General features: G+C 47.4%; 1 protein-coding gene across 4 annotated transcripts; it reads left to right on the forward strand.

Annotated features, from left to right (window-relative positions):
- Positions 1 to 27,590: 27,590 nt before the first annotated feature.
- MACROH2A1 (macroH2A.1 histone) lies at positions 27,591 to 107,179 on the forward strand. 4 transcript variants are annotated; one of them, XM_060636092.3, is made up of 9 exons: positions 27,591 to 27,794; positions 37,951 to 38,155; positions 59,168 to 59,274; positions 59,702 to 59,899; positions 81,150 to 81,260; positions 91,294 to 91,384; positions 96,222 to 96,311; positions 98,785 to 98,959; positions 106,420 to 107,179. In XM_060636092.3, the coding sequence occupies exons 2-9, from the start codon at positions 37,984 to 37,986 to the stop codon at positions 106,583 to 106,585; spliced, it is 1,110 nt and encodes a 369-aa protein (XP_060492075.1). In that variant the 5' UTR covers positions 27,591 to 27,794; positions 37,951 to 37,983; the 3' UTR covers positions 106,586 to 107,179. The 4 variants fall into 4 exon arrangements, with proteins under 4 accessions (XP_060492075.1, XP_060492073.1, XP_060492076.1 ...); XM_060636090.3 differs by lacking the exon at positions 91,294 to 91,384 and adding an exon at positions 89,427 to 89,526 and having other exon boundaries at positions 27,592 to 27,794; XM_060636093.3 differs by having other exon boundaries at positions 27,593 to 27,794; positions 81,153 to 81,260.
- The last annotated feature ends 37,000 nt before the right edge of the window (positions 107,180 to 144,179 follow it).

The raw sequence follows: 144,179 nt of genomic DNA on the forward strand, positions 1-144,179 counted from the left end.
GGGCAAGACAGTGGCCTTGAGAGGCAATGCTTGTGGCCCAGCTCGGGCCTTAACGAGATACTTCTTTCGGCATCAGACTCTTGGTGCCTGAACTGGGAAATCATGACAGTCCCTCCTCTGTAAGATGTTGGGGAACAAAGGAGTGTCCAGGAGGTTGCTTCACCCTGACGAATGTGACAAGCCAGGGGACCAGATGAGGCAAATGATGTCTGTGTCTCTACCCGTGGCATGCCAGTGACAGTCACCATGGGAACAGACGTGAAGACCCTCTTTTCAGGAGTGCCCAGCCCCATTTGGGACACCCCAGGCTCCCCTTCCTGTTCAGCCTTGTGCAAGCCGCACATGCCCCTCTCCCTATCTTGTCTGATCGGTCTCCTCATCGGGGGTGGGGGGAGGGGGTTCAAACACGAATGTGCATCACCGGTGACAGCAGGTGAGCCAGGGGATGGTGAGATCAGCCTACATCCTCCCTAGACTTGGAGAGCCAACTGGGAAGAACAAGGCAGGAGGCAGAGGACCAAGGGCTGGAGGCCATGACCAGCTCCCCAGCAGAGAACTGTAGAACATTCATCGGGAAGTGGAAACCATCCCAGGTTTTTAATAGCTGCCATCTGCCGTCTTTGTAAAATAGCTTTATGATTTTAAAAATAATATACGCTCGTTATAAAATACTACAACCACACACCACAACATAAATGAATCGTACCAACAGCGTTGAGCCCAAGAAGCCAGATACAAAATAGTTCACACTGCATGCACAATCGCATCTATATAAAGAATATAAAGCTGTAAAGTATGTAAAGGGAATCTATGGTATTTAAATCAGGACCTGGGTCATCCTGGGGGGAGGGAATGACTGAAAGACGACACACGGGGCTTCTGAGAGGGCTGCTGATATTGTTTCTTGATCTGAGCCCCGGTTTACACAAGTATATCCACTGGGTGAAAATCCACTGACCTATATGCCTACAAACTCTTTTTGGACATACGTTAGATCAGTAATAAACTTCCTTAAAATAAATGAGTGGGTCCATGGCCACGCTGTGTGTACAAATAGATAAATATGAAACACCCAGGATCCGTGTAGAAAATGTGGTGGTTTCCTTATTCCTGAAAAGAGAAAACTTGGAAAGAGGTCACTTATCATCCAGAATTAATTTCCTTTCATATGTTAGTATTTTTCCTTCCCACCTCTTCCCAGGTATGATGTGTGCTTACTTGTACATTTAGTATTATTCTTGTATAAAAAATTATATCTGCAACTTTTTTCTTCTTATTATTATATTGTAAGGATTCTGGCACACATCCTAAATCACTCCTAAAAGCCATCTTTTTCTTTTTTTTTTTTTACTTTTATTTATTTTTGAGAGAGAGACAGAGCATGAGTGGGGGAGGAGCAGAGAGAGGGAGACACAGAATCTGAAACAGGCTCCAGGCTCTGAGCTGTCAGCACAGAGCCCGACACAGACTTGAACCCACGAACTGGGAGATCTTGACTTGAGCTGAAGTCGGGTGCTTCACTGATTGAGCCACCCAGGGGCCCCCTAAAAGACATCTTTAGGATGCTGTAATATGTCACCGTAAGGGCACATCACGCGTTCACCTAAGTATTTCCCAACTGCAGTGGATTTCGCCCCTCCCTCAGGGGGCATTTTGAAATGTCTGGAGACATTTTTGGTTGTCACAATGCAGGGTGGGGTGGGGGTGGCTACTGGCATCTAGTGCGTAGATGCTTTTAAACACCCTACAATGCCCAGGACAGCTTCCACAACAAAGACTCACCTGACCTCAAACACTGACAGCTGAGGCTGAGAAAACGTGTCTCTCTATATCCTTATTGTTACACCTATAGGCTACTTTCAGCTTTTCCTGTCACGAATGAAGCAACAACACACCTGCTAGGTAAACCCTCCTGCACATGTCCACCTCCTTGCCATCAGCTTCTGTGGGCACGCTCGATGCTAAGGCCACTTGAAAGAGCTGGGCTATCTTCCAGAACGTGGCCTCAGTTGACACTCACCACCTGACCTTTTCTCTACTTCTGGAGTGACAAACTAGAGCCTTTTAGCCTTTAGAGTGTCACAGACCTGCCATACCTGGGGATGTTCCTCTTCACCCGCCCGTCCTTTCTGACTATGGCCCATCCGCTTTCTCTTAAAGATTCCTGTAAAGGCTGTCCGCATCCCTGTCCCCTCACCTTGTTCGTGTCCACCGCTCGGGGCACCACAGAAGGCTCTGACCCTCACTGTTCCCCTGCGACTGCCTCCAGAGTTCTATGACATCAAGGTAGATTTTCAACGCTCACCTGCCGCCGGTAAGCTCCCATCCCCCATCTCTCTTAAAGATTGCAAAAGACGCCCAAGCCCGCCACCCCTCAGGGTCCATCCTCCCAGGGCTCTGAGTGACACCAGCCTTTCTCGCCCAGGAGCAGAGCAACTTCCCCCCGGGCCTGCTCTCCTGAACTGCAGACCCACGTTTCCGACTGAAACAATGTAACTTGGCCTCTTCCCGGGGCTAGAAGGTTTGAACCTTCCAGAGTCCACCCTTCCCTGGGTGAGCTTTCTAAAACAAAAACTGTAACTGGAGTGTGCACACTGCCTTTGAAACCTGATTCAGACAAAGCAAACTTGAAACAAAAACGTTTGGGGACAATGTGGGAAATTTGGTTGTGAACTTGGGATGACATGTTAAGAAATTACTGTTAAGTGTGCGAGGTGTGATAGCAAGTAAAAAGAAAATCTGAATTTGTAAAGGAGGCACACTGAAGTTTCTAGAGAAGATGGCTTGATTTGCCTTAAAATATTTTAGCAAAGAAATACATTAAGAAAATTTGGAGAAGCATTCATAATTGTTCAGTTTAAGTATGGGCTCCTGGTTCATCACACTCTTCTTTTCGTCTAATGGAATTTTCCATACATTCAATAACCCTGCAAATCTGACCACAGCACTCTCCTGCTCAGAATATTCTGGTATTCTCTACTGCCTACAGGATCCAGTCTGGACTTGTAAGGGTGTCATTCCAGTGCAAGGGATCAGGCCGCTTTGCATCCTGCAGCCTCCCCTCCCCTCATCTGGCCCCATATTGACTGGTGATCTTTTTCATGGCTTGGAGAGCTCGGGTCCCAACCACATCCTCTCTGCCTAAAAAACCATACCCATTTCTCAAGAGTCTCCTCAAAGTGTCCTCTCATTTTTGATCTTCCCTGAATCCTCCAATCTATGACCCATCAGGCCAAGCCTCTGGCCCTCCCTCCGCACCCCTGCCTTGCCCACCAGTCAACTATTTTATGGTGGCCGGTTGACATGTGCTCCCCACCCCCACCCTCACCCCTCCTGGGACTGAGCTCCCCAAAGGCAAGAGCTGTGTCCTGTCCACTCTCACTTCCCAAGGTGCAGACCCAGCCCCGGGTCAGGATTCGGTAGAAAGCAGGGGAGTGAACGAGCGAGCCTCTTCCCTTCTTCGTCTTTCCCTCCTGAAGACGAACAAGACTTAGATTTGAGTTTCCAGGTTCAGCCTTTTTTTTTTTTTTTTTTTTTTTTTCCCTCAGCTTTTCTCTGGATGGGGCATTATCAGAATAGTTTCTGAAAATGAGTCTTAGGAACTCAGAGTAGAAGTGTAAACCGATCTCAAAGAATATTTGAGTTGCCAGGCAACAAAAGAACATAAGCACAAAACTCTCAAATATCAGCCCAGCGAGGTTGTGTCATTGTTGGGTCGTTCTCTTTGCTAGTAATTTGATTACTTGCATGCAAGAAAAGACATAGTCAATAAATACAGTAAAGTGCATTAGTCATGGGGAGGGGAATACCGGAAGGGAGATCATGTACCACCGAGGAAAGAACAGCAAACTTGACCCTGGCACTGGGAGAACTAGGGAGAAAGAAGACAACATGACCAACTCCAGAAGCGGCCAGAACCCCAAGTCAGCTCCTGCCTCTGGCCTTTGCTGGAGTCGGGAGGGAAGAATGGCTGGGCAGGTGCAGGCTGGAGAAGGACAAGGGACAGGGCTCCTAGGACTGGCATGGAGACCGGTAGGCGCCATCACAAGACCCTGGACCTCAGAGTCATGGTATTGGTCGCAAGGTCCCTGGCCCTCCCTTCAGATGCAGCCTGTGTAGCAGACCGGTGTGCCCGTCCTCACCAGGCCAGGGCGTGGCATGGCCTACTTCTCCTCATCAGGGTGTGTGAAGTGGGCGTGTCCTGCCTCAGGAAAGCTTGGCCCGCCCTCCTCTTTTGTTTCTTTATGTTTCCCAAGGAAGGCAGGTGGCCTGACCTATCCTTATGCATATCTGCATCCTAAAAGAATCCCCTGGATCACCCACATCAGAGACACTTGACAAGTCATGATGGAGTTCCACCCTGGTCATACTGATTCAACAAGCTTGGGAGCGTCCTGGGAAGGCGCATTTGAGCAAGCTCTTGTGGTAACTTTTTTTTTTTAATTATGGTAAAATAAATACCACATGAGATATGCCATTTTAACCATGTTTAAATGTTCAATTCAGTGGCAGGCATTAATCACATCGACACTGTTGTACAATCTTTACCACGGTTTCCCAAACTTTTTCATCACCCCAAACAGAAGCTGTACCCACTAAGTAGTAACTCCCCATTTTCCCCAAGGGTCTGGGAATCCCTAATCCACTGTCTAGTTCTATGAATTTGCCTATTCTAGAGAGTGTGTGTAAGTGGAAATGTACCATGCGTGTCCTTTTGTGTATGGCTTATTTCACTTAGCATAAATATTTTCCAGGTTCATCCATGTTGTCGTGTGTATTAGAACTCCATTCCTTCTGGGGCTTCTGAGTGGCTCAGTTGGTTAAGCATCCGACTTTGGCTCAACTCATGATCCCTCATCGGGCTCTGTGCTGACAGCTCGGAGCCTGGAGCCTGCTTCAGATTCTGTGTCTCCCCCTCTCTCTGTTCCTCCCCCACTCATGCTCTGTCTCTCTGTCTGTCAAAAATAAATGGACGTTAAAAAATAATTAAAAAAAAAAAAAGAACTCTATTCCTTCTTATGGCTGAATACTATTCCAGTGTATGGCTATACCACATTTTGTGTACCCATCCTTATTTTTTTTTTTTAGGTTTACTTATTTATTTTGAGAGAGAGAAAGAGAGAGAGCATACAAGTGGGGTAGGGGCAGAGAGAAAGGAGAGAGAGAATTCCAAGCAGACTCTTCTCTCTGTGCTGAGCCTGACTCAGGGCTCAATCTCACAACCATGAGATCATTACCTGAGCTAAAATCAAGAGTCGGACTTAACTCACTGAACCACTCAGGTGCCCCCATTCTTCCGTTGATGGACGCTTGGGGTTCTTCTACTTTTGGCTATCGTGAGTACATCGTGAGTACATTATGTGTGCATCAATATACAGGTATCAGCTCAAGCCCCCGTTTTCCATTTTTTGGGTGAATATACCCACGAGTGGAAATGCTGGGTCACATGATAATTCTATGTTTAACTTTTCGAGGGACCCCAAAATTTTTTCCACAGCAGCCGCACCACTTGCCATTCCCACCAGCAATGAACACACAAGGGTTCCACCAACACTTGTTATTTTCCATGGTTTTGATTAGAACCATCCTAGTAGGAGTGACATGGTATCTGTGCTTTTGCTTCAGGTAATTCTCAAGCACACTACATCTGGAGAACTCTGCTGTATACAAAGGAGACAGGACATTCGTTAGAGAGAGAGAGGGACTCACAGTAAAGAAAAGGGGATTTGGGTTACTTTTCAAAGAGTGAATTTTCTTCTTCTTCTTTTGTAGACAAACAGTTTCCTAGTGCTGAGTTCAGTGCCCATCAAGAGCACATCACAGCAGTGAAGAGAATGTGAAGGGTTTGGGGGTTCCCAGGGCAGGGGCAATTCTGGGAAGACCAGGGCAGGTGAAAATGACCAAGCTGGGGGAGAGCCACTCAATGCTGGGGATCCACTCTCATTAAGCTATTGCCAGTGAAAGGGATTGAGTCTGAACCTCTCTCCAGGGTCTAATGATTTTATCTGTGGGCTTTGTGGGATCACTCTGCCTTTTAGGAAGAGCTGCAATGAGAATTCAGAGCGGGAAAAGTGCCATGCAGCTTTTAATAATAATAATAAAAAAAAGTGAGTCAGGAGTGAAGAGGCTAACTTCTCTACCTTCTCACCAGCAGTGTCTGTGGAACAACTCTTGGTGGGCAAGATATCAGGCTTTGGGTTCATCTTGACAGACAAACAATCAGAGGGGTTTTCTCACATTCCAGGATTTAAGTCCAGGCCGAGTGAAAATCTCTCTGGAGGCAGGAGATGCCCCTTATGACCCTCCATCACCCTGATCAAGAAATGGCTGCCCATTAGCTGAATCTGGGTAGGGTCGAGTGGGATCCAGAGCTGACCCTTAAGCCCCCGTAGAGGCTGCCTTCTCCCAAACATCAAATCCTGCCAGAAGAAACACTCACTGCTTTAGGTGGGATTTCGCTTCTTCGGCTACCCGGGGCCAATTAGCATAGCAGAGCTCTGTGGGTAAGCGCACCCTCAGTGGGGCTTATAAGAGCCACAGTCAAGAGATCAAATAACCCCCTTGCTCTCTGTGCAGCAGGCCTGGACTCCATCAGAAGGACACGCCCAGCCAGCCAAGACATAACTTTGGTGCAGACAGCAGGGCAATGAGGCAAGCAATAAAAAGGCCTAATCTCTTAAGGCAACATGAATTGTTGGCGAGAACACAAGGGGGAAAGCAACATTAGCCAAGGATCATTTTCCTCTTGTTAGAGATGCCTGCTGACTGCTTGGAAAAACCAAAGTGGGAGGAAGAAAAAATCCGGCTAGCACCGGCGGGCGGCAAGCTGCCATTTACAGAACTGGTTTTCCCCACTTTCGAACAGCTAACCAGGTAGTCTTATGGCAACCATTGCTGAGTACCATTGATGGAGTGCTTCTTCAGAGAGCTTGCCTCAGCCCGTGATTGTGTAAGTGTTAGCAGTACCACCATCCTGTGCCAGTTGGGTTCAGTGCAAGGAACGGAAGTTGTTCTAGGTGTTTCTAGCAAAAGAGGGCTTTTGTGCCAGGAGCCAAATGCTTAGGAGGCTATGGTAAGGGCTGGAGGATCATACGCAAAGGAGTGACAGCCGGCTGTCGAATATAAGGATCCATCGCATGACTGAGACTTCGGGAAGCTGCTAGAGCTTCCACCACAGCTGCTGTCACAAGGACCTGGTGACTGCCTTTCCGGTCTGCTCCTAAACTCTCCACAACCAGGCTTGCCAGCGACCTCAGCAGAGGGAAGGTCTTTCCTCAGCCCCACACTCCAGCCTCCCCATGAGAACCGTCTGCTAGTTGAACTCACTTGTCATCCAGTACCCTCGCTGCAAGTTGAGTCTGGGGAGTTCGCCAGGTGCCCCGAAGGAGGAGAGGGTGGGATTGAGAATAACAATGCCTCACACCCCCACTTTGCAGTCCCGTGCAGAGAGGCCAAGTCCCTCGTTACGGGGTCGCACAGCCATTACCTGAGCCCAACTTTGCAGGACTGTGGAGTCTGTTCTTACCCACTGATTTCTGAGCAATTTAGGAGACAAAGCCCGCCACGGGTTCTGGGCTTTCCTATTAATTGCAACTACGTTGGTGGCTAATATGAGATCTCAGATTAACTGGCCAGGAGATTACTCTGAATTGTACAAAGATAACGACCCCAGCAACTGTGAGGAATGAACCGTTCCGATTTCAGGGGAGACGGGATAAAGAAGGGCTGTGTGAAGGAAAATAAATGGTGGGCAGCTAGTCTGGACTTCACTGCAGGCCAAATCTAGTTTCCCTCAGGTCCCCGTTCCAGGCTACAGGTGCTGGGTCCCCTACCGAGGGCAGCCTGGGGAGCTGTGCGGCACCGCCGTTGAAGGGTTAGCGTGAAAGGGCAATGCTCACAACTATTCCCCAGCACTTAGAGGCCAGGCACCAAGGATTAGCTCAGTTCCTCCACACAACAACTTAGGAGGTAGGTGACTGTCTCCTCAGAACTTTAGAGATAAGGAGCCTGTCTCAGAGAGGTTAAATGACTCACCCAAGGTCACACAGCCAGGTTATGATAAAGTCAGAGTTGGCACTCGAGTCTGCCCAAGTCCATATTCTACATCCTCAGCTCCTGGCTATGACTGTGCACCAACAACTCTACGAGGTCCGGCAGCCCACACGGCACACACAGACTCGATGAAGCCAAAACAAACGAACACCAGCGGGGTGAGCACGGCTCATGGCACAGCACTGGAGAATGACCGCCCGGACCACAGTCTGGAGAACTCAGTGAAGACGGCCTGGGCCTGGGCACAAGCTGGGGCTACAGCATCTGTCTGCACAAACGATGCTGTCCAGGCCTATCATGCATTTCCCCCCGTCACACCCATCCTGTAGGATTTGGAGCAAGTCCTAAAACCGAGCTGTCCCAAGGTGAGAAAGCTTAGTGGTTTGTCAGTCCAAACCTCCCATAGTACACATGGGAAAACAGAGGTTCTAAAAGAGGAACTTACCTGTCAGAGGTAATTCAGATGTCTGGAATCAAGGGGAGGGCAAGCCTCAGGGCACTTTAGCATTTCCTCAACTTTGGGGCTAGCCCTTTTTTTTTTAAGTTTATTTTTTTTTATTTTGAGGGAGAGAGAGAGAGAGAGAGAGAGAGAGAGAGAGAGAATGCAAGCAGGGGAGGGGCAGAGAGAGGCAGACAGTGAGAAACCCAAGCAGGCTCCATGGAGTCAATGCACAGAGCCCATGTGGGGCTCGAACTCATGAAACTGTGAGATCATGACCTAAGCCGAAATCAAGAGTAGGACGTTTAACTGACTGAGCTGCCCAGGAGCCCCTGGAGCTAACATTTAAAGGAGAACCCAAGCAATGTACTACAATTCAGCGCCCCTAGAGTACCCTCTCACATCACCAAGAACCCTCCTGTCCACCCTTACTTGTCAATTTCTAAGATGGGGTAATGTTTTCATTCTTGATGGTGATAGTCACATGGCTGTATTGACCTTGTGAAAATTCACTGAACTATTTCCTTATGGGTCGGTGGTTTTTCTGCATTTTTCTATATTATGTCACACTTCAATAAGGAGCTTACTTAAAATAATATTGGCCAATTAGATCTATCCCAGGACCAGGAAAATATTCTGCGTTTTAACTGAAAAGCCTTTTCCTTCTAGTCTTAAGTGGCTGACAAAATCATATCCCGTGTTGCCGTCATCTCAGGATTTGAGTAGACTGAGAACATCAATGACTAAGAAGGTTTGGAGGCTTTTTGCAACACCTGAGACATTCTTCTTACTTTTTCTTTGGAAGGCAGAAACACACACACAGACACAGACACAAGACCTGTGGTAGGGACTTGATAGCTGTTCACAAACCATTTACCTATTCCTCCTGGGCCACCACTAAGCTATACTTCCTAGCCTCTTTCTCAGGTGGGTGTGGCCATTTGACTGGATGGTGGCCAACGAAATGCCCAAAGTGGGTATAATTCCAAGTCTGGCTCATAAACTTCCCTGTGTGCAAGCCTTGATTACCTTTTCCTTGCTACTGGCTAATTGGAGAGTTCTCTGAGGCCCTAGAAGAGGGCAGAGACATCAAACAGAAACAGCCTGAGTTCCTGTGACATCAGGTGGAGGAGAGCCATACAGGAGAGTCACCTGACCAGGAAAATCTATGGTGGGACACTGCACAAGAAAGAAAACAATTTTTTTTTTTAACAAACCCTTCTATTGAGGGCTGACTCTCAATACATCACAGCAAGGGGGTTGCTCTGCTATGTAGGAAAGCCCGACGCAGAAGAAATAAACTTTCCTGTGTAACGTAGTGAAATGTGTAGCTTATGTGTTACAGAAGTTAGCCTACCCTGGAAAATACAAGAGCGGTTTTGAAATTCGGCAAATCCTCTTCTCCCCAAATCGCGCCTACCTTCTCAACCTAGAGCCAGCCCCAGGGTATTTTTTAAAACCGAGAGGCCAAAGTGTAGTCCTGCTTGTTACTTATTGATTCTTAATTCAGAAACAGTTATCACAGGTACAATTCATCAGTCCCTGGTGAGTTAGGGCAAGAGATCCAGGGGGAAAAGGCTCCTTGTAATAAGATGTGAGAGTTGGCAGTCCTTTTTCTCTTTTAATTGTTCTGTCTCCTCCTTTGTTGACAGGGTTCAAAATGGCAGCATTCTGGGCCCATTCTATAAGGGACCAACAGTTCCATCCACCAGAGGGCAATACTATATAATAGCTGGTGCACATGATGGTAACGCAATCATCATGAAAAGGAAAATTGGAGTCAACATTTATGGAAAGGGACAGGAGGCAGATACCAGAATTGTGGAAAGTTCCCTGGGTGATGGAATGGGGGACAGTGAGGTAAGCATCTTTGAGATGCACGCTCCCCACCTCTATCTCCCTTGCAATTGTTCCAAAGACTAACTCTGCATTTTTCCTTCACGCAGAAAGTTCTTTAGTCTACCATATGCTTTCACTCATATGCGGAATTTAAGAAACGTATGAAGAAAACGAAGAAAAAACGAGAAAAGTCAAGAAGACTCTTTAATTTTTTTTTTTTTTAGAGCGAAAGAGAGCACGTGATCATGGGAGAGGGGAAAGGAGAAGAAGAGAAAGAATCTTTAAAAACAAAGTTTATTTTATTTATTTTGGAGAGAGAACAGGGGAGGGGCAGAGAGGGAGACCGAGGATCCCAAGCAGGCTCCACAATGACAGCAGAGAACCCAACGTGGGGCTGGAAGAACTCATGAGATCATGACCTGAGCTGAAGTTGGACACTCAACCGACTGAGCCATTCAGGTGCTCTGAGGACTTAGCACATGGTAAACTCTCATTAAGTAGCCAGAATCTGAAGCAGGCTTCAGGCTCTGAGCTGTCAGCACAGAGCCTGCTGCAGGGCTCGAACTCACAAACCGTGAGATTATGACCTGAGCCAAAGCCAGACGCTCAACCGAATGAGCCACCCAGGTGCCCCGAGAGAGACAGAGAGAGAGAGAGAGAGAGAGAGAGTTTTAAGCAGCGTGGAGCCCCATGTGAGCTTGATTCCACAGCCCTGAGATCATGACCTAAGCTGAAATCAAGAGTCAAACAGACGTTCAACTGACTGAGCCACCCAGGCACCCCAAGAAACAGACTCTTATCTAGAGATCACGCTGATGGTTACCAGAGGGGAGGTAAGTGGGGGTTTGGGTTGAATGGATGATGGGGATTAAGGACTACACTTGCCGTGATGAGCACAGGGTGAGGTATGGAAGTGCTGAATCCCTATACACCCGAAACAAATATAATGCTGTATGCCACCTCCACTGGAATTAAACATTTTTAAATTTAACAAAAAATAAAATTATAAGTAAATGTTAAGTATGATCTTACATCAACATTTTTCAAAACCTTGACCATTTTCTAGGAAAATATATGTTAGAAAAAAAATTCTCCAGCTGAGAGATCCAACTGTATATAGCAAGGAAAATTTTACTAAAGCTACCTTCCACCAACACACTCAAACATGGAAAGCTGTTAGAAAACAAAGGCAGTGAGAAACAACAGAAATAAAAAGGTGCGTGAGGGGCAGAGCCCTATTCTGTTCTCTGCCGGGCCTGGGGCCTGCCAGAGTCTGTAAGGAAACAGCAGTTTTTCTAGCGGTACCCTGTGGTTTCCTATGAAAACCCAGGGTTGTGAGTTCTGCTTCCTGAAATGGAGAACTAGCTTTTTTTCTGAACCAAGCTTCTAGCTAAAAATAACTAGGGAAAGAAAAAAAAAAAGGCAGAAATATATATCTTTAAATGGTTTGATGGCAAGAAAGAGCAATGCAGGATTTCTAGAAGCAAGATCTCGGAGAGAAGGGGAGCCCAGGAAGCTGAGCCTGATATTTGGCACTCTTTTTCCCCTTGAGATATTGGCCAATTGGGACTTTTTGGTGGAAAAGGTGATCAGAAAATGGCGGCTGAGAAGCCGAGTACAACTTTTGGCAGCCTCTCAGGAGGAGCAAGAGCTGGAGTTCTAGATCTGCCAATCAGGAGGGCCACTCAGGCTTTTGGTCAGGACCCCAAAGATCCAGAGCCTAGAATGAGAGAGTCTTACTGCCGATTTCCTAGAAGAAAGAGCCAGAGGCAAAAGCTTGCATGCTGACACTTTTCTAAGAAATGCACTTGCAGTGGGGGCTGGAGAGAGGACAAAAGGGAAGTGGGGAAGAGCAGGAGGAACATGGGTGCGAGGGAGGGCACTGTGAGCTTGACACAACACCAGGACTCTTTGGCACTCTCATTAACGTCAAGGAAAATTGGATCCTGTAACAGACCAGAGCAGGAGGAGACGTGGTGACCAAACATGAAGTGGTATCCTGGAACAGAAACAGTATGTTCGGGAAAAACTAAGGAAATCCAAATAAAGTATGGAGCTTAGGGAATGATCATGTACCAGCGTTGGCTCCTTATGTTGTAAATGCACCACTTAGTGCATTAGTGACATTAGTGACAGGGAACAGTGGGTACAAGGTGTGTGCAACTTGCTTTGCTATCTTTGCAACTTTTCTGCAAACCTAAAACCAAGATAAAATTTTTATTTCATTATTTAAAAAAATTCTTTTAATGTTTATTTACTTTTGAGAGAGAGAGAGAGAGAGAGAGAGAGAGAGAGAGAGAGGGGAAGGGCCAGAGAGAGAGGGAGACACAGAATCCGAAACAGGCTCCAGGCTCTGAGCTGTCAGCACAGAGCCCGACGCGGGGCTCGAACTCATGAACCGCGAGATCATGACCTGAGCCGAAGTCAGACGCTTAATCGACTGAGCCACCCAGGCGCCCCGTTAAAATTTTTATTTTAAAGAAAGTAAACAAGTAGTTTAAACCAAATGAATTTTCACTTTGAAAACATCCATAATAATGTCATGTGGGATTGCAAAAGTATATATTTAGCATTACTTGTAATTAAATCATACACATATTACATATTAATAAACACACAATTATATTATGTACATAATTAAAACATCCAACAGTAACAGGAAATGCAGGAGGAGGGAGGTAAGTGAAGACATTCTTAAATCCTTGTATTATGCAGAAAATTGTAAAAATATTCATTTATATTAGATTTTAATAAATAAAAAATGCACACTGTAATCTCAGCTTATCGCTAACAAAATAATTACTAAATGTGTAACTCACAACTAATAGAGAAAAAATAGAATAATAAAAGTGCATAATAGAAAAGAGAGTAAGAAGGGGAATGGAACATAAAAGAGGTGGAATAAATAGAAAATAAATAGTAAATTGCAATGCTTAGCCCCAAATATCAGCTCTAACATCACGTATAAATGATGGAAATGCTCCAATTAAAAGTCTAAGTTAGAGTAGATTTAGAAATAATGACAACATTTACCAAATGCTTCTTTAAATACATACTTTATAAGGATACAGAATTATTAGAAATTAGTAGGATGGGGGTGCCTGGGTGCCTCAATCGGTTAAGTGTCCTACTCTTGATTTCAGCTCAGGTCATGATCTCACAGTTGGTGGCATCAATCCCACACCACAAGGGTGGGATTCTCTCTCCCTCTCTCTCTGCCCCTCCTCCACTCATGCTCATGCTCTCTCTCTCTCTCTCTCAAAATAAATAAATAAACTTAAAAAAAAGTAATGGGATGGGGGCACTTGGCTGGCTCAGTTACTAGAGTATGTGATTCTTGATCTTGGGTTGTGAGTTCAAGCCCCACATTGTGTGTGGAGCCTACTAAAAATAAAAAAATAATGATAAAATAAAAATCTTAAAAAAATTAATGGGATGCAAGAGACATTCAATTCAAACAGTCACTAAAAGGAAGCTGGTTTGCTCAGTGGAATTTAAAACAAAGTGTTTCCTAGAGATAAAGAAGGATAATGCATATTAAAAGGGTCAATCTACCAGAAATATATAACAATTCCAAATTTGTATGTGCTTCAAAACAGGGGCTCAAAATATAAAACACAAAACTTGCAAGAACTAAAAGGGAAAGGGACAAACTTCAATACATTTTTCTTGATGACATAACAAGGAAAAAAAATCAGTAAGGATTGAAAAGAATTTGAGTATACAATAAAAAATGTTGGCCTAACTAACATATATAGACTACTACCTCCCAACAGCAAAAGAATGAATTTACATTATTTTTGCAAGCACATGACCATTGGCCAAAATCGAACACATGTTGAGCCATAAGGCAAATTTCAACACATTTCAAAGAATTGAAACCATACAGAAGATATTCTCTAAACATGGTGGAATGAAGTTAGAAATCAGTAAATAAAATAAAATAAAATTACCCCCCAAATTCTTAAAAGTTCAGAAGTTAAGTGATATACTTTTAATTAAGTCATGGATCAAAGAAGACATCTCAATAGAAAGGAGAATCCTATTGAATAGCAATGAAGACAGCATACTAAAACTTGTGTACTATGGAATGGGGTGCTTATGTCTCCCCAAAACTCATATGTTGAAACACCAATCCCCAGTGCGATGGCATTCAGAGACTGGGCCTCTAGGAGGTCATTAGGTTTAGTTCAGGTGACACTGACAGAACACCCGTAATGAAAATAGTGCCCTCGTAAGATGAGAAAGAGACCAGACTCCTCCCCATCTTTCTACCATGTGAGGACACAGCAAGATGGTGGCTATGTGCAGACCAGGAAAAGGGTCCTCACCCAGCACCTTGATCTTGGAATTTCCAGCTTTCAGAACAATGACAAATAAATGTTTGCTGTTTAAGCCACACACATGTATGGAATTTTGTTAGAGCCATCTGAGCTGGCTGAGACATTGTGGGATACAGTAAACCTGGGCTTAGAGGGAAATTTATCCCCTGGAGTTCATGTAAGAGAAAAGAGGAAAGAGCATCTGTCTCTGGTAAGTTAAGATAACGACAGCAAATTCGACACAGGGTTCCACTTCCCGGTTGATGAAGCTTGTGGCAAGGCAATGCTCCCACTGACAAGACCTAGAAACAGCAGACAACATTTAAAAAAAAAAAAAAAAAAAAAAAAAAAAAATATATATATATATATATATATATATATATATATATATATATATATATATATATTAAAAAGAGTGTGAGACAGGGAAGGACAGAGAGAGAGGGAGACAAAGGATCTGAAGTGGGCTCTGTGCTCAGAGCAGAGCCAGACACGGGACTCGAGCCCACAAACCATGAGATCATGAACTTAGCTGAAGTCAGACGCTCAACCAACTGAGCCACCCAGGCAACCCATAAAAATCATATATTCTAAAGCATCAGAGAATTCTGGAGGCAATGGAGATTGAAGGACATAAGATTTCACGAGGGAAGACCTCTCACCAAATGACTGCAGAATACCAAATTCCTTTTGAAAGATGTGTATATATGGTCAATTCATTTTCAAGAAATATGCCAAAGCAAACCAAAAGAAATGTTTTCATCAACTGATGCCATAACAACTGATGACCCAAAGGAGACAAAACAAAGCTTGATTTCCCTGTCTCACACTACACACAAGATTTGATGTGCCATAGAAGGTAGACCTAAATGTGAAAGCTGAAAGTATAAAGCTCTGAAGGAAAAATATCTTCACGATCAGGGGCCAAAGATTTTGACAAAACTGTAAAAGAAATCATTGACAAAATGGAGTTTGTCAAAAGTAAAAACACCTGTTCATCAAAAGACATCACAAAGAAAATAAACAGGCAAGCCACAGACCAAAAGAAAATATTTGCAAGATATATAACTAAGAAGTAATTAGTGTCCAGGACATAAAAATACACCTACAACTTAATGGTTAAAAGAACAAACAATCTTACTTTTTCTGGGACATTTCACAAAGGAAGATATTTGAATGGAAAGGGGCAAGGATGTAGAACAATCCAAACTCTTCTACTGCCGGTAGGAACGTAAAAGGTCCATCAAGAGGAGAATGAATAAACAAATCATGATATATTCATACAATGCAATGCTATTCAACAATAAAAACTTATGCAGTATTCATTCACACAACAAAATGCATCGATCCCTCAAACAAGAACAATGGACCATGAAAGAGATAAACTGTATTATGCCATTTTTATGAGGTTCTAAAACACGCAAAACCAATGTGAGGTGAAACACATCAAATCAATGGTTGCCTCTGGGGATAGAGATTCACTGGGAAGGGACTCAAGGGAACTTTTTAACATGATGAAAATGTTCTGATTGTGAGAAAGGAGGCAATTAAAGTAGGGTATTGTTTGTCAAAATCACACAACTAAAATGTGTGTACCTCCATGATGCACATTTTACCTTAAAAATAAAAGAGCTATTAAAAATCATCATCATCATTGTTTTTATTGGTCAGGCCATACCCCACTGCCCATCTTCTAAAAATCATTTGCAACAGGTTACCTAAACCTACCAAAACTTCAATTCACAAGTTATGAGTTGCTAGATTACAATATCAGGGTATAGTTGAGTATTTTTCACCATTGTTGCAACTGTAGTTCCTAACTTCCTTCCTCAGAAAACAATTGGATTAGGGGTGCCTGGGTGGCTCAGTCAGTTAAGTGCCCGACTTCAGCTCAGGTCATGATCTCAGGATCCATGAGTTCGAGCCCCACATAGGGCTCTGCGCTGACAGCTCAGAGTCTGTAGCCTGCTTTAGATTCTGTGTCTCCCTCTCTCTACCCCTCCCCTGCTCATGCTCCGTCTCTGTCTCTCAAAAATGAATGAACGTCAGAAAGAATTAAAAAAATAAAACAATTGGATTAGTCTACACCATAAAGAAGCAGCTTAGAACAAAATAACTGATTTCACCAACATAAAACCTGTTTTACTTGTCAAAACACTTGCCTTTCTACATATTCAGATACTAAAATTTTAAGGTTTTGTTTCCTCCATATTTGATTTTGTGAGACAGATTCTGAAGTGTCAGATTTCTTTTGCCCACTTTTACAACCGATCTAAACAAAAAAAAAATCATTCTGGCTTATAGTCTATCTTCTGAGAAACACTGACAAAGTAAAGCTGTCAGGCTGGTGCTTTCCATGATTGATGAAAATTTTCCTTCCTTTGCATTTTCTCTAACACTGTTTTCTCTACAGCCACACTATCTTATTTTTTCCTTTTATCTTTTGATACATGCATACATCTATCTATCTCTATCTGTATCAGATTTTATAATGCAATTGATACACTGAAATGCCTTGCATTTCCTTCTCTTTTCCCATTTTTAAAGAAAAAAAATTAAAGACCATTGTGCAACATTCCTCATTAAAAAAAATCAGCAGCAGCAGCAGCATTACCATCAAGTTGGGGTGCGGTTGGGAGAAGATGCGAGAATGGCCGAATTCGGTAATTGTCACAACTAGGTGATGAATCCATGGGAATGCATTACACTCTCCTCTTTACTTTGTAAATGTCTTAATTTTTCCATAACAGAATTTCTTGTGAATGAAGGTGAAGTAAAGAAGTTTTGAGACTTCTTTAAAGAAGGAAAAACAGAGAATTAGTTGCCAGCACTAATGGTAGTTTTTTTTCAAGAAAAATAAAAATGATCCGCATGACAGCATAGGTGGTGCAAAGGAGAATGAAGAACACCAAAAAGGGTAAATATAAATGAGTAGAACTGCACAAAATAATCCTAGTGATGTAGCTGAATTTAAAGCGGATGTAGAAGATTCATGAGAATAATGAAACGTTGAAAGAGTTAAAATATCCTCGGTTAAATATTCTGGGGTCTTGTAATCATTGGAAAGGTAGAAAAAAACAATTTCTTGGTAAAATGTCGAGGGCACATCTTGCTATATGTGTGGCAATTTGTTGTAACGGGAATCAGAAATTAATGCAGTATCCCCCGAGGACTTTTGCCCAAACTAGTCTTTATCAGCATCATTGTGAAAGGCTGATGTTCTTCTAACTTCACCCTTCCCTCAACATTTACCAGTTATTTCAATATTCTACTAAAGTAAGAGAACTTCTTCCCCTCACCTTTATAAATGCATATTTAAAATGTATATATATGTGTGTGTGTGTGTGTGTGTGTGTGTGTGTGTGTATATACATATGTATATACATATATATATGTATATATACACACACATATATATATATAATAAGTATAAGTGATCATATGTGTATGAGATCTTTTTATTCTCAGTATGGACTTAAGAATCCCTCATACTGTCCCAAATTGAGCCCATGGGGTGCCCCCTCAAACTGGCCACTTTGCTCTTGTGACATGCCCCCATTGTGTGTGTGTGTGTGTGTGTGTGTGTGTGTGTGTGTGTGTATTTCCCTATTTTTCTGGCATAACAAGATATCACAGGCTTATCTTGCATACTTCCTGCTCCAGCCATGGAATCAGCCATTTCTCAAAGGAGCCCTGGCTTCTTTTAGTAGGTAGTAGTATTAGAAACCAAGATGAGTGCTAGATGTGCTTATTGCAAAGGGGTGTCCTTGCTTGTGGACAGAGCTAGGAAACATGCATGTGTACAAACATACGTACGTATGCATGCATATATACATGTGTGCACATATACAAGCACATACATATGTATGTATATTTTAGAAGTGAGTTCACACCAATACCTCCAGTCCCAATTCATCCTCACAGGGCTCCTTCTTGACTTCCCTCATTCCATACTTGGATGTCCCTCTCCTACTCTGAGATCCCTAACTCCCAACAGCATCAACACATGTACTCATTTACTAAAACCTATGGTAGATCCAAAGTTGCCTTAGAATTGATTTTCCCATGTCACTGCGAAAAACCAAGTCAGTAAAAGTAGTCCAGGATTTGTTTGTAATTCTTCCCTGATGCGCTTTCTCACCACAGACCAAAAGTATCAAATACTGTGTTCATAAATAAAGTGGATTACTTCTTTCTCCCTGCCTTCAGGAGGATTATGACATTCACTTGAGATACACTTGGGTTTTAGTTTGATTTCAGTTTTAGGAATTTTCTTCCTGTCTATTATTATAGATGAAATGCTAGTTTTTGAGTATGCAGAGCACTAACATTATTCCAAAAGCCAAAAGTATGCAAAACAATATACTCAGAGAAATGTCACTGTGTCCCTTTCTTTCTGTCCCTCACCCCTCACAGATAGGTAACTGTCTTTAGGGTTTTCGTTTATCCCCCTGCATTGCCATTTGTACAGATAATATGCATGTGTTCTTATTTTCCCTACTTTCTTACACGAAATGTAGCATCCTGTATATATGCTCGCCTGCCGTCTGCGTTTTTCACAACAATATCTCCTGGAAATCACTCCGTCATCAGTTCACAGGGATCATCATTTGTTTTTACAGTGTATAGTTCTTAGTGTGTACCTATCATAGTTTATTCAACCAATCTCCCATGCCTGGATATTTCAGTGTTTGCAATAAATATTTTGCAATGACAAATAATGAAGCAATGAGCAATCTTGTGGGTTTGTATTTTCATATCACTGGGGTGCATTTTCAGAGTAAATTCTATAAGCAGAATTCCTTGGTTAGGGACACTTTATTAAACGCTGTGAAAGCCCCCTCTGTAGGGCCATAGCAGCTTGTAGTTCTACCAGCTATACATGAGAACCGGTTTCCTGTGCTAACGGTTTCTAACTTTGGAACTTGTACCAGCCTGGTAAGTAGAAATGATAGCCATCTTTTCATACTGTAAGCACTATTTTAATCTCTGTTTGTTAATTGTTCACAGTTTTTGAGCAGTCTTTCAATGGTTTTAATTACCCTCGGTGATTTTCACTATATATATATATATATATATACATATATATATATATATATATATATATCTGCTATGGACTGAATTATGGCCACTCACAGTTCATATTGAAGTCCTAACCCTCCATCTGACTGTATTTGGAGATAGATTCTTTGGGAGGTAATTGACATTAAATGAGATCATAAGGATGGGACATTAATCCAATAGAGAGCCCTCCCTCCCCTCCCCCTCACCCCACCCCTGGCCCCATACACACACGTACAGAGGAAAGGTCATGTGAGGACAAGTGGCTTTGCTTTGGAAGAGAAACTGAATTGAATCAGAACCTTAATCTTGGATTTTACAGCCTCTAGAAGTGTGAGAAAATTCTTACTTTAAAATTTTTAAAATATTTTTATTTTTTTGAGAGAGACAGAGACAGAGACAGAGAGAACCAATGGGGAAGGGGCAGAGAGAGAGGGAGACACAGAATCTGAAGCAGCCTCCAGGCTCTGAGCTGTCAGCCCAGAATCTTACACAGGACTCAAACTCATGAACCACAAGATCATGACTTGAGCTGAAGACTGACTGAGCCACCCAGGCACCTGGAGAAAATTCTTCTTTTTTTAAGCCACTCAGTCTATGGTATTTTCTTACAACAGCCTAAGCAGATTTAAGACCGGGACAATCCTTTTTATCTGTGTTATATTTTTCCAGTTTCTTCCAGTTTGTCATTTGTCTTTTGACTTTTTTATGTTGGATTATTTTCCATGCAAAAGTTTTATTTTGATTTTTATGTAGTCAAGGGAGGAATATTATAATAATTTTTCAAATAATTGTAGATATTGTTCTCTGATTCTACACCCAAACTTGACAAGTGGTAGTTTCTTAAAATACCTTCTTAGCATTATGTCGATTATTAAAACATATCACTGAGCTCTTCATACTCTGAGATATTAAATCCATTGCTTTATCTTGCAGTTTGGATTTTTTAAACCTACTCATGATGATGTAGCCTCATACATTAGTCGTTTGGAAAATACTAGTTCACTAGTTTGTACTGTCATAAATCACTAAGATATATAAGATCTTTCCAAATGTTGATGGATTTTATTATACAACATCAAAAAAAATTCTTTAAATGTCTGTTAATACCATCACGTCTCATCAGAATGTTCTTTTTTATAGTTTTTTTTTTTTTTTTTTTTGAGAGAGAGAGAGAGAGAGAGAGACAGAGTGCAAGCAGGAGGGAGGCAGAGGGAGAGGGAGAAAAAGAATCCTAAGCAGCCTCCACACATAGCTCAGCCCAATTCAGGGCTCAACTTGGGGCTCGATCTTATGACCATGAGATCATGACCTGAGCCAAAATCACGAGTTGGACACTCAACCGACTGAGCCACCCAGGTGCCCCAGAAAAATTTTAAGTATTGGGAAGCTGTCAAGTCATGGTGGCAGATACAAAATTTTTTTTTTTTTTTAAATTTTTTTTTCAACGTTTTTTATTTATTTTTGGGACAGAGAGAGACACAGCATGAACGGGGGAGGGGCAGAGAGAGAGGGAGACACAGAATCGGAAACAGGCTCCAGGCTCCGGGCCATCAGCCCAGAGCCTGACGCGGGGCTCGAACTCACGGACCGCGAGATCGTGACCTGGCTGAAGTCGGACGCTTAACCGACTGCGCCACCCAGGCGCCCCGATACAAAAATTTTTAAATCTGTTTCATTAAGGACATTTTAAATTAAATGAAACTAGCTGTGTGTGTGTGTGTGTGTGTGTGTGTGTGTGTGTGTGTTGAAGAATCCCATGACTGCTAGCAGTTTGAAACCACTGCCTTGATTCATACTGTGGCACCAACGGTCTACCCACCCGTGTTTCTCTATCATCAGTGCAAATGTCAACATAGTGAAAGAGGCAAGTAAAGCCTTAACATTATTATGAAAGTACTTTTGATGCACAGACCCTATTAAAGTGTCTCAGGCACCCCACCATGGTCCGTGGGCCACACTTTGAAGACCACTGCTCTACAGGTAGTCTAAATCCTTCACACTATATTTTTCAATCCAGCACTAACTTCACTAGGGAAAAGATATTTAAATTTAGAGTTGCCTGGAAAGAGGTAATACAGCCCCTCTTCCTTCCCACACCCATCCTAGGATGGTTTTCCTCAGCCCCTTGTTACACCTTACTAAGGGTAAATATGTACGTGTGCTCCTCTTGGAGAAGGGCATTAACTGCTTAACAAAGACGAGATGGGGTATGGGTTGTTGAAAACAAAGGAAAGTGTCAGATGTTGCCGCCAATTGCAGATCAAAGAAAAACTAATCTCTGAAGTAATCAAGTAAGGAAGAAAGTCCCCATCCAGTAGAGATGACAAATGCACCTGTTCCGTGGAAAAGAACACATCTGTCTGTTTGTGGGGGCAGAGGGTGGTGGGGGAGATGTGTACCAGAGGCTTTGTTTCCTGGGATTCCCCCCACTCCCTCAAGTGCACACACATTCTTCTTGGTGTGGTTTGTATTGATCAAAAGCTTAGGAATTAACTGGACCCCCCCTCGCTGCCCTTCCACAATCAAGATCAAGGTAAAGGGTCGTTGGGAAAGAGGTGACACCCGACTAAACAGACTCTCAGATCATCACAGGTCTTGGAGAACACTCAGTGTGGGGCAGAGAGGTGCTGGGGAATGCAGGAATGTTCAGGCTGCCCACCAAGGCACGCTGTCCTGCCTTCTCTGTAGGGCCATTTGGCTCCCTGTGTTAAAGCTTCATGCAGTGGCTCTTTGATCAGCAATCGGATGTGCACAAAGATGTATCTCTTAGGGTATTCATTGTGTCTTTGTAATAGAGTTGGAAACAGTCTAAAAGAAAAAAGAATAACATGAAGGAAACAAAGTATGATGGTACAGCCCCAGGATGTTTGGGACAGTGGTTCACAAAATGGGGTCTGCAGAGCCCTGAAGGTCCCTGAGACCCTTTCCAGGAGTCCACGAGTCAGAACTTCTTATGACAAGACTAAGACATTGTTGAGACATTTCACTGTCTTCATCTTTGCACCAAGGATGCAAACACAGAAGTGAGTAATACCGCTGGTGACTTAGTACAGATCAGCAAGGACACCACACTGCACTGATATTCATTTTCTTCTTTGCCAAACACTTGCAGGAAAAAAAAAAGTTTCATTTAGGAATGTCCGTGACTAAGCAATAAAAAGTATTAATTTTATTGAATCTTGATCCTTTAGGATACATTTCTAAACATTCTATGTGACCACATGAGAATCATGGAGAAAGCACTTCACCATATCACAAAGACGGTCGCCTTGAGGAAAAACTTTTGTGTGATTGAGTTGCGCGCTAACCTAGCTGTTTTTTACAATGAACACCATTTTTTCTTGAAACAATAACTGCAGGACTTCATTAGTACTGTCACGGGCCCTGAGCATTTTTGCCTCTGTGGACCCTTTTCTCCATAAAAAGATACAAAAATTATATTTTATGATTGCAATGGTAGAAAGACAAATATTTTAATATTTTTATTAAGATATTTTCTTCTATCTAAAAGAATTAACTTTCATTTTCTCTTTCTGATTTTTTTCATTTCTTTTCAACGTGTATTTATTTTTGAGAGACAGAGAGATGGAGCACAAGCAGGGGAGGGGCAGAGAGAGAGACACAGAATCCGAAGCAGGCTCCAGGGTCCAAGCTATTAACACAGAGCCCGATGTGGGGCTTGAACCCACAAACTGCAAGATGCTGACCTGAGCCGAAGTTGGACGCTTAACCGACTGAGCCACCCAGGCGCCCCTTCTTTTTCTGATTTTAAAAGAAAATGTTTCTGTGGGCCTATAAAGTCTTGTGAGCCTCAGCAATGGAGAAGTTGGCCGAGTGACTGACAAACTATGGTTGTTTAGACCTGGAATGTGCAGGGCTGAATTCTCTGTAAGGCACAATTTTAATATCTAATGTTAATGTATTTGTCTTTATAACAATGCAGGGCTTTTTGGGTTTTGTTTTTGTTTTAATGGAGGAAGGGACCCATGAAGGGAAAATGCCTAAGGCCTGCAGAAGTCATAATGCAGTCCTGTGTATGTGATAAACAGTTTCTTGAAAATGCAGGAAACGAACCTGTCACTTCAAGGAAAATGACCAAAATTATGTTGCCAATGATAAATTTGAACTTTCAAGCAAAAATTACAGTTTTGGGGGAGCCTGGGTGGCTCAGTCGGTTAAGCGTCTGACTTCACTCAGGTCATGATCTCGCAGCTTGTGAGTCGGAGCCCTGCGTCAGGCTCTGTGCTGACAGCTCAGAGCCTGGCACCTGCTTCAGATTCTGTGTCTCCCTCTCTCTCTCTTCTCCTCCCCCACTCGTGCTCTGTCTCTCTCTGTCTCAAAAATAAACACTAAAAAAAAATTTTTTTTAAATACAGTTTTGGGACACTTGTATTTTGCTGCCATAAGCTTTACAACTTACCAATACTTAAAAATCTTTTGATGATATCAATGCTGATACTAAAAAATGTGATTTTCTGATACTGTACAATGAAAGGTGTTCATATTTGGAAGACTGGAAGATCTATATGACTCATTTGAAAAAAAAACATTTTCCAAATGACCAATGTATGATTTTACCAAATCATGCATGGCTAAAAGATCCATTGAAGATACAAGACAGATTCATGAACTTTTGTGTTGGTTCACAAAATTTATTAATCAGTTTCAGATTCTACATCGCAATGAACCTTTATGAAACTACTACTTCTTGAATTTTGGTATAATATTAAAGAAGAACAGGCAAAATAATCTAAGCAGGCTATTAAAATTCTCCATTTTAGGGGCGCCTGGGTGGCTCAGTCGGTTGAGCGGCCGACTTCGGCTCAGGTCACGATCTCGCGGTCCATGAGTTCGAGCCCCGCGTCAGACTCTGTGCTGACAGCTTGGAGCCTGGAGCCTGTTTCAGATTCTGTGTCTCCTTCTCTCCGACCCTCTCCCGTTCATGCTCTGTCTCTCTCTGTCTCAAAAATAAATAAACTTAAAAAAAAATTCTCCATTTTAATAGAGGATTTATATACATAGAAATAATTTTCTGTGTGTGATGGGATTTTCTTTGTATACTTCAAATAAAACAACATCAGGATCTAGCTATCGTCGATTAAGTCAGACGTTAAAGAAATGTGCACAATGGCAAAAACAATGCCACTTTTCTTTTTACATTTTTTTGCTTAGAGACTGCTTTTCATACAAATACATTATTTATATATATTATACATTTTAAAGTGAATATATTAATAAATATTGAAAATTTTTGTTTTAATTTGTAATAGAGAAAATCTTGATAGATATAACCTGCATAACCAAAAGTGCTTTGGAGTCTTCGTTAATTTTTAAGAGGACAAAGGTTTTTGAATCCAAATAGTTTGAGAACTGCTGTGTTAGAATAATGGCCTGGTAAAATGTTCATAAAGGTCCATTAAGCTTAAAAGGCAGGTGACAGGGGCACCTGGGTGGCTCAGTCAGTTGGGCGTCTGACTTCAGCTCAGGTCATGATCTCATGGTTTGTGGGTTCAAGCCCCGCGTCGGGCTCTGGGCTGACAGCTCAGAGCCTGGAACCTGTTTCAGATTCTGTGTCTCCCTCTCTCTGTGCCCCTCCCCCGCTCACACTCTCTCTCAAAAATAAATAAATGTTGAAACATATTTTTAAAAAAGCAGGTGACAAGTACTAAATGCAGTAGAAACCCAAATATATTTAATATTAAGTAGATATGGATACAAAAGCTGAAAGAGGAATAGTGGTTCTCTCCTAGTGGTGTACTAAGAGTGATCTTTATATTTTGTGCAATTTTATTTTTCAAGTTCCACACGGTGAACATGCATTTTATTTTGCAAGTGGAGGGGAAACAGCTTGTGAACCTCCCTGAGCCAGAGTAGGTGAGGGGACAGGTCACCAAAGGCATACAAAATAAGGAGGAGAGACAAAGGAGAGAAAAGGCAGAGCCTTCTAAAGAGAAATGGACACAGGGCCTCTGCCTGAACAGCTCTGGGGGACGATACTCCTAGTGAATTCTATGAGAACAGTGTGCTGGAGAGGGGTGTTGGGGGTGGGGTGGCACTAAGATCACCTCTGGAAGGGTACAGACTCTAACCCACGGATGGTGGTGTGGGACTGGGTGGGAACAAAAAGACCCACTCTGCATTGGGGGACATGGAAGACTGACTGTGCACATAGAGAAAACCGAACCTCCAGAAGGGCTCCCTTCAGGCCTGAATCATGAAAACTCAGGTCCTGGACAAACCTGGGTTTGAAACTCGGTGTGATCTCAGGCAGATTTCTTGGCTTCCTGGAACTATAGCGTCCTCAGCTGTAAAATGGAAGTAGAAACGTACAGAACTAGCCTGCTTGTCATGAGGGTGAAATTATAGGGTATATGTGACCTTCACTGAGTCAGAGCCAATACTGGGGTGGCAGTGAATGAGTTACTTCTTGGCCTCCTAAGGTTGCAGATTGGGATCTATCGGACGGTCATCCTCTGTGTCTGGCCTTGGCCATCACTGAGGACCTGTCGAAGAAGAAGCTTCACATCTGTCTGCTGCCAGGGCACCAACAGGCTTTATGAGTCTCCCCCCACAGGTTTGGTCTTCCCTTCAGCCCAGAGGTTCTCTCCTGTTAAGGAGACTGGTTCTCCTTTTTCCTATTGCCTATTTCCCTATGGGGTTCAAACTCCAACGCTGGGATTTTTGCCTGTTTGTTCACTGCTTCATCTCCATCACCCAAATTGGAGCATGGCACAAAGTATGACCGCAGTAGTTAACCGGATTAATGAATGCATGAATGGCCTGTATTGGACACTGCTTTGCAAACTTTTGAAGTGTGAAAGCAGCATAGTGAGGGGAGGAGGTCACCACCGCGGCTATAGGGGCAGCCTGAGAGTTGGGAGGAGCGGTTTTGGGTTAATTCCATAATCTCTTCCCATCACCTCCAGCAAGAGCACAGGAAACTTCTGCTGGGCGTGTATTGTTATTTAAATTTGGTCCACACCTGGGTGCTGAGGTGGCTTCCCCCTTCACAGTTTGGCCAGGAGAGGGAAGGACGCAGAGAGAAGGTCCCTATTTAGGCAACCTGGATGGGGCACTAACGCTCTAGAGCAAGGAAACAATTTAGGAATATACAGATGGGCTTTGCAGTGGTTCCTTCTCTTTCTGCTTGTCTGCAGTTTGAAAAAAAGTGTGTGTGATAATCACTTCTGATGTTGTAAATCCCAGTTTGAGTCCAATAGTGAACGTTGGCTGAATCAAAGTAGCTAACCGCTTCCATGCACAAAGCAGGTCCAGACTTCCGGGGGTCACTATAAAGAACCCCAGGTGAGCATGATGTGCAGTGGCTGGTCGTGGGGCAGGAAAGAGTTTGATGGGGGCTCGAACGGAAACACGGCGAACGTTCTCAGGTGCGCGGGAGGTTTGCATTGGTGGTGGAGGGAAAAGTGCTTGCTGGTAACAGTAATTGTGCCTCCCCCTCCCTGGCTTAACGAGAAGACTTTTAGGGCTGAGTCAGCTACAGTCCCGTGCTCCATGCCAGGCACACAGTAGGCACTCAAGAAGTGTCGCTTGAGACCCACAGGCTGCGACGCGCGCCAGAGAAGCGCCTTTGCGAGGGACCAGACCCCTTCTGAGGACTTAGCTCAGGGCGCGCCCCGGCTCGCGGGGCCCGCCCTGCGTCGGGCGCCCAGGCTCGGGGCAGGGTGCCCGCGGGCAGGGCCTCGGGGCGGCCCACGGACAGACGGACAGACGTCCCGGCGGCGGAGCGCGGAGGCCGCGGCGCGCGCAGCCGCGGGGCTGGGGTCAAGGCCGGGGCGCCCGGGTGGCGCGGGAGGGGTGGCCGGACGCGCGGGGACGGCATGGGATGTGACGAGCGGCGCGCTGTGCATTGTGGGAATCCCGGGGCCGCGGCGACTGGTTCCAGTTCACTCGGCAGCGGAGCCGGGCGGAGGGGGCGAGCGCGCGGCGCGCGGGCGGGAAGCGAGGAGGCGGGCGGGCGGGCCAGCGACGAGCGCGGAGAGAAAAGGCGCGAGCGGCCGAGAGGGCACGGGCCGGACACCTAGCTGCTGCCGCCGCCGCCGCCGCCGCCGAGCCGCCCCGTAAGTGCCGCGCGGGCCCCCTCGCCCCGCGCCCGGTCCCCGCCGCCGGGTCCGGCCACCGCGCGCTTCCGGCCGCGGGGGCCTGGGAGCGGCCGGGCCTGGCGCGCACGGGCGGCGCTCGGCCGGGCTCGGGTCGCCGCGCTCGGCGTGGCCCACGCGGGGCCTCGCGCGCGCACGGCGCCCTCCCAGGCCCTCCCCGCCCGGCCGCGCGGGATTCTCTTTGGTTTTGTTCAAACAGCGAACCCGGAAGCCAACTTCTCTCCAAACCGCGTCCTCCTGCCCGCGCCTGGGCGCTTTTGTGGGAAGGCGACAGTGCTGGCCCCTCCCCCGGCGACCCTTCCCGGGGCCGGCGGGCGGGCTAAGCTAGAGGCCCGGGGAGGCCCCGCGGCGCTGGCCGGCCAGCGTGGGCCCGGGCGACCGGGAGCTGCGGTGCTCGGAGTTGTACTTGGTGAGGGCCCCGCGGGCCCGCGAGTTGCCGGCCCCAGCACAATAAGTCGGGCCCGAGAGCCAGGTGGCCGTGGTGCAGGCGTCTGGCTCGCTGTCTGCGGGGAGGGGAGGGTTGGCGGCTGGGGGATACTTGTGGGATTGGAGCCAGGCAGGGCCGGGGAGGGGGTTGTCCAGGGACTGGCTGGAGAGGGGACGCGGGAACCCCCGCTGCCCTCGCTCATCTTCTGATCGGCCTTTTGTTTGCTTTGTGGTTGGGAGGTTTTTGTGTTTTCTTCCTTTCTTTTTTTCTTTCTTTCTTTCCTTTTTAAGGTAACTCCAGAAGGCTGTAGGCTTCCCGGTGGAGAAGGCCGGGAGGGAAGGGACTCGCTGGGGGTGGGGTGGAGTGGAGAGGTGAGTGCGCTGGATGCTGCAGGCGGTGTCACCTGACAACAGGTGTGCGGGGTGGCGCGCCCCGCCTCCACTCCTGCAGGGACCACGGATCACTCAAGGATCTGGTCGGCAGGCGGGAAGGTTCTTTTAGACAAGATATTAGGAAAAATATTGCTGAGTTTGAAAGTGAGAAATGTCCCTACAATCAGCTAAGACAAACCTGGAATTCAACAATTACAATTACCGTGAAATCCTTGTAAGATTTTAACGACCCAATAAACAGCATATAAAAATAGACAATTAAGAGGGGCACTCCTGCTAGCTTCTCTTTTTCTTCCACCTTTGTGGTTTGAGGTTTTACCGTTAAAGAGGGGGCAAGGTGCTTTGTTCCAAGGCTTCCTGCCCCACAGACTAGGGGAATTTCAAGCAGCTTTAGGTTTGAATGGGAGACTCTAGTTGTAAGTTTGGTGGAATCCGCCTATTGCAGGGGCGCCTTTAGTGCCTTCAGGGGGGGTTACCGGCTCTGAAATGGCCACTCCCTGCCTGCAACTGGAATTAATACCCATCGTACAACAACTAGCTGAAGTTGGGTAGCCGCATCTCTGTCTTGCACAAGAGGCTCTCCAGTGAAGATAAATATGCTTTTAAACCTTATATTTTTTTCCTTTTTTAAAAGTTTTTTTTAAATGTTTATTTTTGAGAGAGAGGGAGACACAGAATCCGAAGCAGGCTCCAGTCTCTAAGCTGCCAGCACAGAGCCTGATGTGGGGCTTGAACTCATGAACGGTGAGATCATTACCTGAGCCAAAGTAGGTTGCTCAACTGACTGAGCCACCCAGGTGTCCCATAAACCTTTTTTTTTTCTTAACAAAACAAACCAAAAACCCTCAGTCTTTAAATTCTTGCCCCCTATAGTTTTAGGTGGAGGGTGGGAAATCTCTTCATTCTCGTATTTCGTTTTAACCTGTCACCATTGTTAATGCTGATCCCTAAAGGCATTGGGGAGGTGGGAAGGGTTTAAGTGAAAATTATTTGAGGTAAGTAGGTCCTTTAGAATGAAGAGTAGTCTGGAACATCACATGTGACAGTCTAATACATTGTCCTAAGTCACTAACGTGGTCTATACCAAAGGGCCCAGACACAGGGAGTGGTACATCTCATTCTGCCATTTCTTCCGGTCCTGGTGACAACAGAATTCCAAGAGTCCTCATCCTTTCCCCACAGGAAGGCTTGGAGTACATGTTTTCTGGGATCTGCCTCCAATACCTTCAGAGCTAATGCTGCCCCCAGTCATTTAAAGGAGATTTATTTAAATAAACAAAAGTGCAAAGTCCAAGCTGATGAAGTCCAATAAGAGCCTATATGTGGTATTGATCAGAATTGCAGCAGCTTCTAGTTTTTGGTTTGATTGTGCCTTTGGATTTGTGTTGGGTTTTTCAGAGCCCCGTTCTTGGCACATATGCTGGGAAGGAGCAGGGACGAGAGGGACCCCGCACCTATCCTGTGAGTCCTCCCCACGTTCTACACTTTTAGAAGTACATTAGGTCCCACCCCATCTCTTACGAGGGAGCCCAGATGGGTTCCAAAGAGTTGTATAGCTTGTTTTCTGGACTGGTGTCTTAAAGTCTTCCAATAAATATTTCCTGAGAATCAACTCTGAGTCAGGCACTGGGGACAAAAGCATGATCAAGAAGTGCTCAGTCCTTGTCTTTGGGAAACTGACTCAAGGAGAAGACAGGCAAGGGGCTATTGTGAGTTTGGTGCAGAAGGCCACAGGAGCTCCCATAGTAACCCCCAGAAAGGTGACATAAGCGGAAGCAAGCCCTTACTGTACAGAAAGACCAAGTAGGAGTTGGCTGGGCAACGGAGGGCAGATGGAGACAAGTGTTTGAGGCCTGGGGAACCCCATGTGTCGAGTCTTAGAACAGTGAGGATAGAGGTCATATGGGGGAACTGCCAGAGGCTCAAGATGGCTGGATCGTGGAGGGAACTCAGGTGAAGCTAGAAGAAGCCGTTGAAGGTTCTGAGCAGGAAAGAATCATGGCCAGATGTTTTTTATTGTTATTGTGAATGCTTCATGTATTCCACAAATACTGAATGGCTTCTGGATGGCAAGCCCAGCCAGCCAGGGTCCTGCCCTATTGAAGCTCACATTTAAAGTTTTCCTTTGATAACCTTCCACTGAAATTATTATCTTAATGTTTGACACAACTTTTAAAAGAGAGAGGAGTGTGAATTAAAGTTTCCTTGTGAGGCAGGAAGACAGTGCTTTGCTATTGAAATGTCGTGCTGACTCCCCTAGCCTCTTGTAAACTCTTTGCTGAATAACACTTGGTTTGGGTTTCTGTTTGTTCCCCACCACTAAAAACCTAACACACGAGGAAGACACGTGTGCTGGAACGAAAAGTGCCATTTAGGATTTATTTATTATCTCAATTTGTCCTTTTCTCCTTGTTTGTAATCCCTTGGTTCACTGAGGGCAGACTGTAAGTTCTTTAATCCTCCGGCTCCCTTTATGATCTAGTGTTTTATGAATGGAGAGAGAGGTTTTCCCCGATTGGCTCGAGCACCAGTACAAGTCTCTGTTCTCGGCCAATCAGAACGCTGTTTCTGAACCCCAGCTCTGTGAGCAATACTTGTGTAGTAGATCCTCCTGCCTCTGGAGACCTGACAGCAGTGACACCGTTAATCATCTGGTATGATAGGAGTAAATGGAAGAGAATGCTGTAAACAGGATTAGTGTCCTGTGCTTCAGAATTAAGTGTCTCAGGTTTGCTGTCATGATTGGACTTGATGGGAAGCTGACAAATGCATGTGGACATGTGGGCATTCATCCAGCTGCAGGGAGTGGATGGTGCAGTCCTCCCTCGGCGACAGCAACTGTAAGCGCTGATCGCTCAGGTTCCCTGTCCTCGGGTGCTTGGGATGGGGGTCGTGTGACTGCCAGCTCCGCAGCAATTCTGGTCGACATTTCATTCGGTATCAATATGCACAAATTCATTGCTTAGGTAACAGAGGACTTCACAATCTCCAGCTCAGGTGGTTTTCTAAGTGCCCTGATTAAGAGTTTTCTGTGCTGTAGCCTTAGTGGAGGTCAGTCACTTACAGGTGTGAGAAAGGGAAGTATTTTCCTCCAGTCTCTTACTGGCTAGTTGCCTGGCAAGAGGAGAGGTGGCTGGAGCCACAGAATTATTAGGGAGTGGGAAGACCTCTGTGGGGCTCCCACCTCAGCCGTCAGGGCCGTTGTGGTGTTTCCTCCCTGGGAATCTCTAAGATGGCCCCACAAGCTCCCTGAACTTCAAGGGTCTCAGCTCCCACAGGGATCGGCCAGGTATGTGTCCGTGAACGGTTTCAATGAAGGTCCCTGACTGCTGTCCCACTTGCCACATTTCTGAGTCTTGTGGCCTTTGGAAATGCTGCCCTCATCTTTGTCCAGAGAACTGTAATTGCATCCAACTAATTAGTCACCGTCCAGCCAGCATTTGAGGGCCTACCAGGTACCAGGCAGGGCAGTGGGTTCCTGGAGGTACACTGGGGAGCAGACTGGTACGTCCCACCAAGACAGACAAGGAAATTGGCCGTGATGATACAGTATAGCAGCTGCTAAGGTTGGGGAGGTTGGCTTCAGGATATTTATATAAATTGGATGTTGAGTAGCAATCCAGTTGGAAGAAAGGGCTGGGAACTTCATTTGCAGAGCACTTTATATAAGATTGAGAAAAGCAATTGAACATATTAAAGAATGGTGTCAGGGTGAGGAACGTCACGAGGGATTTGTAGCTGGGCTTGGGCCACACGCAGGAATGTCCACTAAGGACTCCGGGAGCCGTTCGGCCTGGTGGAGCCCTCGTTGCTGGAAATAGGGAGAGATGGGCGGGAGGTCAGTGGGGCCTTGTGCGCAAGGCTGGAGTCTGGGCATAGGGCTGGCCCAAACTAGACTGTGACTGGCGGGCACAAGGCACCGCCACAGCAGGAACAGACACAGGGCTGGAGAGAGTGCTATAGACTGAGAGGGTGTTATGTGCCGAAGTGACGAAAGTGGTTTACAGGGCAGTGTGGAGCCTGTTACGGTGCCCTGTTGGGGAAGGGTGCAACAGTGTGGTAGTAGGTAGGACAGCCCTTTGACCCTCTTTCCTCTGTGGCCCTTGTGGTAGTAGAGGGCTTGTCATTCTCATGTCCATCTTACTCGTGGGATCCTCACAGCCAGGCCTCTCGCTAGTCCTGTGCCAAGAGGACAGATCAGGTGCCCCGGTCACAGCTCAGTTGTTGAGGAGCCGGTGGTCAGAGACCTGCCCATCACTCAAGCCTAGCTTGTCTCTGGGTAAGCCTTGGGTTTCTGCAAGCAAGGTTCATGTCTACTGTGATTGATTTATAGTTGGAGGAGTTGCAGAGGTAAAGACCACAGAGATCCCTTTGGGATCAACCACAGAGTCTTCATTTCCTGGCCCGATAACAGTCAAAAAAGCAGCTACGCTCTTGTGTAGTGAGGTTGCCTGAGGCCGTGTCACTGTCTTCAAAGCACTTGGGGTCCTCCCTAGGGGTGAGGACTTCTGGTTTATTGAAGGGGGGGCTCTCCTGGATGATTAGCCCGGGAAGGAAGGACATCGCTTTGTCAGTCTGACAAGATAGTACAGCTGTTTCTTTCCTGAGCAATGTCCATGCCTTGAAGAGAAGCCGAGTGTGCAAGAGGCCACTTTTTTCTGTGACGTAGGACTGTCCATCTCTCAGAAGAGGCTGGATGCAGGGCATGGGTCAAACAGGGCCCAACAGGCTTTGGCTGGTTGCTCCCACCCTGGCTTCAGGGTCAGCTTTCAAGTTGGTTTGTTATAGGACAGAGACTGGCTGTTTTCTGAGCAAATAGCAAAAGGGCGTTTCTCAACCTCTCTTGCAATCATGTGTGGCCACATGACCAAGTTCTAGTCGATGAATCATGGTCAGTAGTGGTATGCTCCGCCTCTGGGTGTGGCCCCCGAAGGCCTCCATGTGTTAGCATCCACGACCTCTTTCCTTCTGTGGTGACATTGGGAATTGTGCATTGAAGGATGGGGGGCGGGGTCTGGGTCCCTGAATCATGTGGAGAAGCACCAACCAATCATGGAAACCTACTTTGGACTTTCCACGAGAGAGAAATAAGCTATGGGGGCTTGTTTGTTACAGCAACTGGTACTGTCCTTGCCAGTTCAAATACCCAACATTGGTTTTCGAGGAGGCGGCCTTTGTTCATTGTTGTTGTTTTTATTGACTTACCTGAGCACCCATTCAGTGAGTTCTTGGCAGGCCCCGTATATGCATGTTTTGTTCAGTTTTCCCACCAAATGTTTGAAGTCGATTCTACCTTCATCCCCACTTGACTGATGATAAAATAAGCTCAGAGGGTAACATCATATCACGTGCCCAAGGATGCATGGGTGGTAAGTGGCAGAGCCAACTTGAATGAGGTTAGTCTGACTTTGGAATTTGAGTTACGCGGCCTAGTGCTCAACAGCCACTTCTATCACGGCCGCTCTGTCCCCAACATGGGTGCCCACACCTCCATAGACCCCTGAAGAGTAGTATGGAGCTGGCACATTCACAGGTTCATCTGGAGACTGCCCAGACACAAGATGATTTTCTCCAAGATGTTTTTAAAGTCCGTACACATGACTGGATGTCATGAAGCTGCATGGCTGACTCAGACGTCTTTCCAAGCTGTGGCTGCACATTGGGGACCTAGTTAGAAGTACAGGGAATAAAAAAGGGGTGCCTGGGTGGCTCAGTCGGTTGAGCATCCGACTCGATTTCAGCTTGGGTCACGATCCCAGGGTCGTGGGACTGAGCCCCACGTGGGCTTCGTGCTGAGCGTGGAGCCTGCGTAAGATTCTCTCTCTCCCTCTGCCCCTCTTCCCCGCTCACTTGCATGTGCACGCACTCTCTCTAAAATAAAAAAAGTGCAGGAAGAACGCAGGGAAGGGTGAGGAGCAGGAGCTGCAGGACCGCCCCCAGGGGAGGGGTGAAGACGGGGCTGCTTTATCAGGAGCCTGACTGAAAACTAGATGTGAAGATGGTTTCCTCTCAGCATGATACCCCTTGAGGATCCATGACGTTTAAGGCCCTGCCTGGGACCCCGGGACTTAGGGATGAGCTGACCACAGTGCCTGGCATCAAGTAGCTTGCGGTTCGGCTGAGCTGGGCAGGCAGGCACACAGATACATGCCAGGATATGTTCTCTGGGAACGTGAAGCAGTGAGTGATTCCAGTCCACGGCTGGGTCCTAGGACAGGGATCTCACGAGTGCCAGTGCAGCAGATTGGCACAAGGACAGAGGGTGTCACAGGCAGGAGAGACAGCCTGTGTAAAGACATTCTGGACACTGCATCCGAGGGCAGGAAACCAGTGGTGGCCTGGAGCATCACCCCCAGGGGGAGGGGTGGCAGGAAGTGATGCTGCAGAAGTAGTTGAAGGATGCTGTTTGTGGCTGGCTCAGGGTGGTGAGGAACCAGCAAGGGAGCAGAGATCCCCTGGCATCCATGGAGAGAGACTAGTGCTGGGGAGGGTAGATGAGGAGTAGAGAGAGCTGAACCGAGGCAGGGAGGCTGAAGAGGAGGGAAGAGGCTTCGGCAATTACGAGGTGGGTTCAACAGAGCTTGGCTAATGGCTGGGTGCTGGGAAAGTGGGCAGAGAGAATGGGCCCATGTTGACTCCCGCTTAGGGGCTTCATGCACGAGGTTGTCACTGCTGGAGCTGAAAATTCCACAGGATTTGGAACAGGAAGGGATTCAAGGTGCCCATGGGATTGTCAAGTGGGTCCTAGCCACAGGCAGTCAGAACAGAGCTCTGGGGCTCTGTAGCCAGGTGTGCACTGGACTAGAGACCTGGGAGTCACCGTCCTGTCCATGTCCATGTCCACGTCAAGACTCTTGGCTGGAGTGGAAGGAAGGCACCAGGAGCATCACTTTTAAAGAATGAGCATGTCTAGGGCCCATCAGGTCTCTGAATGCTAATGGCTCTTCCCTGGGGCAGGATGTTACTGATTCCCACAGAGGCAGCCCCAAACCTACCCAGACAGGTCTGCCTGGAGATAGGGCTGAAGCCTGTGCTCCAGTAAGAATGGGACTGAGCTGCATTCATCATCACTGACTGCAGGCCTCTCCTGCTGAAAGAGGGGAAATGTTCAGATCTGAAAACTCTGGGTCCAGAGGCATTGGGTTGGTCTGTGAAACACATTTGTGGTAAAGCAAACGACTGCTAGGAAACCCAGCGGCAGTTTTCCCTGCGAACACACACATGCACACGTGTACATATACCATTTCCTGCTCAGAGTGAGCATGTGCACCTGTTTGCAGGGAATGTCTCAAGATGGAGCTCATCACAGCAAGAAATGGAGCCATCTCATTGTTTCAGAGAAGCGCAGACCCTTCTGGGACTCTATTTTTAACACTCAGTGATCCATTAACACTTGGTACCCCTTGATGAGAAATACAAGGGATTATCATAGTCGTCTTTAGTGCCCCACCCCCTGCCACAACCCTCCAAACATCTATTCAGAGCTGGGGCTTGAGCCACCTTCATTCTGTCAGAGTGCCCCCAAATTCTGCTCTCTGTTGTTTTGGCCATGGCTGTCAGGCACATGACTTGAGATATTTTAGGGGTCACACTAATGTTAGGTATGAGCCACAAGCATGTTCCGAATACAGGGTTGGGCATCAGAGTGACAAGGATTCCTGACTGTCGCCTCCACTGGCATAGAGGCCTGGCCTGTTGGAGCTGGAGGCACCCACACAGCACGCAGCCTGATCTCAGTTTACCAGTAGATGGGAGACCTGCCCATTTGGTTGAATGATTGAGCATAAATGTCCTCTAAGACATGCTTGCCTCGTGCCGGAGAACAGGCTGAGAGGCCTGTTCACAGCTCCTCTCCCAGCACCCTCACTGCCTTTCATGATGATCATTTAAATGACTGTAGGGTTGTTTCCTCTTTCTCTTCCCCTCTTCCCCACCAACTCTGGGAGGACAGCGACCTCATCTGCCTTGTGTACTACCGTCTCCATTTTCCAGCATCATTCCTAAAGTGGATGCATGAATGACCGGAATGCTTTTAGCAAACATCTGAGACCTTGAGTGCTCTTAGCAAACATGCAGGCCTCAGTGGTACTGTGCTAGGGGCCCAGCCAGGGGCAGCTCTCTGAAAGCCGGGGCTGTATGCACATCACCGCCGTGGTGTGAAGTGCAAGGGAGCCCAGTGGATGGAGGGGCTGTACCCGAGCACTCAGGGTAGGGATGGCAGAGAGCAGGAAGCAAGTGTGAGGAATAGAGGAGGTCTTGGCGAAAGGGCACAGCCACTGCAGGGGAGGGCACTTGAACTATGTGTGACCCCCACCCCTGCCCTGTGTCCGAGTTTGGACCCCAGGAGGTATGGGGTGAAGCTGGATGGATGTGCCAGGCCTAGATTTCTAGGGCATCGCATGACAGGCCCAGGATCTTGATTTGACCTTAGGAACTGTGGCAGCCAGAGAAAGCTTTAACACCGGGGCCGTGGAGTACTCAGATTCGTATGCACCACCCTCAGAGGGCCAGTGGATTGGAGAGCAGGGCGAGTAGTGGGGAGATCTCTTCAGGACATATTTGCGATCATTTGGTTAGAGATGACCTGGATCCAGTCACAGTTGGGGTGGAGAGGAGAGGACCCTCCATGAGGTGTTGAAAAGGGGGCATCCTCTGGACTGCGTGGCATTTTGGATATGGATTAGGAGGAGGATCAGGGTAAGAAAAGCCCTTCTCCCTCTTCTCTAAGGACAGGCCCAGCTAGCAGACTGGGTGTGTTCTGAGGGCCTGTGATTGCAGCCTATCTGCTGAACTCCTGTGAGCTGCCATTGCCCCTCACGGGGAAAGGGTCACGAGGTAGAGATCCTGCTTCCATCAGGCGACCTAGGTGTCAGGCTTTACGTCTTTATTCCAGGGGAAGGTGACATCGTTTGCTTTTTTTCCATGAAGACTTCAGCAAATTGATCAGCCCCGGTCTCAAGTGTATGAAAATGTAATTATTAAACAAGCATATTGGACGTAGCCAAGAAATCCCATTTTCTTTTATACCACGTGGCATAAAGGCAGGGCACTTAAGAGCACTCATTGTCAGAGTAACGTTTAAATGTAAGTGGCCGATAAAATTGATGTCGTGGTATAAAATGTGAAAAGCGTAGCCAATCTCTTCTTAGGGGCCAGAGTGCGCCAACCAAGTGCACGAACTGGGCCCGGAGGACTCAGTGGCCGCGAGGAGTGGCCTTTCTTGTAGGGGTCGGAGAGTGTGGGGAAGAGGGGTGAACTGCCCCCATGATCCTGACGGCTGTGCCTCTTGCCTCCACAGTGTGTTTACTGACTCACCTCCAGGGCCGCTGCCATGTCGAGCCGGGGTGGGAAGAAGAAATCCACCAAGACCTCCCGGTCTGCCAAGGCGGGAGTCATCTTCCCCGTGGGGCGGATGCTGCGGTACATCAAGAAAGGCCACCCCAAGTACAGGATTGGAGTGGGGGCACCCGTGTACATGGCTGCCGTCCTGGAGTATCTGACAGGTGAGTGTGCCCGGGTCCACCAAGGAAGGGCTCCGCTGTGCTCACAGAGTGGCTGTTCCAACACTTGCCCAGGACTGATGGGACCTGTCTGCTTCCTTTTATTTTGGAACTTTTCAAACCCACGGAAGACTCGTAAGGGTAGTACAATGAACATTTTCACCTAGGTGTCCCGGTTGTTAACATTTTGGCCCCTTTGCCTTTTCTCCCCCCCACCTTGTGTGTGTATGTGAACATGCATGTGTGCACACGTTTGTACCTTGATTTTTGGGTGTTACACAGTCCATGTGGAAATTTCCTTAATTGTCCCCAAAATGTCCTCTATAATTTTGTCTGGTTGTCTTTCCTGACCCAGGATCCATTTCAAGATCACACATTTCCTTTGGTTGTTGGGTTTCTTTCGTCCTATTGAAGCTGAAACCGTTCCCCAGTTTTCGTGACATGGACATTTTTGAAGAGTGCAGGCCAGCTGTGTTGCAGAATGTCCTTCAGCCTGGGCTGGTCTCAGGCTTGGATTTGAGTTAAACATTTTGGTAGGGGGATTGCCTAAGTGGCATTGAGGCCTTGCCTGGTATCACGCCGGGAGGCGCCTGATGTGGATTCATCCTGCCATTGGTGATTCCGTTTGGTCATTTGGTTAAGGTGGTGTCTAATGGACTTCTGTACCTCCTGAGTCACAGTCTTCACCCGGTGGCTTTGGCATCACTTGATGATCTTCCCTGAATCCGTTATAACTGTAGTGGTTATAAAAGAGTGATTTTTCTATTTCTGTCATTTCTGTTACATTTATCAGTTGGCACTCTTCAGTAAAGAACTTACTTTCCTTCTGCCCTTCCTCTCTATTTCTTGTACTCTTAGTGTTGCTTCATGGACTTCGTTGGTTTAGTGGGTAATACACTATCCTTTCATTGCTCTGTATGGTGCTCACCTTGTCCCACATTTGACCTTCAAGCTGGTTCTGCTGTGCTTTGCAGCGGCCTCTTCCATTCTTACACATCTTCTTGCCTTTTCACACAATGCGATGTTCTAGACTCATCCTGAATTTTCCCAGCACCAGTCTTGGAATCAGCTCTCTCTCTGGCGGCAGGGGGCGGGGGGGGGGGGGGGGGGAGGGATAGAAGGGGTGGTCCTTTTCCCAGAAATAATCTTACTGGTCTTACTGGTGGCTCCATGGCAATTGTGGGAAGCCGGTTGGGCAGGGATATCACCCCCATTTTTAGTGATGACAAAACCAGCCTCAAAGCATAAGAGAACTTGCATAGGGTCGCATATAGCCACTGAGGAGTTGGGACGGGACGCAGATCCTGCTGGCCTGTTGTAATGCTTTTACCACTTACTGTTCCATACACAGTCAGGGTAGCTGGCAGGAGGGGCACCCTTGATTCTTGCAGCCAGCCCTCCTCCAGCCAGACGAGGAGACTCAGCAAGACAAGGTTTCCTCTTCCGAAGTGGTAAGAGGAAGCAGAAGAGCTGGGTTACCTCTTGCTCTCCCTGGTCTCTCATTAAGGCAAGAGTGAGGGTTCTTCCATAAAGAACATGGTCCTGAGGGATATAGTGTCTTTGTTCTTTTGAGAGCATCTAGGCAGGAAAAGACATGGGTGTATTACAGTTGGGAGGCATCTGTACTTCTGGGACATTTAACCCTTGGCTCCTCAGAGACTCTTTTATGTGGCATGCCTGGCAGCATGCGCTAGTCGTGATTCTTCTCTTCTGTAGATGAGGAAACAGAGGACCGGAGCTCGTGACGCAGGCAGGAAAACCATGTATGACGTTGGCAGTCAGGGCCAAAGTTACTAGACAGGAAGCAGAGGACATTTCTAATTCTGGCTTGGCGGTTGTATATGCTCTGTGACCTAGAGTGATTCACTTAACCTGTGTGGACCCCAGTTCCTTTACAACTCAAAATGTTGATAACAGCCCATGTCCCACCAGCTCCAGGCTGCTGTGACAGCCGCAGGTCTTTGAGCACAACGGGAAAGCTCATGTGCTGGGCATACCCAGCTAGGCCACGGTTCCTGGTGCCCGAATGCCATGATGTCCCTGTCACGGGGATGTCCACAGACACTACCGGTAGGTCAAGTACAACATCAGTTTCGTGTCTTCCGTCAAGCTTCTACCATTTAGTTTGCTGGGGGGGAGACCATTGCTCCGGCATATCTGAGGCAGTTACTATGTGTGCCACGCAGAAAATCTAGTCGTCTTTGGTTGCCTGGCTGGCTCTGGAACTGAGCACAGTGCTTATGAGTTTGAGGCCAGTGGGTCCATTCTCATGGGGCCAGAGACCCTGACTCTGTTTGCACCCACAGCATTATGCCTTTCCCGCCCCCTCTCTCGTGGGTGTGTGGGAGTGGTCACAGAGGGGTGTGGGAATGGTCAGGGCAGCCCATCACTAGGGCTAGAAAGTAGCTCAAGGCAAATCTTTACTCAGGCAGCAGCCTTGTTAACCCCTGTGTATTAAACATCATACACATTTTTAAGTTTTACCAAGTCCTCCCAGGAGAGCTACAGTTAGCTGAATCTGAACCACTTTTTGCTGCCCTCACATACTGCTGAGTCATTGGCTTGACCGTTGCCTTATGCCTGCCCCCAGCACGGTGCCTGGCCTATGTGACAGACACCTCGGGAGACATCCTGAGCCATCAGTCACTTTTGTGGTTACTTGAGTCCTGTTCCCTGATGGGAGAGTAGCTGAGCTCTGGGGTCCTATCCAGTGAAAACGCTGCTCTGTTCTGCCCCTCAGAACAGTGCTGCATGCCCACACTGACTGACCAGCCCTAAGCTCCCTGGGCTGGGATGTGGGAGCATGCGGGTATTTGGAAGTTCTGAGCGTCTGCCCACTCACAGCTTTGGTTTTGATCCATGAGTGAGAAGGGAAGGTGGGACAAGCCCGCTTTCTGTCCCACTCTTTGATTTTATTTCCCCGAAGACACTTTCTGGTTTGTTCCACACACTTACTGAGCACCTGCTATGTACCAGTCACCATGCTAGGCCCTGTTTGAGAACACAGGAATGACTGGGGCCTGTTCTGTGGGGCTCATGGTCTAGTCTGGGAGAAAGAACCAACCACACCAGATGGTTACTGCCTGTGATAGATTCCACAGAGAGCGTAAATAGGCCAAAGTGGGGCCGGGGTAACTGGGGGCCTGGAGATGAACTGGCTTGGGAAGGCTTCTCTGAGGAGATCTCAGCTGAGACTTGGAGAAAGCTGTGCGGCCAGCCGGCCCTGTGAGAGCTGGGAGAGGCGCAGTGCCACTCACTCACCTGTACTCCGTGTGCCTGCCGGGTGCCAGGCTCATCCCAGACCTTGGGGAAGACAGGGAAAGAGCGGGAAGCCCGAGCAGCAGCCGTCGAACAGCTCAGGGCCTAGACAAGGCTGCGGCGCAGACATCATGCTCTAATACCAGGCATGTGAAGCGAGCACCACTCACTCAGCAGGTCCTCACCGAACATGCATCTGGCCCAGGGATCGAATCCAGAGCAAGACCTTTCCTCATCCCTCAGAGCTGTCTGTCCAAGTCCGGCCCAGGCAAGAAAAAGGCAGTGATGCTGCAGAACTGTACGTGCTGCTGGTAGGTGTCAGGCCAGAGGATGCTTGTTAACCCGGTAACCAAAGCTTCCCTGCCTGTCCAGTCGTCACCTGAAGAGCCTTGTGGAAGGATTATGTTCTCTGCTAGACCCAGACTCTTACAGGTGGTGCACACAGTTGCAGGCACGGTGATGGCAGAGTGCCCCATGGTACCCTTGGACATGGCTGGGCTAGGCCTCCTGCCTTCAGCAGGCCTCAGTGGAGAGATGAGGGGTCTGAGAGGGCTTGCTAAGAGGACTGCTGAGCTACAGGGCCCTGGTGGGACTAGGTGGCTGTGGAGCAGGGAGCTGACGTCTCCTTGGTGGCCGGCCCTGGGGACCATGTGGGACGCCACAGTGTTCAGTAGACATCAGGAAGAGGCAGTGGAACTGGATGGATAAGATGTGGACCCAGGTGCCAGAGCCGCCCTTTCATTTCTGTGGCCTCAGACAAGTCGCTCACATTTCTGAGCTGTGGTTTGGTTATCTGTACAATGGTGTTGTGGGGAGTGTCTCCCAGAGTTCTAGAAGCTGCAGTGAGAGGATGCAGGGGAAGTGCTCTTCCCACGCCCTCACGGTGTAAGTGCCCAAATCTCACGTTAGCATTTGAGAGAGGAGGAAGTCCCTGGTACTCCTGCTCTGGCTGCTGAGGTGACTTTCCTTAGGGCTGGTGATGGGGGCTGTCGCCGCCCGCTCATGCGTGTTATCCTTCAACTTGCCAGAAGCCACCGGGCCTCACCAGACGCCCGCAGAATGCCCTGGCAGCTTCAGGCCCTACTCTCCCTGCTCTGTTTCAAGTGGCACTTGACTCCTCCTCCTGAAGCCTGTACTGGCCTCACCACCAACATGTCCTGTTACCGAACTCTTCTGTCTGATGTTGGAGGCCACTTCTGACTGAGCATCTGGCACATGCATGGAAATCTTCTTGGAAGATTTCTTAGTTAGCCAGGAGCTGAGCATGCCAGAACTGAGGCCAGACCACGGTTAAGAGAGCCTGAACCAGGGTGCCTTGGGTTGAGCCAAGTCATGATCTTGCAGCCCGTGAATTTGAACCCTGCGTTATGCTCTGTGCTGACAGCTCAGGGCCTGGAGCCTGCTTCAGGTTCTCTGTCTCCCTCTGTCTCTGCCCCTCCTCTGCTTATTCTCTCTCTCTCTCTCCCTCTCTCTCTCTCTCTCTCTCTTTCTCCCAAAAATGAATACATGTTTAAAAAAAAAGTGTCTGAACCACCAGCAGCCCTTCAGACAGGGGACCATCAGAGCCCAGTGACACCCCACCACCACCCTCCCACCCCCGCCATGCAGAGCGTGTTTTCAGTGGTGAGGGACCACATAGGTTCTCCTTCATACAGTCTGCTCCCGGCCGGGGTAGATGTGGGAGGAGGTTGTAGCTTTGTATCTTGCTCTGAAAAGTGAAGCAGGCCTCTCTTTGTCCTCTTGGGTCCAGAGCCCAATCATCTGCTGTACTTAAAAGGAAAAAGGCAACACTTGGAACCAGCTTGGTCGTGGCAACCAGATAGGTCCTTCCCCAAATCCAGCTTCCCTGCTGGACTCTTTCTGGAGTTCTCCCCAAGCAGTGTGACACTGTCCACTTGTCTTCTCAGTGTGGAGGACTATCTGGGCCTCCCTCCATTCTCCACCAGGGGAGTATAGCAGCCTGTATTGCTCTTGGGGCTCTGTGAGGATTGACACTGCATCTAAAGTGTTTAGCCAGCTTTCTTAGTAACCACTCAATACATAGTAGATGGAAGTAAGTGTTACTGCATGGAAACTGAGGCAGTCAGGGCAGCCCCAGTCCAGTCATTGTCTTTGCCCCCATGGTACTGTGGTACTTCTCCCTTAAATGACATGTAAGGCAAAAGGGAACCTGACTTTAATCAGTTCAGAAGCTTCTGGAATCTATCCTCTGTGCCCAGCATAGCACTACTGGAAGGCATAGGAGATGTGAAATGAGAAATATATGGCGTGGCTTTTGTCCCAGTGACCTTTCCATTGATGATGGGGATCCCCAAGCCCAGACACCAATAAGGGAATAGGGCAAACGGGGTGAGGGGGATAAGTTAAAGGTACTTGAGTCCCACAGTTGGGGGTGGAGGGTGGTGGGAAATCAACAGTGTGTGGTAGAGCAAAGAGCAAGCACCCTTATGATTTGATGGTCTTGAGTCATGGGTCAAGGTCCTGTGGGTCAGCATTGCTCAAACAGCGCTCAGCAGAACCTACATATCTGGTGAAATTCGAGAGGTATTCCACCAAAAAAACACAGCCGTATGACTGAGGTCAGAAGATGGCTAGATTCACATCCTCTCTTTTGAGGTGGATTTATGAATAACCTCAACAGTTTTCTCAGTAAAGGAATTTGTTTTAGTTTGGGAACCAGCAAGAAATAGCTTTCTTTATGGCAAGACTCTTTAGAGCCTTTAACATGTTGGTGTCACTGTGAATCCCCATGGGAAGGAGCTGTGCTACGTAGTGGTTCCCAAACTTTTATCACAAAAGTCTTTAAGGAACACCTTTAAACACCTTGCACAGTACAGTGTAGGGAACACTGGTGTGGCTTTAGCCCATGACAGATGGCACTATGAGGAAGGCTCAGTGAGGAAACAAAATCGAAAGCTGTCATGAAGAACCAGCTTTGGTTTGTTGTGGCATTGAGGCAGGAAGCTTGGCTGATACATAAGGAGACCTTGGGTCTTCCTCTTCCATACAGGGCCCAACCCATAGAAGGTGCCTGAACATTTGCTAGGTGAGGTGGTATCTTGGGAAGCCCTTAGCACTTACTTTGCTAAGCTGAGTTGCTCAGATATTGACTCGGAGATGGCCTATCATACCCCAGGCTCTGTGCCAGACACTGAGGTCCAAGACAAAAGTCTCTGCCCAAGGAACTTACTTCCTGGAAGGGAAGTGCCTTTGGAGCCATTTTATCCAACCCTTGAGCAAAGAACAGGCCCGGTTCCTGTTCATCAAATCCAAAAAGATGTGCGATGACATCTTTTCCTTTTTTGGGGGGTGGGGGGCAGAAACCCTGTCACATGGCCTGAGCACAAACCTTACTCTACCAACTTCCCTCCTAGTACTTAAGCTTGTTTGCAGAAATTCAGTGCACTCCCAGAGGGTTTCTCTGAGAAAGATGTCAAGCCCTGGCAGCCAGCTCTCAAGACTGAATGCTGACACCTTGTGATAGGTATAGACTCTCCCAAGGTGGCTATGGGAGCAGCCTGCTGGTATGGGTCCCTAAATTGTGGTCCATTTAAAAACCCAGCACCAGGGGCGCCTGTGTGGCTCAGTCGGGTTAAGCGTCCGACTTCGGCTCAGGTCATGATCTCACGGTCTGGGAGTTCGAGCCCCGCGTCGGGCTCTGTGCTGACGGCTCAGAGCCTGGAGCCTTCTTCAGATTCTGTGTCTCCCTCTCTCTCTGACCCTCCCCCATTCATGCTCTGTCTCTCTCTGTCTCAAAAATAAATAAACACTAAAAAAAAAATTTTTTTAATAAAATAAAAAAATAAATAAAAACCCAGCACCATAGGACTGCATTTCCACCTCTCACAAGGTAAGGCTATAGCTAGAATTTTTTTTTTTCCTGTCTTCTTTGGATCTAAACTACAAAATGATGATCTCTGGAGTTTTATATTTCTAAACCCCACTCCTGCCATTTTCCCAAGCCCTGCCCCTCTCAGTGCCCATGTTTCAGCCTTGGTCTTCCCTCTCCTGTCTCTTGTTGCGGACCAGAGCCTCCCTGTCTTCTAATCAGTACCTGGAATCTTCTCCCCATAGATGCTCCAGTCAGAAGCTGCCGTGATGAAGTTTACAGGGCCAGCTCCTGACCTGGGGAACAAGCAGGGTCCCCTGGGTGACCTTATGGCCACTTTGCAGACTAGATGAGTCTCAGCCCTTGTGCCCGACCACATCCTACAATAAAACCCTAAGGGAAAGGGGTGACTCTTGCGAATATACCTTGCTGTCTGGTTTGGCTGACGAAATGATCATCCTTATCCCAAGTTTCAGCTTGCTTCATTTCTGATCTGTAACTGGGTCAGATGCTGCGTATCTCTCCTGTGTTAGGGGCTGGGTTGCACTCCATCCCCGCCCTGTCTCCTCTCAGTGCAGGAGGGGGAACCCTCCCTTTCAGCAGCCCATCCTGTTACACCTATCGGACTTGGTGCTTCTGGCCTAGGAAAGAAAGGATCTGACAAGCTTGGCAGATTGAGGTAGGCAGAGGCTGCCCTTGGCTCCATCACTTACCTGGCCTCTTTACCACTTTCCTATCCAGGACACCCGAGTGTGTCCTGTTACTCCTGCAGCTAAAAATAGGGCAGGAACAAGAGGACCGTCAGGCTGGCTCCTTGATACTCTGAGGCCCCCCCAGATTTCTCCTGAGTCTCTTGCTTGTCTGCCTGACCGCTCCTACCTTGGACTAACGCTTCAGGCCAGGACCCAGCTAACTCCTGCTGGCACCTTCTTGGGCATTCATGCTGCCCTCAGGCTCTCACCACCCCACAGTGCTCATTCTTCTGCAAAGCCCTTTGCCAGTTTTATTCTCCTGAACACACACACACACACACACACACACACACACACACACACACGAAAGGGAAGAGATTTAATGAGCCAGAGGGCTGCAACTAGAATGAAGCTGGAAACACTGGAGTTGAGACTAGTGCACTGGACACCCATTGTGTGCAGACCATAGTTAAATTCATATTCCCATTTTGGGTGATATGAGCAGTTTGTGTTTAAAAATGTAAGAATATAGGGGCACCTGGGTGGCCCAGTCAGTTAAGCATCCGACTTCCATTGAGGTCATGATCTCGCAGTTCGTGGGTTCAAGCCCCGCGTCGGGCTCTGTGCTGACAGCTCGGAGCCTGGAGCCTACTTTGGATTCTGTGTCTCCCTTTCTCTCTGCCCCTCCCCCAATTGCACTCTGTCTCTCTCTTTTTCAAAAATAAATAAACATTACAAAACACATATTGTTTAAATGTAAGAAGCTAAAGCTCATCCATAATGCCATTGCCCAGAGATAGCTGCTGGGCCTGAATGCCTCTTGTGTGTATGCACACACGCATGAAAGGAAGTTAGATTTTAGCTTCAATATTTGTTTGTATTAATATCTGCGATTAACGATTTCCACTGATAGCCCATCACAGAAAATCATCATTATACATAATCTTGCAGAGCCAATCATGAGTTAATTTAGGAGGTGCTCCCACCTATGCTGCACTGTTAGTTCTCCCTCACCCTCCCAGGGGAGTAGATGATTCCATGGTGGGTAGACATCCGAGGAGTGCTTGGGAAAGCAGTTTATCACAAGGTGCCTTTGACATTTTCTTCGTCGTGAGCTGTCGGCCTGCTCGCCTGTTAGCAGATCCAGGGTGGGCAGGCCTCAGGGCTTGAGGAGAGAGCCTGGAAACCGCCACAGGGTGCAATGCCTGGAGCTTCGCTACCCCAGGCAAGATGTGGAGGTAGAAGCCCGGCTTGACAGCACCCTTCTCCCACAAGCACGTGAATCTGCCATGGAGCTCAAACACTGAGTTTCTATCCAGTCCACCACCCAGTCCTTCCAAAGGGTCCATAAGGTGGTCCATGAGAGTGTAAGTGTGACTGGGGCCCACTTCATGAAACAATGGCCCTGCTACCCTCCCATCTCGGGGCTAGGGGCTGGACTGTGTCACTGGGATCAGAAAGGAACGGCCTCATTGCTTTCTTTTCTCCCAGGGTGTGGCTGGTCTTCTTACTCTCTTAGCAGTGTCTTTCACAGAGCTGAAGTGTGTGATTTTAATGAAGTCTGGCATCTTAATTCTTTTTTCATCTATTATGCCTTTGGTGTTGTCTCTAAAAAGTCCTTGCCAACCCAAGGTCATGCAGATTTTCTCCTATGTTATCTTCCAGGAGTTTTATAGTGTTTTATGTTTAGGGCTGTGATCCATTTTGAGTTAATTTTTGCAAGGGGTATAAGGTCTGTGTCTAGATTCACTTCTTGGGACGTGGATTTACAGCGCTAGCGCCATTTGTTGACAACCTCTCTGTTTTCTCCAAGATAAGCTGCATTGCCTGGGAATGCTCGGTGGTCAAGGAATCTCACTGTTGCCTCATGATTTCCCTGGGAACGGTGACATGCCACTTTCATTTCTGCCATTGGGGTCTGCAAATGCATCGACAAGTTCCCTATCAAGGGCTGGGTTTTTGCTGGGGCCAGTGGAAAAGCACACAGCAAGACAAAACCTGTTTTTGGATTCAGGCAAGGAAAAAGGTGTGCCCAACACTAAGTGTGCCTCTTTCCTCTCAGACCTGCCATCTGGGATCACTTAATTGTGACTGAGGTACATCCTTTAGGATTTCATTTCATGAGGTCTTTTAGTGATAAGCTTTCTCAGGCTGTTTTTGAACACGCTTCTGTCACATCCATAAAGTCGTTAGCTGTTACTTCTTTAGTGTCTCTATTCTGGGATCTTTCTCCTTATAAAACACAAATCAAATATATGTTAGTGTTTCATTCTTCCATATCTGTTCATCTCATTCTTATTTTTCATTTCTGTCTTGCAGGTCTTATTTGTGGATAATTATTTCTGATTTATCTTCTGGAACTGTCTCCCAGTTTAATAATTCTCTCTTCAGCTGTGTCTTATCTGCTATTTAATTCAGTCACTGAATTTTCAATATCAGCTTTGAAACTTTTATTTCTAGAAGTCCTGTCTGGTTTTCTTTTGAATCGGCTTGGTTGTTCTTTATAATTTCTTATTTTCTCTTCATTTTCAAAGTTTTCTCTAAAAATTATTTCTCTAACTAAAGTTATTGTGTATTTATTTGAATAGCTCATTTTTTCAATTTCATCAAGGAAAATGACAAATATGACTATATATCTAAAGCATATAATGTGATGATTTGATATCCATACATATTGTGGAATGATTGTCAAGTTTATCTGAATAATCCTAATAGTGGAAGTCTTCATAAATCTATTTCTGCCAGATTTTGTTGTTCATAAAGTCTACCTCTCTTCAAGGTTACAAAGGAATTCCCCCTGTGCTTTTGGTTGGTATTTTTATGTTTTAATTTTTTACATTTTTACTTTGATCCATTTATCCTGATACATAGTGTGAGATAAGGATCGACTTAATTTTATTTCAGATGGTTACCCAGTTTTCTTAACACAATTAATTGAGTATCTCATCTTTTCCCTGGTAATCTGAGATGCTACCTTTACCATACGTGAAATTTCTAGATATATTTAGGGTTATTTCTGGGCTTTATTTTCTGTTTCATTGGTCTGTCTAGTTACATACTTTATGTTTCTCATATCTGGTAGGTCTTTTATTGTCTTTGATTGTTTTCTTTACTAAGTGATGTTTACCAATGGTAAAATTTCCATGTTCCCCTGGACATACGGTGAGACATTCATTTCCCTTCCTGCTCTTTTTCCTACCCAGTTCTCCTCCCAGGAGACAGTATTATTAGTTATATGTATGTTATCTATCTTTCTAAGGATATTTTTCTTCTCTGTTTTCATTTCAAAATCTAAAATATGAAATGCCAAGAAATAATCAATCAGGATAATGGGTACATGTGATATGCACAGACTGACACTGATATTTGAGCCAGAATCTTGGCTGGGAGAATCTGAGGATTGTTGATCTCCCCAGTACCCCCCAGGCCCCTGAGCCAACCCTGAGACCTCACTTGAGACTGTGAGGTGAGGCCTGCCTGGATCTTGGACCATCAGGGGGCTGGGATGACTTTCCTCTTGGATGACTACTTTATAGTTCAGTTCATACTGCCTGCCATGGATCCTGAGTGTTGGCTCTAATACATGAAACCAGGCCAGTGCCTTAGAGAATGTCCCTGTACTTCCATCCTTAATCACGGTCTCAGTGGTGCACGTGCTTAGTGTACTTGTTTAGTGATCCATTCTTAATGACCTATTGGTGAAGGAGTTACCAAGCTCTAACCAGGTGCAAGGTGCCAGGCTGGGTGCTGAAAGTTGAAAGAATCCGTGTTCATTTCAGAAGATTTGTAATGAGTGTCTGTGATGGGTCAGACATATCGGAGGTCGTATTTGTGACCCCGGGGCTGGAACTGTGCCTTCCCCACCCCTCCCCCATCACTGTGTGCTCAGCTGCCAGCATGAGGGCTTACATTCTGCAGCCGCTTAGTAAATAGTTTTTTACTGAAGGTAAGAAGACCAGCTACAGGGATGAATTTCAGGAGGAGGGAATGTCGGTAAGGTCACAGGCTGCCAGGAAATTGATGAGATGGGAGCTGAACTAGACCCCTGGATTTTTAAATGTGGCATAATTAGGGTTATGCTAATGACACAAGGGCATGGGGGCCAGACTGAGCTGAGCAACAGCAAGTGTCAGGCAGCTGTTGGTGGCAAATGGGAAGGCGTGGGAAGTTTATCAAGAGCTGATCTCTCACTTCTGACACAAAAGCCACTGAGGATGTCTGTACCTTGAAAAGCGGAGGAAGTGAGGAGCCACTCCACTGACTTAAATAGCAGCATCCCAGGAGCCTTGCTAGGAGTACCCCAGGGTCTCTCTGTGGATGACCACCAAGAATGGAGAAGGAAGTGATAAGAATTCTACAAATATCTTCTCTCTTGATATCTTCCCGTTAAAATATCAGCAACTAATAAAACATATTTATAGTCCTCTTGCTTTCTTTCCCTGCCTGAGGGCCTCTATGTCTAGTCAACCTAGAATAAAATATGGTGAAAGTGAAAAGCCACTCCTCAGAGCTATAAATATGTTGTAGCAAGAAGACAGACCCAAAGGGTATTCAGGACAGTGCACCTCCCTCCATCTCCCTGTCTCTCCCGTCCTCCCTACCCCACCCCCCAGCTGCCTCCAGTTCCAGCTGCCAAGAGGATAACAGGGACTCTCCTTGCATTTGCCAGGCTGCTCAGCCTGCCTGCAGCTCTGACCCTGGCTCCCACCTTCCTTTCCTTTATGTCTTCCCTCCTTCATTTTATGTCCCACCTTCCTTTTTAGGCAAGTGTCTTCTGTGTGGTAGCCAGAAGAGCGTGTTCCCTGGTACTTCAGAGGCCTGTGACGGCGCCTGATGCTGAGGTGTCCTCTCACGGGATTACTGTCATGCCCGCGTACACAGGGAGACATTTGTAGAGTGGCCTTTACAGAAGACATTTATAAATGTCGTCCTCATTACAAGGAGGCTCTTGCTCTGCCAGAGCCCACATTTCTTGCCTGCAGGACTGTGGGAGCCATGTGGGAATCCAGGGCCTCTGTAAAAGGCTAATCGTAGGCTTCCCTTGCCATGTCTGTCCTGATGGATGCTCCTTGTGGTAACTGGTAACCAAGGTAGTCTTTGGTTAACATTTATCTGCTGCTTCTGTAAATCTGGCTATTGGCTGCCGAAAGTCAGTATCAGAAAATGAGGGCTTTTACCTGGAGGAGCATTGGTTTCCTTGCCCTCTGGCCTCCTCCCCAGGCCCTGGCAGGTCCCCATTCCAGATTGAGAGTGGCTTGTAGTAATGTTAGTTTTGGGGGCATGGAGGCTGGTGCTTTCAGTGCTAGGCAAAGGCAGAGCGATTAAGGAATGAAACATCTGCCTTATAGTGAGCACTTGCTATGTGCCAGGCACTGGCTAAGTGCTTCACATTTGGTAGTTCACAGAATCCTTCTAAGCCTATTCTGTCTGCTTAGAAGGAAATTGGGGCTTAGAGTGTAAGTAACCTCTGCGAGGCCACTCAGCATAGTGACCCGTCTCTAGAAGAGCGTCTCCTGTAGGTTCTCTTCAGGAGCTCAGACCTTAGCAGTTACCAGGAAAGCATGGGGGTCTCAGGGTCCCTCAGTATACTGTGCATCTCCGTTGTCTCCAGTGGACGTCACAGGAGGATGGTATGCACCCAGTCCTCCAAGGCTGGCCTGGTCCTGGGTGGAGCCACAGCCTGGTGAAGGAGGCAGACAAGGCCTCCCAAGAGGGGCAGGCCCTGAGCAGTTGCAGGGTCCTGTGGCCTGGAGTGGGCAGAGGGGACAGGGGTCCTGCAGGGTGGGGGGCCTGGAGGGGCGAGGAGTCACCGACAGGAAGGAGATGGGTTTGAACACAAGAAGGGCCGTGGCCGTTGGCATGACCTGTGCTGGGCTATAGAGAAGGGGCGGTCAGGTCACTGTCGGAGGTGCTGGCTGTAGCAGCTGCAGGACAAGTAGGGTGCTGGGGGAAAGAGGAGCGAAAGAGCCCTAGGAGAGAGGAAGTCAGTGCCCTCATACTGCTCTAAAGAGAGTCGGTGATGCAAAGAACCTAAAAAGTCCAAATGCTCATAACTCTTGTGAGAAGCAGGATTGAGCAGGCTGGGACAGCTGTCAGGGCCTGGGGGGCGCCTGTGACGCAGAGTTGCGAAAGCTGGGGGTGCGGTGGGGAGGGGGGGGCGGTGCACATACCATAGTTACCTCTGTTCATTTACGCTGCGTTTTCATTTCATTTCTGACATTTTGAAAAGATAAACTGTGCATAAGGGAAACAGCACCAAATAGGGTAGAGCAAAATGCCCTCCCCCGATGGAGTTCCACTGAGAGTAGGCATGTCTGCACCACAGGTCCCTGAACGCGCATGCGCGCCTAAGGGCTGAGGACAGACATCGCCTCCGCCCCCCGCACGAGGGCATCCCGCCCCACGCGCACTTCTTGTTCTCCTCCTTAAACGTCCCTCTGTCAGGGAAGTGTCACCACGTCAGGGCTGTTGCAGTGAGTTTCCTCTTTACGTTACCCCCTTCAAATCTTTTCATTTCAGCAGACATCTGATTGTTCGCCCCTTCCCGAGATGAATTAAGAACAAATGGCTGTGAGTTTCCATATCAAAACAAACACACATATTAACCGCTTCCTTGAAGATTAACTTGGCGTCCTTGAAAGGGAGTGAGTGGGAGGGTAGAGGGCCTGGCCCAGCTGTCAGCCAGGGGTGGGGAGAGTTAGAGCAGGCTTTCCTGGGCCCGCCCCCGGCACCTCATCCTTCCACCTACCTTCCTGGGCCTTGACTTGTGCTGTCTCAGCAAACGGTTTTGGTTCTGCCCCTGCTGTGGCGCACTCTGTGGGGGTCAGACAACAGCCCCAGACCCCATCCCTAGGCAGAGACTGCCTGTGGGGCCGCCCTGGGTGCTGCATTCTATCAAAGTAAGTCTGGCAGCCCCAAGGTTAATCAGGTTCAAGTGCGTTTTTCAAACATATGTAAACTGTTAAGTGTAACAGCAAAGAGTAAACTATCGGGCAAGGAAACACCAGGTTTTCTATATTGCTTTTCTCCTCCTCCTCCTTCCAACTCTCATGCACGTGCATCTATCCGTTTAGCTAGGCCGTTAGTGTGATAGGAGGAAACTGAGGAATAGGAAGTTTAGTTTTCTTCTCCTGGAAATCCAGCCTGCTACACTTTTTAAAAGATGAAGTGTGTGGTTGTAGCCCCAATAACTGTAGTTTACATTTATCCACCGCTCTAACCATGGAACTTGGTAACTCGTTAATCCTCACCAGCCCTGGAGTGACCTAATTTTCATCCCCTTTCTATAGAGAGGGAAAGCCTGCCTTGGGTGTGCGTTGGCCATTCACAGCAAGGTGTGGGAGCTGGGATTCATACCCAGGCTGTCTGACAGCAGACCCTAGCTCTAGCACGCTGCCCTTTGTGGCTCTTGCACTCCGTTCAAGACAGACCGAGGAGGTAAGCTTATACAGAAGTGCTGGAGACTTGGGGGAAGATACAGGAAGATGTTCCAAAAAGGAAAGGTACTCAGGCACTGGGCTGGGTTGCAGGGTTAGAGGAAGGTCATGTTTGTCAAGATTGAGATCTCCTTTTTCTTAATCTGTATCATGTAGAATGACCTACTTTTTACTTGGAAGTCTAAGAACCAGCTTACTTTAGAAACTCCCAAATTAAGCTGTATTTCTGTCTTACTGGGAGACGTGGGGAAGGTGGGAGACTAGACAAAATGCTCATGGGTTTTTAGGAGGGGTCTGTAACGTGGGCTTAACAGCAAGGGACAGTATGTGTCAGACTTGGAACATCTGCAGAAAAGCAGCAGAATGGCTCATTGTTACAAAATACCTTGCATCTTGCACAGAAAATGCTACCTTCTGTTACTGCTGTCGGTTTTATTTTCTCTGTGGAATCCCCAGTTCCTTTGAGGCCCCGGGACAGGCAGACTGGAGAGCTTTGCTGTGGCCTGTAAGTGAGGCCCTGGAGCTCTGGGTTGACAGCTTAGCAGGCTTCAGACTCTGCCGCTCATCTCCTGAAAAGGTGAGGTGCAGGCCGGTGGATTCTGGGCCCCCAGGCGAATTGGAGGAACTCGTGGTGCAGTCGGGATGCAGGAAACTCTTAGCATTTCCTCTCCAATTGGAGTTGATTGGGTTAAAGCTTTCCAGAATGGTGTAAAACAGTTCTGAACTCCGTGAACTGCTGAGGGAGGCCCGATGAATTGAAAGAAATACAATAAACAGATTGCTCGTCATGTTGTTGGCCTTGTAGCAAATATCTGTTTTCTCCTTGGGATTACGTGAGCATTTGCTTTCCTTTGATTTCTGGTTGTTATTTTCAATATTTCTTTTGTTAACGGAGATGCTTCAAACAGCTCTGGAGAAGCCCCTGAGTCTTCGCAAGGTTTGTGTTTAGAGTTTGGCTCAGCCTCCACACGTCACCTGTTAGCTGTTAGGAGTCTAATTCTGCAAGCCATGACTTCATCTCCCTAAAGGAAGATAGACGGAATGCTTCAATACAACAGATAGGGTTCAGTTCAAGATGTGTGTGTGGGGGGGTGGTGGGGGGCAGGGTGGGGAAAGACTAAGCCTTTGGTCTCTGGGTGAACTTGGAAAGTAGACCTGTCAGAGGTATTCACGTTCAGACAGCTGGTCTATAGCTGAAAAGGCTGCCAAATAATGCCATTATTCACGGCTGTGGGAATTTTGTCAAGTGGCCTTAAAGAGATCACGTTCCATGAGGCTGGGGGCTGGGGGGCCCAGGGGTGTCTGCAGTGCTTGCTGCTCTGAGTAGAGAATAAGGTCTCATTACTGGTCTGGGCCACTACAAATGATGGATCCAGTGCCTCACTACTTGCCAGAGACTGGCCCTGGCCAGGAGTGGGAGCCAGAGATGCTTGGGTGTTTTGTGAGTTAGATCTTAAAACAAACAAAAAGATCTCAAAACAAAAAAAATAGCTCAGAAGCCGGCCAGTGTTACTTGTCATTCAACATGTCCCCTTTACCCTTTACAGCATTTATCACTGGGAACCTTACCACACTTAGAGTCCTTTCCAAGGCTGACCCCAAACCAGTTGACCCTTTGGGCCCAAACCAGTTCATTGTTGGTCATTGGTAACAAAATTTTTCCCATCACTGGCCAGGAAGACATGGCTTGAGGGGGTGGAGAACCTGGTAAGGGGTCTGTTTTTTCTCTTCCTAACTGCTCTTGCCCAGTTTCCTCCTGTGGTTTCTTGCAGATTCCATTTGTATTGGTTACCGCCCACAGGGTTGTAGCTCCTAAAAGCAGCCTTCAAAGGAGGATCCAACCATGAAGCTCTGGACACCATAGAGAAAAGGACTTGTGTCTGTAGATCTGGTGCTTTCTGGATTGTCTTTCCCAGAATCCTTTTCTCTTAATGTAGGTAGGGGAAAAAAATTTTTTAGAGATGGACAAAACCTTCCAAAATACAAGATGAATCAAGTGTAGGAAACCATCTCTTGCAGGAAGGCATGGTTTCCATTCAGGTTAAGACAGAGCTGAAGCTGGCCCGGGACTACCCCTCCCCCTTGTTTGTGGGGGCATGAGCCCTTCCCACTGTGTATGTGGTGAGGGCCGTGGCAGGAACCTACATAACAGCTCTGAGCCTAAGGCTTCCGTGACCCTGCCCTTGCTGTCATTTGCAAAGACGGGATCAATTACTAGGAAGGAAACTGAACAAGGAAGTCTCCTTTGGTGGCATGTGCCCTGCCCCAGTTCCCCAGCAGCCAGCACCCACTCCCTCTGCAGAGCAGATGGGGACTGTTGCATAGGGCCGAGCAGCTGGCATTGCAGCCCTCTCCTCTCCGCCTGCGGCGGGCAGCCGTCTCCTGGCCAGGAAAGACCCTTGTGATTGCTATTTCTGAAACTGGCCTGAGGACTACAGGGGGGGCATTTATGGAGACTTGGCCAGGGCTGAGTTCGTGTTCTGGGCTCCTGCCTTTGTTAGCTGTCAGATTCGGCCTCCGTCTTTCTTGGCTGCTGTGAACTGCCCCGGCTCTCTGCCTGCTGCGGTGCACGGCACGGTCGGGCGTGGAACAGGCTTCTCATAAAAGGTGTGTCTCAGAGGTGCTCTGTCTTGTGTGTCCCTTGACAAAGGAGTTGCTATGGTAACTACCCTCTGGAAAACATGCAGGAGTCAACTGCAAGTACGGCTCTTGCTCAACTAGCTGGAGTGTGAATATGTGCCCCTCTTTGTTCTCCCCACCTGCCACACCTCCTCTCCCTCCCCACAGGCTGAGCTGAGGGCCTGCCCTTTGGCAGTAGAGGGCTAGAGGGCAGGAGGGCCAGTCCTCTTGGCACTCGCAGATTGAATGCTGGATGGGGTTTGCTGCCAGAAAAGAGTTGGGGATTTTCCTGCTCCTTGGTGAAGGAGGCAGAGGAGTGACAGCCTGGCTCTTTCCAAGGAGCTACACTGCTCCTCATCCCACTCAACACACCTATCCCTCAGTGTCGCTTCCATGTGGATCCGTGCTGACTTAGCAGTAAGTGAGTGCAGGCCTTGCGATGGATGGCCCAAGTGTGGAAGCTCAGGCCATTAGAACCTTTAGCCACAAAGCAAGAGCGCAGCGGGCGGGGGCACAAACGCTGCTGGAAGCGAGGGGGAAATTCCTAGAGAATTCATCTCCAGATTGCTGTGCCACGGGTGCTACTCACAGTCCTTCCTGTACTTTAAATGCTTGTACATGCTGCCTGTCTCCTACCCAAATTAGCGGCCCAAACCCACCTTCTGAGTCTTTGCATCTGTCATCACCATCTTCACTGCACACAGGAAATGTTAAAGCAGTGCTGCCTAACCTAAGACCACAGCCCTTGCCCACAGTGGCCATGGTGCCTTCTCATGGGAGAGAGAGCCTTCCACTGACACTCTGGGGGCGGGAAGAGGAAACTGGCCACGTCCACGTGCCTGAGAAGCCATCCTTTCAATCCATTATGCCGGAGGACTTCCAGCTCTGTTGTGGGTCTCTACTGGAGGCCAGGTAAAGCATTCTTAGCACCTTATTGGGAAAAGGTTGTAATCCAACAGCCTCCTTGTGTGCATTCTGGCTCTGCAGATATGGATGGCCCCGTGTTTCCCTGTGGTGTCAGAAAGTTGGGGGGGGGGGAGGGGGGGTGGCAAGGAGCTGAGGGGATGGCTGAGGCCAGGAAGAATGCCAGATGGCCTTCAGTTCTGTGGTGCCACCTGCTCCTCTCTGGCCTTCTTGCCACTTGGTCTCCGGCCAGAGATGGCCACAGTTCACTGTCTTCCCTCTGCCCTCACTCCTAGAGCCTGTGCTCACACCAGGTGAGGCTCCCACTTCAGCTCCTCACCAGTCATGGGCAGGACAGTAGTGTTACAGGTGTGCTGCCTCCTCGGTGAACACAGCAGGAAGAAGCCTGAGGTGGGCTCATTTCTGCATTCATGGCCTCTGGGGCCTGAGGCCACTGAGGCATCCCAAGCACCCTCTTCTCTTCTGCATTGGCCAAGATAGGCCCATCTGTGCTAGGCATAGGGACACTCCACCATGATCACTTACAGGGAGGCTTCAGTGAAATGGCTGGAGGGGCTGTCTCCCCCTGCACCTGCACTCAGGGAGCTGGGAAACAGTCCTGCTGAGACTAACGAGTCAGGGTGGGAAGTGGGCTGGTTCTCCTCCTGTCCTGGGCCCTCCCCGGGCCTCACTCTGGTGACTCTCAACTGTGAAATTCAACATGAGGGACACTGGCCTGGGAGCATCAGGTGGCCAGGGGCCTTGTGGTGCCTCCAGTGTTCGTGTGTGCTCACTGACGGGATTATGGAGTAAATGAAGTCCTGCCTTGGGTTCAGAGTGGAAACCTGTCCCAGGTGTGACTGGTTTTTCACTTCTACCAATATGAGAGTTTGTGTGAGTAGCCAAGCAATTTTTCAGCATTCTACACACACCATAGTTACTGCATTCGATTCAGCACTTGGCACTTGTGGATGTGTACCATGGAATATTGTAAACTTTAAAGACAGGACTTTCATGTAGCTAGAAGGTTTGCCCTACTTTGTAATGAGTCTCAGTTTTGCCTTTGCTGGAGACATCCAGTGTTGACACCGTGACCTGGAATACTAGGAAATCTTTAGTACCAGGAAGAGGTCAGGCTTGAGCCGGGCCCAGAGGACCACGGCATGGGCAGAATTGCAGACGTGGGGAGGGAAGTAAGATACATTTTGAGACAGTCTGGGTTAAGGAAATGAGGACACAGTGATGATGTTGACAGCCAGAGCATTGTGCTGCCAGGGAGAAAAACCCTCTTGCCAAAGGGCACTGGCTGTCCCCCGGGTTGGGTGCTGTGGCAGAGCTGTCACCCTGTCCAGTGAGAGCCTGCCCCGAAGGACTGGTCAGGGGACTTTGACTAACCACCAACCAGGGACCGAACTTCTAGCTTTCTAGCTGGTAACATTTTTTTTTTCAGTGTCAAGTGTACAGAATGCTGAAGGAGGGACGCTTGTGTCATACACCTAGATTTAACAGCACGTAGCGTATCCCCACGTTAGTTTTACTCCATGGCGTCTGTCAGAATTGTTTGAGAGACTAAATTGCAGACATCAAGATAGTTCACTCCCAAGTACTTGGGCAGGTATCTCCTACGAACAGTGTTCTCTACAGGGTACTGATGCTATGGCCACACCCCAGAAAATTAATAATCCTTTAGTATCTAATATCCAGTTGACATTCAGATCTCATTTTTTCTCTAGAATGACTATTACAACTTTTTTTTTTCTTGGCTTTGAGTGTGAATATGCAGTGTTGGACATTGCTTCGGTCAACAGATTTGCTCAGCCACCTCCCCCCACCATCCCGTGGACACATGCATGAGCCGTTGCTTATGGTGCTCGGTTGCCTCTCAGGGCCACACTCTGGCTCTGCAGGGTCGGTCCTGGTGACGTGTGGAGTGCCGACTGCGGGCAACCCATTCTGGGAAACAGGTTCACATGTCAGCTCCACCATTTATCACCAAGAGACCCTCAGCTCCTCCCTTCTCTCTAAGCCTCCGTGTTCGCATCTCCAAAACAAAGGAGATGGACCGGGGGCCTCCTGGCTCCGTTCGGTACCTCTGTGGCTTCGCTCAAAGTGTGGCCAGGCAGGACCCCTGCAGCTTCATACCTCAGGGCAGCTGTTTGATGAGGCTGCTGCCTGTGCCCATTCACAGCACCATGAACTGTGGGGGGGATCAGGAGGATGCCCGGGACCCCCTGATGCTCTAACATGACCAGCTGCTCTACCCCTCTGCTCCCCACAGCTGAGATTCTGGAGCTGGCTGGCAACGCAGCAAGAGACAACAAGAAGGGGCGGGTTACCCCCCGGCACATCCTGCTGGCCGTGGCCAACGACGAAGAGCTAAATCAGGTATGGGGCTCTCCTCCACGTCCCGCACACCAGATGCTTGTGCAGGCAGTCACAGTGGCCGAGAGACGGAGGGAGGTTGGTGTTTGGCTGGCTCTCAGAGGTTTGGGCTGCATTTTGGACTGTTAGCAGCTTCTCCGCCCCCATGGCAGTTCTTCCTCCAGGCTTTATTTGGGAGCAGTAGGGAATGAAACAAGGTATTTGGCTCTCCCTGGAGGAAAGATAGTGAAATTTCACCAGAGTGAGGGACCCTGAGGACTTATTCCCTGTATAGTGAGCCTGGGTCTCATCAGCATCCTTGTAGATCCCGTGGATGAAGGAGCTCTTCATCCCAACCCAAAGCAAGAATGTGAATGGGCAGGGCCGGCTTCTTGAAGGTCAGAGACAGGGTGGGCTGGCTCACCATCTGCTACTTTGATTTTCCTGCAAGCTGCTAAAAGGAGTCACCATAGCCAGTGGGGGAGTGTTACCAAACATCCATCCGGAGTTGCTAGCAAAGAAACGAGGATCCAAAGGGAAGTTGGAAGCCATCATCACACCACCCCCAGCCAAAAAGGCCAAGTCTCCATCCCAGAAGAAGCCCGTGTCTAAGAAAGCAGGAGGCAAGAAAGGGGCTCGGAAATCCAAGGTATGTGATTTGGCAGGAGTGGGCAGGTTGGGGCAGGTGCAAGCAGGTGAGGTCATGAGTGGCTCCTTTGTGCTGAGACTTATCCGAGGACTAAGGAGGAACATATGGGAGCTGCTTGCGGAGAGGCTAGTCCAGCTCAGGTGGGCAGAATTGGGGGACCGGATCCCGGTAGGCAAGGGGTGTGAGGAGGGTCTGAGGCAGATAGCCCCAGGCTGGAAGAGCCCATTCCTGGCCTGCCAGGGAGATGCTTCCACCTCTGGGAAGGGACCTGCATGTGCAGGAGCTTTCCTGTGCTAGGGGTGGCTGCCATGGGGTCCTACCCACAGGTACTGGCTGCCTCTCGGAACTGTCACTGTGTTACTGTGCCTGCGTGTCCTCCACTGTGCATCTTCCAGTAGGATGGTTCAGACAGTTGGCTCTGTAGGATGGTTGCCTTGTTAAGGAGAAAAATAGATGTGTTATTCAGGTGCCCCTACCAGACCCAGCCTACACCGAGCAGGTCCTAGGTGCTGGTCTTTTTGTGGTGAGTGAAGCCCTCTCATTAGTGTGACCTAATGTTTTCTTGGGTGGGGCAGGCCAGCTGATCCCCATGTTTGCTCCTCACTGCATGGAGCACAGCAGCCCACCCTCGGGAGGTCTGGGCCTGCAGGTGGTTGCTCTTACCTGTCTGAGTATCAGCAGGATCAAGGGCAGGTGCAACTGGAAGCAACTGGAACACGTGCTCCATGTTCCTCCCTCACCCTTCCCTACCTTTGAGCTGTTGTCAGAACCTCCGGGGCCAACAAACGAGGGACAGTGCAGTGAAAGCTCATCATCAGTAAAATGGAATGTAAGCTGCCCTGCCCTGGGCCCCCCCCTCAGGTGTGATCCTTCTGGTCTCCAGCCAGACGAGGAGGAATTCACCCCTGGCAGAAGGCGACCTGGCTGTTTTGTGAGACCCTCAGTAGTAGCTGGTGGAAATGCCTTGTGGGTCAGATGCAGTGTCAGCACGTTCTTCCGAGCAAAACCCAAGCCTCTTACCTGATGAGGTGGTGAGGACACCTTCCCAGGACAGGCTGCAGCAGCACTGACCCGGGGCTAGGCTCGGGGCCACACTCCCGGCACTCCTGAGCCAGTCCACAGAGCAGGCCCCAGGCTCCCAAGTTTGTGTCTATGCTGTTCGCTGGCCTTTGGTGGTTGAAGTTCTTGTACACCCTTCTGGGCGCAGACACATGATTCCCTGAAAACAAAATCTGAATTCCTCTTGCCACCAGGCCACCACCCTGCCCTACCCCACCCCACCTGACTGAGAATCACTCCCAGCTCTGTGAGAGAGAAACCTGTTCCTGAGGAGTGTCCTGTAGGTTCTTGCCAGGCGCTTGTGCTCCACCTAGTCCCGGGGGAGGCTCAGGACCAGGCGAGGATGTTGCAGAATGCTCTCTTACTCATGCTCACCAACTGTAAAATTAGCATATTGAACCGTTCTAGCATTTGCATTTGCTGGGAATAGTGGGGCAGGGAAGGCAGGGGAAAGGTGCGTGGGCAAGCCTTTCTAAATGTTTGAGGATCAAGATGCCAGGTCCATCATCTCTTGAACATGGGCCTCAGGGAGCTGGTGCCCTTAATGCTTGGCTGAGCCTTCTTCTGGCTGTGGCCCTAGCCATGGCCCTTGTTAATGCAGGCCCACTGCTGGTTGGCGTCTGAGCAGCCTCTCTGATTCTGTGTCTCGGGCAACCCTGGGCTGAACCCCGCTCCCGTCACCCCACTACTTCCCCTATTAGTTCCTGCCTGATGACTTTCTGCCTTCCCACTTAAGCGAACACTAAGAATGCTGTGTCTTTCTTTTTGGACTTCAAATGAAGGGTGTGTGTGTGTGTGTGTGTGTGTGTGTTCAGCTCCTAGTAGCTATATTTGGAACTCAGTGTTTCTAATAACCATATGCCAATAATCACTCGAACATTCAGCTTTTCCCTTGATTACAAAAGCAGGAAGTCTGTTATGGTGGTCTGTTTTTCTTCCACACAATAAAACACATTGTCTGCTTACTGTACCAGTATTTGGCTAACATTAAACCCTGGGGGAAGCTGAAATTGGAACCGTGAACAGCTAATTTTCAAAACATTTGTTTAATGTAAATTGTGGTGTCAGCTCCCAGAAACAGCAGAAAACCTGCATCTCCAGGTTTAAGTGGAATGTTCTGAAAATAACCTTTCCAGAGACATGCAGAGAAAGCCTTCCTAACATGCTAAAGCACTTGGAGTAAAAGGGAGTTGGTATTTTTCAAGTGTCAACACGTGAATTCCAAATCATAATTTTCCCCCCAGTTCTATGTAATTGGAAGGTTTTGAGAGTCTCCAGTTGTGACAGCTGAGTCAGCTATTGTGGAAGCGGTTGGAGAAAGGTGCCAAAACCCACCGCAGCCAGGAGTCCAGGGCCCTGGTGGTGCCTTAGGGCTCCTCCTTCCTACTTGGGTGGCCTCAGCCAAGTCTGTGCCTCAGTTTACCCCCTCCCATGAAAGGAAGGGGTGCAATCCAGCCTTATGCTTCAATGACTGTGCCTATTTGCATCATGTTTCTGACGAGGTAATAGGTGTCAGAGTTGGGATGGCATGAAAGAGAGTGCTGTAAGAAGTCCCCCTCTCGCCACGGCCCCTCACTCCTCCCCAGAGCAGTCTCTGCAGTGAATTTTTATGGGCCTTTCAGAAAGTCTACGCATGGAAAAGCGTATAGGCCCATACAGTCCTCCTCATCATACCTGCCTTTGGATATAAATAAGTCCTGTTACCCAATGCTTTCGCAGGGTGGGGCAGTGCTTAAGGGTGCCTGCTCACTGGCTTTGTGGAGAAGGACGGGAAGGGTGTGCAGCACACGGGTTGGGTGCTGCTGTTACTGACTTGTTCTACAGCTCTGACTATACGGCTGGTTCTTTCTATTTCATGATGTGGTGCAAGTGGCCTCTACAGTGTGCAGTACCGTGTTAACCACGTCTCTGTGGATGAGCTTACAGCTGTCCCGAGCGTTCCGACAGACAGTGCTACAGTGACCATGATGGTTGATGGGTGTGTGTGCCCACATACCCGTAGGATAAAGTCCCCAGTGTGAACTTGCTGAAGCAGACTGTTTTCCAATGGCTCTTGGTCACATCGAGAACATTTTGTGCCATTAAGAAATTCCAAAATCTGCCTTGTTCTTTTAACATTCAGTGCCAAAGTTGTTGAAAGAAGATGTGTTCATTCGATCAGTATTCACCCAGCCTGCACGTGCCCATTATTACTCTTGGGAGTGAGGGCACAGCAGTGAACAAAGGCCCTTGCCCTCCCCTGGTGCTCGGTGAGCTCTGCTCTGGTCTAGCAAGGAGAGGCAGAGTCATTCCAGAAGGGCTGTGGGTACATGCGGGTGCGGTGACAAAAATACAGCAGAGTGACAGCACGAGCGGTGTTACTTCACACAGGTGAGGCTTCTTTGGTAAGGTGACCCTTGAACAGAGACCTGAGAGGGTAAGGTGTCTGGGCCCTCAGGTGACTGGTAGGAGAGGTGACTGGCAGACGACCAGCAAGTAAGTGTGCCTGTCCCCCTCCCAGGGAGAACTCAACAGGACTTGGCATGTGAGGTTCCAACGTTTCCATAACATGCACACCTTTGGCAGTTGGAGAAGCCTAGGAATCCTTCCCAAGATAAGGTTTTCAAGGGCATAAATTGCTGAAGATTCAAAGGAAACCGTTTATGCTTAAATCTTCCAGGTTAACACCCCTTGTCAGAATGTTTACCAAGAGCCATAGGATAGTCTTTACGAGATCTCCAAGAAGATAGATAGTTGTTGCCAAAAATCTGTATAAAAAAATGCTCTCATCTAGGATTTTTCTTATTTTTTCCTTAAGTTTTTATTCAAATTCCAGTTAGTTAACCTACAGCGTCATATTAGTTTCAGCTGCACAATACAGTGATTCAGTCTCACGTAGGATTATTTAAACCTAAATCCACACTACCACCCTAACTGAACTCCACCCCCGTGTGGAAATCACCCTCTGGATCATGAAGATAGGCTTGCTCCTCGCTGCCTGGCAGAAAGCCCAAGGTGATTTTGGGAGAGCACCTGTTTCTTTTTTGAGAAATAAATATTGAAACTGAAAATTGAGTGGTGAATGTTCGGGTTAGGGATGCCGAAGAAAGAGATTGGTTCTTTCGAGAAGCCGCCATCCTTGCAATTAAGAGGCCAATTTTGCTGGCCTTTTAATGAGCTTTCTAGCAGGTCAGACATCAGGGTGAAAGAGAGTGTGCACAGGGAATCCTGGATTGAGGATTTCACATAAGGCATTTTGGACCTCAGTCCTATGTGTTCTTAAAAAGGCCACTGACTCTGACTGATGAGGATTTGTGCCGTTCAGAACAAAACAGGGTGCAGGTACAATACATGGGGGCTTTGAGATTTGTAGAACAATACAAACTTCTCCAAAATCAACATTTCAGAGATTGACAAAGAGTATTACTTGCTAGCGTTTCCGCTTCGGGCCAGGATCTGAAAAGAATCTACCACTATCACCATTTCTTAAAAGAAAATGGCATTTTAATCCGAGAGGCTGGGAAGGGAAATAGTCCCTGACTACAGGCTTTATGTAAAAGTTCATGAAACAATTACTAATGATTTGAATGTAGTGATATCTCACGAGGGGCACCTGAGTGCGACTACCCTGTCTTGGGTTGGGAACCTTGCGCGGAAGAGACAGCCATTTGCCAGGTATAGAGGCTGGAGAGAACCGGGGAGGAAAGGCCCGTCCTGTACAGACAGGGTTTGGCAGCCTTCTCTCAAGGCCAGTGGCTTATCAGGAGTTCTCTCACCTTAGACTCCTTTTCCCCACAAGGAATTGAAGGCAGAGGGAAGTCCAGCAGTTTTCTCAAGGTTACATCACTAGTAGAACCAGAAATGAAATGCAGAATTTCAGAGCCCAAACATAGTGTCATTTGTATGACCTTTGACCGTGGACCACTTACTTTTCCTTGGCAAAAGCCCCTCTGTTCTGTTGGTGGAGGGCTGAATGCCTTCTGTTGTAGGTGAGTGGGGCAACAGCTTAAAAAGTTTTTTTAATACCACATTCTGGGCTCATCGTGAATATATTTGTGCCTTTGCAATATATACCCTGCTTACAATTTCCCCCTCTCGTTCTCTATTGCACTGTTTTCCAGTTTTATTGAGCTGTGCTTGGCGTGCAGCACTACACGTATTCAAGGTATACAGCATAAGGACCTCGCTTAAATACATCATGAAGTGATTATCACACTAAGTTTAGATGACCTCCCTTATCTCATAGAGATACAAAAAAAAGTGTTTTTCTTTATGATGAGAACCCTTAGGACTGACTGTCAACAACTTTCACATATGCCATACAGCAGTGTTAACTAGTTGTCCAGCCGCACCTTACATCCCCTGTACTTATCTCCTCACTGGAAGTCTGTACCTTTTGGGGGAGTATTTTAAAAAAGCAGTGTAGTTGCCCTACAATGTGAAATTAGTTTCGGGCCCTTAACACAGTGATGGGTCTTCTCTGTATGTTTTTACTGCTTTCACCGCACGTGTAGCTGTCATCTGTCCCTGTGCAGCATCGTTACGGTAGCGTTGATTTTATCCTCCGTGCTGGACCTTTTACCCGTGTGACTTCTTCCCTCCATAACTGGAAGCCTGCACCTACTACTGCCCTTCACCCATTTGCCCTTCCCATCCAACCCCCTCCCCTCTGGCAACCATGAGTTCTCTGTATTTATGATTCTGTTTCTGCTTTTTGTTTACTTATCTCTTTTGCTTTTTAGATTGCACAAGTAAGCGAAATCTTGGTATTTATCTTTCTCTGACTTATCTCACTTAGCATAACGCTCTCTAGGTCCGTCTGTATTGTTGCAAATGGCAAGATCTCATTCTTTGATATGACTAATATTCTTTTGTATGTGAATGTGTATTAAATGTGTATGTGCCACTTCTTTATCCATTCATCTATTGATACTCACTTGGGCTGCTTCTCTCTACTCATTATTGCGAATAATACTGCAGTAAACATAGGGGTGCGTGTCTCTTGTCAAATTAGTGTTTTCATTTTCTTTGGGTCAATAGCCAGTAGTGGAATTGTTGGATCACATGGCAACTGTATTTTCTTGTTTTGCATAGTGGCTGCACCATTCTGTAATCCCACCAGGGCTTCTTTTTTCTCCATATCTTCACCCACAGTTGTTATTTCTTGTCCTTTTGATTTTAGCTATTTTCATAGGTGTGAAGTGATACCTCATTGTGGTTTTGCTTTGTGTTTTCCCCTACGATTAATGATGTTGAGCATCTTTTTATGTATCTGTTAGCCATCTGTATGTCCTCTTTGGAAAAATGTCTATTCATGTTCTCAGCCTTTTTTTTTTTTTTAATGTTTTAATTTCAGAGGGAAAGACAGAGCGTGAGTGGGGGAGGGGCAGAGAGAGAGGGAGACACAGAATCTGAAACAGGCTCCAGGCTCTGAGCCGTCAGCACAGAGCCCGATATGGGGCTCGAACTCAGAAACCGTGAGATCATGACCTGAGTCGAAATTGGATGCTTAACTGACTGAGCCACCCAGGTGCCTCTCTCTGCCTGTTTTTTATTGGATTATTATTTTGGTGTTGAGTTGTATAAGTTCTTTATATATTTTAGATATTAATACCTTATTAGGTATATCATGGCAAATATCATTTGCTATTTAGTAGTCTGCCTTTTCATTTTCTTATTTTTTTAATATTTATTTTTGAGAGAGAGAGACAGAGAGACAAAGCACGAGCAGGGGAGGGGCAGAGAGAGACAGAGAGACACACAGAATCCGAAGCCGGCTCCAGCTCCAAGAAACTGTGAGATCATGACCTGAGCTGAAGTAGGATGCTTAACTGACTGAGCCACCCAGGAGCACCCCCCTTGCCACCACCGTTTTCATTTTCTTGAAGGTTTCCTTAGCTGTGCGGAAGCTTTTTAGTTTGATGTAGTCCCAATAGTTTATTTTTGCTTTTGTTTCCCTTGTGTGGGGAGACATATCTACATAAATGTTGCTAAGGTCAATATCAGAGAAATTACTGCCTATGTTTTCTTCTGTTTTTATGGCTTATTGTCTCACATTTGGGTCTTTAATCCCTTTTGAGCTTATTTTTGTGTGTGGTATGAGAAAGTGGTCCAGTATTTTTCTTCTGCATGTAGCTGTCCAGTTTCCCCCCACCCTTTGTTGAAGAGACTGTCTTTTCCCATTGTATATTCTTGCCTTTGTTGTAGATTAATTGACCATATAAGCATGGGTTTATTTCTCGATTCTGTTCTGTTGATCTGTGTGTCTGTTTTTGTGTCAGTACCGTACTGTTTTGATTGCTACAGCTTTTGGAGTGTATCTTGAAATCTGTGACTGTGATATCTCCAGTTTTGTTCTTCTTTCTCAAGATTGCTTTGGCTGTTTGGGGTCTTTTGTGGTTCTATACAAATGTTGGTTTTACTTGTTCTACTTCTGTGGAAAATGTGTTAGGGATTGTGTTGAGTCTGTAGATTGCTTTGGGTAGTATGGACATATTAACAATATTATTCCATTCCGTGCTGGTGGAATATCTTTTCATTTGTTTGTGTTGTCTTCAATTTCTTGATAGTTTTCAGGGCACTGGTTTTTGACTGCCTGGGTTAAGTGTATTCCTAGGTATTTTATTCTTTTTTGTGCAATTGTAAATGGGATTGTTTTCTTAATTTCTCTTTCTGCTCTTTCATTTTTAGTGTATACACACCAATTACTGTGTATTAACTTTATATCCTGCAACTGTACTGAATTCATCGATTACTTCTAGTAGCTTTTTGATGGAGTCTTTAGGGTTTTCTATGTATGGTATCACTTCATCTGCATAGAGTGACCCTTTAACTTCTTTACCAATTTGCATCCCTTTTATTTTTGTTTTTCTTTTTTGATTGCTGGGGCTAGGACTTCCAGTACTATGTTGAATAAAAATGGTGAGAGTGGGCATCCTTGTCTTGTTCCTGATAGAGGAAAAGCTCTCACTTTTTCACCAGTGAGTGTATGATGTTTGCTGTTTTTCATATATGGCCTTTATTATGTTGAAGTATATTCCCTCTAAACCTACTTTATTGAGTTTTTATCATGAAGGGATGTTGAATTGTGTCACATGCTTTTTCTGTATCTGTTGAGATGATCATGTGATTTTTATCTTTTATTGTGTTGATGGTGGTACGTCATGTTGATTAATTTGCTAATACTGAACCATCCTGCATCCTTAGACTAAAAATCCCACTTGATTATGGTGAATGATCCTTTTAATGTATTCTTGCATTGAATGCAGTTTGCTAATACTTTGTTGAGGATTTTTCATCTGTGTTCATCAAGGGTATTGGATCTGGAGCCCTGGGACCCTGCTCTCATCCACCCATGCTACCAAGGTATAGGGGAAATGTAAACCATGGCACTCATCAGCCCCTCTGACGTGAAAAGAGTTCCAGCAGCTTTCCTGTCACTTGGTGGAGTTATAGTGCTGGATCTTTTATATACTAGCTGCTCTTTTTACAATATTTATTTATTTTTGAGAGAGAGAGAGAGAGAGAGAAAGAATGTGCACGAGCAGAAGAGGGCCACAGGATCTAGATCTTTTATATACTAGCCACTCTTTTTTTTAAGTTTATTTATTTATTTTGAGAGATTTTATCTATCAGGAACAAGACAAGGATGCCCACTCTCACCATTTTTATTCAACATAGTACTGGAAGTCCTAGCCCCAGCAATCAAAAAAGAAAAACAAAAATAAAAGGGATGCAAATTGGTAAAGAAGTTAAAGGGTCACTCTATGCAGATGAAGTGATACCATACATAGAAAACCCTAAAGACTCCATCAAAAAGCTACTAGAAGTAATCGATGAATTCAGTACAGTTGCAGGATATAAAGTTAATACACAGAGAGACAGAGAGAGAGAGAGAGAGAGAGAGAGAACGAACGAACCAGAGGGCGAGGGGCAGAGAGAGAAGAGAGAGACAATCCCAAGCAGACTCCACACTGTCAATGCATAGAGCCTGACGCAGGGCTCGGAGTCATGAGCCATGAGATCATGACTTGAGCCGAAGTCGGACTCTTAACCAACTGAGCCATCCAAGCACCCTACTAGCTGCTGTTTTAAATCGAGGCTTTTTTTCCTGTGCCTAAGGCTAACAAATTTGCTCCCAGTCCCTCAGTATCTCCTTCCCTACTGCACTTCGCAGCAGCGGGTGGGGGGTTCCCTTCATCACTGTGTCTCTTTCCTTCTGTTATTTTCTGTGTGGTCTCTTTATCTTTGTTGTACGAAAGCTGTTCAGTCAGCCTTCAATTCTTCAGAAGGAATTGCTCTATCAGTAGCTGGAGGTTGGGTGTGTCTATGGCGGAGGTGAGGGTCAGGGTCTTCCCACGTCATACTTTTGGACTGGAACTCTAGTTGAAAGTTTGAGCCTTTTGACCACTGACATCCAGTTCTCCCACAAATATATAACTATAAATAAAAAATTAGGTACAGACACTTAGGTGGAATCTGAGCGAGGTAAGGGACCTTTTTAATCTCCATAGTACATTTAACTCCATTAGGGTGTGGTTTTTTTCTTTATTTTTGTCTTTTTTTTTTTAACTTTTTTTTTTTTTTTTTTTTTTTTTTTTTTTGGGACAGAGAGAGAGACAGAGCATGAACGGGGGAGGGGCAGAGAGAGAGGGAGACACAGAATCGGAAACAGGCTCCAGGCTCCGAGCCATCAGCCCAGAGCCTGACGCGGGGCTCGAACTCACGGACCGCGAGATCGTGACCTGGCTGAAGTCGGACGCTTAACTGACTGCGCCACCCAGGCGCCCTCTTTATTTTTGTCTTAACATTGCGTTTGATTCATTTAGGTTATTGTATGTAGCATATAGCACCGAGTCTGTGCGTTGCATGGTTGGAATTTACCACCACGTGGTTATCCATTCTGCTCTTGAGAGATTTAAGTTGTTTGCAATTTGAGGCTCCTACCAATATTCCTGCTATGAAAGTACATGCCTTTTGGTGCACACATGTTGTATTGTCTTGGGAGTATACTTTTAAGTGGAATTGTGGTATCATAGGGTATTCATATGTTCAGCTTTAGTAGAGAGTGCCAAATAGTTTTCCCGAGTGGTGGTGAAAGTGAGCATTCCCATTGCAGCAAATGGGGATTCCAGTTCTACATTCTTGCCAAGGCAGGCTGTTTTGAGAGTTAAATTTTAGCCAGTCTGATGGCTGTGCATTGTCTTCATGACCATTTAGCTTTCGCATATGCTGAAACAAATTTTGGCCCTTTGGATAGTTCCTTTTGTGCTAGTGTTTTAGGCATTTGAAAAATGTGGATTATCTATCTCTTTTAAATGCCTTACAGTACATATTTATTATGGATATGAATTCTTTTTTTATTGAGATATAATTGGCATTTAATATCATATTAATATCAGGTGTACAACATGATGATTTGATATTTGTATATATTGCAAATGATCACTACAGTAAGTCCAGTTAACATCTGTCACCATATGTAATTATCAAGTTTTTTTTCTTAGGAGAGCTTCTCAAGTCGGCTTTGTTAGCAACTTCCAAATATGCAGTACGGTATTAAAAACTATAGCCACCGTGCGGTGTATTACATCCCCGTGACTTTGGTTTTTTTATCACTGGAAGTCTGTACCTCTTGACAAGCTTCACCCATTTCATCCCCCCCCCCCCACCTCTGTCAACCATCGGTCTGTTCTCTGTATTTGTAAACTCGGATTTTTTTTCTTTTTTGCGATTCCACACATAAGTGAGAACATAGAGTTACTTGTCTTTCTCTGTCTTGATTTATTTCGCTTAGTATAATGCCCTCCAGGTCACATCCTTCTTTTTCAGTGATAACACTCTATTTTGTATATGTGTGTATATATAAAATACATGAGGAGATAATGTATAATAGGATACATAACATATCTAATAGGACATACTATATGTAAGGACATATATATCAGGATATAAAATATGTTAGTATATATAATATATAAGTATCTTTATCAAATTTTCACATTGTCTTTAGCCATGTTTTCATTGATGGATACTCAGGTTATTTTCATTACTTGGCTATTATACATAATGCTGCAGTAACCCTGCAGGTGCATATATATTCTTGAGTTGGTGTTTTTTCTTTAGAAGTAAAAATTGTTGGATCATATGGTAGTTCTATTTAATTTTCTGAGGAACCTCCATAATGCTTCCCATGGTGGCTGCACCAATTTACATTTCAAACCACAGTGCACAAGGAACTCCCCTTTCTCCATGTCCTTACCAGCACTTAACTATTTCTTATATTTTGATAATAGCCTAACACGTGTGAGGCGATAGATACCTCACTGTGGATTGGATTTGCATGTATCTGGTGTGAGTTATATTGAGCACCTTTTCACATACTTGTTGGCTGTCTGTATGTCTTCTTTGGAAGAGTGTGTATTCAGATCCTCTGACCACTTTTTTTTTTAAGTTTTTACTTAAATTCCAGTTATTTAACATACAGTGTAATAATATCAGTTTCAGGGGAACAATTAGTAATTTAACACTTCCATACAATACCCAGTGCTCATCATGACATGAGCACTCCTTATTCCCCATCACCCATTTAGCTCATCCCCCCCCCCACACCATTCCCCCTCTGGTAACCATCAATTTGTTCTCTACAGTTAATAGACTATCTCTTGGTTTGCCTGTCTGTTTTTTTCCCTTTGCTCATTTGTTTAGTTTCTTAAATTCCACAGATGAGTGAAATCATACGGTATCTGTCTTTCTCTGACTTATTTTGCTTAGCATAACATTCTCTAGCTCCCTCCACATCATTGCAAATGGCAAGATTTCATTGTTTTTGATGGTTGAGTAACATTCCACTGTGAACATATACCACATCTTCTTCATCCGTTTGTCACTGGATACTTGGGCTATTTCCATAATTTGGTTATTGTAGATAATGCTGCTATAAATATCGGAGTGCATGTGTCCCTTTAAATTAGTATTTTTGTGTTTTTTGGATAATAGGGTAGTTCCATTTTTAACTTTTTGAGGAACCCCCAAACTGTTTTCCACAGTGGCTGCACCAGTTTGCATTCCAGTCAACATAGCAAGAGGGTTCCCTTTCTCCACACCCTCACCAACACCTGTTGTTTCTTGTGTTGTTGATTTTAGCTATTCTGACAGGTGCAAGGTTATATGTCATTGTAGTTTTGATTTGCGTTTCCCTGATGATGAGTGATCATGAGCAGCTTTTCATGTGTCTTTTGGCCATCTGGATATTTTATTTGGAAAAATGTCTATTCATGTCTTCTGCCTAGTTTTTAATTGGATTTTTCATTTTGGGGTGTTGAGTTTTGTAAGTTCTTTATATATTTTGGATACTAATCCTTTTTGAGATAGGACGTTTGCAAATATCCCATTCTGTAGATTGTCTTTTAGTTTTGTTGATTGTTCCCTTCCCAGCACAGAAGCTTTTTGTTTTGCTGCAGTCCCAGCAGTTTATTTTTGCTTTTCTTTCCCTTGCCTCAGGAGACATAGCTGGAAAGAAGTTGCTGCAGCTGATGTCAAAGAAGTTACTGCCTCTGTTCTCTTCGAGGCTCTTTATGGTTTCAGGTCTCACAGTTAGGTCTCTGACCACTTTTTAATAAAAAAAATTCTTTTTCTTTTGCTATTAAATTGTATGAGTTCTTTATATATTTTGGATATTAACCCCTTATCAGATACAGATTTTCCTTGACTTATGATGGGGTTGTGTCATGATAAAACTATTGTAAGTTGAAAATATCATTAGGTTGAAAGTGCATTTAATACACATAATTACCATACTTCATAGCTTTAGCCCAGCCTACTGTAAACGTGCTCAGAACACTTATTAGCCGACAGTTGGACAAAATCATTTAACCCAAAGCCTATTTTATAATAAAGTGTTGAATATTTCATGTAACTTATTGAATACTGTACTGAAAGTGAAAAACAGAATGGTTCTATGGGTACAGAATGTTTGCGTAAGTCTGTCAATCACTTACCATCATGACTGTGTGACTGACTGGGTGCTGTGGCTACATGTTGATGTCCAACATCACGAGAGAGTATAGTACTGCACATTGCTATCCTGGGGAAAAATATCAAAATTTAAAATTAAAAGTATACTTTCTACTGAATGCATATAGCTTTTGCACCATTGGAAAGCAGAAAAATTCAAAGTCAGGGCCTGTCTGTATATGATTTGCAAATAATTTCTCTGAAGGTGGCCTTTTCATTTTGTTGATGGTTCCTTTGCTCTGCAGAATCTTTTTAGTTTGGTGTAGTCCCATTTTTTATTTTGCTTTCATTGCCTTTGCTTATGATATCATATACTAAACATCATTGCCAAGAGCATTAACAACGAGCTTACCATCTGTTTTCTAGGAGTTTCTTGGTTTCTGGACTTGCATTCTAGTCTTTAATCCATTTTGAGTTAATTTTTGTGTATTATGTAAAATGGCGGTACAGTTTCATCTTTTTGCACATGGCTATCCTATTTTCCCAACATTGTTTAATTGCAGTGACTGCCCTTTCCCTGTTGTATAGTCTTGGCTCTTATGTCATGAATTCATAATGTATATGTGGGTTTATTTCTGGGCTCTCCATTCTGTTTCACTGGTCTGTGTGTCTGTTTTCGTGTTGATACCATACTGTTTTGATTACACTTGTATCTCATAGCTTTGTAATATAATTTGAAGTCAGGGAGCATGATGACTTCTGTTTTGTTCTCCTTTGTCAAGATGGCTTTGGCTTTTGGAGTCTTTTGTGATTTCATGTAAATCTTAATATTGTTTGTTCTGTTTCCATAAGAAATGCCATTGGAATTTTGATACAGATTGCATTGAATCTGTAGATTGCTTTGGGTAGTATTAACATTTTAACAATATTAATCCTTTCAATCCATGAGCACAGAATATCTTTCCATTTATTTGTGTCTGGTTCAATTTCTTTAATTAATGTACTAGAGTTTTGAGGATATAGTTTTTTGCCTTTTTGGTTAAATTTATTTGTAAATATTTTTTGATGCAACTGTAAATGGGATTATTTTCTTAATTTCTGTTTATGATAATTGTTATTAGCATATACAGATGCAACAGATTTCTGTATATTAATCTGGTGTCATGAAACTTTATTGAATCCATTTATTCTAAGTTTTTAAATGTATACTTATTTTTGAGAGAGATAGAATGTGAGCAGGGGAGAGGCAAAGAGAGAGAGACACACACACAGAATCTCAAGCAGGCTCTGTGCTCTGAGCTGTCAGCACAGAACCTGATGCGGGGCTCAAACTCACGACCCGTGAGATCATGACCTGAGCCGAAGTCAGATGCTTAACTGACTGAGCCACCCAGGTGCCTCTATTCTAACAGGTTTTTGATGGAGTCTTTTGGGTTTTCTATATATAATATCATGCTATTTGCAGACAGAGACAGTTTTAGTTCTTTCTGAATTGGATGCCTTTTCTTTTCCTTGCCTAATTGCTCTGGCTAGGACTTCTAATATAGTATTAGAATAAAATACATATATATATTATATATATATATATATATATATATATATATATATACACACACACACACACACACACACACACACATACATACTGTGTATATATATACACATATACACTATATGTATAGTATATATATACACATATACATATACACATATATAGTATGTGTGTGTGTATATGTATATATTTATATATATTCTAATATATATTAGAATAAAAGTGGCAACAATGGGTATTGTTATCTTGTTCCTGATCTTAGAGGAAAAGCTTTCAGCTTTTCACTAATGAATATGAAGTTAGCTGTGGGCTTGACATTTATGGCTTTTGATATGTTGAGGTATGTTCCTTCTATACCCAGTTTGTTGAGATTTTTTATCATAAATGGATGTTGAATTTTGTCAAAGGCTTGTTCTGCATTTGTTTAGGTGATCATAGGTTTGTGGGGGGTTTTTTTACCCTTCATTTGTTAATGTGGTGTATCACTTTGATGGATTTGTGGGATATTGAACCACCCTTATATCCCCCACAATAAATCCCACTTGATCATGGTATATGATCCTTTTAACGCATTGTCAAATTCATTTGTTAGTATTTTGTTGAGTGGCTTGCATCTGTGTTCATCAGGGATATTGGCTTGTAATTTACTTTTCTTATGGCATCTTTGTCTGGTTTTGGTATCGGGGTAGTGCTGGCCTTATAAAATGAGTTTGGAAATGTCCTCTTATATTTTGGAAGTTTTAGAAGGATTGGTATTCATTTTTCTTTAAATGTTTATTAGAATTAACCATTGAAACCTGGTCCTGGACTTCAGTTGGTTGGTTGTGAGGTTTTCGTTGACTGATGCTGTATACCTTTACTAGTAATCGGACTGTTGAGATTTTTATTTCTTCATGATTCATTGTTGGTAGTCTGTGTGTTTCTAGGAATTGGTCCATTTCTTCTAGGTTGTCCAATTTTTTTGGCATATAATTGTTCATAGTCATCTCTTAAAATCCTTTGTATTTATGTGGTATCAGTTGTAACATCTCTTTTATTTCTGATTTATTTATTTGACTCCTCTGGGTTTTTTCTTAGTCTAGCCAAAGGTTTGTCAGTTTTGTTTATCTTTTCAGAGGACTAGCTCTTAGGTTAATTTATCTTTTCTATTTTTGTCTATGTGTTGCTGCGCTGATCTGTATTATTTCCTTCTTTCTACTAATTTGGGGCTTCATTTGTTCCTTTTTCTTTTTTCTGGTTTCCTTTGGTGTAAGATTATATTGTTTGAGCTTTCTCTTGTTTGTTTTTTTTTTTTTTTTTTTAAACTTTATTGTTTATTTATTTTTGAGACAGAGAGAGAGCATGAGCAGGGAAGGGGCAGAGAGAGAGGGAGACACATAATGTGAAGCAGGCTCTGGGGTCCAAGCTGTCAGCACAGAGCCCGACGCAGGGCTCGAACTCACAAACCGCGAGATCATGACCTGAGCCAAAGTCAGACGCTTTACCGACTGAGCCACCCGGGCGCCCCTCTCTTGTTTGTTTGAAGCAGCCTGTGTTGCTATACACTTTTCCTCTTAGAACTGCTTTTGTTGCATCTCGTAAGTTTTGGCATGTTGTATTTCCGTTTCCCTTTGTCTCAAGGTATCTTTTTATTTCTCTTTTGATTTCTTCTTGACCCGCTGGTTGTTGAGTAGTGTGTAGTTTAATCTCCACATATTTGAATCTTTCATTTTTTTTTTATTTGTAATTGACTTCTAGTTTCTTGGCACTGTGATCAGAAAAGATGATTGATACAATTTCAGTCTTCTCAAATCTATTAAGATGTGTTTTGTGTCCTAAAATATGATCTTTACCACAGAATGTTCTATGTGCATTTGAGAGGAATGTGTATTCTGTTACTTTTGGGCGGAATGTTCTGAATATATCTATTAAGTCCACCTGGTCTAATGTATCATTGATTTTTCTGTCTGGTTGATCTATCTATTGATGAAAATGGAGGTATAATGTCCCCTATTATTATTGTATTGCTTTCTACTTCTGACTTTAGGTTTCTTAGTGTTTGCTTGATATATTTATGTGCTCTTGGATTGGGTGCATAAATGTTTATGGAATTTATGAAATATATACAAATATCTTCTGGTGGGATTGACACATTTATCATGTAATAGCCTTCATTATCTGTTATTGTAGTCTTTTTTTTAAAGAATATTTTACCTGATACATGTACAGGTACCCCAGCCTCCTTTTGGTTTCTAGTTACATGAAAAATATTTTTCCATCATTTCACTTTCAGTCTGTCTTGTCCTTGTGAAGTAAGCCTCTTGGAGGCACCATATAGATGAGTCTTGTGGGTTTTTTTTTTTTTTTTATGTTTGTTTATTTTTGAGGGAGAGAGAGAGAGTGTGAGCAGGGAAGGGGCAGACAGAGGGAGACACACAGAATCTGAAGCAGGCTCCAGGCTCTGAGCTGTCAGCACAGAGCCCGATGTGGGGCTGGAACCCACAAACCGCGAGATCATGACCTATGCTTAAGTAGGACGCTCAACGGACTGAGCAACCCAGGTGCCCTGATCAGTCTTGTGTTTATCCATTTAGCCTCCCTGTCTTTTGGTTGGAAAGTTTAGTTCAAAAGAAATTATTGACAGGTATGTACTTGTTGCCATTATGTTGTTTTCTGGCTATTTTGTAGTTCTTCTGTTCCTTTCTACCTCTCTTGCTCTCTGCCTTTGTGATTTGATGATTGCTTTTAGTGGTATAGATTTATCTTTTGTGCATTTACTGTAGTGTTTTGCTTTGTGTTTATCATGGACACACAGGTTTATAGAACAACCTATAACAGTTTATTTTAAGCTAATAACATAAGTTTGAACACATTCTCAAACTCTACATTTTTACCCTCTCAACATTTTATGTTATTGATGTCACACTTTATGTGTTTTAATCTTGTGCATCCCTTAACTAATTATCGCAGTTATTTTTACTACTCTTGTGTCTTAACATTCATATTAGCTTTCTAAGCAGTTAATTCTCTACCTTTAGTATAGATTTACCTTTACTAGTGAGAGTTCTGCTCTCATTTATTTTCCTATTACTAATAGCACTCCTTTCTTTTCAGCTTAAAGAAGTCCTTTTAAAAACATTTCTTATAAGGCTAGTTTAGTGGTGATGAACTCCTTTAGCTTTTGCTTGTCTGGAGACTTATTTCTCTATTTCAAAGGACACCTTGGCCAGGTAGAGTATTCTTGGTTGGAAGTTGTTTTAATTTTCAGTACTTGGAATATATTGTGCTTCTCCCTTCTGGCCTACAAATTTCTGCTGAAAATCTGATAGTCGGATGGGGGTTCCCTTGTATGAAAACAACAAGTTGTTTTTCTCTTGCCACTTAGAAGATTCTCTCCTTGTCAAAAATCTTTAACTTGTGACATTTTAATTATAATGTGTCTTGGTGTGGGTCTCTTTGGGTTCATAGTTTTTGGAGCTCTGTGGGCTTCCTGTCAGGATTTTTTTCTTTTTTTATGGCTGAATATTTCAGTATATATATACCACAGTTCTTTACCCATTCGTCTCTCTGTGGACACTTAGATTGTGTCTGTGTGTTGCCTGTTATAAATGATGCTGCTGTGATCAGGGGGTATGGTTCTCTCTTTGAGACAGGATTTTTGTTTCCTTTGGTTTTATTCCCAGAAGTGGAATTGCTGGATCATATGGTAGTTCTACTTGTAATTTTTTGAGGAAGCTTCCTATCGTTTTCCCCTAGTGGTTGTCCCAGTGTACAGCATGGGCAACAGCCTTCATGGTGGAGGCCCTGAGCAAATGAATCATTGCTGAAAGCCACCAGGATTAATTATCACAGGCTAAGCCTCACAATTTGGCTTCATAGGCAGCTGCTGACTTATACCCGGGTCCCAGAGAAGCCGTCACAGCCCCTTCTAGTAAAACCAGCTCCCTTTCTTGGATACCTGAAATTCTGAAAGTTAAGGCTTTCTCACCTCTAAAAGTCCAAGTATTTGGGGGCATAAGCACTAAATCCTTATCTACTTATCAACTGTACCCCATTCCCAAGTGTTTACTGAGGACCCCCTGTGTGCACTGCGCTCTCTGGGTAGAGCAGTGGTTCTCAAAGGTTTTTGCTTGTCTACATCCTAAAACAATTTTGAAGATCTTTGTATCTCACACATTTAAATTTTGACAGCTAAACTTTTCATAATAAATTTAAATATCTGTGAAGTGTATAATTTTTGGTATGCAAAACACTGTTTCATCACTCATTTACATGTATCCAAAGAAATTGAAATACAACGTTGATTTGGAGTACCATCATTTAAAAACATACAGACAAGCTCTTTTTTAACAGGCAGCAAATTTACATTAATTTTCTCCTTGAACCCGTATTTCCCTTTCACTTGTCCCACAATATTTTATCCTAATGTCAAACATTTTATGCTGCTGGTATTTTCTTGATGTTCAGAACAAAAATAGTGTGTATACATTTAAATTTACTTGGAAAAAATTTCTTGTGATCATAAATCCACTAAATGCTGTGGATTCTACAGGATTGGATCATTGTCACATTTATTAACACACAGTTGATCACACCAATACTGTGCAAATTTAATAAATATTAAGGAAAATATTCCCTCAACTGTATTTTTTTTTTTTCCCGTAACCGTGTCTTATAATGGGATAGATGGAGATCGTTTTTATAATTCACTCAGGTTCCTAGGACAGTTACTTATAAAATGAAACAGGGTTCAGCATCCTATATTTGGATATTTATAGGTGTAAGTACTTGGAATGTCTTACGCACAGAAGGTAGTTGAATGGGAATGGAAAGCATTTCGGGGCACAGCAATATCACTCGATCCTCCGAACTCTTGAGTTATGTGGCAGCAGTCACATAGTAATCTGTCATCAATTTCTTTTAGTATGTTTTACTTCACAATTGTTTTAGATGGACAGAAAAGTTACAGAGAAAGTCCAGAGTGTTCCTGAATGCCCCTCACCAGTTTCCCCATTGTAACATCTTCCATAACCCCGGTACATTTGTCCCAACTAAGAAACTGGCACTGTTAACTCCATCAGTCTGTTCTTTAATGATCTCTCATCTGTTAAGTCATTTTGGTATTTCTCCCGTTTTGTTGAAAGCACAGAATTAGAAACATCTGAGTAGTGAAAGGATTTGTCACCCAGCCTTTCCCTTTCTTGTTTCCTGGAAAGTGTATTAAAAATAGGCTTACTAAGACTTACCACGTAACTGTGGGTTATACCTTTTTCACTGTTGGTCTATCATTTGTCCAGTCTGGCATACTGGAAGAATTAGGAAAGCCATAATAGTGATCATTTTATCATATCTTTGCTAATACCCTGTTTCTTGATAAAATAATTCTTCTCTTATTTATATCAAAACCTTGGAGCTTCGGATTTAGGTCATTTCGTTTATGGAAAATGTTTGAGGTTGGCCATAGAACTTAAATGTCAAAGCATTCCTTCTTGTTAAAGTGTTGAGTAAAACTAGCCCTTATTTTTTCAATGCAAGCAAAAATGTTAATATGTTAATGAATTTGAATCCCTAAGTTGGCATGTGGACAGGGTCTGTGGTCCAGAGCCTTCCTTCATAAATGCATGGTCATCTGGGATACCTTTCATCCCCTGTTTTCTTGGTTTCCTCACACTGGAGCATCTCTCAAGAGTGATGTCCTTTTTGATCGTACTTGGGAAGGGAAAAGGTGAAGTATCTAAACACAAATTGACATTGTTCCCGCTATCCTCAGTGTATGATACATGTGAATGCAGAACATCCCCAAATGAGCCAGAATACCCATTTCTCTTATAATCCTCATGCTTAACAGAAATGCATGAAAGACTGGTAAAGTCCTGTATCCCTTTTCCCTCCCTGGGGGTGTGCCAGGCTACTAGTCACTGTGGGAAGCAGGACAAGGGTGGTGGTGCAGGGAGTTCTGACATGAGACCTCTATCACTTGTGCAGATCACTTAGGGTAGATCACTTTCAGGAAAAAGTACATGAGAAAGTTGAGGATCTGGAAATGAATTAAACCTCTCTGGACAACAGACCTTGCAAGGCCCTTAGGAACCCCAGGGTATACATATCTGAGTCGGGTTGGGGCTGGAAGGAGGCCCATGAGATGCTGATATCCATGCCCTCTATGAGGATGGGGAGTCCCCAGGGGCAGCGGGACCCAGCAACAGCCACCATAGGGATCCTTCTCCAAGGCTGGTTTTCATGAAGGACAGTTGGGAGTGTCTTACCTACCGGGCTGGAAGAGGTTGCAGGATTATGGTTCTTGGTCTGATTTTTGCTCTTTGAGAACTAGTGACCAGGAACAGATTGCTTTTTCCCTTCCAACTTGAATAGTGTGCAGACATCGAGAAAGCAAAGACCCTTAAGTAAGAGATACTTAATTGGCCTAAACTTATAAAAATAGTTGTTCTCGATTATCATTCTACAGTAGAGTTTTGCCTTTAAGTAGCTGTGTGTTTACATGACAAAGTGATGCAAATACAGCTAACTGTCCTCATAGAACTCCCAGACTTCACAGTGAGCCTGCAGCTCCCAAGCTGAGACAGGCCCCAAACTGGTTGTGTTTTAGTTTCCTGTTTTCTGCAGTATTAAGGGGAGGGCCTGTGAGCTTCCTCCCCATTAGAAAAGCCCAGATTCCTTTGGTCTCTGCCTGTATGGGCCTCATAGTGACTCTTGTATTTGTGCAAGAAGAAGCAGGGCGAAGTCAGCAAGGCAGCCAGCGCCGACAGCACCACCGAGGGAACGCCGGCCGATGGCTTCACAGTACTCTCCACCAAGAGCCTCTTCCTCGGCCAGAAGGTAGGCAGATGTGCGGCCTCAGTCTGCTCGCGGCCCTGGGACAGACGGGTGGAGGCCACCTCTGTTGCAGGAAGGCCTGGGGATTCCCGGAGGCCACTCCTGGCCGTGTGGGTGTGGAAGGAGGAGTGGGTAGCCTCACGGGGGGCTGCGGCAGGAGCAGTGGGGGAGAGTGACAGGTGGGAAGAAGAGGTAGTGGTAAAGAAGCGGGAAAGCCGCTCCCGTGGTGGTGGGGGGTTCGGGACAACCCCGGGGTTAGTCTGCAGAAGAAGCTACTAATGTGGGATACACTGGTCATCATGTAGCCCCCGGCCAGCAAAACTGCCCCAAGTCAAAGCTGGGTCTTGGAAAAGGAAAGGTCTAGTAGGCAGCGCACAGGCTTGGGTGGGCACTGAAGTCAGAGCCTCTGCTCCGGGGGCGGGATCGTTTTTAGACGTCCTTAGGTAATGGGTGCACTGAGCCACCTCTGGACTCCTCAAGCCAATCTTTTGTTTGTTTTAATCGTGGGCAATGTATTTTCAGCCATCCCAGTGATGCAGCTTTGCCAGGACGCCATGGTTTTGTAAAAGATGATTCACTTTTGTTGAAAATAAAAATGATGCAAAGGCTTTTAAGACCTGAGAGTGAGAGTTAATTAATAATGCTCTATTAACACCAAAAACAAACAAAACAAAACAAAAAACAAAACAAAAAAAAAAAACAAACGGGGGGTGGAGAGAGAGGGAATTACACTTCTCTTAATGTTTCAGTCCTACGTGAGAAACAATTAAAGGCATGAAAGAATTTGACCTTCATGTAAACTGCGTTGTGGCTAACAACTTGGTTCTGAAGCTGCATCATTTTTACAACCTCACTGTCAATTTTCTTTTGCATCTCAGTGACACAGCCCTCCTGCTCCTGCATTGCAAGCGCTCCTTCCCCTCTTCCCCCCTTCCTGTCACTAATTGCACTCAGGCTCTCATGATGCAATTCCTGTGGTGGACCTTGTGTTCCAGCAAATAACCATTGCAGCTGACATTTTATAACCATTATCTGTATTTTGTACGCATTTTTCAAAGGGAAAAATAAGCAGCGCTTGTCATCTTAAGGTCTGGGGCTTTCAGAGTTTTCGTTTAAAAGATTTTTGTTTTTATTTGTTTAAAAGTTTCAACTCAGCAGTGAAGGCAACCACCTGGGTCTACTTTCACACCCTTTAACATGTCCTCTGGGTAATACGTGGAACGTTAACGCGAAGCGCCTTCCCACTTGCTTTGGTTTGAACTCGAGTGTGAACACCCTGCTCTTGAGGGGTAGCTCCAGTGTCTTTAGGTCCCTGTTGCAGACCGTCAGCCAGGCCTGGAAGCCGATTCCGCAGGTAGAACAGTTCAGGCCCTCCTGCTGTCCCCCACCGTCTCTCACGCTTTCTCCCATCCCACCCTTGGGTGCCCTGCCCCTGGCCTCTCCCTTCCCTGTGGTGGTCTTGCTGTCTCCTGCTGACTACCCCACAGCCAGCCTCACACCCCCTTACTGGACGAACTCCAGTACCCTCAGAATAGCCGCACTCAGCCACACAGGTATCCATGTACAAATGGATGCCCTTCTAGATCTCGGGGTCAGGGTCTTGTCTGGGTTCTGCTGCATGTGAGCCCTGGAAGGGAGCTGGCAAAGGCCGCAGACACCATGCTAGTTCCTCTGCAGCCACGCAGTGCCTTCTTCCCCACCATGTGGGGTCTCAGGACCAGGTGCCACAGGCCTAACAGTACAAGAGAGTACAAATCGGCAAACACTGTACCCCATTCAGGATTGGGAAGAGGGGAGACCAAAAAGCTATAGGGAAGTACTGACACTCCATAATAACCTACAGATGTGTCATCTAATGTTGTTTAAGAAACAGAGGAAAATGGGAGAAGTAGACTTGGCAAAGAAACTAATATGCCTGTCTGAGGTCTTGACTTCTGTTTGGTTGAGCTGAACCCCGTGTAAAGCGGTCAGCTGTCAGAGAGGCGGCTGCATGCAGACCCAGACAGACCACCCACCTTCTTTGCCACATCCCACAGTTAAGTGTCAGTGGGGAGAACAAACACCGAGCTACCGCGAGGCTGCCCTCCGCGTCAAATGTGCTTCCAGGTTAATGACCCAAAACTCACACATCCAGGGCGAGGTACCCCCAAATCCAGCACCACACATGCCCTTTAGCAGGGTAAACTCGATCTCCCCAACTGTGGCATCACAGAATAAGGAAACACCTCAAGTCAGCCTGGGTGCCAGCATCGGAAACTAGTGTGCCAGCAACCCTTTCTGGAACGCTGGGCCCTGAGGTGTGAGGTAGAGCACGTATTTATGGTCGGGAGCGTTATTTTGCAAGCAGTACTTTCTGGTCCTTTATTGGCTATTACTGTGGGGTGAAAGTCATGGCTTAATAATGCAAGAGGGGCAAGAGTCCTAAAACTGATGAGAATTTTCACACAAAGCGCATTTTAAAATGTTACTACCGACCTTAGTTCGTTTTTGTTTTTTTATTCAAGCTAGTTAACATAGAGTATAGTCCTGGCTCCTGGAGTAGAACCCAGTGATTCCTCTCTTCCATACGACACCCAGTGCTCATCCTGAAATGTCCCCTCCTTCATGCCCATCACCCATTTAGCCCATTCCCCCACCCACCCCTTCCCTTCCAACAGCCCTCAGTTCTCTGTATTCAAGAGTCTACGGACGTTAGTTGTGAGTTGGATTTTAGGCAGTGTCCTAAGAAGGGTACCTGAAGATGAAGACCGTATCGTACCCTTTGTCCCACGAGTCCTGTTTTCCCATCTTTGACCATGAAAGCCATGCTTGAATGCTGCAAGCAGGAGAAGGTAGAGAAAGGTAATACTGCGCCCTGCACAGCCCTGCAAGGCCTGGTTGCTAAGCTACTCACAGAAGCTGGCCCAGGGCTCAGGAGCCTGGGGTCTAATTATCATTGACGATGGTGTATTTCAGGTTCTCAAGTCTCAGGAGTGATCGTCCTCATTACTCTGCTTTTATCCAGCATTCACTGTTGAATTGTTTTCAAAAAGAAGACAGTGCTGTGAATCTGAATCTACCGAATGTTTTTGCTTTGTGCTTCAACAGAGATTCACAGCTTCCTTCCAGAGATTGAAAAACCTGATGGGTTTTTTTTATTTCCAAAAAATTCTTCCAATATGTATTTCTATAAATCTGTGTCAGTGGTAGTAACTGATTGGGGCTTCCTTGGTCAGCAGTAGGGAAGGCAGCGTAAGGAGAGTGTGAGTGAGTCTCCAAGCCTCCCAACTGTCAGGATCGGAGCCGCAGCCCCGTAGGCCACTAAAGGCATGGGGCAGGGTACTTTGGGTTTTCTGCCTCACAGAGACACCCGGTTCCCAGAGGCTGGAATACTATAAGGAGAGGGGGCAGTTGAGACGGCAGTGAGGAGAAAAGGGCTGATGCCGTCTTTCTACCCCTACAGCTGACAATGGGCCTCTCACAGGCCATGAAGGGTGCTGGCTCCGGGCTTCTAGGCCTCCAGTGGTGCTCACATGTGTCCTTTGTGTGGCAGGTCTAGCCTGAAACCTGCCAGATGATACCACCAGACCTGAGATCTTCAGGAGAATTAAAGCTGGAGATCTGGGGATGTGTGCAGGCAGGGCATCAGAGCACCGTTAAAGAAAACCCCTTGATCCCAGAGGCAGGGCAGGATGGGGCCACAGAGAAGACACAGTTCTCCATGAGAGGCTTAGAAACAGTGCCCTCTCCCTTGGCCTTGGTTGAAGTGGACTTTGGTGACAGGAAGAGAGTTGCATTGTATATGGCCAGCACAAGGAAATAAGACTGGTCAGTCTTTTCCCTTCCTTGTCCATTGTGAAGGCATTGTCAAAGAGATGTCAAAATTTAATAATTCCAGGCTAGATTAAACATGTCCTTCAGATACTGTTTATCAATTACTTTTGTTTCCTAAAATGGAATTTTTGATAAGTAAAAAAAAAAAAAAAAAAAAAAAAAAAAATAGGATTCCTCTAGCCAAATAGGTCATGTCACGGCACAGTCCACATATCTGTCTAGTAGTTCCAAGCCACTGGCTCCTTCCCTATCATTGGCAGGCCTCCTTCTGACCTGCCCTAAGTGGTGGGGGCCACAGCCTGCCTTCCAGAAAGGCCAGGTTGGCCCTGAGCCACTTGAGGTCCATTGCAGACCAAGGGCCCGGTTTCTGAGCTCTGGCATTTCCATTAGCCCTGCTTTAAGAGAAGAGAGATGTGCATTTCACCTCAGAGTTGTCGGGTTGTTTGACATTCAATTCCAGCTCTGTTTGTGTGCCTGTAGCAGCCTGAGCACTGTCTTGGGTCTCTTGTGGCACTCAGGGTTAAGAGACAACCCAGTCTCTGCCTTCTGGGAGCTTCTCCTAATGAGTTCACTTGTGAGTAGAGAACAAGGACTAATGTGGACATAACCACTGGAGGGAATATGGGGGTACTACAGACCGAGAGACCGGATGTGGTAAACCCAGCTAAGATTAGGGTAGTCAGGGCCCAGAGATGGAAGGGTCTCACGGGACACTTAGCTAGGTCCCCTTCTTCCACCTCTACAGCCAAGTAGGACCCCCTCCTGCTCTCTAACTGGCAGTGCCCTTTCGTCACTCTCTACGGTGGCCAGCAATCTTCAGATGTTTTAAACTCCCCGTGCTGTCATTCAGAACTTATTTTTCCTTTTTTTTTGTTTTTTTAAGACTTTTATTTATGTATTTTTTTAATGTTTATTTTTGAGAGAGAGAGAAAGCATGAGCAGGGAAGGGGCAGAGAAAGAAGGAGACACAGAATCTGAAGCAGGCTGTAGACTCTGTGGTGTCAGCACAGAGCTCAACATGGGGCTCAAACTCATGAACTGCAAGATCATGACCTGAGCCAAAGTCTGAGGCTCTGACTGAGCCACCCAGGTGCCCCCAAAACTTATTTTCCCATCATTCCCAATGATAAGACAAAAAAGTAGAGACCTTATTCAAATTTCGAAATCCTTAGTCCCGCCTCCCAGAGAATCAAACTAAATACGAGAATTTTCGCAGTTATCCAGAAATCTTATTTCCCAGCCCACAGGTCCCCCTGCTCTGCCCTGTACTTCATAGAGCCATGTGGCTCCTGGGGGAAGGGGGTTGGGACTTGGCAGGACTGGCCATCTTTCCCGGCCCCACCAGGCCTATTTGTATGTACCCACTGGACAACAGGATCCTTGCAAGACATTTGCACACGTGGCCTGTTTGTATCCCATGCTCATGGGCTTTCTCCTCCTGTTCAGGGGAGCTTTGGCCTTTGTTCTTGATCATTTCACTGTTGGCTTCTGTCTACTGGCCTGCCCGCCCAAGCCAATCTGGTTACCCAGGTGTCTTTCCAAAGTGCCTCTAGCCATGTGGCCTCTCTCCTCGCACCCATGTCTCTCCCAGACACACACAAGGCTCCCCCCACCCCAAACACATGCTATATAGTCCAGAGGTGGTTTTTTAAAGTACCTCTATATATTTATTTTTTTTTTTTTTTAATTTTTTTTTCAACGTTTTTTATTTATTTTTGGGACAGAGAGAGACAGAGCATGAACGGGGGAGGGGCAGAGAGAGAGGGAGACACAGAATCAGAAACAGGCTCCAGGCTCCGAGCTATCAGCCCAGAGCCTGACGCGGGGCTCGAACTCACAGACCGCGAGATCGTGACCTGGCTGAAGTCGGACGCTTAACCGACTGCGCCACCCAGGCGCCCCGAAGTACCTCTATATATTTAATAGCAGAATGGTTCTGCGGCTCAGCCCCTCACCCTGAAGATTTGTACTAAGCCTGGTACACCGCGGAATATAGTCGGAAAAGCAAGACTCAGATGTAAGGGAGAGTGACAGTACTTGGTTGGCTGGGAATTCTCTGTTGCAGGGGCCGCGGCTCAGTGCGGTGCTTCAGAAAGCAGGCTGCCTCTGTCAGAAAGGAAGGTGCAGAGAGTGAATAGGGAGTTCTCCAAGGAATTTGCACTGTCTGCGACCATTCCCTCGCTTCAGCACTGCCATGAAGCCCCCAGAACCCACCCCCCACACACAGTTTGTCCAGAGAGCCCATCCCACAGGCAAAAGGGGGCTTCTCCCCAGGCAGAGTCAGAGACCATGTTCTGGGGTCTTCTCTGCTAGCCAAATCAAAGCCCATGGAAAACAGCTGATTTTCCAATGAGGCATCTCCAAGTATAAGTTCAGAAGCATCTACACCATTGGAAAAAAAATAGCGTGGATTTTAGGGATCTGAACATGTCTTTTTTTAAAACAACAAGAAAGGAAACTCCTAGGTATCCTAAAAGTGTACTTATCTATACCACACCAAGTAGTGTTGCTTTCCCGGTTTTCTCCTTTCCCTTCTTCCCTCAATAACCTGCTACTACTTTACAGTATAGGGTCTTGGGGTGTTTGTTTTAGGAGGAAGAGCAGGGAAGATTCACTTAATTTGAGTTGCTATAAACACTGTTTGCTTGAAGTGAGATGCAATACTTATAATCAAACCCTTCACCTTGTCCTGAATCCCGACTCCTCACTTGCCTTCCTCGAGCCCCCCTAGTCTTGCCCATGCGCACCCCTTCTCCCTCAGCACAGCATTTAGCACCCTCGCCCCGGTACTGGTCTCTTGTATGCCTCTGTTCTGCAGTGCTGAGTGCTCTGCTGTGTGAGGTCACCCCCCCACCCCCCACCCCCCACCCCCCTGTGGGCTTCTTCCAGGTTCGGGGATGTTGGTGACCCCTGAACCACCTGCAGTGCTGGAAACCATATCCCAGAAAGTCCTGGTGCAGAAAACTTGTTCCTCTTCCACCTTCCAGCCCCAACTAGAAGTGGGACCCTGCTGAGCCTTTCCCCAGTCCTATGACCAGATTTCTTCCAGAAGTGCTTTCTCACAAAGAATGACTTAGTTTCAGCGGGTCTTTTTTGAGAATCTCCTGTCTACTTCTGGGAATCAGAAATGCGGGTTTATATTTCTGGTGCTTATAGGGTGTCAGGTTTTTTGTTTGGTTTTGTTTTCAACAAAACACTTGGCCTCAGAAATTCAGTGCATTGGAGCTTAGTTGCCAAGAGCCTCCCTGCCAAGTGGCTGCACACGGCCCTGTCCTCCAAGTGCATGCCTGGACAAAGGCTCCTGTCCTGCTGGGCCCTGCGGCTGCAGGCAGCTCTTCCAGCGTGGATCACAGTGGGTCCCAGGCACCAGCTCCTCTGAGGGCTGCTTAGGCATTGCTCTTGGCTGCAGCTGTTAGGAATTCATGTCACTGAAGGATAAGCGTCTTAGTGAGCTAGCACTTTGCTGCAGGCACTTGGACCTAAGAACAGGAGGGGAAAGGGTAGGACCCAGGACCTTAGTCCTGGGCCAGCTAATTCCACTTGTCCTTCTGACAGGCATATCTAGAACTCAGGGCTTCTCTCATCCTGATGCTTGCTATAGCAATGGAATACCTGTGGGAAGGGAAGACATTCATTGGCTCTTCAAAGAGAGCCAGTTGGTTTCCATGCTCATGAAACTCGAGGAAAATCCTCGACCCAGTGGGCCTCCACAAGGTGAAACATTTTAAGAGACACACGGTCTTGCCAGAGAACTGCTGGTTCTCTTCCTGGCTTTCACCAGAACTTCAGGATTAGAGGTTTCTAAGCAGCAGACCATCTTGCTCCTTGCTACCTCCGAGCAGGGCAGGGGAGCCAGCCAGCCAGTAGTCAGGGTGATGGGGACAACTTTAAAGACCCATGGCCAGTTAGAGGAGAATGGCAGAGCTACTAGGGCTTTCCCACACCAGCTGGGACTTCTGTACCATCCCAGGGCTCAAAGAAGAGGTCACATACACCATTCCCACCTCGGCAATGAGTACCCCGATGCTGGGTCCTGATAGCTGCTGTACTTTTTTCCTTCAAAGGGAAGTGGATCCATCAGTCCACATGGCTTATGCCTCCCTTTGGCCCCAAGCATCACCCAGCAGGTTCTGGAGCCTCAGCCTAGCTTGCTTCCTTTCAGCATCCTGAGCAGCCCTGGAGCCTTGTTTGAACTGGATTCATTTTAGCCAGCGACTCCCTGTCCCGCCTCCCCACCCCACCCCGTGCGCCCAGTGCCCCTGGAGTGTGCACTGCCCTTCATCTGTATCCCAAGGCTCACTTCTCTGTGACTTCCCGGCTGTCCTGTTATTTCCCACCTCATGCTTTTCTTTTCAGCTGAACCTTATTCACAGTGAAATCAGTAATTTAGCCGGCTTTGAGGTGGAGGCCATAATCAATCCTACCAATGCTGACATTGACCTTAAAGATGACCTAGGTAATTGGGGATGGGGTTTGGCACCGCCAGCTGTCAGATGAAAAGTTATGGAACCCAGAATTTAGGCTCTTCATCGTCTCAAACTTCAGATGGTCAAGCCAAATTTCCAAATCCCAGTTGAACATTTGAAGGAAATCCTCAATGTTTACTCCAAGCCATTTCAAATGGAAATGATCCGATAATGTTTCATTGAGTGCAATTGGCTATTTTCCCCTTGATTGTAAATGTATTGCTATCTAAATTCTCTTCCATAATGATCATACTGACTGCTGGTTACTTGGGAGGGATTTTTTAAAAATGTGTTTGTTTTTTTTTAGAACTGAAAAATCTCAGGTTACTACAAAATGATAGTTTCTCCATTTAAGCCCTAATTAGAAACGACAAATCTTAAAAGCACTTGAAAAGGGAGAAAATTAAACTGCATCAGTATATCATTAAGTTGTCTTTAATTCACCAGTAAATTGGTTTCCCCTAAATTTACCACTTACTGTCACTTCCTCAATTTTTTCTACAACTGAAAACAGTATATGACTGCATGCCAGCTTCATGAATTATTTGATTAGGGGATGGTATTAAACAGAAGGGCAACATCTCTTTCTGGGTGAGCTCCTACAGAGGACAACTCTGCCTCAGAGCCACGGTGTCTCCCTGGTTGGGGGCAAGCTGAGAGGGATCCCTCAGTATCCCATTCTGTGGCTTGATCTTTGCCCGGAGAACTGTCAGCTCAGGGGCTCAATGAAGGCTCCTGACCTCTCAGCCTTGAGCCTTGACAGGGGCAGTAGACTAGCAGAGGCCCACCAAGGTAGCTTCAGGCCTGATGCCGACCCAGGTTTGTTTTATAAACCTTTACCCCCGACCTTTGGCTACCTTTGTAAGGTGGCAGATTCGTTTACTGGCACAGATGCTCATTCCAGAGCCCAGGCCCGACCCCACACCAATTGGGTGTAACAGTGGGCCGGAAACATAGGAACTGGGACTCAAGAATGCCCTGCCCGGCCTTGTTTTCCGACCACATACTCTCTTCATATGGATATTTTCTTAAAAAAAAAAAAAAAAAAGCCACAGGCTAGAAAAAGCAGAGATCCTATCTATCCAAAGTGTGTTTTATGTGTAAAATACATGAAAATAAAGAGTGACTAGAGTAAATGGTAGACCTGGAAAAACATTTGTACATATTGAGCGGGAAAAAATAAAGGCAGTTCTCTATGCACACATACTGTTTTCTTGGTTTTCAAGAGCTGTCCCTTGAAGGCAGACCAAACGTTGAATGTCGTAAGACCAAAACTCCAGCTCTGAACGTTGACGGCTGCCAACAAAATGGAGAAACTCGTTGTTGTGGTTGGCCTGATAGTCCACGTTTTTTTTAAAACAGATGCCATGTTTTAGTAGCCTTCTCAGTGGGGTGCCAGTTTTATAGGCTTTTGCGAAGTGAAACGGGGCATTCGTTGTTTTGTTATTTCTTTTAATCTTTGGAAATGATCTCATGTGTGTGTTTCTCTTTTTTTGGACATGTCATTCAAATGTTTAATTTAAACATGTCACATTTGATATTCCTCCTCCTCCTCCTCCTCCTCCTCCTCCTCCTCTTCCTCCTCCTCCTCCTCACCCCCATCCACATGTGCGCACACTTCGTGGACTGATTGCCCCTTGGGCTCACATGTTGGAATCGACCAGGTAGGCCAGCCCCGCCATTGGGGCATTAGTAAATGTGCCTGTGCGTGGGTCTCGGTCCAACACAGTTGATATACATTTGTTTACCTGTTATAGTTGCAAGTTGTACAGGCTGACATTGCCTCGATCGACAGTGATGCTGTCGTTCACCCGACAAACACTGACTTCTACACCGGTGGTGAAGTAGGTAATGCCTAGCCGGGTGCTGCCGAGTGTGTGTGTGCATGGTCAGTCGGCCGCCGCAGACAGCTTGATCCTTTGACAGCTATGCAGGGCTGCATTCATTTCACACTTCCAGCTGTCCCCGGCCTCCCCAAGGTCGACCTTGCTAAGGTCTCCAGTCCCCGGGCTGCAGACACGAGAGGTACAGCTAGTTGGCAGCCAGGGTGCATCATGCAGCTCACAGATGGGTGCGCTTCTGGTTTGGAAACTGGTTCGGCAGCATCATTTCTGCATTTGCTTCACGAGGCACAGCTTTGTCAGAGACTGGGTTCACCCGTGATTTCAGCTGCGAAGGGGATGCAGCCAGGTCGGCTGAGTGGCCTCCAAGACCACTGATGTGACCGCTGTGGACCAGACACATAGCAATACCTAGGCACAGGTGTCAGCACCACTCCCCCCACTTTGGCATCGGAAGCACGCTTTCCTGAAGATGGCCTCAAGGCCTCAGGTGCACTCGGGCATTTTGAGAACACTCTCCCACACTGAGGTTCTCAGACCTTTATTGCATGAAAGTTACCTCATTCTGGTGTGGGGTGCCTAGACCACTTGAGAAACTCTGCTAGACCCAGAAAGCTCCTTCCTGTTCCCTGGCAGCTGACACCCATAGTCATTTGGCTTCTGGCACTCAACATCTGAGGGTGGGGTGAGGGAGAGAGAGGGAAGGCTGGGTGCCGAGCCCTGGGGCCGCTGGCCTGCTGCATGAAAGTCAGGTAGTGCCCTGCTCTAAGAGTATGCTGTGTTGCTTACGTGATGAGGGGGCATCTGGATGGATGGCAAAAAGGCACCGCTTTGGAGCTAGGTAGAAGGAGTGCAAATCCCAACCTTGCTATCTGTAGGTCATGAGAACTGGGCCAGTTACTTAACTCCCCAGTGCCTCGGTTTCTCTGTCCTATCGCAAGAGTGATAATAGTGAGAGTTAGGATAACTTAAGCAAAAGCACCTTGTTTTGTGTCTGCCTCCTGATTGGTGCTTACCGTATAGCCTTACTCTCACGTGTATCTAATGATTTTTACCATCGATGTGCTAGTCCTGAGAGTGGTGCCCTAGGTGTAGATTTGAACACCACTTTCTAAAGTGGTGCCCTTGCTATGGGCAGAAGTGAAGTCATGTTGAAGGCTGAGGCTATGGGGATTTTCATGAGCGTCCCAGACAGTGGAAGTCCAACAGCTTAGCAATCCGAGGCTGTCCAGCTCTGTTTAGTGTCATGAGCAAAGCCCGCTGTTCACAGCCCGCCCTAGCCACTGGGATTTGGGCTGATTGCTCTCCTGGGCATTTTGGATCTCGGACGTGGATGGAAAAGACACACTGGACGGGAAGTTGGGATTCGCCAAGTCGTCCAGGCCAAAATGAAATCAGGCTGTAGGCAATTAAAATAAACTCCACTTTCACAAGATTTTGGAGGAGTTTAAGAGCTCCTAAGTCAGACAGCTTAAGAGAAAGATATTCTTTCTCTTTATTTCTTGACCAAATGAAAATTTGATGGGAGGGAAATAAACAGAACAGCTAAGGGCTTATCTTTCCACCAGGAGTGACTGAGGCCTGGGTTCATCCTGCCATCCAGGACTTTGGGTAAAATGGAAATTAGCACCCTTCCGGCGCAAAGGGGTCTCCCCCAGGCCCAAGGAGAAGAGAAAGCTGACTTTCTTTGCTGTGGCTGTGGAAGGGGTGCGTTCAGCAGGATTAGTTGTGCTGGGACATAGAGCTGGAGGCTTTGAGATGGAGTTAGGAACCAGCCAGGTGATAGCAGGGAAAGAACCTAGTCCTTCCTAAACCATGATCAGAACTGGTGCTAATCCTTTCCCCTGTGATGTGCTTGCCCTCCCCCCACTGAGGTGCACAGAGGAGGCATGCTGAGCCTCAGTGACTTCTAAGTACCCTGGGTCCATGAGCTTGCCCGAGGTCACGCGGCCCATCACTCACGGACACTGTCACGGCTGGAAAAGAACCTCCACAGGTCCGGATGGCTTCACTGGCCGGCAGGAACCCTAAATGACTGTGCCAGAACCCAGGTCTTCCAAAGCCCACCTCAGTGCCTTTTCTCAGTGAACCAGTCCAGACTAGTACTGAACCCACCTATCTTTTACAATGCCAAAACAATGAAAAACCAGATTCATGCATGGCCTCAATTGGTTCCAGCTCCCACTTTGATGTGTGAGAGGGGAAAAGAGGAAGCTAGGACACGATCACTCTATTTCTCCCATTGGGTGTGAATTCCTGAGACCCAAGACTGCTGGAAGAAGGAATGCCAGTGCAGGAATGCTTAGCCCCGTGATTAACTCTTACCCATCACAGTTCTTTCTAACAGTGAAATAGACCACAGGCTTAGCCTGACATATGCCCAAGCCTAAATTTTCGCTTAGGCTGTTTTGAACACCAATACTTATGCCTGCTTTCTAAGCATGAAATAATGTTCTTGTTCTCATGGGAGTAACACGTGTTTATGCTTGGGGGCAAAGAAGCCAATTGCTTTATGATTAACCCTGAAGTGAAGCCTAAAAAACAAGAGTCTTACATTACTAGTGTTGACAATACAGTCGAAATGGGCCTGTTTCTTGTTACAAAGTACACGTGTGTCTACATGAACATGTGCGTACATATGTGTGTGTAGGAGTCCAGTCCTGACCGGGTGATTGCCTGCAACCTAGGGTTCAATTTTTAAGTTTGGGAAATGCATTGAGTGTATTTTAACTTGCAAATTTCACTTCTAATTAAAGCGAGATTTAATTATAAGTAAAAAAATTTTAAAGTAAACACTCTTCCTAAGATCAAACACCTTTAATTACAAATAAGCCCATTTTCTTCATCGTTTTTGCTTTAGAGAGGAGCTGGTGGTATTCCTCCAGTGCTGATCTTATTTTGCCTCCCAAATTTCTCAGTTCTCCCCAAAGAGCATATAGGGGTAGAGGATGCACACCTAAAATAGTTGTACGTAGAGCGTATTTGTTTCCCTCCTGCAAACTTGAGAATGGGTCAGGAGGGAAGGCCCGACCAGGTGTTGCGGGCAGCAGTGTTTGGGACCCAGCAGATTCAGAATTCAGAGGCGTTTTTCTCGGCTGCATGATATTTTGAGTGAACCCGTAATTGGGCCTCACTCCTCTGGGTTGTATCCTCAGAGTCTCCCCTTCCTGCCAGGTGGAGGTGGCTGTGAGGTCTGACCCTGCTCCCTCATGCCTATCCGGCCACCGTTTGTGACGCTGGTCTTTGTCAGAAATAGACAGCGGCTGTCACAGCAGTTAGAAGTCTCTGGAGTGGATGTGTTTTCCCTCCTGACACCTCTGCTATTTTAAGTGTGTGTGACTGCTTTCCAAGACAGGCGGAGGCGTGAGGACAGTCTGGGCTAATAAGGGATGCTGGATCCTACCCCAAGCATCCCGTGCTAATTGCTCTTTAAAAGCAGGGCCTGCTCTTCGCCATCCTAGAGCTCCCTGGGGGTGCCGGCCTGCCGGTCATGTTCATGCACACAACCCCAGACTTCCTGCAGTGGGCCGGCGTGCGGGCCAGTGCCTGCCATCAGCCCCGGTGCCGTCTCTCTTGTGACAGTGCCCAGACGATGTGCTCTTCCCTCCAGATACTTCTTGGGGTTAGTTCACTCCTGCAGAGCAAGCACGCCAGTGAGGCAGGTTTTTCTAAGAGAGAAAGACCTAGTCCCGACAGAGTGAATCCAAAGAGAATTTGGGCTGGTGCACTCTGATGCGCCCTGACTGACACCTACTACAGTGTGCCGAGTGCAACTCCGAATTTTCCAAGATAAATGGTGAATCTTAAGGGGAGTATTTTATCCTCTTGTGAGGAAAAGTACTTTAAAATGTGCAAAACTGATGAATCAGAGCTTAAGGAAGAGAGACCCCATTCTGGCCAAACTTTAAAGGACGATGTTGTCACACGTTTTCAATGCTGCCTGTTGTGCCACACGAGGCATTTGACCAACAGGCCTCACAGGTGTTGGTAACCTTGTGTGGGAACCCGGTTTTCCTGGCAGGAATTGGGTACTTAGCAAGAACCCGAATTCCAGAAAAGGTGCTGCCTACCTCCACTGGGTTTAACCTTCAAAATCTGGTGAAGTCATCTTCTTTTACAAACTTTCATGTGGTACAAGCTCCCCTTTAAGCTCTGCTTCTGATGTTGCCTTCCTTTACCTAAAGTGATTCTGAGACATTAGTGTGATGAAGGAAATACTGTCTGAGGCCATTTTTTTTTTTTTTTAATCTTTTTCCTTTCCTTTTTTTTTTTTTTTTTTTTTTTTTTTGTATTCACCTTTGACACCAGAGCTGCAAAATAGGAAAAAAGTATGGTCATAATGGTGGTCCAGAGGTGACCAAATCTGAATGCTTTCTTCTGGGCACACTGCCAAGGGGAGAGCTGGCTCCCTGATGGGAACTTGGTATGCTTCCCCTAAAGCCTTCATATTTGGGGGTTCTCCTCAGAGAGAAGAAAATCTAGGGGGGGCATGAGCCTCAGAAGCCAACACCATCTGATTTCTCATGGCGAGAAATGCAGGACAGGCACGCTTGCAGGGAACAGGCGTGTCCCATGTCCCTCGTATCTCTGGCATATCCAGGATTACCCTGAGTCACCCCCAAATGTCGGATAGCAAAGCCAGCTCAGTGGTAATTGGCCGAGTGGTGAATCTTTTCTAAATTTCACTTTCATGACTTAACCAAGTCTTAGTTTCCTGTTTTGCAGCTGTATGGAAATTTAGCTGGTCAGATCATTTGAAGTATGTAATCACCTGACATGCTAAGTGTCTGTGTGTGCCCTGAGATGCAAGAATGACAGTCTGACCTCACCCTGTCCTTGTCTAGGAAACACGCTGGAGAAGAAAGGCGGCAAGGAGTTTGTGGAAGCTGTTCTGGAACTCCGAAAAAAGAACGGGCCCTTGGAAGTAGCTGGAGGTGAGCTGGGGCAGCACCTTGCTTATTTGGGCGTGGCCCGTGCAGCATTAGGAAAGCCTGATTATGAGGCATCTTGGAATTCAGGAGTGCGTGGCCACGCAAACCTGTCTCCAAGCTGGTTAGCCTTACAATTTGGACTTAAGACACACGCAAATTGTCGGGGGGAGTGTAAGGGTTGTGAAAACTACCTTTCCAGTTTTTTTCTTTATTGCTCAAAATAGCTTTTAAATGTTTGGTGTCTAGACTCTGATTTTAAGGAATTACAGCATTCGAGTTTGGCAAAGCTGAGAGCTGAGAATTGTAGGCAGTGATACCGAGCCATCTGCAAAAGTGCTGGCGAGAAGTGCAAATTAATCATTTTCATTCAGCCATCTGTGTGTTCAATGGGCAAAATAGAAATAGACATTTTTCATTTGCCAGTCACACCTTTCCTGATACCAAGGGTAAGAAAATAACTTGGAACCGGATGTGTGGAGAATGATTGCTAGGAGCTAGTGGTAGAGCCTTCTTCCTGCTACTGGCCTGGATTTTGGAATTGGAGGTGGTCAGTAGGAGGTGAAGGACATAGGGCCTCCTGAGGACCTAGGGGTCCAAACAGTGGGGTGAGGCCCGGTTCACTCCACCAGTGATGTGAGGACAAGCCATTCCCTTCCTTTGGGCTCTGGTTCCTCTTCATACTGGATGGTCCCCAGCGTCCAAGCTGTCTTGCAAATCCTCCTGCTGCTTTAAAAATGACTCTTAATTGAATACAGGTGTCAACAGTTACTGTGTGACTTCTACACAAGCCCTCTTTCAGAGGGTACACCAGTGACCCTCTTTGACCAGTCATCCTGGGCTAGGCACGGAGCCTGGTGTGGATAAGAGGGTAGCCTTTGCTCTGCCTTGGACCTCTGCCTTGCCCATTTTCTTTTGCTCGCAATGAGTGTGGTATTAGGTAGGGTACATTTCCAAGTCCTTATAGGTATTTCCACCAAAGTCCCATATTGAACAAGGGAGAACTGATGTAGTATTAACTACCCAGCCAGGGGCTCCTGACCTTTCTTCAATCCCTTCCCAGAACCTCTCTGTGCCAGCCTGGAGGTGCTTCCCATGGGTGGCCCTCAGATGGAGGTGTGATGAGAGGTCAGCCTGGTGCTTCCATACCACAAACTCAGCAGGTGACACCTGGGCCACCGCTGATGCAAACCCATTACATTTAGCATGGCTGAGGATATGGTTGCCTGTTTTAATAACTCATTTTGTCCTTGATATTAAGATCAATTTTAGAAAAAGTTTTAGAACATATAAAGGTAGTGTAAAACCTTAGCCCTGGCTCCACTAACGGTTGATGATCACAGTTACCGATGTTTCTTTCCAGTCTTTTCCCACACATCGTTCAGCAGTGACTTCTCCCGAGGACAGACCAGTGCGTAAACCCCCCAAATCTCATGTTGCCATAGGTCAGCACTTGAGCCCAGAGTCAAGAGTCAAACTGAGACCTCTTAGTTCAGAGCTGTTTCTCTGCACCATGAGGCACTACCCACCGATCACTCTTCCCCAGTACCTACTAGTGCCACAGCAGACCTGACAGTCCTACCCACGAGGACGGTCACCCCAAGTGGGCTCAGGCAACAATCAGACCATAGCAGTGATGTGGGGCCTCCGTGTGTTCCTGTACAGAAATGGCGCAGGAGGCACTCAGCAAACCCAATACCCAGAACCACCACCTGTGCATTGCACCTTTGGGAACAGGAGTCCCAGAACATGCTCTGGGAGACCCGGCACTGACTTGGAACACTTCCTAAGGGATAGCACGCCCGAAGCCAGTGCCTTTAGTTCTGATGAGAAGGCAAAGCCTGAGGGAGGGAGCTGGGTGGGGTGTAGAGATGTGTAGTGGGGAAAAGGCAGCTCTCCCCGGAACAGAAACCAGTTCCAGCGTGAAAGAACAATTTAATTCTGTCAAAAATGAAGATCAGTTCAGGAGGAGAAGAGGGCACCAGAGCTGCCAGTCATGTTGCTTAGTGGCTCATTAAATGGAGTTGCTTTCCTAATAGGTTTATCCTGAACTCTGCCGGGGAGATTTATAGACACATCATAATTATGTGTACAGGAGTTCACAGGAGGAAGGGGGCTTAGAGATCCCTAGAGGCAAATTTGAGGCAGCAAACATTCTGACAGAGTCAGTCAAGTTAGGTGGTTCAGGGTCCGCCTCTGGGAGGATGTACAGAGAGGGCTGGCTGTAATCTTGGCTAAAATTCTTAGTGGCGGTGCATCTCAATGCCAGCTTTCCAAGGGTGGCTCTTGGCCTGGTGTTTCCCGAGAAGACTCGCTGGTGAGCAGTTTCTAGGGGGACATCAGAAGCACAAGATGGCAGGCAGCTGCAGCCCTTCCTGGATGCAGGTCACAGGGGAGCCTGGGGGCACGCTGCAGCTGGAGGGCGCTGTGTTGGGCGTGTGAGGGACAGAACTCACTGTTCCTGTCTTGTCTCCTCCAGCTGCTGTCAGCGCAGGTCACGGCCTGCCTGCCAAGTTTGTGATCCACTGTAACAGTCCAGTCTGGGGTGCAGACAAGTGTGAGGAACTTCTGGAAAAGACGGTGAAGAACTGTCTGGCCCTGGCAGACGATAAGAAGCTCAAGTCCATCGCGTTCCCGTCCATTGGCAGCGGCAGGTAAGGGCACATCGTGGCTTGTGAGGTCATTATACTTAGCTGCATACTTAGCCCATAATCGTGGAGCTCTGACTTGTGCACGGTCAGCTAAGGCTGTTTTTGAGCCATCTGCTTTAGTCGAGAAGACCCAAAGCACAGGAGGGGAAAGAATACAAACATTAAGCAATGGTGAACAGCAATTGAAGAGATGGAGTGAGACAGGAAGACTGAGGAACGTATCAAATTTCCTTTGTGACAGCAGATGTCAGCATAGAAAGTGACTTCAGGGTGTAGTGGGACCATCAGAGATGGCGGTTTAGAGAGTGAACCTGCCAGGACACGAAGACTCAGATATGAGGGAAGTGGAGAGGACAGGGGAGGTGTGAAAGCCAGGACCTTCGTTCTAGGAGCACCCTCCCAGCCACAGCATGCCTCTGCCCCTTACCTTTGTATCTCTGGCATCCTTCACTCGCCCCTCCCCCCCACCCCAACCTGCCAGCTCTGTCTCCATGTGTCCTGCTGTCTGGCTCTTGCAAGGCGGACATGAATGGACACTTCTCTGACAGTGACATAGGGCTGGGTCTGCCCTGGCTTCCAGCGCTGAAGTAGCCCCCAGTAACTCTGGGTGTGCACTAAAAGAAATTAGAGCTCTGAGAAGGGAGAGTGCTTTGGGAACTCCATGCCATGATGCAGGGGCGGTGCCCCACTTCCCATCACATCATGGGGTCCTCCCTGTCCGGGTCTGTGCCTCATGCCTCACACTCTGGATTTGGCACCAGAGGCTGCAGCTGTGGACATCCTGGGCCCAAGAGGGCCATAACCCAGGGCTATGTATTGGCCGTGGCTGCACCTGGGGCATCCGATCCAGACTGTGCGCCCACTTGGGTCTCTGCCATCGGACCCTCCCGGTGCCCAGGCAGGGCTGTGTGGCGGCCATATACCGGCTTCCTTTGACACTGCAGGCCGCACAGGGTGACCATCCTCAACCCCCTTCCTCATGTTTAGAGAAAGCGCTTCTTTTCAAAGCACTTCCCCTCCAAACCCACGAGGAGCAAAGAGTAGAGTTTGTGAGCTCCATCTTGGGCAGGCTTTGTAATGATGCCTCTCTGAACACTGCTACCACTGGGGTTCTACACCTCAAGTGACAGAGCTAGCCCTGGGCAGGCTTCCTATCACGTGGCACCGGGAGGTCTGCCCAAGCTGCCCTGTTCCCACAGTATGTGGGGGGGAAGAGGGGCCCTCAGGGGACAGTGATAGCTCATGCCAGCGCCCCACCCTCATGCATGCCCACAGTCTCCCTACCCTGTACGCTGAGTGCCACTTTACTGCCAAAGTGAGGGACATCCAGAGGTATGTGATGACACGTGTGGGTTTGGGTGCCGTCCACACTTCCGGTCTGTGCTTTTAAATCCTGATCTCTTTTGCCAAGAGCCTATGTTGAACATCACTTTGCAACACCATTTAAGGGTCTCTTAAAAGAAAAGCTAAAGGAGAGGGACCATTGAAAGCCATTTGCTGTCAGGCTGCCGTCAGTTGGTTGTCACAGCCAGTGGCAAAGACAAAAGCCACCATTCTAAGGTCGTCAGCAACCCCCCCCCGGCCCATAGCTTGAAATTTCCCCAGAACTAGGGAGATGTGTAATGGGTCCCAGAGTCGATTCCGAACCTTTTTTTGACAAAGTGCTTCTGAATCAGAGTTTAAGTAGCCAGCTTCCTGCTTCTTCCACATCCTGTAGACGGTCTGTTCTTTGGCACAGTGCTGCTGTGTGACCTTTGCTAAACGAGTTAGCCTCTCTGTCCGTGGCCTCCCTTATCAGTGAGCACGGCTTTGGGGATGGCCCTCCCTCACAGATGGTCCTGAGGCTCAATTAGTGCTTCGGATGCACTTTGATCTACTCTGATGAAAGGTGCTTCCGAAGAAAGAAGCAACAGGAGCCTTTATTGGAGGTAATAATTTCATATTCTTTCATATAGCTATTGGGAAACTTTTAATTGAAGCATAAAAGTAATTCTCTACATTTTTCATGGAGTAAGAAGTTTTTAAAAACAATCCATTGAAAGCTTTTAAGAGGGCAGAATGCCAAAGGCAAGCACATGTGCAATGCCAGCGGCCCCACATCTGTCAGGCAGACCTTGCCCCACAGAGCCATGTAAACAGCTGCCCTCTCTTTCATGAGTAAAGATTAGGATTACACCAGAGCCGGCCTGTAAATCACAGTGGGTTTTAGGAGGGGAAATAAAAAGCTTGTTTGTGGCATCCAGTGTCTCCGGCCTAAAAGTCGGGTTGGAATGAAAATAATAGAAATGCAAACATGTTGGCAAGGAGCAGAGGGGTCACTTTCTCTCAGCCAAGGCCCAGCATGTGGAGGGCCATCCCACCCTTATGCCCTCTCCCTGTAGCCCCCCAGAGGCCAGACCCTGACCTCAGGGAGACTGTCCTTGGGTACTATGGTCACAACATTCATGGATACCCCCACTCTCTCAGCTCTGTGTGACATTAGGGGGCGACCCCCTCTCTGGAGGGGTAGGATATAGGGAATGGGTAGTTTGGAACTTTGATTAAACTCTCTGTAGATTTATGAGCTTCAAGGCCAGTTCATTTTTTTTCAAGTTACCATTTATGGGTATTCATTGAGTCTCACGTACTGTGCTAAACCCTTGATCTGCATTATCTCATAACACCCGTACAGGGTGAGCACTGTCATTAATTCCACTAAAAGAAAAAATAAAAAGGAAGCTGAGAGGGGTTAACTCGCTCCCCTGAGGTGACACGACTTAGACTGGGGAGAGCCCGAATTTTAGGGCAAGTCCTTGGCCAAGATGAGAGGCATGGAGCCCCTTCCAGACCCCGGTTGCTCTCCACCAGAGGATCGCCCCACTGCTTGAGGGTGCTATACAGGAGGAGGTTTTAGGGAAGCTCAGAAACCCCACTGGGGAAGTCCCTGACTTCCCTGGGCCCAGCCATCAGCCTCCCTCCACCTTGAGAATTGGCCTTAGAAGAGATAGGAAGAAACCAAACAGAATGGGCAGAATTACCTACTAGCCTAAGACAAGAACATCTGGAAAGAAGGCTACAGGCCATATGGGGGCTGTGCTCCCCAGCCCATCCCCCCCACCATGCCCTTTGGAAGTGGAGCCCACTGCTCTCAGCTGCTGCCCTGGTCTCTGCCTCTGGAGGGAGTGGCCTTCAGGCAGCCCAACTTGACAAAGGCACTTGCTCAAAGCTACATAAAACATGGAAAATGGAAAGGCGCAGGAGCACCATGAAAGGGAAACCTAATCCTACCAGAAAAAATGACCACACAGGGACACACTTTCCTAAAGTCACTCAACCTTTTGTGACATCCAGCCCTACCCTCTTGCAAACCACCAAGACAATTAGGTGGACCAGTCCCATACAAAAATCAGAGTCCGTCTAGAATCCACCTTTAATCCTGCTCTGCCTTCAAAGGCAAGCTGCCAGTCTGTCTCCTCCAGAAGAATCTGCCTGGACTCCTCCAACCCCTGAGACATAGCCTCTCCCCACAGGAGCTTCCAGGGTCCCTGATCAGGCTGTGCAACACAGCTCTTGGCTTAGAGTCCTGTGTGCCTGCTGTGGCCAGCCCTGCAGGTGAGCTCACTGATAACAGAGACACTTAGTGATGCCCCATGGAAGGTGGGGGCCCAGCAGGGCTGGAGGCATGACAATCTCTTATGGGACATGGCCCTTGTGAACCCAGAACCCCTGCGGTCCAGGTGGAATGCAAGAACAGACAACCAATATGTAGCGCCAGCCATCACTGAGCAGGCCGACCCAAAGGGTACGACAGCTCATGTGGTCCCCTTTCACTAGTCTAGAGAAACTAAGGCTGAAGACAACTGAAATGACTTCAGGGGAAGCTCCTTAGTTGGCCCAAGACCAAAAGGCTGGAATCTAGGACACTTGCCTGCAGAGTAACTTAAGGCACATGCCTTAACCATGGCCCCTGGCAGGCCCCATGGGACCTAAATGGGAATATGAGGGACACCTGCCTCTTGGCATCAGCATCCAGTGTATCCACGTCAAGGAGACTAATGCTTGGAGAGGTTAAGGCCCCTGCCCCAGGGCAGCTGGGCTTCAAACCCAAATCTAACACTACAAGGGAAGCCCCATTCCCCTTACTCTACTGTGCGTTGGGGGAGGGGCATCTGGTCTTCTCCAGAAGGTGGACAGAGTGACTGTTGCTCGGGGAGGTGGGCCCAAAGACTTGGCCAAGCAGGAATGGCCACTGGGGACGGCTGCAGGGAAGCAACCAGCAGGGACCCCAACCAGCCAGGAAGCTGGCAGATGAGAGAGACCCCACAGACCAGTGATGCTTCTGAAGCAGGCCCACACAGCACCAGCGACCCTGCGTCACCCTGCCATACCATGCGTGCCAGTAGTCATTGCTGACTGGGCATCGCAGACCCCGATGGCCTTCTGGGGGCCTGAGGCCGACATTGTCGGCCCAGGGAAAGCGCAGTGGTGACAGCGATCACGGGGCCTGGGAGGAAGACAGTTTTGTACCACGTGAGCCTCTAGAAAGATGCTGCCAGACTGCCTGTTCTATAGACGCCACTACCAATTGAGGATGTTCTGCACGTTGTCTTGTTCAATACTCATACCCCCCAGGGATAACAGGTGCCTTGCTTACCTACCCCATTTCCCCGGATGACAGACAAGACACAGAGGCAGGGCCTGGACTCAAATCCTGTGTGGCTCCACGGCCTGAACCTCTAACTGCCCTGCTGCTCGGCCCTCCTGAGGACGGGAGGCCATCTGGGCCTCTGCAGCAACACAGCTGCCCCTGACTTGAGGGCTCCGGGTGTGGTGTGTAAAGCACTGCCATGAGAACAGCTGCTGCTATGCTCCATTTTGCTACAAGCGCCGCTCACTATGGCCATGAGAAAACATTCTGGAGCCCTGAAAGCATAAAGAAAGGAATCACCTTCCCCACTCCTTCCTGGTGGCCTGCGTGGTGCAGAACAGCTACAGTCCCTTGGCTGCGTTTTTTTCTTTAGGCTGTGGTTGCCTAGGACAGAGGGATGGGTTTGTCAATAAGAGGTTCTCCTGGAAATAAATCAAATTCACTTGCACCCACCAACCTTGAAAGAGACCAGCCCGTGCTCCATTAACAGTAGGGCTGACAGATACTGATACTACGGGCCTAGAGCCTTCGATCCCCACCTTTTCTCCCTCACTTCTAGGTTCTTAACCTTGGGGCCCACCCTGTGAGCTCAGACTAAAACCTCCTTGCTGGCTCCATGCAGAACAGTGGTTCTCAAAGGGTGTGCCCTCGACCTGCCCAGTCCAATTCCCTGGACAGAGCCCAGCAACCTGCATCTGAATAAGCCCTCCCTGATCTTGACACAGGCTGCTCGGGAGGGTGGGCCAGGCTCCCCGTCCTGCCTCGGCTTCCAGGCATTTCTGGAACTCCTGCAGATCTGGCCACTGGCTTTTCTCGCCAGGGATTAAGTTACAGGCCGTAATCTGAGTTTACAGTGGGAAAATAAGTATTGGCTCTTTGTGAGACACTTTAAAGGGTCCCTTATTCCAGTGGCCCCCGTGACCCTGTAATGGCATAGCCCTCCCCCAAAGCTGGCCCTGGTCTCACCCTCAGGACTGGGGCTGGGTGAAGGGCAGCCTGTACACGCTCAGGCACCCAGAGCCGGTGTGAGGTGGACCCCCACAACACTCATGTATACACGTGCCCCTAGGAACGTGCCCTAAAATGGGAAGTCGAGTTCATGTCTTCGAATACTTGCCAACAAGTGCCTTTTCCCAGACAACCTATCCTGTGAAAATGGTCAGGGCAACTCTGTCAGGGGTGATGAGAACAGCTTCTTCCCAGAATGAGCTTGCAGATCTGAGAGTGGATGGGGGGAAGGGGAATAGCTTGCTTTGTGGGTCCCACATTCTCCCCCCTTCCAGCGAAACCTTTCATTCAGCATGGTCCCCACCACCCTCCGTCCTGCCCCACCTGCTGGGCACCCTTCCTGCGCTGCTGGTAGACAGGGCGCCCAGGATCTGCTCCAGGGGAGTCTGGGCCTGACACCCCCTTCCTGCAGCTGCTACACTTGTGCAGCTCTTCCTTCGGCCTCTGAATCCCGCTCCTCCCGGGCAGTCCTGTGCTGGCTGGCTGCCTTGTGGGCGCCGTGTGGCTGAGGACGAGCCTCACACCCCACTGTTGCCCAGAGGCCCTTCGGCACAGGCTGGGAACATGCCCCGGGTGACACCCCTTGTCTGCTAAGAATGAGCTTCACTTCCAAAGCATCTACAAACTACTAGGGATCCATCTTCCAGCTGGGCAAAGCCCTGTTTGATGAAAACCAAGTCACTAGAATGGTTTTGCCCTGTGGCCCTGAGATGTGCTTAGTACTGACAACTGGAGAGTAAGTGTGGCTCTCCAGAGGAATAAGCTAAGGTAGTTCAAAACTCAGAGGCACTTAGCAAGCAAGGCTCAGAATGTTCTAAGAAAGCCTCCACCTTATGCATTTGAAAACCTCTCACCTGGCAGCAGGCACCCCATCTGAAGGAGGGGTGTGGCCTAAGCCGGCAGGCTGGCCCAGCACTTTGGATACAATGGCCCACAGGCTGGGGGCTCTGGAAGACTGCAGATCTGCCAATGAAAAAAGAATTCCCCATGAAACCTGGCCTCAGACTCTCACCTGAGGATCCTTAAGTGTACCCAGGGGGTCAGTAAGGGATCTGAATCCAGACCACTGGCTCAAAACCCATATCCTTTCTGCCAGCCTAGGCAAGCCGCTATGTTCCTGCCACTGTCCCGGGTTCCCTGGGTCCTGCACCTGCGGTGTTGACCAGGAACAGCCCCAGGCACATGTAGAGCAAGAGACTCCAGTCTCTCTAGACCTCATTTCAGATTCTGCCAGAGTTCTGAGCCCTACCTCCAAAATTCCCACCTGACTTTTACCTTAAGTGGACATATGTGAATTCACAGCCATCTGGCAGGGAAATTTGAATGCCATTTCTTGAGATAAAGAGCCCCCTCGGCCAGGAGTCGTCCCCTGCACTCCCAGCCCCCCATGCCCTGGCCTATGGGTGATAGCAAGCTGGTGGGTCCTGGGATGCACTCCAGGCCAGCAGCCCCAGCACCTGTCAAGTCTAAGGCCCACATGAAGGCTTTAACGCCCCTATGTGTGTGAACAACAGTCCCCTCCTGTAGAAGCTCCAGCCTCCAGCTGTCCCATGGGGGAGGGGTGGCGTCAAGCCCCGTCCTAGTCACAGTAACACTGGGAACAGAAATGTGGGAACTCACACTACCCTTGGGAGACTCCATGCAGGAGACACAAGTCGTGCGTATGTGCTTGTTGCTTGGCCCTTCCTCTGTGTGTGAGCAGCCCTCGCAGGCACTGAGGCCCCTCGAGGCGAAGCACAGCACCCAGCCCTGGGGGCCTCCGGGAGGGAGGGCGGCAGGCCCATGGCCACGGTGGCCCCTGGTTGCTGAGCCCCCTTCTCTCCTGTAGGAATGGCTTTCCAAAGCAGACGGCAGCTCAGCTGATTCTGAAGGCCATCTCCAGTTACTTCGTGTCAACGATGTCCTCTTCCATCAAAACGGTGTATTTCGTGCTTTTTGACAGCGAGAGTATAGGCATCTACGTACAGGAAATGGCCAAGCTGGACGCCAACTAGGCTGAAGTACAGAAGCAGCCTGCGCCGTGCCCCTGCCTCCGATCTGAAAGAAAGAAAGAAAGAAAAATCCCCTTCACGCCTGTTGGGAGGCGGAACCCTTTCATTTCCAGTTTTGCTCATCTAGGGAAGATAAGGTTTTGGTTTCCAGTTTAATTGTTTTTGACCTTCTAAAATGTTTTTACGTTAGCACTGATAGTTGGCATTACTGTTGTTAAGCACTGTGTTCCAGACCGTGTCTGACTTTAGTGTAACCTAGGAGATTTTATAGTTTTATTTTAATGAAATCCTGCTTGATGCAGAACAGCGGGGAGAGCAGTGTCTTCTACGTGTGGCCGAATCCAGGAAGCCTGTTTTGTAACCGTGTGTCGTGGTGCTTTATTGTACACCCAGTGGCGTTCTTTTTACTATAATGTTCCTTTTTTTTCCTCAAGAAGAAAGATCATGAATTTGCAGCAGACTTCATTTTTGTTTACTTTTTGTCTTAATGATGGATTTGAAAATGAAAGATTTAAAAGGCAGAACAGAATCTGTTGTCCTTAATTATATTTGCGATTTGGAATTTGTGTGAATTGATTTAGTAAAATGTTAAATTGCTGTGGTGACTGGCTTGTTTCAAGTTACTGTGCCCTTGAGCCCTAGGTGGACTTCTACTGTCACAGGATGGGGGACGAGAGCGGCTGCCCCCAGAGCCACCACAGGGCCACCGCTGCCTGGACACAGGAGCATCTTCAGGCCCTAATGACTGGTAGGGGGAGCTCATTTAAAGTCTCTCCTTCATCCTTGTGACACTTGGGCAAGGGCGTTCTCCCCATTTCACAGGTGACGAAGCAGGTATACTGAAAGCCATGTGGGTGGTAAGTGGCAGACTGGTACTTGAGCCCAGATCTTCAGAATCTGAGCCCAGCTCTCTCCTCCCGTCTGCCCCCTCCTGACAGTCTCTCTGGTTCATGGACGGGCCCAGTGTCTCTGGGCCGCTTGCCACATGGAGCTGGAGAAGCCTGGAGACTTCTGCCGGAGCTGGGTCGGGCCTCTTGTTCCTGTAGGACAGGGTCCCTGCGGCCAAAAACTTTCCAAGGGCAAGGTGCCACTCCCAAGGTCCCCGAGATGTGCTTCCAGCTTTGACATGCTTTCTCACAGCTGTGGTTGTTTAGTGATGCAGATTACAGCTGACCCTTGAATGAGGTGGGGGTTCAGGGCACCAACTCACGCACAGTTGAAAGTCCAAGTCTAATTTTGACTCCCCCAACACTTACCTACCAATAGCCTACTGCTGACTGGAAGCCTTGCTAATAACAGCCGGTTAACCTATTTTGTATGTTACGTGCATTATAGGCTGTATTGCTACAATAAAGAAAGCTGGAGAAAAGAAAATGTTGTTAAGAAAAACGTAAGGAAGACAAAATACATACACCGTGTTATACTGCATTTATCAAAAAAAATCCTCGCATAAGTGGACCTGTGCAGTTCAAACACATCTTGTTCAAGGGTCAGCTGTATTTACGGAGATCCCAGCTGGACGACAGTGGCTAAACCTTGTGTTACCTAAATTCAGCAAAACAAAGACACTCTTTGCTTCAGAAGGTACATTTGCCTAAAATGCACAGAAGACCGTTTCTCTCTAAAAAGAAATAGGCCTGCTTCTAGAACAGACTTTAACCAGGAGAAAATATGCAGCACACACATATCAGAGATGAACATAAAGGATCAGTTTTCCTTTCCCAACTGTGCCTAATGAAATCAAAATAGAAGTCCTAAGCCATCACACAACCGTGCTTTTCAATGAAAAGGCAACTGCTTCTAACTCAAACCTGAAAGACAGTTTTTTCCAAGTTTCTCATAAAGGTAAGGTGTTGTTAATACTTTTACTTTTCTTCCCCAAGATCTCTGAGTCTACACTTCCTACTTCTTGATTAGAATTTGATAAAAAAAAAAAAAGAAAGAAAGAAAGAAAAACTTTATTGTGGTCTTTTCAAGACGCATCTTAAAATGTTATCAGGTCAAAAGTAGTATCTTCAAAGTGTTTGCTCGGACAAACCACACGGTGCAGTCATTCACCCAAAAGCATTGTGTCTATAGGTAGAATCCTCAGCATGCAGGATAACGAGCAACAAACTGCTATTATTAGCTGGGGATGGTGATCATTCGCTGTGTGCCAGTCACTGTCTTGAGCCCCTCAGGGGCATAATTTCATTGTGCCTCAGGGATAATTCGATGGGCACTTCCTGTTTTCAGAGCCATTTTGCAGCTGAGAACATTGAGGCTGGGAGAAGTTAAGTAACTTCCTAGTGATCACACGACTAGTAAGTCACCACCAGACTCAGATGCAGAGATGCTGACAACTACAGTACAGGGCCCCTAATGGCTCACTCTTATCAGCAACAAAAGGAAATCCAGTTAACCATGGTGGTATTTTTTTTAATGCTTATTTTTGAGAGAGAGAAAGCGAGCAAGCTGGAGAAGGGCAGAGAGAGGAGGAAGACGGAGGCTCCCAAGTGGGCTCTGTGCTGACAGCAGAGACGTTTAACCAACTGAGGCACCCAGGTACCCCCACCGTGGTGGTATTTCTAACTTGGAGACTGAAACACAAAAGGAACCGAGGGTTAAAAGGCCTCTAGGTGAATTGGATTTCCTCAACTTTGGAGAAGGGACCACAGGAGCAAATCCTATTATTTACCAAGGGGCCTCCACTAGATGGCGCTAAGAGGACTGGGAAGCAAATGCAGGAAAGGGAGCCAGCTTAGGCTCTTCCTCCAGCACACACAAAAGAATAAGTTGCAGTTGTCCGGATTTGAGTGAATTATTTACCATAATCACCTAAATGTTTCTAAACTTTCACTAATCCAAAGTGCGTCTCGCCCCTGAGATGTGGGCTCATTGAAGAAATGCTTTTCAGTGAAACAGAAAAGAGAGCCAGCCAACTGCCTGGGATTCCCATCATGTCTAAACCACCCAGTTAGTTTTTAAAACCAGGATCAAAAATTGTTCTCTGATGTCAGCCTCATGTTTACAGGGGAAAAAGAAAACAGCTCATTACTTGAAAGAAAACTTGGTGTAACTGCAAGGAAAACTTGAAATGCACACATGCCTCCATTCAAAAGAGCTGTTGCAGTTAGTGAAATTTACCAAAAATGAAATTATTCTGTAAGCTAGGGGCTGTGCAGCCCTGCAATCTGGTGGTGGCACTAGATAGACAACAGCCACCCCCACTCCCTGTTCCTGAGGAGCAGCCCTTGCCCTCGGCAGCTGGGCTCTGCCCTCAATAATCCAGACAATTTCCTCCGCCTCCTGCGTCTGAGATCTAACACAGCACCATAGCTCCCACTGGGACTAATATGACAGTAATAACTACTGTGTGTGTGTGTGTGTGTGTGTGTGTGTGTGTGTGTATGCACACCCATATCCCAGTCCTCTACATCCACTTCAGCTGGATGGCAACCCTGTGACGTTGGTAATACTATCCCTATTTTACAGACGAGAAAACTACAACACAGAGAGGTGAGGCATATTCCCCAAGGTCACACAGCTCTCAGTGCTAGAGCTGGGACATGAGCCCAGTTGTCTAACTAAACAAAGTGCTCCCCATTGTATGTTCTCTGAACCTCCAAGGTGGCCTCTCCTTTGGTATGTACTCCCAAGTTCTGCTGCAGTTAGGCAGGCCTTCTTGCCTATTCCAGACAGGTCGTGTGTGGCCAGCCCTGGCAGCATGAACAGAACATGTTAGAGGACAGATGAATAGAAATGTATGTTAAAGCCATCTAGGGGCCAACGGGATTTACTGGGTACTTACTATGAAAAGAGCCTCAAACGGGCAAAGGCAGGTGAGACCCTGCCTCTGTCCAGCCAAGTGGGAGACCCAGAAACATGCGTGCTAAATGGGCAGGGACTCGGGAGGGAGCTGTGCGCACTAGCTCAGTGTTGCAGGGGGTGGGGGTGGGGGTTGTGCAGCAGAAGACATAGACATGACTTCATAGGTCAGAGTGATACATGGTAAGTGGCCACACAGCACACAGGCCTGGCGGTGCCAGCCAGGGGAGCTACGGGTCTGCCGGGGGCCAAGAAGCCCAGACCTGCACCCCACGTGCAGCCAGGCCAGCCACATCCGCCATGGCCCCTGCTCCTTGGCTCTGGCCCCGGCATGTGGAGCTGTCCATCTGTGCCTGTGTTTATCTGGCAGAATTCCTCCTGCCCGTTCAGGGTCAGGCGGCTGTGTCTGGTCACAGCTATAGTCTGCCCTGACAGAGAAAAGGCAAGAAGGCAAGAAGACAAGAGAAGAAAACAAGAGATGAGCAGTCACTTCTGTCTCTCGTCCAGCCACGCAGTCCCAATCCTGGTCCCCATCTCGAGGCCGGAGGGGTGGAAGACCCAACTGGGCCGGTCAGGGCCGGGTGCAGGCAGTCCTCAGGCAGTTTCCTCAACATGTCACTCGGGCTGTGTCATCATTCACCCTGAGTGGGCCGGCACTCCCTCTGTCAGAGGCAGTGGAGGCTGGGGGATGGCCTGGACGTTTCCTTTCGTTAGCAACCGTGATGTTTAATTTTCCTGGCCCGGCGCCACCGGCCAATGTTATCTTGGGAGCTGGCTTTGGTGCGGCCTCAGAGGGATCCCCCTGAAAGCACCGGGGTGGGAGGAGGGTCCTGGGCCCATCCCTGGCTGAGAAGAAAAGGAAACGCTCAATGGCCAGGGGTGAGGCCACCTTTCCTTTGGCATTTCTTCTGTTTATAACTTAACCCGATGTGTTTGCTTCTGGGGGCCCCCCGATATCAAAATAATATCCCATGACCCTCCTGACAGGCGAGGCAATAAAACTGCTCATTAATCCCTGCCGCCATCACTGCCCCGCCATGCTCCTTAGCAAAGGTGTGTAAATAGATTGGCCTTTCCCTGACCCCTAAAAACCAACTCAGCCGGGCTGCTTTGTCAAACTCCAGAAAGTGTTTCACAAATGCTCTCTCCACAGAAGGTACTGTCTTCCTCAAATCCCTCTACCACCAAAGCGACACTCACCCCTCTCACGCCCCCCATGCTCACACGCCTAAGGAGACTCCAGAGCCCCATGTCAGCAGAGTGCAGAACTGAGGGATACGCAGAAAAATACCCACCTTGAACAGGATCACCCAGGACACAAAGCAGCTGAAATTTCCCCTCGGAGAGGCTGTTTTTGCCCCGTAAATGCAGACCTTTGCTAACAGCCCCCTTGAGTATGCTTAGAGGGGTCACCCAGACTGCCTTCCAGAGTCTGCTGGGGCCCTGCACCCAAAGTCGAGCAGGGGCATCATGCGCCCTGGAGCACATGCCACAGGCACTATAATCGTGGAGGAAGAGGCCTCGGATTTCCCTGAACACTGTCCCCGCGTCGCAAGGTGAAGGTCCCTGCCACAGCTGTGGGCTTGTGACCATACTTTACTGAGGGCAGACAGTTCAGAGTCCCAGAATTACAGCCTCCAAATCTTCTAGCAGCCCCATGACCACAGCATGGGGAAACCCAGCCCTAGAATGCATGGAAGCAGATCACCTGTGCCATGCTGGCCAAAGTGCCTTCTGGCCTTAGCCCTGGGGCAAGCAACTTTGGTCTCAGGGACTCAGATGTCCTACCACTCCTATTCCCACATACAACCTTCCCACCTGTGAGCCCAGCCTCCTGGACTAGGACCCTGGCTGATGGCATGGCCCCTCCTGAGCACTCCAGCCGCCTGATCAGGCTGCCCACTCAACCTTCTCCACATGCCCGCCTGTACACCCCATGCCCAGGCTGGCTAGGGAAGCCGGTATTGCTATACGTTGAAACGGCAAGGCTTCTGAAGCTTAAGAGAATAAATTAGAGTAGGCTTCGAGCAGGCTCAGCTGCAGTGGATGGACAAATTGATTTGCTTGCCATCTGGGAGATTAAATTCCACCGCCCAAAATGGCAGTGGGGTAATGAGCTGTCAGTCACACGGTGCAGTGCCAGATTCGGCGCCTAATTGAACCCCGGCAGCTCCTCATTACGTCCCACGGAGGTCATGCCCGTGGCGTCCCACCTGGAGGCAGCCCCTAAAGGCCCGGAGAGAGGTCACCTGGCCCTGTGGCACATCCCGGTTAGGGAAACGCCACCTCACGGATAGGCCAACGGTGAGGAACTCTCGCTTACTCGCGGCCTTAATTCTGGGCAAATCCAAATGACCAAGGGGACGTTCACAACTTCCCCTAAACAACCTCGCTAGGCAGGGGGCCCTCACCTGAACCCTCCTGGACCTCTGGACCTCAAGTGGCCCCAGTCACTCCAGGGCCTCTACAGGGCAGCACCCAGAGCCATCAGCCACGCAGCCCTTTACAGCACACAAGACACGTGCACGCACACGGCTGCCTCAGGCCTCACAACAGGCTGGGATGATGGCACAGCATTTCCGTTTGCAGAACGGTCAAGGGAAGAGGGACCCATGGAAGTTCAGAAGCTGCCTCCTGAAGGGGACATGGGCCTGGGTCCCGAGGAAGGCTGCCCAGCCTCCCCCCGCCTCACCTCCCCGCCTCCGCCCCTCTTTCCACCAGTACAGACTGTTGCATGCCTCTCTTACATCACTTTCAGGCCACCGTGTATGCCAGTGCCTCAGTCTGGAACACGCCACGGCTACCTTTTCTTCGTCATCCTGCTCAACCCTCAGGTCTCTGCTCTCAGACCTCCATTCCTCCTCCTTCAGGAAGCCTTCCCGATCCCCTGTCTAGGCCAGGTGCCCTGTCTCGGTGCACCAGGCACACTCAGCAGCCACAACACTGTGCCTCCTGGCTGGCTGTCATGTGTTCACACGGCTGTCTCCCCATCACATAGCGAGGATCACTCACTCACACACATACCCTGAGCCCTCTGGACCCATCAGTATGCGAGGCCCTAGGCGTGCAGCAGTGGACAAGCAAAAGAAACCCTGCCCTCCGTGAGGCTGGGGAGAGGGGCCTTTGCCCTGTGGGGCACCCTCGGTGTCTTACCCCAAGGACCCAGATGGGAATCACTGCGTGAGCAGACTCCACCAGGACCTCAGAGGCTAGTCACCAGGCAGGCCGCCTGAGTCAGACAAGGCAGTGAGAAGATTGGGGAGAACATGGTCGTTCCCGAAAATCCATCCCTGTGCAAGTCAGCCAGGGGCACCACCCTGATGGATCTCTCGCTTCATGCGGGCACACGGTGGCTTCAGAGTGAAGTGTGATGTTGGCCCCAGGCCCCGGCACGGCACCCTCTCGCCACACTGCTAACCACAGCCCAGATCTCGTGGCATCTGGTGCTTCTGCTTTCTTTGGCTCTCGATTTGAAAAGGGAGTGGTCATGGGAACTTTCTGGCCAGATGCTAAATCCACGATATCCATAAACAGGGAAAACAGTAGAATATGTTTGCAGGAGAGACCTCTGAGTTATCGCAGCCAAGAGCTTCTTGCCTGCGTGCCAGGGGGCCTGGTGCACAAACTTTCCAGGCAAGGGTACTGGCCACAGGGCAGGTGTCCTTGGGGGGAGACTAGCACCACTTCCTGATGGCCCAACACACAAGCCCGAGTCAGGGATCTCCTGCTCACAGACCCAGCCCCAGGACAAGCCCCGCTCTCAGTCGAAGGCCCAGATTCTACCAGCGGAAAGAGGACAAGGGACGTGTCGGCCCCTATGAGTCTCCGACGTGCCCCTGACAGGGTATAGGTCTGACCCTCTGAAGCCCAGATACCACAGCACAGCTGCAGAATCACACTGACACAGGGCCTTCAAGAACCCATCTGCCACTCACATGCTTGTGTAGGAAGATGACAGTAACACAGCCAGCCATGACCGCGTGCAGAGGTGGCAGCGGTTTGAGTACCTGGTACACTAAGGAGTCCACGTGCGTTCTCTCGTTAAATCCTCCTCGTCACCCTGCAAACTGAACACCGTTATCCCCACTTTCTAGGTGAGGGAGCCTGGCTCAGAGAGGTGAAGTTTCTCGGCAAGCCACACAGCAGAACGAGGCATATAACCAAGACTCAGAACCAGAAACGGGCCATCTGTGAGGTCCACCCTTGTTCACTCTGGTATGCTGTCACCCCCTGGCCTCAGAAGGCACATCGCCCCATTTTACAGATGAGGAAAAGTGAGGAGGACGTCAGCAGCTTCTGCAATGCCACAGGTAGCAAGTGGCATGTCTCGTGCCTCCCTCTGGGCCTCCTGAGTAGAGACCGAAGACTCCAGCAAAGCCTAAGCTGACACAGGAACCAGCCCCACGCTCTGCTCCTCCACAGGCTGGGGACCTGGCCGGGGCCTTCCAGTAATTAGTGGGCTCTTGTTAAGACCCAGTCGCGCCGTTCTCGGGCCAGGAATTGTTTTTGTTCCCGTGCGGAGGCCCTCGCAGGAAGGCCAGGCGCACGTGCGCAGCCCCATAAATCCAGCCGGCGTCGCTCATTACAACGTTCTGCTTCACGACTCCGCCGGCCCCAGCCTGCTCGGGCTTCGCGGGCCCCGGGCCTCCTTGCAGCCAAGCTCGGCTGCCCCATGCCGCCCGCAGCCTCAGACATGAGCTCATCCAGCGCGCGGCGTGTGAGGAAGTGGCCGGGCGGTGCTCTCGGCAGCAAGGGGACAATGTGCCCATTAAGGCCGTCAGCTGTCAGTCCCCCACCAGTGCACCCAGCCCCGCTGAGGCAGGACCACCCCACTCGGGGCCCTGCCCTCGCTCCAGTTCGTGTGGACGTGCCCTGCGGTGTGGCCTGTCCACCCTGACAGTGGCCACAGGAAGTCGAAGCAGGGCAGGGAGGACTTGGGTGACAGGAGAAGTGATCTTCAGGGACCAGCGGGCCCTGAGTACCGTCCTGCCTCCTCGTGGAATGACCAACTCCCTGTGACCTCTGGGGCGGTCCTCTGGACCCTCTGAGCCTTCACTCTCACAGCTATAAAATAGGAAGCTACTCCCTGCTCTGGCTGGGGAAACACTGCTCTGCAGCCCATGACCTTGAGCCATACTTTGGCATTCCAATAGTACGAGACCGGCTGGGCCTCTATTTTTGTGGTCTGAGAAGGGAGGAGGAGCGAGTTAAGTCACCCCACCTCTTGGGGGTGTGGTCTCATCTGTGAAAAAGAGTTGGCAACACAGTGTCGGGGCCAAATACTTCCATAAATGTCGTCTATTTCTTACTATTGCTCTGATGCCCATAAAGGTTAGAAGCCAGGCACCTGCCATGGCCAGAATCCAAACTCTGGCTATGGTCAGTGTTTGACAGTAGCCAGTTCATCTTCATGTGGGCCAAGTTTAAAGGAATCTGGCCAGGTGGTTACCAATACCATGCGTAACCCCAACCTTATTGTTTGTAGCTGGAAGTGCTGGAGTTATTAGTAAACCCTTCTCCATCCGGTGCTAACACAGCTCAGAGAAGACCTAGGCCATGTCCAGTTTGGAGGGAACCTTCTAGAACCTTCAGGACCAATATGGTACACATGAGCCACATGAGACTATTTAAATTAAAATTAAGTACAATTTCAAATTCAGTTTCTCATTTTTACTTACCACATTTTAAGTCCTCAGTGGGTGGGCACATGTGGCTAGTGGCTATTGTATTGGGCAATACTGTTCTAGAACCTGAGTTGGTGGAGCTCTTCAGGGTGACACTCCAAGCTTTTCATACCATTTAACTTAGCGTATGGAGCAAAAACCATGGCCAGGGCATTTCCATCCGCCAATGGTTCTATGCTACCGATAGTGAAAATCATGGTGGTAGAAATAATAATATCCATGTAGTGAACATTTCTGTGTTCCAGGCACTGCGCTGGGTGCCTCACACTCATTGCATTAAACTCCCCCTCTCCTCAAATACTCTACAGTTTGTGACCTATCACCACCTTACTTGTGACAAAATGGACTCAGAGAGAGTAAAAAATTCAAGCAAGGTAGAGAGGCAAGGCCAATTTGGACTTGAAAGCCAGCCTGCCCATCAGGTACAGAACCCACGCTAACCTTCTTCTGTGCTTTGACCAGATTTACACTCGGAGGGTAAGTGTTCTTTCCAAAAGGTTTCTATCCCCTTCCTGCCTTTCTCTTAGCTTTGAATACTTCCTGCTCTCAGGAAAGCTCATACCTGTTTGAGCCTAGGCCAAGGCTCATGCTCTCCCTTGGTTGCCGGGAGGAATACCTTGGGCTGTACAGGCCTGTGAAGGCTGCTGCTGACCACTGGGGCTGCTCTGGCCCCATCAACCACCCCTGGTGCCCAGAGGGACCTGCTTACTGGGCCCAGGCGCCATGTGGGGAGACCACAGATGGAGGCCCCCGCTGCGCTGCCACACCTCTTTGGACAGCATGGCCCAATGCGAGGGGCAGATCAGCAGAGCCAAACGGGACAGCCAGTATCAGGGAGACGCCCCAGGGTGTGTGCCTGTGAGTGGGACCAGATCCTGTGTTCCTGCCCAAAGCCCTACCTACAGAATAGAATACACTGAGACACAGCGAGGAGGACACAGTGACTGGCCAGGCCCTGGGAGTGAGCCCCAGCACATTCATTCGCTCACCCCTCCATTAGCTGTCTGCTGAACAAAGGAGTGCCAGGGTCACCTTCTGCAGATCAGGTCCCCCTGGGCCATAAAGCACCTTTGTCCCACCCACCATTCCCAAATGCCTCTCTCCCACTGTAGCCTTGCAAAACCCTGAGAGGCAGGCAGGCAGGGCAGGGAGGGCCCCCAGCTTGACAAACGTAGAAACTGAGGGCTGAGGAACAAAAGCAATTTCCCAAAGCCTGCAAACTGCCCCCTCCCCCCAACCCACAAGTCTTGACTACAGGGCTCATCACTTGATTACCAAGTCACTCTTTAAAGGGAGCATTTTACATGGACAGGACATGCCGTGCGCTCTGTGGTTCTTGTGGCCACACGAGGACCCCAGAGGTGCAAGTCCATCCTGCACCCCCACCCTCTCCAGCACCCCAGCAGGCCATCCTAGGCTTTAAGTCACCAGGGCCGATGATCAGGAAGCTCACTTAGCCAGATGCTGGGCATGTGGGACACTTCCTCTCCTGTAGTTGCTTAGAGACCCCAGGATCTCAGGCACCCCCCACTGGCCCTGGGCAAGGCCGACTCTCCTGCTGTTACACCCCAGAGAGCCAGGCAGGCCAGCCAGCTTTCACCAGGGACACACCAGAGATAGAATGCACAGGCAGCCCCCACATCCGGACCCCTCTGCCCGCTGGCATGGGTCTGCTGTGGTTGTATGAGCCAAGCTGGGGTTTTCAGGCTTCAAGCTGAAGCAACATCCGAAATGGGCTCACACCTCTGTGAAGGCGGGGGGACGGACTACACCATCCCTAAGGCCTGATCCTACATTTGTCTCGCTCAAGCCCTAGGACTCCAGTTTAAGAGGCTTTTTATAGACTCCTATAAAGGAGAAAGTGAACTTTTAACATGTTTGCACTCCGCTAAGTCAATACGCATAAAAGGGACAAGAGCAGAGTGTCCTCTGCCCAGACGCAGGCCAGCAGGGTGGGCGGGCAGCATCGGGGCCATCCCGGCCCCCACGGGCACTGGTGGTCACTTCTCCTCCCTGTGGGCCTACCGTCTGGCCCCCAATTAGCCAGCTGCCGTCCACCAGGGCCGTGCGCGGGCACTAATGAAGCCGGAAAGCCTTGCCTGGCGGGGCTAATGGGTGGCTCCTGGCCTCACTCAGCCGAGACACTCCCCCAGACGCGTGGTTTTCATGGGAAGATTGAGAGGAGCAGAAGTGCGGAAGCTGTAAAGTTTTACTGGGAATTCTCAACCATCCTCCCTTGGCCCTGACACCCACACTGCCCTTCATTTTTAAGAGAGCTTCCTTTCTGCTTTGAACTTACTCCTTAAATCTAAGCAACGCTGTGCCTGCCTCCAGGATCTAGGATCTGGGCTCGAACTCTAGACGTCCCTGCTTGCCCCGGAGGGAGGGAAGAAGACTGCTCAGGCACTCCAGAGGGCCTTCCTGCTGCCCGGCCGTGCCCTGGAACAATCCCCAAGGAGGCCATCTGCCTGCCTGCCATCATGCTGAGATCCTGGGAATCCAGGTTACATGCATGAGACCTGACACACTCCTTGGGATCAGGTTTGCAGACAACGCACTCAGCTCTCTTCTCTTTGTCCGTTCATTTGTACTGCGTACCTACTGCACGCAAGCCCTTCCAAGGGCAAGCATTGTCTCAGTGGTTGAGAAAGAGGACATATGACTGCGGGCCCCTGGGTGGCTCAGTCAGTTAAACGTCCAACTTCAGCTCAGGCCATGATCTCATAGCTTGTGAGTTTGAGCCCCATATGGGGCTCCGTGCTGACAGTGTGGAGCCTGCTTCAGATTCTCTGTCTCCCTCTCTCTCTCTCTGCTGCTCCCCTGCTCACTCTCAAAAATAAATAAATAAAGATTTAAAAAGAGAGAGAGAGAGAGGGAGGACATTTGAGTCCACTTCCAGATTCGAGTCCCAGCTGTGCTGCTCACCAGCTGTGGACTTGGGTGAGTCACTTGGCTTCTCGGGGTCTACAACTTATCTATAAAATAGGAACAATACTACCCCCCTGGACACCCCCACCATGAAGTCACTGCGAATGCTAAATGGCAGGGTACATGTGCCCCAGCACACAGCAAGCACTCAATAAACGGTAGCTTAGTGCCCTAACAGCTCTGTGAGGAAGATCCCATTCTCCCCTGAGAACAAGGGAACAGAAAAGGTTAAATAACTTACCTAAGGTCACATAGGAAACAGGGACAGAACTGGATTCAATCCCAGCTCTTCAAGGCTCCAGGGCCACAACCATAAATGCTGTAATGCAAAGTACCCCAGGCATGGGAGGACAGCAAGCCCCTGAATCACTGAGAAAAACTTAGTGTCAAGAAACCCACCTAGAATTTTGTAATCAGCAAATCTACAAAGGCATTATTTTAATTTCAGCATCATGGTTTAGTGTGGTTTCTTGGTGTGAGTTAGTGACGGCAGAGAGAGGGTGGAATTATCATGTTTCCAGTGCTCAGGGGAATTGGTTTAGTGCATGGGAACAATTTATTATCTGCTGTCGGAGATCAAACCCTCACTCCACAGGCAGTTGCTAATTGTGGCTCCTGAGAAGCCGGTCCGGTCCCTGCAGCATCCCAGCCAGCGGAGGCCAGGCTGATGGGAGCCCCTCTGGTTGCCCTCAGGGAGGGGTGGGGCAGGGAGGGACGGCAGGCTGGCATCTAGCTCTCTGCCACATCCTGCTCTGGAATTATTGGGACAATTGGTATCTCTCTGCAAATTCTGAGGATTGTCTGCTAACTACCTTTGTGGAATTCTTACTTTCTAAGGGAATTTTTTTTTTAATAACTCACAAAACAGTTTCTCTTTGTTTCTGAATGGATCAAGGACTCCTCGGTGTGAAGTCTTGCAAACCTGCAGCAACGTTCAAGCCTGGAATCAATGAAGGGTACAAGTCAGAAGTGGATGGACCCATGGGGAATGTGTACGTAGGAGACAGGGAAACTAAGAACCAGGTACAGAGGGTCTGCTCAAGATCCAGGGACCAGTCTTCTATCAGTGCTGGAAATTAAGCAGCACTGTCTCGGTCCTTCTGCCTTTTTGTTTTTGTCCCAGCTTCCTTTATAACAACCTTGAAATGCCTAAAGCCCGTGGTAATTGTCTGTGCTAAATTCCTCTTTATCCAAAGAACTGATGTGTTTTTCTAAGTTGTTAAAAGGTCCAGGGATATGCAAACCAATCCAGTTCCGGGAGGAAGCCCTCCATGGGCAAAGGCTGGCCTGTTCAGGGAAGATTCCTGAGGCCTTAAATAAAGCAAAACCCCAAGGCTGTTTGCCTCCATCCTCACCTCCCCCGCCCCGAACCCTGCTTGTCCATCCCCGCAACCCAACAGTTCCTCTCAACAAAGCCCGCTGCCAGTTGTAGGCTCATTTCTTTAAGCCATGGTGAAAAGAGTGGTTTAGCGCTTGCTCTCGGATACACCAAAGCCAAAGGTATTTCTGAAAAAAAGCTCACAGATCCCATGGCCATGTTGGCTTTCTCTACAGCTATGAACGTGGAGTGGGCTCCCTGTGGTTCCCTGACTGCACTTGAAACCCAACTCTTGGCTGGCGCTCACCTTCCTGGGACCTTCTGTACTCTGGAGCACAGACCCAGAGCCAAAAATTATGGAAGAAAGCAACCAAAGGGAAACAAAGTGTTGTCAAAAAGTCCACAGTCCTGACTCCATAGGAAAGAAGGTGCATGGAACGGTGGTTCCATGTCACGCGTGATTACCCTCCCTTCTCTTTGCTCCTAATGTGCTGTTAGACTTAACCCTGAAGGAAACGCATGCTCATGAGGACACACGGGCTAAGGACACACCCACCCATGAAGCTCTGCTGAAGAGGGGCGGTCTGGAGCCCTGCTCTGGAGCCCACGAGGGTGAGGCAGGAGACAGATCTCTGGGGTGGGTCTAGGATACGCACTGCACTCACCGTCTCCTGCACCAAACCTCAGGTCTTAGTGTCTGTATTAGTTTCCCACTGCTGCTGTAACAAATTACCGTGAACTTAGTAACTTGAAACAACACAAGTTATCTTATGGTTCTGGGGGTCACAAGTCCCACCTGTGTCTCACTACACAAAAAATCAAGGCGTCACCAAGCTGTGTTCCTTCTTGAGGCTCAAGGGGAGAATTTTTTTCCTTGCCTTTTTGCAGCTTCCCAAGGCTCCCTGCATCCTTGGGCTTGTGCCTCTCCTCCCTCTATAAAGCCATTCCAGAAGCATCTTCTAACTTCTCTCTGCCTCTCTTTGACCTGTGCTTCCATAATCTCTTCTCCTTTTCTGACTCTGACACTCCGCCTCCCTCACTCACTGACAAGGGCTCTTGTGAAAACACTGGGCCCAACAGGAGAATCCAGGGTAAGCCCCCATCCCAAAACCCTTAACTTAATCACACTTGGCAGGTCACCTGTGCCATGCAAGGGAACACACACGTTCACAGGGTCTGAGGATTAGGATGTGGATATCTTTGGGGGGCAGGACTCTATCGACGAGAGGGTCTTCATAGACCCTCAGGACATAATTGCTTCTCGTATCAACAAAAACAGAAAGGTAAGCTGTCATTATCAGGAAAGGATTAACAGAATCTGTCACCAAGGGAAGGAAATCCATTCAGTGATGTACAGCTTTCCCTACAAAGCTCTTGAGCTCCTAGTGTCACCTGATGAATGTGACTGTGAGAGTACCTTCTGGTCCAGGAGACACAAAGTCCCTTTCCCATGGCTGGGTGGGTCCCAGGGTCCATGATGCCCTCAGCTATTCCCCACCAGACTGCATCCCACACAGACCTTTCATAGTACCACCCGAGAAGCTTCAAATGCAAGACTCCTGCCACTTGATTTTTGAGTCCATTTTCTATGCTGCGAATACCTTTTTTTTTTTTAATGTTTATGTATTTTTGAGAGAGAGAGAGAGCACACGCACACACAGGAGAGGGGCAGAGAGAGAGGGAGACACAGAATCCAAAGCAGGATCCAGGCTCTGAGCTGTCAGCACAGAGCCTGACTCAGGGCTTGAACTCACGAACTGCAAGAGATCACGACCAGGAGATCATGACCTGAGTGAAAGTTGGACACTTAACCAAGTGAGCCACCCAGGCGCCCCCATCCTGCAAAATCTTAGCAGACTGTGAAAAGTGGGCAGTGCAGGGCCACAGAGGGCCCAGGGAGCAGGCTCTGGACAGCCCCCAGGCACACAGGTACACTACAGCTGAGAACAACCAGCTCCAGAGTGGGCTCCAGAGCCCAGATACCCAGGATGAATGCCTACTTTTGCAGATGACTGAGCCTACAGGGCCCGATACAACCACAGTCGCAAGCACCCTGCAGGCTAGAGAATGACCAGCTATCCTTTCCCAAACAACAGGCTTGGTGGCTTTCTCCTAATTCTTTCTGGGGTCCTCACGTGTCTGTTTTCTCTCTGGATTCCCATCCCCAGGAACCCAGGCCGCTTCAGGTTAAGAAAGGCCCTTGCAGGGGCCCCTGGGTGGCTCAGTCAGTTGAGTGACCGTCTCTTCAGCTCAGGTCATGATCTCGTGGTTCGAGAGTTCAAGCCCCGCATTGGGCTCTGTGCTGACTGCTCAGAACCTGGAGCCTGCTTCCGATTCTGTGTCTCCCTCTCTCTCAGCCCCTCTCCTGTACCCTTCCTCTCAAAAATAAATAAACATTAATTTTTTTTTTCTAAAAAAAGAAAGGCCCTTGGAAGCCCAAGTCAGGTTGAGGCACGGGTGCATCACTGCAGCCTCCTTGGCCTCTAGCCAGCCGATCGGAGGGGGGAGCAGCAGTTTTACTTGCCAGGCTTCTGCAGAATGCTGTGGGGAGTGGCCATCCCCTGTGACCACCGGGTCACCCCTCTGGGCCTTTAGACAGCCTCCTCCCACAGCTAAAGGGCCACAATTGCACCAACACTGACCACTCAATTTCTACACCCAAGTTCTAAGTTACTGGGCTTTTTCGTCTGGGCTTTCCTCTTGTTGCTCAGACCAGAGCCAACACAATCGGGCACCATGGGCTCCAGGGTCCCTTCAACATGGACGGCGATGACAACAACAGGTGGCATTTACTGCTTGCTTACCACATGTCGGGTCCTGTGTGGAAGGCCCTCAGCAGCCACACAGGGCCACGTATAATTGTTACTCCTGTTCTCAGAGGCAGGGAAACTGAGGCTCTGAGAAGTTAAAGAACTTGCCTGAGGTCACAAACCAAGTGACAGAGCCAGGACCCAAATCCGGCTCTGTCTGACTCCAGCGTCTGCTTTCTTAACCACTCTGTTTCCCACCCGGCCCTGGGGTTTCCCTTCCCATCACAGAACCCCACCCAGAGGTCCCAGCTTGCAGGTTGCTGGGCCAGGAAGCCTTTGTGAACCTACGGCCAGCTCCAGGCGTTGCTTGGGGCAGCTGAGCTGTCCCCGAGCACTCCTGTACGTGACAGCCTCCTGCCCCTGCTGACTGGGACAGCGGTGGGGATGCAGCCCAGGGGCCCCGTGCACCCTGAGGAGCAGTCTCTTTCTGTTCTGCCATGACCATATGCTGGAGCCTGACATGTCATGACTGCCCGGGGGTGGGGGCAGTGCCAGGGAGAAGACACGGAATGGGACTTTCTCAACGGAAAAGGCGTAAGCAAACACCACTGGGTTGGGAGACAAGATCTAAGTTCAGACTTGTGGGCTAAAGCTGTTGCCATCCTTGGGAATGAATCGTCATTAAAAAAACAAATACCCAAGGGTCCGGGGCCCAGGGAGTCACGGCCGCTAAGTGTTTGGCAATGACCCAAAAGCACAGCAGCTAGACTCATACAGAGTCTGAAACATGGTCTCCTGGCCAAGCCCCCATCCACACACACACACACACCTGTCTCTCTTCCCAAAGCATCCATGCCCCGCTCACCAGTGGCTCCAGATGTGGCCCCTCTAGCCCCAACCACACCACAGCCCCCTGCCCTCACATGCAGTACAGTATCCCGGCACCCCATTCAAGACGTTCACTTCTCTGTTTCTTTGGAACTTCTACAACCATCATGAAAAGGGGAGGGGGGGAAATTTGCCCAAAGCCCCTACTCACTGGTGCCCACCGCCACGTTGCACACACAAGCTCAGAGACTCAGGCAAGCGGAGTCGTCCATGAAAGGTCATGCAGCCTCCCACGCACCTGCTCTGGGCAGGCAGGCCTGCCTGCACCTCGTCTTCTGAAGAAGCACTGGACTGGGAGAAGGGGTAGACGTGGCTTCTCAGCTCAGCCCACCGGCTTGATGTGAGACCCTGGGTACATTGCTTGACATTTCTGAGTCTTTCAAAAGTTGTTGTGAGGATAGAGTAAGATGATAGGAGTAGACAGGCGTGGTACAGACACAGGATCTTGCACATGCCCGATAGCTGCTCAATAAATGCATGGGGGTCCCTTCCTCTTCAACCTCCTTGTGTCTGTATGCCCTATCCTCTCTCGGACAAGAAGCCCATACAGAGAAATTGGGTCTTTTCCTTCCCCTGGGTGCCCCTGCGCCGAGCCCCTGAGGCCTCTTAAGAAACAGGACCTTCTGTGTGCCCAGGGAGGACTGAGATAAGTGTACTATAGAGGGAGGCCTCCAGATCCTGCCAATGTGCTGGGTCACCCACCCACCATAATCATCCAGAAATGCTGGGTAAGACACAGTAAGCATAAATGTAAGTGTGGAGGGGAAGGAGGGAAGGAGGGAAGGAGGGTAGGAAGGAAGGAAGGAAGGAAACAAACAGGTGTGGGAAATCTACAATGCTAAGAGCTCTAGCTGAATTAAGATGCCCAAGCCATGTAAGTACGGAAACCAGGGCTCCCGTAAGGTCATCAGCCAATCCCAGAAGCAGAAAAAAAACCTCTGACCTACAAAAGAAGGAGGCCTAAACTAGGACCTCTGCCTGGACCTAGGACTCTCAAAGTTATACCTCTAGCAATCCACTCACTGGAAAAGGAGACAACCAGGAGACCTGGCCATCTCCAGCCTTGGCTCGGAGGGAGAAATACTCAGGGAGTGTCCCACGGAGTTCGTGGCCCAAGCCTGCTCTCACCTGGGTGAATTTTCATTTCCTCAGTCAAGGAAACACCAAGTAGATAGGTAGAATTCAAGTGTCTTCAGGTAGGTGACATCACTGGACACCAAGAAGAACCATTCACAAAATCTCTCCGAAAAAACGCATGCTCAACCCAGGCTCTCCAGGATCTTGCAGATTATAACTGGTTAAATGTGAGCTCACCATGAAAAATTACCAAACACCCAAGGAAAGAAACCACTATGAGTAAGAGTCAGCAGGAAGGGCAGCAAAACTGACCCCCAAGGGCCAGGGTACAGATATGAAATAAGGCCTATAAGCTTAAACACAATGGGAGAACATTTTAAAATTGATCCGGTGTATCTGATTAAGAAAGGATCACCAGAAGCCCAATGAATAAATATAGCTGATGTGAGAATTAACTGGAAAAGATGTAAAGAAACAACTCAGAAAGTGGCAGAGAATGGGACAGGGGTGGGGACATGAAAGAAACACTTTAAGAATTATAGGGGTACCTGGATGGCTTAGTGGGTTAAGGGTCTAACTTCAGCTCAGGTCATGATCTCACAGTTTGTGGGTTCAAGCCCCACATCGGGCTCTGTGCTGACAGCTCAGAGCCTAGAACCTACTTTGGATTCTGTGTGTGTGTCTCTCTCTCTGCTCCTCCCCCATTTGTGATCTGTCTCTTTTGGTCTCTCAAAAATAAACATTAAATTTTTTTTAACGTTTAATTATTTGGGGGGAGGGGTGGGGAGAGGCAGAGAAAGGAGACACAGAATCTAAAGCACACTCCAGGCTCCGAGCTCTCAGCACAGAGCCCGACGCAGGGCTCAAACTCACGGACCGTGAGATCATGATTTGAGCCAAAGTCGGACGCCTAACTGACTAAGCCAAAAAAAATTTTTTTAATAAAAAAAAAGAATTATAAGCTGGGGCTCACCCCCTGGAACATGCCATGAGAAGAGAGTGCCTTAGACAGCAGGTACCATTCAACCTGGGGCCCAAAAAGTACAACGACCTGAACCTGACTCACAGCGTGGAGCAAAACAGAACCCTGAGAACAGACATACAGAACCCTGAGTAATAAAAAATATTTTTGTCATAAGCCACTGGACCTATTGGGAGGTATTTGTGCTGCACAAAGTAAAACAGAAATCGGCACCTAGAGGTGGAGTGCTATGCCAACCCAAACTTTGGCACAGTGGCTTTGGCACTGGATAGCTAGTGGTAAGGGAACATAAAAAGGGATAGAAACATGGCACCTGGGTTACATGGCAGAAAAATGCTGCCCACGAGATGTGGAAAACTGAATATAGACACCTCATCTATTTGTGGCTCCTGGCAGAGAAGCATCAGGAAAGATGATCCCTTGTGTGAACTGATAGGACTGCCTGTACTTTAAAGGGTACTACAAGAAAGAAGTGAACTCAGACAAAGACCAACCAGTTCACAAGCAGAAGTGAGGGGTCCTGATGTCCCTGGGTTTCCAGAGTTGTGACACGGAGCGGTCTCCTCACCAAATTGAGGATGTGGCCACGAAGATGCAGATTTGGTCAAAAACCCATTGAAGGCCATGGCCTTTAAGACATGCTCAGAAGAGAGATCAAATCACAGATGAGGCCAGACACACCCTTTGCTAAAACCCAAATGGATGAAGGTCATTCCTGGGAGGTGAAGGGCAAAATCAGGCTTTCCTCTCATGGAAACCTGATTACATCAAAACACCTATAACTGAGGGGATAGAAAGAGAGACAAAGACAGAGGGCAGGGGAAGAAGAGAAGGAGAGGGAGGGAGGGGTAGACCTCAAAAGAATTGTGGGTCTGGCTTTTGGCATAAGCAGCTGGGGCTCCAAAACACTTTAAAAGGAACTTAATAGGGGCACCTGGGTGGCTCAGTTGGTTGAGCGTCCGACTTCAGCTCAGGTCACGATCTCGCAGTCCGTGAGTTCGAGCCCCGCGTCAGGCTCTGGGCTGATGGCTCAGAGCCTGGAGCCTGTTTCCGATTCTGTGTCTCCCTCTCTCTCTGCCCCTCCCCTGTTCATGCTCTGTCTCTGTCTCAAAAATAAATAAACGTCAAAAAAAAATTAAAAAAAAAAGGAACTTAATAAAATATTAAAAATACAATACAACCAAATACATTTTAAAGGCTCTCGTGCATAGGCCACATAGGCAGACCCTCCTTGGCTCATGATGGTTGTGCCTTGGGAAAAAAGTGCCTTCCACATGATGCAAGCTGGCTGCTGGGGCCTCTCCTGGCATGGCATACCCCCTATTACCATTCCCAAGAGGGCACTCAGGCCAAATCAAAACCAAGCTGTGCCAGGCAGGGGCATGCCGACCCTATCAGAAAAGTTCCTGGCCAGACAACCCATACCTTTTTGAATGACCCTCTCCAAGTGGACAAGGCACGATTTCCCTCAACCCTCAGCTGGCCAAGGTTGTTCCAAGGACAGTGGCCAACATAAACAGCATATAAAAATGAGTCCAGAAACCAAATTTCCAGCTCCAGGATGATGACCGTCTATTTGCGTGTGGTAAACCAAACTTCCTGGGACGGCTTCCCAGAGCCCAGGGCCATCCGTCCTGCCCAGACCCCAAGCTCAAAGGTGCCACTGGCAGTGTGGTCTCCAAAGATGACAGTTCGTCTTAGAGATCTGCCCTCACAACGACTCCCCACACAGGCCCCAAGAAGGAAGGACAGACATAGTTTTGGGGCTGAGGGGTCCAGCCAACAAAGAAATGCAGAGGCTCACGGAAAATGCGGGCTGGCAAGGGAAGAAATGGCAAAATGATTTAAGTGTGGAGGTGTGGCAGGCCATTACTCAGCTCATAATACAGAATCATCAGCTGGTATTTACCTGGATGGCACCCCAGAAGTCACCCTCACAAGAGGCTGTCAATGGTTACCGTACTGTGCAGGTGGCACTGGCTAATCTATTGACATCTGGCAACCTCTGAGCAGCAGGGTGACCCCTCATTCTCACGGTGGTCTGTCAAGCAACCCTCCTACAAGAAAAGAAACCAGACATCTCCCCAAACCAAAGGTGGTCACGACCAATACCCAATCCTCAGGCAATCTCCCCTCTTTAGAACATTTTCGGAGCTAAAGAATAGACTGCAAGGAATCTGGGCAGACAAGAGTGGTCACAACATCCACGCAAGAAAGCTCAGGCCCCTTCCTCGCACAGCAAGTCCCTCCGAGCCAGGGACGCGGCCCCCAATGAGCTTGTTCCTGTGGCATTCCAGCCAGGGCAGACAGCATATGACAGGCAGGCGCACCTGTAGGTGGCACACTGGCAACAGCAGACAGGGACAGCTGCAAACCGCCAGCAAGGACACAGAGAGAAAGAACGCAGAACTGTCCAGATGAAAAGAAACTTGAAGAGACAGTAACCTGTGACCATTCAGGAGCAAAGAGTGCTTCACACCTGAGTAAGTTCCAAATTATAGAGAAGAATGAGGCCTGGCACATTATCACATGCAAATGTATTTTTAAAATTGTGTAGGGGCTCCTGGGTGGCTCAGTTGGTCAAGCGTCCAACTTTGACTCAGGTCACGATCTCGCGATTCATGAGTTCGAGCTCCCTTGATGGGCTCTGTGCTGACAGCTCAGAGCCTGCAGACTATTTAGGATTCTGTGTCTCCCTCTCTCTCAGCTCCCCCCCTGCTTGTGCTGTGTCTCTCTCTCTCAAAAATAAACATTAAAAGAATTAAAATTTTAAAAATTTAAAACTTTTTTAAAAATGTGAAACAAGTTTAAATAATTATTTTTTCCCAAATTAATTTTTTTGATAGAGAGAACACATGAGCAAGGGGGAGGGGCAGAGGGAGAGAGTGAGGGAAAGAGAGAATCCCAAGCAGGCTCCACTCTCAGCACAGAGCCTGACGGGGCTCAATCCTACAACCCTGGGATCATGACGTGAGCTGAAATCAAGAATCATCAGATGCTCGACCGACTGAGCCATCCAGGCGCCCCTGAATGCACATTTATCTAACCCCATGACTCCTTCCACAGGGATCGGTTGGCGTTCTACAGTGAAGTGGAGCTTTCTCTTATTCCACACTTCCTCATTTACACCAGTGTGGGCTCATGGGATGCAGTTTTGTGGGTGTTAAACCATTACCATCATTATATATTTTGATGCTCAAATGTCCCAGATTGTGCCAATGGGAGCCCCTTCAAGATGGCTTCCGTGTCCTCTCAACATGCCCACTTCATTTGTTAATCGTCTCCTTGCTTTCTGGCAGAAAAGATTTCCAGCACAGTATACTTTTCCTGTCCCAGCCCTGGAATCGGCCATTTCTCCAAGGATTCCTAGTCTCCTTTAGTGGAAAATGCTAATAGAAACCATTACCTGAGCAATCAGGTGTGCCATTTGTCCCGGTTGCTAGGCCTTCTAGTGGAAAGAGCTCACCAACATTTGCAAATGCAGATACATATACATATGTATATGCAATATTTACCTATATGCTACCTTCTACATTTATCTATACTGAAAACCACGAGTTTACACAGATACCTCCAATACCAGTCTAACATAACTATGTTCGTTCTCACTTCCCTCTTTCCTCTTCAGCGACTCCCTCCTCTAACACCTGGAAAACCAGCCTCCTTAACCCTCAGTGTATTTACTTATCTGCTCAATCCCTGTGTGTGTGACCAACTTCTCAAATCCACTAAGCTGCCACCACACTCAGCCACCTTCCTCCTGTGGCCTTCAACCTCCGCTAGGTCACGTTGCCTGTTGGGCCGGCACAAATGCTTTCCTTTTTCAAGTAGCTTTAGTGAATTAGAAATTACCATAAAATTAACCCAGCTTAAGTATACAACTCAAAGATTTTCTAGTCAACTTACACAACTCTATAACCATCACCACCATTTGGTTCTATAACACTTCCATCGTTCCAACAAACTTGCCAGTGTCCATTTCAGACTGACCCCATTCCTCAGCTCCAGGCACCCAATGACCTGCTTATGTCTCCACGGATTTCCTTCTTCTGGAATTTCCCTGTAAAGATAAAAATGTATCTTTTACACCTGGTTTATTTCACTTAGCATCAGGTTTTTGAAGTTCATCATGCATGATGTAACATGCATCAGCACTTCCTTTTTATTGTTACATCATATTCCACTTTATAGACATGTCATATTTTGTTCATCCATTAACCAGTTGACAGACAACGGAATTGTTACCAGTTTGGGGTTACTACATACAGGGCTGCTATGAATACTCATGTACAGGTCTTTGTGTGGACACATACTTTCTTTTACTGTGGGTAGTATGGAAGGCAGAATAATGGCTCCCAAAGATGCCCAACTTACTAATCAACTAACTTTGAGAAACCAAGATTATCCTGGATTCTTTTATATGAAGTCTATGACCTAATCCCCAGAGCCTGTAACTATGTTATGTTACACAGCAAAGGGGAATTAAGGTTGCTAATCAGCTGGTGTTAAGAAAGCAAGATTACCATGGACTCCCTAGGTGGGCCCAGCGTACACACAAGGGTCCTTTCAAAGGAGAAGAGGAAGTCAGAGTAATGCTCTGTAAGAAGGACTCTGCCCACTGCTGCTAGCTTTAAAGATGGAGGAAGGAGGCCATGAACCAAGGGATCCTCTGCAGCCTGTAGAAGCTGCAAAGTTTGTCCTTGAGAGCCTCCAGGAAGGAAGGTAGCCCTGCTGACTCCCTGATTTTAGCCCCGTGAGACCCTGTTGGACCTCTAGCCTCCAAAGCAGTAAGATAATACATTTGTGTCATTTTCAGTGACCCAGCTTGTGGTTATTTGTTACGACAATAAGAGAAAACCAAGACAGAGGGTCCCTGAGTGAAAATGGTTCAAGTTATCATTTTTTGACTTCATGATGGAACAAAAGCCATACACAGTCGCTAGAAACCACACTTCAAATTTTGTACTTTACTCTTTTTCTGGGCTAGCGATAGGCAGTTACAATACTCTCTCTCACTGCTGGGCAGGGGTAGGGAGCCACAGCTCCCAGCCAGCCACGCAACCTTGAAGATAAGCCACCAGTAACTTACAGACACCCTGACCCCATACAAACCTTCTGTTTTTCACTTTCAGTACTATATATTCAATACATGACATGACATGTTCAACACTTTGTGTTACACAATTTTGCTCAACTGTAAGCTAATGTGAGTGTTCTGAGCACATGTATGGTCTGCTTGGCTAAGCTAGGTTGTTAGTAGGTTAGGTGTATTAAATGCATTTGCCACTTACGTTATCGCCAACTTATGATGGGATTATCGGGATATAAACTTGCCGTAAGTCAAAGAAGGTCGTACAGGGAGATACCTAAAATTGGATATTGGATTGGATGATAAGTTTATGTTTAACTTTTTAAGAAACTACCACATAGGTTTTCAAGGTGGCTGTATCATTTTACATTCTTATCGGAAATGTATGATTTCAGTGAGTTTCTAGAACTCTTAAATGGTTGCTTTGGACACTTTTGTCTAGTTTTATCACTGTTTTGGGGTGGAGAGGATTCGCCAAGTTTCTTTTCTCACTCCACCATACCAACACCCAATGAGTTTTTGACTGCCTTACTGAAGAAGAGAGAAAGGAGGAAAAAAGGAAACAGAGGAAAGATCAAATATTTGTAATGGGCTTATTGGCAAGACTAGAGGACAGTGGATTTCAGGGCCTCACACACTACCCCACTTCTTTTAAAAAAATTTTTTTAAGTGTTTTATTTATTCTTGAAAGAGAGAGAGAGAGACAGAGCATGAGCGAGGGAAGGACAGAGAGAGAGAGGGACACAGAATCCAAAGCAGACTCCAGGCTCTGAGCTGTCAACACAGAGTCTGACGTGGGGCTCGAACTCAAGAGCCGTGACATCATGACATGAGCCAAAGTCAGACACTCAACTGACTGAGCCACCCAGGTGCCCCAACACCAATTCTTATTAACTGTATGATTTGGGGCATGTTGTCTCACTTGTCTGAGCCTCAGTATCATCACCACAATAAATAATAATCAGAAAAAATAATAGGACACGTGTCCTATGTTTGTGAGGAGGACTTAATAAGATAACACGGGTAAGGCACATAGGCAATGCTCAGCCTCCAAGCTGCTCTATTGGAAGAATATGTAATTAATCAAAAAACAAACAAACAAAACACAAAGTGTGGGTTTCTAGAAATGGAAGAATATGTAATTACAAAAAACACACAAAATGTGGGTTCCTAGAAATGTAAACCCTTGCCTGGTTGGCCTAGTTTCCAAGTTGCTCATAGATCTCAGCAAGTGAAAACGTAACTACAAAATCCGACAAGTCGTCTGTTGCCAGTGGTTATCCATGAACCATGCTCATCCACCCATAACAACTCTACACATCTGTACAAAATTCTGTTTTTAAACATCTTTTTGGTACGTCTTTTCACGTGGTCATCCAAAAAGCCCACTGGGTAGACCAAACAGGAACGATCACATCTGACAGATTAAGGGAACTGAGGTCCACAGCTGCCAAGTGATTCATTCAAGACTCTACAGAGAGAAGGTGGCAGAAATGCCGCCATTTTTCCTTTTCTGCAGTGCATGTCTCTGGTTTGCACCCAAGGGTACCTTTCCCACCTCTTTTTCACTGATATCATTTGCTCGTGGACCATGGAAAAGATCAAGGTTCATCACATGCAGAGATGCTAATAACACAGTCAACGTCCATGAACACATGCTGATTTCATTGTAATTCTGCTCATCTTGCTGGGAGCAGCCATGCATGGCTCGGTGGAAATTTAAGACTCCATTACAGAGTTAAATTGGCATTTGTTCTGAGCCCAGTGGCATTTTTGATGCATTTGTGAAAATGGAAATGAGTCGAGGCACCCAAGGCCGATTACAAAGGGCAAGTTAAACACCCCCAGAACCCACAACGAAGGCCCAGTCTATTGATTCGTGGCTGTGCCAACAGTTCCCCACGCTCATCCTCCCAAGGGCAAAGCCTTCTCCTCCTCACACAGCCCTGTCCTGCGTGTCCATCTTGGACCCATCTTCACAACAACAACCTGACCTAAGTCCTATCATTCTCCTCATTTCGCAGATGAGAAAGCAGAGGTTCAGAGAGGTTAAGTGACTTTCCTGAGTCACACAGCTGGTAACATGGTGAATCCAGGCTTCGAACTCAGGTCACTGAGACTCAAAATTCCATGAGCTCGGGATGCTTCTTTCCAGTATCCCTTGCACACAGACCTCCTCTTCCCTCCTCACTAAGCTCCCTTGATCATTATATACTCCGATCTGAAGAACACAGTGTATAGGTTGGATAGCTATACAATCCTGGGGAAGGGGTGGCCATGTCAGCTCATCCAAGGCTATCTCTGTGTAACCTCTGCCCTCCAACATTCACATACAAGGTCAGTTTCTGATGTGACGCCTTTAAAACAAAAAACGCTGGAGTTAGAAGTTATTTACATAGAAGAACAATGCCTGAGGGTCTCATCGAACTTGTAAACTTTGCTATAATTGTTTTTTATTGTTTTGACTTTTGTTTTTGCTGCTCTGGGAAAAGCTAATCCATTACACCAGTGATGCTTTGTTCTCTTGAGTTAAGTGTTTAACTTTGTTGGAGGGCATGGGGGCAAGATGTGAACCAGAAAGTAATATAGAACCTTGCAAACTCAAGGGAGAGGAGTCCTCAGATGAAGAGCCATATACGCCTCCTGTCTGTCTGTCTCCTTCCACCTTGATCATACACATACATGACCAAAGTTGACAGTCTAGCCCCCAAAGGACATTTCCTTAAGTTCCCCCTCTGGGCTATTCCAAAAGCCCAAGAAGATCAGGCACATTCCGCCTGGACACAGCAGTATCTGAGAGGGAGACACAGGTGTGACCCCAGAAGGGTGAAGGCCAAACATGCCTCCCGCTCATCTTCCAGGAAAACTGGAGAGAGAGGTCCTACCTGCAGCTCCCTGTCCCCTGTGGCCTTGAGCTTCTCCCCACGTTTCCACTAGGAGCACCTGGCCTCCAGGGCTGCTCCCTACATTTCCAGGGATCAGTGGGAGTGGTGGAAGTAGAGACAGGGAGTAGACAAGATTCACTGATTCTACCTTACAAGGCAGGTTATTCAGAATCATTCATCCATCCATCCATTCATTCATGGCCAGACAGCAAACTAGGAGCCGGTGACTGGCAGTAATGCAGCACTCCACAATTTCCAAAACCATTTCATACACGTTCTCTTGGCCGGCCCACACAATGTCCTTGTCTGGCACAGTAGAGATCAGGCCCATTTTACAGATGAGCAAATGGGTATCCAAAAGTAACTTGCCCAGGTCCCAGAGCACACAGCAAAATCAGGTTGAGAACCCAGAAGGGGGGCATGCAGGTAGACCTCACTGCCTCTCCCTGCAGCACTGGACAGCCTTCTCCCAATAACTAATCCCTGCCCCGAGTTCCCAGAGTAACCTCGTCGACAGGCCTCCATTCATATCCTAGTTCCACCACTCTCTAGTGGAGACCACACCTTCTCGTGCACAACTGGCCTCATCTTTAAAATGGGCACAAGAGTGACAACACCATAAGGTCACTGAAGGGGATCAAGGCGAGCTGTGTCCTTCACGGCACCGGGCACAGAGGGAGTACATCAGAGACAGCAGCCGCTCATATCCTCATATCGCAATGGCGCCGTGGGGCCCTGCTGGGCACACTGCAGGGGCTCAGGACCCTCACTTCCACCAACCAGGGCCCTGGGGTGTGAGCCCGTTTCTCCCCAGCCCCGGCGCCCCGCCAGGAAGATAGCAGGGGCTGGGAGGGAGGGAGAAGCTCAAGGCAGGGCTCCCGGCAGCCTCGCGGCCGGGCACTCCCGGTCCTCGCCTTTGTCTGTGCGCCTGTAACTGAGAGGCCCGTCTAGACTGAGCGGCTACTAGAAGTAATCCCGGGAAAATCTCCCTGAAACCTGATCCCCGCCCTTATCGAGGGCCAGGCAGATTAGCCTGATTGATTGAACGATGGACGCCAGGGCTTTAACAGGATCTCCATGTGTCTCCTGTGCAGAAGGGGCTCTGGGCAGGCGCAGGGCCCACAGTGCAGAGGAACCTGTCCTGCGGGGTCAACAGGCCAGTCGGCCTCCTTGCAGCCTGCAGGAGGAGGGGGCTGGGAGGACTCACCTCTCCCAGGGCCATCACAGCAACCCACACCAGTTCTACCGCTTAGGGGCTGCCTTCCATGATCAGGTCCCTGCTAGGACTCACGCACCCCACATGGGGAGCACCTATTGTCATCACCAATCTCCTCTTCCTCCTCCTGATCATCCCTGTTTCACGAGTGGGGGCATGGAGACTAAGCGACACCCTCCGGCTCACACACCAGAAAAGCAGCAGAATCAGAGGCCACGAGCCCTCACCCACAGTCTGGCCCTGCCCTTCGGCACTCACATAGCAGCAGTCAGCAAGCCACAGGCCCTGGTCATTGTTCCGGACGACCTTCCAATGTCCTTCGGCGACGAAGTCAGCCTCTGGGCCTCTCCAACATAACCATGGGTGCGGAAGTGCTCTGTGAGCAGCAACAGACACCTGCAAGCCAGTGTGGTCACCCAAACTGTCATTCTCTTTTGTTTTCATCTGAACCACCAAGCTTGGGAACTAACTATAAACAAAGCAATGCTGCCCCAAGCTGCCTCCACCAAGAGCCTTCCAGAGTGAGTGTCGAACAGAGGGCAAGGCCACTGGGCACACATGGCCCACCAGCTCAGGAAGAGAAGGGCTGTGCCAGCCACAATCTACCGGGCCTCACCAAGGGGAGGATGCAGAGAAACGTGGTTGGAACACCCTGTGATCCGTGTGCTTTGGGAGAGCCCGGGAGAGAGGACAGACGGCTGAGTTGGCCAGATCAAGGCCACAGACTCACCCCGGGTAAGAGTCCTCAAGTAAGCCAAACCTGACTCACCCCTACCTCCACCACTCACCTGTGTGACCTTGGGACAGTGACCTGCCCTGTCAGAGCCTTATCAGCTCCATTTCACAAATGAGAATTTCAACCCCCCACCCCCGCCCAGCTTTAAGGGGTGTCAGGATCAAAACGAACCGGTCGATACCCTACATGTTAGGCTAGGCATGGCAAGAGACTTGCTCCCCAACCTAGAAACTCTCATGACGACTCAGAATCGATGGAACCTTAATGAACTGTTACACGAGAAAGGCCGGAAGCAGCATAGTCACGTCCTATCCCCTCCTGCAGAGCGAGTGCTCAAGAGTGCTACCTACTAGAGCAGTCCCTTTATCACTGTCTGCAGCACAGGCTGGGACAGTCTCTCCTGGGCACCACCACCTGCATGACAGGAGGGCTGCTGTGCCAGGCCTTCATACCACCGAGGAGGAAACTGAGGTCCAGGAGACTTCCCCTGAGGGCTCTGTGAAAAGGTTCCCATGGAAGCATTATCAGCTCATTAACTAGAGTGGGTAACACTGATCCCCCAGTAATACCTTGGTGAGGGTTTTTTTTTTTTTTTTTTCAACGCAAATACCCAGCCAGGATCCTAACTCATTTCAGCAAATGGCATCTGTCTCTGTGATCTTAAATTGGATAATCCCTGCCCCTCTGGTTTCCTGTTAGCCAGGTAACACCTGCGCTTTCAGAGTCCCCTCACCTGCCCTCTCACTGCGCCCCTGTGTGCGTCTCAGGTCTACCCCTGGCCAGCCCCATGTCTAACCCCAGCATCTCCCATGTCTGTACAGAGCCAGCCAGACCCTCAGCCGTGGACTGGTCCCCAATCTGCCTTCCAGATGTTGGGCCCTTGGGTCGTCATCTTTCTCTACCCGCCTCAACCCACCTGTGCACCCAGAGGCAGTGCCTTCATCTCCAAAACTGGTCAATTTCTTCCTGTACCTTTATTCCTATGCAGGGAATGGCCACTGAGGCCTTAGGGATGGGGGCCATGCCACTTGGGGCAGGAGCCTGAAAGAGTCCTAAGACCATCAAACACCTTGGGTGCTAAGGAGAGAGAGGCAAAAATTAAGTTTTCCCATGCAAGTTAGTATCACAAGCATTAGCAGAATACCCACCATGTGCCGGTCCCCATGCAGGCAGTTGGGCAGAAAGAAACATATACCTCCTAACCTCTAGAACACCATCTTACCAAGACCATGCACGCCAGGGGCCCAAAGGCACTGAGACAGGAGATGTGATTGGCAGGGAGGGAGTGGATCCCTACAGGAGGGGCTTCTGAGAGCCTGGCAGGAGGCCTGGGCTCAGGTATTGTGAAGGACTGCAAGGTGTAAGGGACAGAAGCACAGGGTGAGAGGCCCTGGCTCAGTGGGACTCCGGGGCGGAAGAAGGGGAGCTCAAATCACAGTGTGAATTTGCACAGGGGAAAAGGGAAGCCAGTATGACTGCAGAGCAGGGCTGAGTCCCAGAAAGACCGCTCTGGTGGCAATGGTGGGGGTGGGGAGAGCAGCGAGGGGACCACAGTAATAGCGCGTTGACAGAAGGCTCCTGGGCCCACATTCTGCCCCATTTATAAGCTGTGTGACCTTGGGCAGATGACTTAACCTTTCTGAGCTACAGTCTCCGCCTCAGTCAAAAGGAGACTCCAGCGGCAGGGTGTCACATGGATTCAAACCGATAACGCATGAAAAGCATTTAGCATGATGCCTGGCACACAGTAAATGCTCAATAAATGTTTGCTTAGAAAAACAAAAAGCCAAAGGCTGGCTTCTACAGCCTCCTCCTCCCTCCCCCATTCTCCCCAATCAATAAAAGCAGCCCTTTTATCTAAATCCCTGGGACCAAAGGGAAACCAAACACAGCAGCTGTAGCTCGGCTTCCCGAGACCTGTGCCCCCCTGCCTGGGCTTCTCCCGTTGGGGCCCACCGTGGCCGAGGAAAGAATGCTGGCGCAGTGACCTGGCCATGAACCTTCCCCCAGCCTCCAAACACGCACAAAAGCATTGCTCCTGTCTTGGTAACGCCAGCACCACCCGGCCCGGTGCACCCCGCCCCCGGGGAGCCCACAGAACCCATACGGCCCATGCAGAATTACAGACCTGCCTGGTTCTGCCGCCTGTACCGCCGCTGGGGCAGAAGGAGAAAAATGAAAGAAAAAATCCGTTCTTAATATTTATGACTCTGGTGATATTCGTGTGCACAGGGCTGAATTCCTGCATAAAGAGGAGAAATTCAATCCAGTGTAAAATGCGCTTGGTAGAGGAGGGGGTAACACAAGCTCTCGAAACCCTGAGAACTTTTGGTTGGTCTTTTCACAAGAAAATTGTGGGATCTTCCAGGTGGGCTGAGAGGTGGGGAGGCACACATTCTGCAGAAATAGGGGGGAACCAGCTTGGGTCAGGCTCCCAGGGACTTCAGAGACAGGTCCGTGCTGGCGGCTGCGGGATGGTGATGTGGCAGTGGACTGTCCCTTGCCATGGTCCTCAGCCACTGACATGCGGAACATGCCAGCGACTCATAGCGGGCAGCGTGAAGCAAAAAGGCATTTCAGAGAAAATAAAAGTGGGACTGTTTCCCTGACCATCTTTGGATCATAAATTATTTTCTGTAGTGAGGTGTTGCAGAAGGATCGGGGTCTTGGGGGTAAGGTCCCAGGCTTGAATCCTGTTCCCCAATTGACAAGCAGCACTGCTCACCCAAGGTGACCCTGAGCCACAGGTGAAGGGTGGAGATGATGGCAGGTCCCTGAGGCGCCCGTCGTGAGGGTGAAATTAAACAAGGTGATGTGTGTGAAGCACTGACCCTGTGCCCAGTGTATCCCTGCCCCCAATAACAGAGTCCACTTCCCAATACAGCAGATCTATGTCACCCCCGGAGGGGGCCAGTGGATCAATCACCTAGATAAAATACAGTTTTTAAATGGCCATCACTAGGTAATTGAAATAACAAGGGTTTTTTTCCCATGGAAATTATCTAAATAGCCTCAAGTTCCTTATGTGTGCAATAGATATGAACAGATAAACAAGGGACTTAGTGGCCCTCTTGGAAAAGCCAGCCCCTGGTCATATTTCCAGAAATCAGAAGGACAGCTTCGTCTTTGCAGAAAGCATGCTGAGTCCTTAGAACTAAAAATGCAATTCCCTGTCCTACAAGAATTGCTCCGGGCTGAGAAGCAAGTTAAAGAGCATCTCTGGAGAGGTACAAAATTCATGTCAAATGGTGGTAAGGAAAAATCCTCACGAGTGTGACCTTACCTTCCAACTAGACCTTTTTAAAGAAGGAGCTTTTACATTTCTTTCTTTCTTTCTTTCTTTCTTTCTTTCTTTCTTTCTTTCTTTCCTTCCTTCCTTCCTTTTCTTCTTTTCTTCTTCTTCTTCTCCTTCTCCTTCTCCTTCTTCTCCTTTTTTCTTTTTTTAACTAAGAATGCCTCCAGTCAGGCTGCAGGATCTTAATGAGAATATCCAAATTAGGCAATGATTTTAGGAACCTGGTAAAACTTCTGGTCAACTGAGGGTCTTGGTAGATATCTTTTTTTCTAACTTTGTTAAAACATAATTTACATGAAATAAATGCATCCCTTTTGTGTATGTGGCTGCTCGTTGACACATAGACACACACATACACACGTAACCAGCACGGTACAAAACCCCCCGTACCCTTCGGCACTCTGTTACCCTCACCCCAGCCAATGATGAATGGGACTTCAATCACTATCGCTTTGCTTGTTCTAAAACTTCACGCAAATGGAATCACATATGATGTACTTCTGTGTCGCTCTAGCAGAATGGGTTTGAGACTCCGATATCGTGTATGTGAGCAACTTGTTGTTTCTTCTTTTGAAGCAGTATTTCACTGTATCATTGTATGAATGTACCATAATTTGTTTATCCATTCACTTACTGATGAGTATTTGGGTTCTTTCTAGTTTCTTTCAGTTTCTCCCTTTATGGCTAGTAATATGTGCTTTATGTATTTACGTGCTCCTATGCTAGGTGCACAGATATTTATAACTGTTGTATTCTCTTGTTGGATTGATCCCTTCCTTTATCATTATGTAAAGCCTTCCTTGTCTTATGAATGAAACTGCTACTACCAGTCTTGAGGTGGACATATCTTCCCATTTCTCTTGCATAAATACCTAGAAATGGAAGACAGTTAAGTGGGAATGTGAATTTAAAAGAAACTGCCGGGGTGCCTGGGTGGCTCAGTCAGCTGAGCATCTGACTTCGGCTCAGGTCATGATCTCACGATTCGTAGATTCGAGCCCCACATACGGCTCTGTGCTGACAGCTCAGAGAGTGGAGTCTGCTTTGGATTCTGTGTCTCCCTCTCTCTTTGCCCCTCCCCTGCTCGTGCTCTCAAAAATAAACATTGGGGCACCTGGGTGGCTCAGTCAGTTAAGCGTCCGACTTCGGCTCAGGTCATGATCCCACAGTTGGTGGGTTCGAGCCCCGGTCAGGCTCTGTGCTGACAGCTCGGAGCCTGGAGCCTGCTTCGGATTCTGTGCCTCCCTCTCTCTCTCTCTGCCCCTCCCCCACTCACGCTCTGTCTCCCTCTGTCTCAAAAATAAACATTAAAAAAATTTTTCAATAAAAGAAACTGCCAAGCCATTTCCCAGAGAGACTGTACAATGCTAAACACTTCAGCAGGATATGACAGTTACAGTTACTCCATATCCTCACTAGCACTTGGAAGTGTCAGCTTTTTTATATTTAAAATATTTTCCTAATCTACAGATTTACCGAGGTATAATGTACAGTCAGTAACACTCACCTATGTTAAGGATACAGTTTGATTCACTCTGGTAATTATATATAGTCATGTAATCACAACCACAATCAAGATACAGATATAGATATATAGATATAGATACACATACACACACAATGGAGTATTACTCGGCAATCAAAAAGAATGACATCTTGCTATTTGCAACTACGTGGATGGAACTAGAGGGTATTACGCTAAGTGAAATTAGTCAGAGAAAGACAAATATCATATGACTTCACTCATATGAGGACTTTAAGATACAAAACAGATGAACGTAAGGGAAGGGAAGCAAACATAATATAAAAACAGGGAGGGGGACAAAAACATAAGAGACTCTTAAATATGGAGAACAAACAGAGGGTTACTGGAGGGGTTGTGGGACAGGGGATGGGCTAAAGGGGTAAGGGACATTAAGGAATCTACTCCTGAAATCATTGTTGCACTATATGCTAACTAACCTGAATATAAATTCTAAAAAAAAAAAAAAAAAAAAAAAAAAAAAAGTTAAAAAAAAATTCCAGAAGTCAAACAGAACAAATGAACACAAGGGAAGGGAAGCAAAAATAATATAAAAACAAGGGGGGGGGGCACAAAACAGAAGGAACTCTTAAATATGGAGAACAAACAGAGGGTTACTGGAGGGGTTGTGGGAGGGGGGATGGGCTAAATGGGTAAGGGGCATTAAGGAATCTACCCCTGAAATCATTGTTGCACTATATGCTAACTAACTTGGATGTAAATTTAAAAAAAAAAAAAAAACATTAAAAAAAAAGACACAGAACATGTCTATCCCAAAATTTCTATCCCTCACTGAGCCCCAGTACAGTGGGATCCCCTGCCCTGAACCTTAATACTCAGCCATCACTGATCTGGATTCCTTACTCTTCCATTATTTGCAACAGTGTGAGAAAGACGAGGATTAGATTTTCTTTAAATATTTGGTAGAATTCACCTGAAGCCATCCTGTCCTGGACTTTTGTTTGCTGGGAGATTTTTGATCAGTGATTCAATTTCATCACTAGCAACTGGTCTGTTGAGACCTTCTATTTCTTCCTGATTCAGTTTTGAAAGATTGCATGTTTCCAGGAATTTATCCGTTTCTTCTAAGTTGTCCAATTTCTTGGTGTCTACTTTTTCGGAATAGTCACTTACAATCTTTTGTATTTCTGTAGTATTGGTTGTAACATATCCTCTTTCATTTCTGATTTTATGTATGTATGTATGTATGTATGTATGTATGTATGTATGTTTTTTTTCTTGATGAGGGTGGCAAAAGGTTTTTCAATTTTGTTTCTATTTATGAAGAACGAGCTCTTTTCTTTGTTTTATGGTCAATCAGTTATGGTTCATCTTGTGTCTCCTCAAAATATTAATGCAATGCTTGGGATATTTTAGTCTGAGAATGACTGCAAAATCTATGATAATCTTTTCTAGATATTGCACATTGACTTGAACACAAGAACATGTCACTGCATTCCTCAGGGACAAGAAAGTGATATTTGAAGAATTCTTAACTATAGCATCTTCTTCTTTTTTAAATTGAATCATAATTAACATGTAATGTTTTATTGGTTTCAGGTGTACAACATAGTGATCTGACAATTCTCTACATTACTCAGTGCTCACCATGGTAAGTGTAGGATCAGCTCTAATTTCATTGATCTTTTCCATTATTTTTTAAGTCTCTAATTTATTTCCTTCCTTCTACTAGCTCTCACCTTTGTTCTTTTTTTCTACATCTAAAGGGTATAAGGTTAGATTGTTTGAGATTTTTCTTGTTTCTTGAGGTAGGCCTGTGTTGTTACAAACTTCCCTCTTAGGATTGTTTTTGCTGTATACCAAAGATTTTAAACCATTATGTTTCTGTTTTCATTGGTCTCCAGCTATTTTTTTATTTCCTCTTTGATTTCTTTGATAACCCCCTGGTTGTTTAGTGGCATGTTTTTTAGCCTCTATGTGTTTGTGTTTTTTCCCATTTTCTCCTTGTAATTCATTTCTAGTTTCATACTGCTGTGATTGGAAAAGATGCTTCATGATTTCAATCTTCTTAAATTTACTGAGACTTGTTCTGTGCCCTATCATGTGATCTATCCTGGACATGCTGCATGTGTGCTTGGAAAAAATATGTATTTGGCTATATTTGGATGGAATGTTTTGTATATGTTTGTTAAGTCCATCTGATTTAATGTGTCAATCAAAGACACTGTTTCCTTCTTGGTTTTCTGCCTGGATGGTCTATCCACTGATATAAGTGGGGTGTTAAAGTGCCCATTATTGTATTACTGTCAACTTCTCCCTTTACATCTGCTAATATTTGCTTTATGTATTCAGGTGCTTCTATGTTGGGTGCACAGATATTTACAACTGTTGTATTCTCTTGTTGGATTGATCCCTTCTTTTATCATTATGTAATGCCCTCCTCGTCTCTTGTTAGTCTTTGTTTTAAAGTCTGTCTGTCTGACACAAGGACTGCTAACCCAGCTTTTCTTTTGTTTCCATTTACTTGGATTATCTTTTTCCATCCCTTCATTCTCAGTCTATGTCTTTAGGTCTGAAATGAGTCTTTCACAGATAGCAAAAAAAAAAAAAAAAAAAATGGGTCTGTTCTGTTTTCATTCCTTAGGTCACCCTGTCTTATGATTGGAGCATTTAGTCCATTTACATTTAAAGTAACTATTGATAAGTATTTACTCATTGCCATTTTGTTCACTGTTTTCTTGTTGTTTCTGTAGTTCTTCCCTGTTCCCTGTTCCTTTCTTCTTTTCTTGGTCTCTTCCCTCATGATTTGATGAATTTCTGTAGTGTTATGTGTGGGTTCCTTTCTATTTTTTGTGTGTCTGTTATAGGTTTGTAGTTACCATGAGGTTCATACATAACATCCTATGTAAATAGCAGTCTACATTAAGTTAATGGTTGCTTACATTCAAATACATCTGAAAGCACTACATTTTAACTCCACCTCTGCGTTTTATGAAAATATCATATTTCACATTTTTAATTTTGTGTACCACTTAATTTTTATAGATACCATTGATTTTGCTACTTTTGTCTTCTGATCTTCATACTAGAGATTGCTGTAATTTTAGAGCAGGCTTTAAAATCAGTTAGTTTAGAGGCACTTGGGTGGTTCAGTCGGTTAAGCACCCAACTTCAGCTTAGGTCATGAACTTGAAGTTCATGAGTTCAAATCCCAAGTCAGGCTCTGTGCTGACAGCTCAGAGGCTGGAGCCTGCTTTGGATTCTGTGACTCCCTCTCTCTCTACCCCTCTCCGGTTCACACTGTCTCTCACTCAAAAATAAATAAACATTAAAAAAATTAATAATAATTAAATAAAATCAGGCAGTTTAAATTCTCCAAATTTTTTTTTCCATTTTTTAATGTTTGTTTGTTTATTTATTTATTTTGAGAAAGAGAGACAGAGACAGCTGCAGAGAGAG

Source organism: Panthera onca, chromosome A1 (genome assembly GCF_046562875.1).
Source record: "Panthera onca isolate mPanOnc1 chromosome A1, mPanOnc1 haplotype 2, whole genome shotgun sequence".
NCBI classification, from domain to species: Eukaryota; Metazoa; Chordata; class Mammalia; order Carnivora; family Felidae; genus Panthera; species Panthera onca.

Bases quoted from the DNA above. Each gene is read 5' to 3' on its own strand.
- MACROH2A1 (XM_060636090.3), top strand. From the start codon at position 37,984: ATGTCGAGCCGGGGTGGGAAGAAGAAATCCACCAAGACCTCCCGGTCT. The intron at 81,261-89,426 runs GTAGGCAGATGT...TTTTCTTTTCAG, and splicing joins GCCTCTTCCTCGGCCAGAAG to CTGAACCTTATTCACAGTGA. The intron at 89,527-96,221 runs GTAATTGGGGAT...GTCCTTGTCTAG, and splicing joins TGACCTTAAAGATGACCTAG to GAAACACGCTGGAGAAGAAA.